We start from the raw sequence: 134,142 nt of genomic DNA on the forward strand, positions 1-134,142 counted from the left end.
GGGATGGGAAGGGGAAGGTGGGACATTTAGTCCACCTAGGAAATTGGTACAAGTTTCCCAGGCAAGAGGTCCTCTGGCCTTGAACTACTGCAGTGTCCATGGGAAGAGAAGGGAGAGGAGAGAGAGGTGGGCAGTGTCCCTGTGGGCCCCCTTCACCCATCATTATGTCCTGTGTCTTCTCCACAGCTCCCCCCACTGGAGGTACCAGGCATTCAACTTATTTCTGAATTGCATCCCCTTCCAATGGAATGTAAGCTCCATGGGGGTGGGGATTTTGATCTCTTTTGGTTTATTTGTCTCCTGGAACATAATAGTCCTTCAAGGAGTACCCGTGTAAGGTAAGAGCCTAGAATCAGCTGGATGTGCTTACTGTCTGAATACGTGACACAAGGAGACAGAGATGCTAAATATGCCCCATGGGGTGGATCAAGAGGAGGGCTGTGACAACTACTGCCATGCCACACCTATGCCTGTCACCGATGCTACACATCTGCTGACCCGTCCTCAGTCTGGACCAAAAATCCTGGGAATCAGTCTGATGACATTTCCTCTCCACGCCCACAACAAAACAGCAGAGTGCAAAATCGATCCCTGTTCTAGATGAAGAGTTGGAATGGTTGACCACCAAAATGTCAGCTGGAATGAGCCAGTCTTGCCTGCATCCCCACAGCCCTACCTGGGGACCCAGGCGCCACTGTCATGAGTAATACAATTATCGCTAATGTCCATGTTGTTGCTACTGATGACAATAACAACAGTAACAAGAGCCACCATACATCACACGCAGCACTTGAGCCAGGCAGACGTCAAGGCAGGTTAACATCATTTTATTGCACCCCCTCAAGTCCTAACCAGTAAATATTAACATTTTTGTTTCACAGACGAGGAGTGTGATGTTCAGGGAGTTCAGAACCCAGAAGATAAAGGTGGCAAATGTGTCTGTGTCGCAGGCCAGAAGTCTCTTGACCAAGCACGACACATGGTCTCTCACAGACCAGGAGCCCATGGAAGAAGACAAGAGGCAGGTGTAGCAAACTCCGAATCACCTGGAGGAGGAGCAGGCCTGGCAGGTGCAAGGACACAAAGAAACATCCCGGGTCCCCATGGGGTGCGACCCTAGGGGTGGGAGGGCGGCCCCCTCGCCTGGCTTCTCTTTTAGACGTTCCTGGCCCGCAGCTGGATGGGTCCCACGATGACATCCACCTTCTCCTGGTAGGAGCCCACGTCTCTCTTGGACCTCATGATGCAGCCCCTGCGGCAGCGGGAGAAGGAGTCGTTGGCTCTGCACACCACCATTTTACACTGCAGGTACACCGAGGGGAAGCGCTTCAGGAAGTAGAAGGAACTGAATTTGAAGCGGGCGATGCGAGGCGACGGCTGAGAGTATGATTGGTAGGTTTGGTCCTTCACACACCTGGAAGAAGAGACAAGGCAGCCCGTCAGCTGTGGATGCATGATCTTCTTCGTGATGCATGTGGGTCAAGTGTGGAACCCCAAGGCCTCTCCGGGCCAGGAACCCCACGCCCCCTGCTGCACCTTCCTTCCTGCAGAACGTGGGGTTCGGACATTGGCTGTCAGCCTCCGGGAAGATCCCAGCAGCTCTGCTAAGTCAGCAGCATCTTAGAGCAGCAGATCAGCCCAGGGCTTCCACATAGACAAGCAGGCTCGATAGGGGTGTGGTGAGCGCTCAGGGACCATGGGCTGGATGGCCCTGGTGACCCAGGTGAGTCAGGGAAGGAGCAGGACCCAGGGAGAGGGCCGCAAAGATTAGAGTTCCTTTCCTTTCCCGGTCTCAGGGCCAGGCAAGGTGACACTCCACTACTCTCTGGTGTCTTTGGTGGCCACCACCCCCACCCCCAGTGCAGCCCTGCCCTGCCCTGCCCAAGTCTCTGGGGCATGTCTCTTGACTCACCTCAACTGGCCCTAAGCCCTGGGTGGCTGTACTTGCCACATGAGCTGGAGTACTCTCCAGTACTCCCTAATCCAATATCAACCATCTCCTTATTCCCTCAGATGCCTCATCTCCACTGGTGTTAGCAGGAAAATTACTTAAGAATCCCCTGAAAGAAACTTCATACTCTGATATGGATGAGGAGCATCTCCCAGCTCTACCCTCAGTCCAGGAAGCAGCTTGCATCACCCACGAGTATCTCTCACAGTAGGATTTGGGAGAGGGGGGAGTAGCAAAGAGGAGAGCAAAGAAACTGGTCCATGAGGTATAGGGTGGAAATTTTTTGCAGGTGGATGGGAGCTGTCACTAAGGCAGCCTGATTCTGCCTGGAAATGTGGCCCAGGGTTCACTCGATATCTTCTTTCTGCCTTCCAGAGCTTCCTTCCTCTGTTTTCAATGCACTTTCTCTCAAATACCACGTTCTTTTTCCCACAGGAGTCACTTTAGCAGCAAAGGTGAGAGAGAAAGTACCCAGAACCTCGTCAGGAAGTAGGACAGTTGTAAATGAGGTCAGGGTAGCCCTGGGGCTACTAGGAAATAATTGCATTTCCCATAAAACCACACCAGTCAGGGTGGTCTGTGTAGGCCAGAGCTCCAAAACCCAGGCTGCACTTCAGAATCCCTGGGGGAGATTTTTAAAATACAGATACTCAAGCCCCATGACAGATTAAGTAAAGAGAATGTGCAGGTGGGGCCTGGGCACGGATGTGCTTGAAGCTCCAGATTCCTCTAATGGGCATCCAGGTGGGTGATCTTGTTGGTGCTCAGGTATAGCCAATGAGTCCCTGTACTCCAAAGACAGCTGGATTCACATCTACCCCCACATGCACATCTTCCTCTCCCAAGGAAATTGCATTATCTTACATGCATATATGCCAGAATTTGACTGAAAAGAATCATTTAGCAAAGAAGAACCAAATCGCTCATTTGTGTTAATCTCAATCACCTGACATAAATTCAAATGTCACTTTGTTACTATTTGCAGAAAGAGAATATGGGTAAGCTTCTCTCCATTTTTTCTGCCAAGGGGGCTGCTGTGAATTGAACCAGTGGCATAGACTAAACAAGACAAGCCTCAACACCTATCTCAACACCTATTCAAACTGTCCCTGGAAAAAGGTACTGTTTTTAATAGCTCAGGGAGGTGTAAAATTTAACCTCCCGACCCTGATTCCTTGGAGAGCCCCTTAGCCTATCAGTACAAGCTCTATATTGTACTTCTATGTGATTGTTACTGAGGTGTCAAGGTCAAATTATAATCCAAGAAACGGTACACACACCAATGGACAAAGATGAAAGGATAGGGATGGGAGTTGTACATCCCAATGTCCCAGAACCCCTTGATGAGCTCAGAAGAGGCAAATCCCACCTCACCAGAGTCCTGTCACCCAGGGAAGGAGGACTGTGGTAGAGGAGCCCAATTTGGGAACCACTGACCCCAGCCTGGGCACCATTGACCTGGTCTCTGCATCTCTTGAGCTTGGTTAGAACCACCATTCTCAGCTGCTAGGTCAAGAGATCCTGGTTACCCACAACATTCCTTGTGGATGACCTGCCATGCATGCTCTTTGCCCAGGGCCCCATCTACTCCTTCCCATTTCATCCTCCCAACCGCCCATGATGTAGGCATCACTATTCTCATCTTATGGGTGAAGAGACTGGCTCAGGGAGATACAATTGCCTGCCCAGAGTGATGCAGCTGGTACATGACAAAGCTGGGATCTCAATCTTGATCTGCTGCAAAATCAAGGCACACATGTCTTCTTATGGAGTTTGGTCCCCTGAGTCTAATCCCAGTTACAGCTAACTGCTTGGTGACCCCTGGTGACTCATTCACTTCTCCACACATCCATTTCCCTATATGTTTAACCAGGTATGACAACCTGACTGGCTAAGTTGATCTATCAGAACCCAAATCCTTGAGACTTTGAGCTACTCATGTTTGAATTGTCAGGTGAAGGTTGACATTTGCCCCGTGAAGACACTCCTTACCCACTCCGGATCAGATCGTAGGTCAAAGATGTAAAGTCATTGGAATATGGGGATGCCACGCAGGTATCCACAAACAAGGCTAAGGAGGCATCAGAATGGATGATCTTAGCCTGAAGGTACAAGTTCTGGTTTAGGTCCACATAGTATGGTGTGCTGGTCACCGGATATAAAAATGAAGAGGATGTATAAAAGGTAATGTTCACGTCAAAATTGCCATACTGCACTTCTTTGACCTCGATGTTGTCATTAGTAATGTACATGGTGTTAACCCAGGTGTTCTGGAGCATTTTGCAGCTGATGTGAATGTGGAGGTCCTTCTTCCTCTTGATGATGCCACTTGGAACAGCTGCTTTGAGGAAGTTGGAATAGGTGATGGTATCATTATCTACCTGGGAGAGGAAGACAGGAGAGCAAAGTCAAGTAAATGTCACCTGCTAAGGTGAGTTCATTGCTGATTTAGGTTACCATGAGAGGGAAGTGACTCAACCAGACTTCAAGCCCCTTCCAGGAACACACAGAGAAGGCACATACCTATTGCCATGGCTCCAATTATCTGGGCTGGGCATGCTGCTTAACTAGTAGGACTCCCTCCTTTCACAGAACCCCTTCCTCTACTATGTGATGGGGACCGCAGGTGGGACAGGTGTTGGGGCCTCCTGGGAGCAGCTCCCCATGAGAAGATGGGTAAGTCTGATGACCCCTTGCCCTACTGAATGGCCAAGCTGAGTCCAGACTCCATGGCTCAGGGCTTTTCATACTTGCTTTGTTTCATTCCCACTGTGGCTGGGAAAAACCAAGGGAGGAGGCCATGTATTGAGGGAGGGGATGGTAGGATTAGTTTTCACTGTGCTGTTTGGATAGTTTGGTAGCTATTGCAGCTTGGTGTCTAAGGCTTACAGGAGTGGAAGAGACACAGGGTGGAGTTCTAGCTGAAATGGGTCTCTGATCTCTGGGGTAGGGGTTCCCCCAGAATCTCATGGGGACAATTGAGCAAAACAAGAACACTTCCTGTCACACTCTGCTTTGTCACTCCCCATACCATGGGATGGATTCCTACTGTGCCTTTTAGCAAGCAGCAAATTCATAAGAATGTTGGTCTCTCACACCATTTGATGTGCCTAATGGTGACCTTCTAGGAATGAGAGTCTTGTACCCAGTGGTCTGTGAGCATCTCAAGGAAAAAAATGATGCGATCAGGGCTTGGTACAGTGTCAATGATACTGTCAGGAACATCAATAAATACCATGAATGATGAAAGGTATTGGGTGCAGGGCCCAGCAAAAGTACCATGATGAAGGAAGAATGGGGCCCAGATGGCTGAGAGGATACAGGTGAATGAGGCCTCTGGAAGTTCCATGGTCATGATCATTTGGCCCCAAGTTAGATAAGCACAAGCCAGTCATTGCCAGGCAGAAACAGGAAGGAACACTTTCCCTCCCAATGTGGTGATGGTCAGAAGCAAACTTCTTTCTGCTAGCCAGGTATGAGTTCCCATAAGTAATGGATACTTTGGCAAAAACAAGCACAAAAAGAACACCAAGGTGGCCAAAAAAAGAAGTCCTAAAATGTGAGGCCAAATTACTCTTAAGAAAAAAAAAAGAGGTTTTTCAAGTAGTCACATTTAGTCATACACCCTGTCAAGAACAAAACTCCATTCCTGGTCATTTGGGAGATTGGACAAGGTCTCTGCTCAAGCCAGCACTTGAACATCTTAAATATCATTGTTCTTCAGAACGGTGTGTGTTGGAAAGGCTTTCCCTTCATGCCTGCAGTTGCATAACTCAACTCTGAATTTGTCTCTTCCAGAAAAATGTGTGAAGAGAGAAGAGTTTAACAAATAATTTAAACTGGTTTTGCCATCCCCTTTTCTTCGTTGGGCAGCCAGGGAGGTGTCTGCAGCCCAGGCCTGTAGGGGAGTGTCAGAGTCCATACTCTGGACTCAGGTCCGGGGAAGGCATCCCTCTGGTGGGGTGGAGAGACTGCATGTCTCCTATGCCCTCCATCCATGCAAGGAAAATTCACTGTATTTTCTAAAATGTAAAGAAAAAAAAAAGAGTGGGCTTTATATGTGAGTGCCAGTGGTTGTCAAAAGAAACCATATACATTTGATTCTGTTACCCCTTCAAAGACAAGCTGAGGTGCCTTTAGTTTAATTCTGTACGCTAAAACCTAAGACTTCCTGGAATTCACATTTGTCTATGGCTTCCATGCTCAAGCTAAATTCTGAATCCATTCCAAGCAATGAACATGGAATGGAAGTTTATTTCTTGATCACAAGAAGCAGTTCTGACTTCAGATTAAAATTCATTTTTAGATGCCTGCTCAGTTTGGAAGGAACTCAGGATGTAATGGGACATCTTGCAGATAAGTAAGTCCCACCTTGACATCCCTCTCATGTGGTGGGGAGACCTTGCCTACTCAGCCATGAGAGCCAACATTCGCCTGACAGCCCTCAGTGAGGCTCCTGGGGGAGCTGTGTGGATGGCTCTGGCTGGGGATCATGCCAGTCCACCTTTGAATCCTGGCTCAGCAGATCATGACCACGTGGCCTCGGGCAAGTGGCTTACCTTCTGTAAGCCTCCATTTCCTTATTATTACATGGGGATGAAAGTTGCCCTGAGAATTTCAAAAGTCATTAGAACTTATTTCAGTGGCTGGCATACAGATTAGCAGTTTATAATCTGATCACACAGGGGTTAGGCTCCATACCAGCACCACTGGGAGCTTCCAGGATGAGTAAAACAACAGCCCTGCCCTGAGGCACTCAGTCCAGTAGAGGATGGCAGGTATTTAAATAAATGGAAGAATGAGAGTGTAGCACGTGCAGGCCACCATGAACCACCTTACAAGAACCAGCATCGGCACGTTGCTTTGGTGGCTTCTAATGGAGACAAAGGAACATCGATGGGTGGCTCAGACGTCAGAGTCTCTAGGCTGTACTTCTCCAACCGGGAGGGATAATCATCTTTGGTCTACAGACTCCCACTGACTAAACTCATGGCAGGCCTGACATACAGCACACTTAAATTATAGGGCAAAATATAAAAGCAGGGCTGCCTAGAACTTCTGCACGCTGTGACTGGTATGTACCCTTCTCTGAACGTAAGTCTCCCTATCCATTCAGTTCATTTCAGAAGGAGATCTGATATCTGAGAAAAAGGAGCCAGGTGGCCACAGTGGCAACTGTGGACTGTTAGGCCTTGGCACCTACCCATGGCTGACAGGCCAATCTGCTTGGCTAAATGACTCCCCTTACTCTCCCACTGTGTCTTATGTGTCAAAGGATCAGGAATGACTTTGCCAGGTAACAAACAGTGTCATCTTAGCACCTAGCCTAGTGCTGGCTCACAGCAAATGCTCAGTAAGTCTTTGGTGAATGACAAATTGACGCCCTCTGAACCTATGGGTCATGCACATTGTACATATTTGAGCATTTCATGTTACGTATTTACTGCAGTCCCAAGCCTCATAAAAACATTCGCACTATGTCTGTTCCCTGACAGACAATATCTTGAAATGATTCTTCAGGTGTCATCCCCAGATTCAGAATTTAGAGTAGATGATTTCAAATAAATCTACATAGAATTAAATGCAACCATTGTAAGCATGTAATTCAGTGAGGTTTGACAATAACCACCACAAGAAGGTACAGAACATTTCCATGAACTTCACTCCTTCCTGACGCTTGGAGGCAGTCTCCTCCAACCAGATCGGCTTTCCATCAGACGTTTATTCCCCATTCCTGGATTTTATAGAAATGGAATCACAGAGGAGGTACTCTTGTGTGGTTGGCTTCTTTCACGAAGTGTAAGGTTTTTGAGATTCTCAGTGTACGGTGTTTGCCCTACCACTTTTTGGCCAAGTGGCCTTGGCTAACCTGCTTGACCCCTTGAGGCCCAGCCTCCCTATTTTTAAAGTGGGGTAACAATGAGAGAACACTTGATGGGCAACCGAGAGGTATGACACCAGCTAATCCTAGTGTCTGGCCCTGAGAGGCTGAGCAACCACCCAGGTTGCTCAGGACTGAGGTGTTTTGTGGAACACAGGACTTTCCCATGCCAACATCTGCAAAGTCCCAGGCAAACCAGACAGCTGGTCACCCTAGATGGTGATAGCTCAGCTGCAGAGGCTGGTTTATTGTGAATCTAATAAAGCTTCAGCCTCAGGACCTCCCCTGTGCCCCGGTTCTTTCGAGGCCTAGCAGTGTACTGGCACAGCCATATGTTTTTGTAAGATTTATAAGTAAGATATGTTTGCATTCTTCTGCTTCATGAGGTACCCTTCCCTCTCACCAACCCCAATTCCAAACTATAAAAGCTTCAGGCCCTAAAAAACCTGGAGCTGCTATGGTTATTGCTGATGTGAGTGGCAGCCTGCCATCCACTCTCTGTGCCTGACAGTGGGGTGGAAAATAGCCTGCTGACCTTCCTTCCTCATTCTTCCATTTGGAAGTGGCTGTAACTTGTATCATGCCACTAAACAGATTTAAACCTTCACCCTAATTACACCGGCTATACCATCATCATATCTTTGGGTTCCCCAGAATTCAAGAAACAGCACACATCCTCTGTCTCAGTAGGAGAAAGAGTAGGAAGTCCTAGACTTACCTGCTCGATGGTGCCGCAGCCTGAGTACGGAATTGTGAATGTCACCTGGCTGGCCGTTATTTGGGGCTGACACTGGTAGCTTTCACTCGAGGTGGGAATGACAACCCCCGTGTCAGAATAGCCCAGGGATTGGAGATAGCTCCTGCTCACGCTGGCTTGCATATGGTTTGGCAGACAAAGCAGCTCTGGTGGCCAAGGGCAAACAATGCAGACAGTCAGCACCCCAGCAAGCCCACTAGGCACTCCTCCCGTATAAAGATGCAATGACCAAGATGGTGGACAGAGATGGCCCACATCAGAATAGGCCTCACCACCACCCCTCAAATGCTACATGGCTCAGGTCAGTGTCATTCTCACAAGACCCCTTTGAGGGCACAGGGACTTTGGATTCCCCTGATGGAGAAATGGAGGCAGGATGTGAAATGAGTAAAATGTTTTTGCCAACCTATCATTTATCCGTAAAGTAATGCTCCAGTTGAATGGTGGAGATATTATAAAGTCTTTAGCTGTGGAATGGGTCAATGCTTAAAATCCTGACTGCAAAAGAGAGCTCAGACATCACCTTACCCAGTCCCTAAGCCAATCTGTAAATCAACCCACTCAAATCAACCCAGCTCAAATTGTGACCACTAGCTGGAAGTGGCTGAGTGACTGGCTTAGGTCTATCTTCAGATAGAAGCCAAATATGCTAAGTCTTCAGACACAATCACAGTGGCCAGGTGGTCACTTGCATTTTTGATATTGACATTCCACCATATGCTGAAGGTATGACCTTCATAGACCTATATTTAGTCTGTGCTGATCACAGTAAGACCACCACACTGCCCATCATCCAGTTCTGACCCTTGACCTCATTTCTGGGCAGCCAAAGTCCCAAGACCACTGCTCATGGCCCCTTTCAGCACCAGATCAAGCCTTGGTGACCTGACAAAGCTGCTTTAGTTTCTTATTTTGCAACCACAGGAGGGTTGAGCAGAGGTGTCACCCACAACGAGCCCCCATGAGAGGACTTACTGGTGTTATCATTGGAAGGACTGGAGTAGTACTTAGCCTGGAAGCCCTTCCTCGTGACGCTGCCATCACTGATGAAGCGAATGGACATAAAGTTCGATGACGAAGTGAGGGAGCTCTTGGCTCCATCACAAACACGGGCAATCAGAGGGGAAGTATGGGATGGGCCATCGAACACTTCAATATAGTCGTAGTTACAACCACCTTCAAGCCTGCAGGGACAGAACACAGTTTTGGCTTCGCTTTCAACCAGGATTTGATGCAGGGGGTCAGATCTCAGGGAGGGGGGTGTCACATCTTTGTGAAAAAATTCATAGTTAGACAAATAGAAAAATAATAGAATGATATTCACCTCCCTGTGACTTCCACGCATGGATCTTCGTCCTAACTTTTGGGGTCACACATATGCAATCTATAGCCCCTCTCCTTACACCCCTTTGCATCATGAAAGGAGGGATCACAACCTGCCTTAGACTATTTCTTCAAAAGGAAACTGGTTTCCCACAGAATAAAATAAATATTCATGAATCCACAGTGATAGAAATAAATAACCAAACTAATAAATATCGGACAAGTCAAATAACCTCTCTGAAGATTAGGTGGTCAACCTTCCTTCATAGGATTGCATGAGCTTTAAGTATAGTCTCTGAAATCCAAAATGAATTGTAATGATGAGGAGATTAAAATGAAACTATATCTTTTGCAAAGAGATAGCAACTGAATGTCCAAGACAGAGATGTGCAAGGCCACAGCAACCAGAATGCATGAGAGAAGGCTATTGTGTTCAGTAATGGTTGTTACAGAAGAAATAATGGCACCCCGCTTCTGTGACACCAGAAAATACTCATACCTCTGTATGGTCACCCCCTCCTTGAACCAATCATACATATTTAAAAAATATTATTTATTTATTTATTCATGAGAGACAGAGAGGAGCTGTAAGCCCAATGCGGGACTCAATCCCAAGACCCCTGGATCACGACCTGAGCTAAAGGCAGATGCTCAACTGCTGAGCCTCCCAGGTGTCCTGGACCAATCGTATATTAACGTGGCTTTGATGCTATTTTCTCTGCTTAAAGCAGTGATTCCACTCTTCATGGAATGAGGAACAGATAAACTAGCCTCTGCAGCAGAGATTTCTCTACCTTTGCTTGACCCCCCAAAACTCACCTCCTCAAAAAAGGAGGCAGTGAGGATAAAAGGGTTAAAAAAAAAAAACTGGTGTGGTTAATAGGATTCTGTGTGCTACTATTACTCCTAACAGTCATTCTCCCCATTGGATAACATTTTCCAAGTATGTTCATCTATTTCTCTTTCATGATCTTTCCAGTATCCAGCAATGAGAGGAAAGGAGATATTTTATTCCCTTATTTTGAGGGTCAGGAAACTTAAGTGATTTCCTGTGGTCACACAGCAAATCCATGACAGACCTGGGACTTTGAAGCAGGGCTGTCATCCTGGCCCCACCTCCAAGGGCTGCCTCTGTCCTCAGTGAAAAAAATTGAACCCGTAAGAGAGCACGTCAATTGGGCCAACATCTCTCCTGAAGGGCTAGATACCATGTTCTAAACTATCTGCGAGGTGCCCCACCTATTCTGCTTTGCACCCACACACTTACTGGACATCTTTGAAGACAATAGTCACGTGGTAGTTGTTTGGGACTTCAATGTCCCACACACATCTGGCGTTGTTTGGATAGTTCCTGGGATAGAATGGGCTGGAAAAGTGCCCTGATGGCTGGGACATGAAGCCTCCGCAGGAAGAATTTGCTACTGGGAAGAAATGGAAAAATGTGGAGGGCCCCCAGAGCCCACTATACGGTCCCCTCGGGGAAATTTTTAAACAACCCCCTAGACAGAAACTCAGCAGAAAATGGCATAGACCCGGACTGTCCAGGGAGCCTCTACTTAGGGAAGATGTCTCCTCGTTTTTGTCACTGTCCCCCAACCCTCACCCCTGGTGCCCCACCCAGTGGCACTGTCATTGAGATGAAGGGAAGCGGGGTTTGTAGGGAGCCCAGAACTTACTGTTTGGGCTTGTGGCATCTTGAACAAGAGCTGTTGACAGAGAGAAAAGATAACAATCAGTTTCCTGGGATGGTCGGCACAGTTGTTCAGTGCTCACCTGCTGTGTGCAGAAATGTGCCAACCCTGGGTTCACAACCCTTGCCCTCAGAGAGCTCACAGCCTGGAGCGGTGGATGGGAAAGAGCAAACCCCAGCCTAACAGGATGGGGCTGTGATCAGGGTAAGCCCAGGATATGGTGGGAGCCCAGAGTGTTGGCTCCTGACCCAGACTGAGCGGAGAAAAGGGAACAGGTAATTGCAGGGCAGGGAGAGCAGGAGTCAAGCAAAAAAAGTAGAGGGGGCGGGGTCCTTGCAGAGGAAATAGCCCATGCAAAGGGACCAGGCCTGAGAGTAATAGCACACTTAGGGAACATCAGTGTGGATGGAGCAGGGAGGGGAGAGGAAACCAAACAGATGCAGGAAGTGGATCATGGAGAGCCCTAGAGACTGTCCTCAGCTATGGGGATCTGCACCCCGACAGCCCTGAGGAGTCACATGAAGGGTCCAAGGGCATGGAGGCTGGGACTGACATTGGGATTTCCTAAGGACACCCCCTGCTGCTGTGTGAAGAATGGAGATGGGAGGCGGGGGGCAAGGCTGAGGTGGGGATCGAGGGGAAAGATCTGAGGAGCCAGGAGTGGGCTGAAAATGCTTAGATCAGGTTGAGCAGCAGCTCCAGGTGAGCAATCAGGAGCTTTGGCTGGTTACACGGAGTTCAGTGAGGAAGCAGCACCCACTGACCAGGGTCTGGTGTCCAAGGGGACAGGCAAGACCTACACGGGAGGCTGGCCCTTCTTAGGGACCGACTGGAGATCTGACTCTTAGGCTGGCCAGGTGCCTGATGGTCAAAGAGGAGCCCAGGGAGAGGGCCAGCCCTCCTCGGGTGGGGACACCAGCTGCAGGGGACACCAGTGCCAGGGAAGGCATAACGGGCGATTCCTGGGAGAGTGGGTGGCATGCCTGGCACCAGCAGCAGAGAGGGCCAGCCAGGCGGCTGGGTGGAAATCACGGTTTCTTACCAGGCGTTGTTGGGACAATTCCTGAAAAGAGATAGGAGAAAAGGGTCAGTCACTGAAGTGTAGCTGGAGGAGGGACCAGATTGTGGCAGGGACACACCTGTGTGACTCAGTCTGACCTTTTTAGTGAGTGCACCCATGACTCGTGGAGTGACTGCTATGGAGATCTGTGTTACCAGGGGGAGGCCTTGGGCAGGTCTCCCCAGTTTCTCCCCCTGCCTCATCATCGCTTGAGGGTGATGCCATAGTGCCACAGCCAAGGTCACACCATCACTTAGTCCTCATTTCTCACTTGTCTTGAATTGTTCTAAGGCTTTACACACATGAGCCACTTAGGTTTCTAATCGCCATTGGCAGCAGGTGCATCATGACCATCTCCTCTTTGAAAAGGAGGAAACTGTGGCTTACAGACACGACCTCATAGCTAAAGGTCTCAGAGCAAATGTAAGGGTGAGAACATACACATATGCCAGCTGTGTGGCCAGCAAAACGGCCCCAGGGCCTGAGACAAAGTGGTCCCTGCATGGTCTCCCAGAGGGGGAAGGCCAAGCGCACAGCTATAAAGCCTCCTGTCCACCTCCACCCCCAGAACTCAGCCACGAACACCATCAGCCACCAGCCCTTAGCATCCCCTCTGTAGTAGGTCAGAGGAAAAAGGGGCCTTCCACAAATGACACCTTGTGGTACCTGAGCAAATGACTGCAGCATCTTCACTGTGTGCACAATTATGGGAGAACCAGCCTTTGTTCCAGCACTGCCAGAGGGTAGATTCGGTCCCTGAGCACGCTACGCCATCCAGGGTGATGGGGCCAGAGCCCTGCCCAAAATAGGCATTTCCCGGGGCTGACACTGCATGTCCACACCTCAGCTGTCTGCAGACCACATGGGCATCCTGAATGTCCCAGAAATCATCACAGACCGTCCCCCACCTGCCAGCGTGGTAAATTTCCACACGCCCGGCACATGCATTATAGGAGACGTTTGAATTGACTAATCTCAAGCTGGCATCTGAAAGACACAAGGAATAAGAACTGATGACCATTCCTACAACAGATCTCAAAGGCCGAATACCCCGTGGGCCTTTCTCACCCCCAAAGTCACCAGGGGATTGACCAGGGGACGATCATCTCCAAGATCAGCTGGAACGGGCTAAAGACACCACAGAGCTCAGGCCCCCTCACCCTTCAGATGGGGACATGCTAGCTCAGCAAGATCAGTCACCAGGTCACCTGGGAAGTGACAAATCCAAGGCCAGGGTGTGTCCACTACTCCCCACGGCTCTCAGCCAGTGGTTTACCAGAGTCGGCTGTGAGATAAGGAGGAAGGGCAGCACGTGGCTGGAGCCATTCTTTGAATTCACATAAGAACCATGACACACCCAAGAGCACAGTTCACCTAAACACACCGAGCCTCGAGGTCACTTCTGTTGGATTTAGTTCAAACGCACCTCTAGGAAAGGAGTTATACCAAGCAGAAAAGCCGATGTTTTGGACACTGGCGTCACTTCGAAATCGAACAGTCATTCGGTTGTAGGAAGAGGTGAATGTTTGCCTGGTGTCATTACAAATTTTCCCCAGAAAGTTACTGTTATTCAGTGATCTATCAGAGATTTCAACATAATCAAAAGCGCAGTTACTATGCATCTCCAGCCTGTAAGGAAAAAAAAAAAAAAGTGGACTCATATTGACATTGAAATTTCTATTGCTCCTGTATTTTACAGATAGTTTGGGCTTTGATGAGTGATGTCATTGAGTCTGAGATTTTCTTTGTGCTCTTCCTCAATCAGATCACAGGGCTTCCCTATGTTGCGCTGATGCTTCATGGTAGGATCAGAGCCACGTAATGTCACCTGAGAGTGAAAAGGCATCCCTGGAGGACCATCCTTCACCGGATGATCTGAGTTTTACTTACTGCAGACTGTTGAAGCCCAGATTTATGCGGTAGCCGGGGTTCACTTCTATTTCCCAGACACACTCAGCGTTGTTGGGGTAGTATCCAGGGTAGGATGGGCTCGAAAAGGTCCCACTGGCATTGAACAAGAAGCCACCACAAGCTGTAGACTGACCTATAGAGGAGACAGAGAGCGACACCCCAACATGGCAGGTGTCAGGTGTGTTATAACAAGCAATTGTTTTCTGGGTAAGAGCCCTCAGGCTTCATCCTCCCATCTTACAACACGACTCAGTTTTTCCTCTCTCAGGCCTGGTCCTCGGCTGCCCACATGGGGGACCTTGATCTGAGGATCTACCTAGAAAAGCAGCTCTCTGCCAAGAGGTGACCCAAGCTTCAGAGGGAACATGGGTCCCCTTGTGGTAAAAATCCCAAGAAACAACAAAGTGATTATTGTCATTGTCCAGTGGAGGACAGGGATATCGTGGCTGAGCTTAGCAGGAGGGGTGACCCATGGAGATCTCTCTGCAAAGTAACTTATTCTGTAGGGTCTCCCGCCAGCTGACAAGAAGCAGTGGAAAGTGGGGTCGAGAGCATGGTTTCTGCCACAGAAAGCCTGGGCTTGTATCTTGGCTCTGCCTTTACCAGCTCCATGATCTTGAGCAAGTTACTGAAACTCTCTGCCTCAGTTTCTTCATCTGAAAAAATGAGAGGGCTAATAACTAGTATCTGACTCATCAGATTCCCGCGTGTATTAAATGAGACAAGACACGTGAACCTCGAAAGCAGTGCCTGGCACAGAGTACGCACCCAACAGTATTAGCTCTTATTATTTATCACATAATGAGAAATAATATTAAGCATTCAAACTTTCGTTGGTCAGTTTAATAGACCATTTAAAAATATTTAGATACTCGGTGGTGATATAAATTGAGTTTGGTTCTTATTCATAGGTCTGTTTGTGTGTTATTGCACACTGTACAATTTGATGGTTTTTAGTATATTTGGAGTGCTAAAGCCATCACTGCAGTCATTTTGAGAGTATTTTTGTCACTCCAGAGAGAAACACTGACCCAACAGTAGTCATTCTTCTTTGCCCCCCGCCAGGCCAAGGCAACCACTAATGTACTTTGTCTTTACAAATTTGCCTATTCTGAACATTTCTTATGTGTACAATCCTACAATATGTGGTCTTTTGTGACTGGCTTCTTTCACTTAGCATCTTATTTTCAAAGTTCATCACTGTTGTAACATATATGAACAAGCAGCAGGACTTCACCTCCCTCTATTGCTAAGTAATATTCTGCTGGATGCATGGACCATATTTTGTATATCCATGCACTGTGATGGATCAGTTGTTTCCACTTTGGGGCCATTGGGAACAAAGCTGCCCATCTCTGAGCAGTCATATGTGAGTTTCTGTGTGGACACGTGCTTCCCTATCCCCTAAGTATATGCCTATGAGTATAATCACCTGGTCATATGGTAATTCTCTGTTTAACTTTTTTGAGGAGCCACCAGCTCCACCAGACTGTTTCTCAAAGTGAACGTACATTTTATATTCCCATCAGCAGAGTGTGAGGGTTCTGAATTCTTCACCTCCTCACCAACACTTGTTATTACCTGACATTTTTATTTTAACAAACCTACTGGGTGTGAAGTAGTATCTCTTTGTGGATTTGATTTGCATGTCCCTGATGGCTAGTGATGTTAGACATATTCACATGTGCCATTGACCATTTGTATATCTTCTGTGGAGAAATACTTGTGCAGATCCTGTGCTCATTCCTTCATTGGGCTATTGGGCTTTTTATTGTTGACTTGTAAAAGTTCCTTATGTATTCTAGATGCAAGTCTCTTATCAGATGTATTATTTACAAATATTTCCTCTCCTTCCTTGGAAAAACAGTGTTTCATAAGGATAAATTGGCCTTCAAAATATGCCTACCCGTAAATTCTATTTCTACATTGGGAAGTAATGAAAGATGAGGCTGAAGTTTCAGAGCAGAGGATATGCATTATAGATTTCTGAAAATGTAATAGGGACAATTATAAAATAAAATTAAAATGTTACTGCATGTGATTACCTAAGTATATAAAACAGTTTAGAAAGAATTAATTCTTTTGTTCTGTGATTAGTAATTGTTTAATTAAATCAGGATATAGCCATAGAATGGAGAACTGTGTGATCATTAAACTTTATGGTATAAAAATAATTTCAATGCCATAAAAAGGTTAATGTTAGGGACACTAAAAAAAGTATCCTATACTCAAGTGAAAAAGGATGTTATAAGGGAGGGTATAAAGCGTGCTGTCATTTGTGCATATGTGCATGCTGGTGCATGTATCAAAATGCCAATTGTGATTAAATGTTCACCCATTCATCCATGTGTTCACTTACTCTTTCTAGAAACATGTTATGCCAGATACAAAGCTAGGTAATAGGTATACAAAAGGGTAAAAGGCAGATATGGTCTCTGCCCTCAGGAAGTATACAGTTTGGCATAAAAGTCATGGATGATCTTTTGTAAATAGACATCTGATGTTGTAAGTCCTTAGCATAAAACTTGTCAACACATCCAAATGTCCTTAGGATAAGGTCGGAGTTCCAACCTGTGCACAAAGCTCTGAATGGTCTGGCAATAGCCAAGCTCCTTCCCACTCAGGCCTTCAAAGTGTTCCTTCTGGCTGGAAGGCATGTCAGCAAATGAGTCTGCTTCTTCTGTGTGCCTCAGCATAACCAGCATCTTGTATAGAATGCCCTCATCCCTTGATCAAGTAAAATCCCTGATAATATGGCCTCTTTACACACTGAGCCTCCCCACTGAAGGACCTGTTACACCTGTAATTACATCATAAATCCAGTCAAAAATATTAACTACTGTGAGCCATTTGAGGGGGGAGATCAGTTTCTCTTTTCAAACATTCTGAAAATTTACAACATGCTTGAAGGCCATTGGACCATATATACAGCAAAGAATACAGCAAAGACCTTAAAATATTTAACATAAGAAGAGTTAGTATTTGGTAAGTACGTTCTATATACCAGGCACTATGTTAACTTTAGTCCAGTAAGTTTATTACTTTCCTACAGGAAAAATTGGGAAGATATGCAAAGACTTATAATGATATTCTGCATCGGAGGATCATTCATAATAATGAAGAAATATAAACATGTAAATGTCCAGCAGTTGGGGACTAGCTAACTAGTGGGGGGTCATAGCTATGTAATGAGACCAAAGGCAGGCAATTAAAATGATGGGAAGAAAATATTCAATGACATACACAACTGGCCATATTTCTTAAGAGTGATGGAAAGCGATTGAGCAATAGCCACTCTGGGATGGAAAATTTACTTGTAAAAGATTGATTAGTTGTGAAATGATCCATTTATTGTCTCCCTTCCTTCTCTCAGAGCTTTTGAGATACCCCAAGAAACAAAAGCCTTTAAACGAATCTTTGAAGAATACCTTATTCTATTTCCTTGAAGAAGGGGAAGTAGAACTCCTTATTGAAACAAAACTTATCCAGGTGGAAGGGGATAAAAAGGTTGCGTGTCTAGAAGGTAGAGGCAGGTTGTGTGTGTGCATGCAGCTTGGGTGCAATGTATGGGGGCGCAGATCTGGGTAGGTTACATGCCCTTGTTCAACTGGGCTTTGCATTTATAGGCATCTACTGCATGGACAGCCTGCCTGGGGACAAGAACTCCATTCCCTCGGGTAGAAAAATGTGATACCTACCATGAGTGGTTGTAGATGAAGGGCGCCACCAACCTAGAAAGAAAATGAAATAATTTTAGGATTTAGTGGAAAAGTTTTCATTCCATGTTCATTAGTTTGGTAAGGAAAGGTCAGTGGTAACCCTCATTGGAGGACTTGTCAGGACTTGTCAGGTGGTGGACAATTACATCCTACACTGTGGATGGCCCAGATGGCTAGAGTATGGTGCTAGTACTTCCCAACATACTCGGCACTGACTGTTTTCACCATGGGGTAGAGAACACTTGGAGATGGCTCTCTCAACATGAAGGGATTCTGGAACACACAAGCACTACTAGGAGTTTATATGGGCATGTTTCTCAAATGATCCCAATTTTGACTGAACAGTTACTTTCTTCTGAAATGACCAGAGGGGACCAAAAGCCCTTCCATCGCAGAATCTTTGAGCAAATCCTGGCAGCAGGCAGGTGCATGAGACCCAGATGGGCCCAGATGGGCCCGTAATCCCAACTAAGTAGGAGCCAAGGTCCTGGGGACTCAGCTGCTGGTCACCGTAGTGAATACCAGAGTCCTCCAAGAGATGGGCCTCATCCTATCTTCCAATTCTAGAAACGTGAGAGTCGGATTCCAGACATGATTCATGCTGAGCTGGGCTACAGCTACTCACCTGTCGTAGTAGGAGGGCTTCCTGTAGATGCTGCAAAGGAAGAAGATACATCATCAGTTTCTGTAAATGATGTGCAGGAAGAAGCCTCTCAGGCTCCAGACAAACAAAAAAGCTGAGGGACTGTCCCCGCTAGAACTAAGAAAGACTTTCTGGGAGTGGTTGTGAGGAGCAGAGCTGGTAAATACCCCCAAGGAACAGTGCTGTGGAATTTGTTCTCAAAATCTTTATGCCCATTCACACACTGATACTCCACAGGCACTTTAAAGAAGGTGCTGTAGTTCACCCATAAAACTGAGGTACACCAGGATGATGGGTGATGCAGGGTCCTCTCAAGCTATGAGGGAAACCCCTGCCCTTCAGTAACACTCAGAAATACGAGAAAACAGTGAAAGAAAAAGAGTTTTTCTAGAAAAAATAACAAAAAAACCCAGAGGGCCAATATCATGAGGACCCACCTGAGCAAATGACACTTGCATCCTCTGAGTGCCTGCAGTTGTGCGAGTTCCAGCCATTATGGGGGCAGTTCCACAGGTAGGACTCATTCCCAGAGCAGCGCAAGTCATCCAGCACAATTGGGCCCGAGCCCTGACCAAAGCGGGCATTTCCTGGAGCTGATGTGGCCCAGCCACAGCCCAGCTGCCTGCAGACCACGTTGGCATCATTGGTGTCCCAGCTGTCGTCACACACGGTGCCCCACGAGCCTCTGTACAGGACCTCCACGCGGCCCTGACACCGGTCCCCTCCGTTCACCAGCCTCAGAGCCAAGCCTGTTTCATTCCCTAGCAGGACAAAGAACGAGACCTCTGGTCTGTGGATGTCTTAAGGTCATAGGCTAAAGGCATGTGGCAGACTCAGGGACTTCCTCCTGGCTAGTGGGCCCTGGGCAGGCGGTCACCTTTGCACGTGCCCAGAGGTTCGTCGTCAGCACAGGGATCGGACCAGAGATGTCCTAATCAGCCCAGGCCTAAGGATGCTCCAATGCAGAGAAGCACCTTATGATTCATGGAGGGCAGGAGGAAGACAAACTCACCCCACCCTGGACACATTGAGGATGGACCCCCACACTGGTGGGAACAAGGGTGGATGGGACAGAAGCCACAGGCCATTCCAAATAGGGTACCGAGCACTCACACACCCGGCTAGGGGGCATGTGGACTGGGGCTGAGCAACTGTGAAAAGGAAACATGAATAGGACACACAGCACACAGGTCTCCCTACCAGATCAAAGGCTGAAGAAACTCAGACTATCCCAACTGAGTTCATGCTTCCATGTGCCTTCAGGTAGACAGAGCCAAGGCCTGCCTAGGGATCCCCACCCTAGGTCCCAGTGCCCACAACTGCTTTCTGCTGGGTCTGACAGCTGACATTCCAACAGGTGGAATGCCCCTACCAGGCCGAGGACAGGCCAACAGAGCCACTGCATTCATTCTATGCGGGAAGAGCAAGAGTGAATCTGGGCAGTTAGTCTGCAGAGACCCCACTTCCACCTCCCATGTTCAATGCTCTCACTCTTTACAAGTTAGTTGGGCCCTGATGCAGGAGGTCAGCCTCAGCAACTGGGGTCCGGCTAACTTGTTGGGGGTCATAGCTGTGTAATGAGATCAAAGGCAGCCAATTAAAATGATGGGAAGAAAATATTCAAGGACTTCCACAAGTGGCCATATCAGTTCTTAAGAAGATAGAAATCTTTTTAGCAACAGCCATTCCAAGATGGAAAATTTACTTGTATAGAATTGATTAGTTGAGAAATTATCCATTTATTGTCTTCCTTCCTTCTCTCAGAGCTTTTGAGATACCCCATGATACAAAAGTCTATAAATCGATCCTTTGAAGAATACCTTGTTCGATTCCTGAAAAGAAGGGGAAGAAGAACTCCTAATTGAAATAAGAGTTAACCACCAGGTATGGAGGATAAAAGGCCTTCTCTGGAAGGTAGAGGCAAGATGTGTGTATGTGCAGCCTGGGTGCAATATGGTGGAGCAGGGTGGGTAGGTTACAAGCTCAGGTTCAACAAGGCTGTGCATTTACAGACATCTACTGAAAGGAGAGCCTGCCTGGGGATGAGAACCCTGTGTCCACATGTGGAAAACGTGATACCTACCATGAGTGGTTGTAGATGAAGGGCGCCAACAATGTAGAAAGAAAATGAAGTAATTTTAGGACGTTAGTGGAAAAGTTTTCATTCCATGCTAGTTAGTGTGATAAAGAAAGGTCAATGGTAACTCTCATTAGAGGACATGTCAGAGTCTGACCAATTCCACTATACACTGTGAAAGGCCCGGATCGGCGAGAGTATGCCACTATTACTTCCCAACATACTTGGCACTGACTATTTCCACCGTGGGGTAGAGAACACGTTGGGGATGACTCTCCCAACAGGAAAGAATTCTGGACACACAAGCACTATTAGGAGTTCTGTTGGTGCCTATTTCTCAAATGCTCCCAATTCTGAATTAAATATTTACTTTCATCTGAAATGACGAGAGGAGAGCAAGAGCCTTTCCACTGTAGAATCTCTAATCAAAATCTGGGAATAGAGAGGGGCGGGGATCCAGATGGGCCTGGAGTCTCAACTAAATAGGAGTTAAGGATCTGGAGACTCAGCTGGTGGTAACCATAGTGAATGACAGGGTCCCACAAGAGAAGAGCCTGATCCTCTCTTTCAACATCTGGAAACACTAGAGTTGAATTCCAGACAGGAATCATGCTGGGCTGGGCACAGCTGCTCACCTGAGGTAGTAGGAGGGATTCCTGTAGATGCTGCAAAGAAAGAGGACACATCATCAGTCTCCGTGAACAATGTGCAGAAAGAAGCTTCCCAGGTTCAGGACAAACAGAAATTCTGAAGGACCGTCCTCACTAGCACAAGAAAGACTTTCTGAGAGTGGTCCTGGGGGAAGAGCAGTAAACTACGCCTCAGGGGCAGGATTTCACAAAGAACAGTGTTGAAGGATTTGAACTCAAAAGCTTTATGCCCTCTCACGCTCAGGTTGCTCTACGGGATTCCTTTTTTTTTGTCTTTTTTTTTGTCTTTTTTTTTCTTTTTATTTTTTATGATAGTCACACAGAGAAAGAGAGAGAGAGAGAGAGAGAGAGAGAGAGAGAGAGCAGAGACATAGGCAGAGGAGAAGCAGGCTCCATGCACCGGGAGCCCGACGTGGGATTCGATCCCGAGTCTCCAGGATCGCGCCCTGGGCCAAAGGCAGGTGCTAAACCACTGCACCACCCAGGGATCCCTCTACGGGTTTCCTTATAGGAGGTGCTGAGGTCCATACCTCAACCTGAGGTACGCCAGGATGACGGGTGATGCAGGTTCCTGTCTAGCTATGAGGGAAACCCCTGCCCTTTGGTGAAATCAAGAAGATGATAGAACATTGAAAGGAATAGTTTAGACAAATTAACAAACAAAACCAGAGGGCAAATATCATGAGGACCCACCTGAGCAGATGACACTTGCATCCTCAAAGTGCTTGCAGTTGTGAGAGTTCCAGCCATTGTGGGGGCAGTTCCACAGATAGGACTCCTGCCCGGAGCAGCCCACATTGTCCAGGACGATTGGGCCCGAGCCCTGACCAAAGCGGGCATTTCCTGGGGCCGAGGTGGCCCAGCCACAGCCCAGCTGCCTGCAGACCACGTTGCCATCACTGATGTCCCAGCTGTCGTCGCACACGGTGCCCCATGAGCCTCTGTACAGGACCTCCACACGGCCCTGACACCGGTCACCTCCGTTCACCAGCCTCAAGGCCAACGCCGAATTGTTCCCTACCAGGAGACAGGAAAACTGTCTTTCTCTGTGTTCTCAAAGGAAGAACTGCTGCATTCTTAGTGCAGGATAATTCTTTCAGGGGCCAGGTGGCCTGGGTATGATTAATGTTCCCCAGCACCGGGACCCTCTGAAACCTTCTCATCATCATTGCAACTCAAGGGGACACTTGATGGTACCCCTGATCATCAATTGACTTAGGAGTATTCATTGTTGGTTGCCCACAAAGTGGGATTGAGAGAGTTTTTCTGAGGCGTCATGACAGTGGCTGATCTGCACCCTGCCTCCTAGTACCTGTGTGTGCTGTGCAAGTCTCCTGCTCTGCTAGCTTTTCTGGGTCAAAAACGTATACATAAGCCAGATCCTTTCACATCTCTCACCCTGACATGTTCTTTTCTACTTTAGAAATCTTTGCTTCTTGTCTATCTTGACTCAAGACGACTGAAGGGATTCTCATAAGGGACTTGTAAGAGTCAGGGGTATTGAGGGTCAACATGGAGCCAGCTGTATATCCCTGCATCGAGAGCACGTGCATCTCATAGCAGCTTCTCATTGCTCGGCCTCTCTCCATGCTGCATTGGATATACAAAGTTGCAAGCCCTGAACATTGAGGAGGATCCAGCCTGCCGAGATGTCTCCTTAAGAAGACATCAGTGCTCCCCATGGCCCATTCTCCCACTCTGTTTGTCAGCCCAGACAGCATTTCAGATGAAGCTCTTGCCACCCATGGCCAGTTCTCTGAACCTGCAGGCAAGTGTCTCTTGGGACACTTGGAAAAGACTAGATGAATAATCATGGAATGATGGGAAAAAATGGGAAAATTTGAATCCCATACCTACTAAAGACCTCCCAGTTAGAGACTCAGTGACTGGGAAACACAAAATGTGCCCACAAGGTCCTCAAGGAGCAATGATTCACCCCAAATGGAGATAAAAGGGATGGATGGAAAGAAGAGAAACATTCCAAGTGGGGTGGCCGAAGACTTAAGTGGCCACCAATGGTGGTCACTTGATGGTTGATATGGTTGGAACAGCTAGTAGGAAGAAACACAAGTCAGATACAAAGCGCATTGGTGTCGCAACAGAATCAAAGGTCAAAGAACATCATGCTATACCTCCCGAGAGCAGGCCTCCATCTGCCCCTGAGTAGACAGAGCCAGTCCTGCTATCGGGAGCCTAACCCTTGTCCTACCACCATTGTCTGCCTTGATGTGGCTGGGGACTGAGGTTCCAGCAGGTTGAATATCACTGCCAGGCTCAAAGAGGCCACCAAGTCATTGCACTGTCTCCATGTGGGAACCGCAAGAATGAGTCTGGACACAGCTGAACATAACTCCAAGTCCACCAGCTCAGGTGCAATGCTCTCACTCTTTGCAAGGTAAAAGTGACTAGTGCCCTAGTGCCCTAGTGCAGGAGGTCAGCCTGTGCAACTGGGGTCTAGCTAACTCGTTGGAGTCCATAAGTGTGTAATGAGATGAAAGGCAGCTGATTAAAATGATGGGAAGAAAATAGTCAAGGACAGCCTCAAGTGGCCATTTCAGTTCTTAAGAGTGAAGAAATAGCCATTCCAGGATGGAAAATATACTTGTAAAGAGTAGATGAGTTGTGTTATTATCCATTTACTGTCAGCCTCCTTTCTCTAGAGCTTTTGAGATTCCCCTGAGATATAAAAGTCCACATGCGATTCTTTGAAGAATGCCTTGTTCGATATCCACAAGCAGGGCAAGTAGCTCTCCTTATTGTACAAAGCTGTCCACGAAGCCTGAAGGATAAAAAGGCTGCACGTCTTGAGGGAAAGGCAGGCTGTGTGTGTGCGTGCATCCTGGGTGCCAGTGTATGCTCAGGTGCAGGGGCAGATCTGAGTAGGTTACATGCACAAGTTCAAGCGGCCTGTGCATTTACAGCCTCTCCTGCATGGCCAGCCTGTCTGGGGATGATAACCCCGGGTCCTAAGTAGAAACATAAGATACCTACCACGACTGGTTGTAGATACAGGGCGCCACCAATCTAGAAGGAAAATAAAGTAATTTTAGGACTTTACTGGATGACTTTTCATTCTGTGCTCGTTAGTTGGTAAGGAAAGGTCAATTCTATGCCTTCCTGATGTACTTCTCAGAGTCTGGACAATTCCACTTTACACTGTGAATGGCCCAGATGGCCTGGAGTATGGCGTTAGTAGTTCCCAACATACTCAGCATTGACTATCTGCACCATGGAGTAGAGAACACTTTGGGGATGACTCTCTCAACAGGAAAGAATTCTGGAACACACAAGCACTGGAAGGAGTCCTGTTGGTGCCTATTTCTCAAATGCTCCCAATTCTGAATTGAATATTTACTTTGATCTGAATTGAACAGATAGGACCAAACACCCTTCCACTGCAGACTTAGGACAAACCCGGGCAGCAGGCAGGTGCAGGAGACTAAGATGGGCCAGTAGTCGTAACTAAGTAGGAGTCAAGGATCTGGTGACTCAGCTGGTGGTAACCGTAGTGAATGCCAGGTACCGCAAGAGAGGAGCCTGGTCCTCTCTTCCAACTTCTGGAAACACTAGAGTTGAATTCCAGACAGGAATCATGCTGGGCTGGGCAAAGCTACTCACCTGTCGTGGTAGGAGGGCTTCCTGTAGATGCTGCAAAGAAAGAGGACACATCATCAGTCTCTGTGAACGATGTGCAGGAAGAAGCTTCCCAGGGTCAAGACAAACAGAAATTCTGAAGGACCGTCCTCACAGGCACAGGAAAGACTTTCTGGGAGCGGTCCTGGGGGCAGAGCTGTAAACTACACCTCAGGGGCAGGATTTCACAAAGAACAGTGTTGAAGGATTTGAACTCAAAAGCTTTATGCCCTCTCACGCTCGGTTGCTCTATGGGTTTCCTTAAAGGAGGTGCTGAGGTCCATACCTCAACCTGAGGTACGCCAGGATGACGGGTGATGCAGGTTCCTGTCAAGCTATGAGGGAAACCCCTGCCCTTTGGTGAAATCAAGAAGATGATAGAACATTGAAAAGAATAGTTTAGACAAATTAACAAACAAAACCAGAGGGCAAATATCGTGAGGACCCACCTGAGCAGATGACACTTGCATCCTCAAAGTGCTTGCAGTTGTGAGAGTTCCAGCCATTGTGGGGGCAGTTCCACAGATAGGACTCCTGCCCGGAGCAGCCCACATTGTCCAGGACGATTGGGCCCGAGCCCTGACCAAAGCGGGCATTTCCTGGGGCCGAGGTGGCCCAGCCACAGCCCAGCTGCCTGCAGACCACGTTGCCATCACTGATGTCCCAGCTGTCGTCGCACACGGTGCCCCACGAGCCTCTGTACAGGACCTCCACACGGCCCTGACACCGGTCACCTCCGTTCACAAGCCTCAGGGCCAAACCCGAATTAGTCCCTACAGGAGACAGGAAAACTGTCTTTCTCTGTGTTCTCAAAGGAAGAACTGCTGCATTCTGAGTTCAGGATAATTCTTTCAAGGTCCAGATGCCCTGGAAACGATTAGTGTTCCCCAGCAACGGGACCCTCTGAAACCTTCTCATCATCATTCCAACTCAAGGGGACACTTGATGGTACCCCAGATTGTCAATTGATTTAGGAGTATTCATTATTGGTTGCCCACAAAGTGAGATTGAGAGAGTTTTTCCGAGGAATCATGACAGTGGCTCCTCCTCACCCTGTCTCCTTGCACCTGTGTGTGCTGTGCAAGTCTCCTGCTCTGCTAGTTTTTCTGGGTCAAAAACATCTGCATAAGCCAGATCCTTTCACATCTCTCAGCCTGACATGTTCTTTTCTACTTTAGAAATCTTTACTCCTTGTCTATCTTGACTCATAGACGACTGAGGGGATTCTCACAAAGAACTGGAAGAAAGAGTCAGGGGCATTGAGGGTCAACCTGGAGCCAGTTGTAAATCCCTGTATCGATAGCACCTGCATTTCTTAGCAGCCTCTCATCGCTCGGCCTCTCTCCATGCTGCATTGGATATACAGTGTTGCAAGCCCTGAACATTGAGGAGGATCCAGCCTGCCGAGATGTCTCCTTAAGGGACATCAGTTCTCCCATGGCCCATTCTCCAACTCTGCTTGTCAGCCCAGACAGCACTTTGATAAAGCTCTTGCCACCCATGTCCAGTTCTCTAAACCTGCAGGCAAGTGTCTCTTGGGACACCTGGAAAAGACTAGATGAATAATCATGGAATGATGGGAAAAAATGGGAAAATTTTAATCCCACGCCTGCTAAAGACCTTCCTGTTAGAGACTCAGTGAATGGGAACCACAAAATGTGCCCACAAGGTCCTTAAGAAGCAATAATTCACCCCGAATGGAGAGAAAAAGATGGATGGGAAGAGAGAAACATTCCAAGTGGGGTGCCCAAAGACTTAAAGGGCTGGATGGTTGATATGGTTGGAACAGCTAGTAGGAAGAAACACAAGTCAGATACAAAGCGCACTGGTGTCGCAACAGAATCAAAGGTCAAAGAACATCATGTTATATCTCCCCAGAGCAGGCCTCCATGTGCTCCTGAGTAGACAGACCCAGTACTGCCATAATCCCTCAGTCCGGAGGGAGCCTAACACTTGTCCTACTGCCATTGTGTGTCTTTATGTGGCTGGGACCTAGGTTCCAGCAGGTTGAATATCACTGCCAGGCTCAAAAGAGGCCACCAAGTCGTTGCACTGTCTCCATGTGGGAACTGCAAGAATGAGTGTGGACACAGCTGAACATAACTCCAAGTCCACCAGCTCAGGTGCAATGCTCTCACTCTTTGCATGGCAAAAGTGACTAGTGCCCTAGTGCCCTAGTGCAGGAGGTCAGCCTGTGCAACTGGGGTCTAGCTAACTCGTTGGAGTCCATAAGTGTGTAATGAGATCACAGGCAGCCGATTAATATGATGGGAAGAAATATTCAAGGACGGCCTCAAGTGGCCATTTCAGTTCTTAAGAGTGAAGAAATAGCCATTCCAGGGTGAAAAATTTACTTGTAAAGAGTAGATGAATTGTGTTATTATCAATTTACTGTCAGCCTCCTTTCTCTAGAGTTTTGAGATTCCCCTGAGACATAAAAGTCTACATTCGATTCTTTGAAGAATGCCTTGTTCGATCTCGAAAAGCAGGGCAAGTATCTCTCCTTATTGAAACAAAGTTATCCATGAAGCCTGAAGGATAAAAAGGCTGCACGTCTTGAGGGAAAGGCAGGCTGTGTGTGTGCGTGCATCTTGGGTGCAGTGTATGATGGGGCAGATCTGAGTAGGTTACATGCACAAGTTCAAGCGGCCTGTGCATTTACAGGCCTCTCCTGCATGGCCAGCCTGTCTGGGGATGATAACCCCGGGTCCTGAAGTGGAAACATAAGATACCTACCACGACTGGTTGTAGATACAGGGCGCCACCAATCTAGAAAGAAAATGAAGTAATTTTAGGACTTTACTGGATAACTTTTCATTCTGTGCTCGTTAGATGGTAAGGAAAGGTCAATTCTATGCCTTCCTGATGTACTTCTCAGAGTCTGGACAATTCCACTTTACACTGTGAATGGCCCAGATGGCCTGGAGTATGGCGCTAGTAGTTCCCAACACACTCGGCACTGACTATCTGCACCGTGGGGTAGAGAACACGTTGGGGATGACTCTCTCAACAGGAAAGAATTCTGGAACACACAAGCACTGGAAGGAGTCCTGTTGGTGCCTATTTCTCAGATGCTCCCAATTCGGAATTGAATATTTACTTTGATCTGAATTGAACAGATAGGACCAAACACCCTTCCACTGCAGACTTAGGACAAACCCGGGCAGCAGGCAGGTGCAGGAGACTAAGATGGGCCAGTAGTGGTAACTAAGTAGGAGTCAAGGATCTGGTGACTCAGCTGGTGGTAACCGTAGTGAATGCCAAGGTACCGCAAGAGAGGAGCCTGGTCCTCTCTTCCAACTTCTGGAAACACTAGAGTTGAATTCCAGACAGGAATCATGCTGGGCTGGGCACAGCTACTCACCTGTCGTGGTAGGAGGGCTTCCTGTAGATGCTGCAAAGAAAGAGGACACATCATCAGTCTCTGTGAACGATGTGCAGGAAGAAGCTTCCCAGGGTCAAGACAAACAGAAATTCTGAAGGTCCGTCCTCACAGGCACAGGAAAGACTTTCTGGGAGTGGTCCTGGGGGAAGAGCTGTAAACTACACCTCAGGGGCAGGATTTCACAAAAAACAGTGTTGAAAGATTTGAACTCAAAAGCTTTATGCCCTCTCACGCTCGGTTGCTCTATGGGTTTCCTTAAAGGAGGTGCTGAGGTCCATACCTCAACCTGAGGTACACCAGGATGACGGGTGATGCAGGTTCCTGTCAAGCTATGAGGGAAACCCCTGCCCTTCAGTGAAATCAAGAAGATGATAGAACATTGAAAGGAATAGTTTGTCTAGACAAAATAAACAAAACCAGAGGGCAAATTTCGTGAGGACCCACCTGAGCAGATGACACTTGCGTCCTCAGAGTGCCTGCAGTTGTGCGAGTTCCAGCCATTGTGGCTGCAGCTCCACAGATAAGACTCGTGCCCGGAGCAGCGCACATCGTCTAGCACAATGGGGCCCGAGCCCTGACCAAAGCGGGCATTTCCTGGGGCCGAGGTGGCCCAGCCACACCCCAGCTGCCTGCAGACCACGTTGCCATCATTGGTGTCCCAGTTGTCGTCGCACACGGTGCCCCATGAGCCTCTGTACAGGACCTCCACGCGGCCCTGACACCGGTCACCTCCATTCACCAGCCTCAGGGCCAACCCTGCATCGGTCCCTAACAGGAGATAGGAAAACTGTCTTTCTCTGTGTTCTCAAATGAAGAACTCCTGCATTCTCAGGGCAGGATAATTTTTTTTTTAGTGTACGTACCCTTGGTATGATTAATGTTTCCCAGCAACGGGACCCTCTGAAACCTTCTCATCAACTCAAGGGGCCACTTGATGCTACCTCTGAGTATGAATTGACTTAAGAGTATTCACTGTTGGTTGCCCACAACCTTAGGATTTGAATTCTTGAGCCTGGCCATGCCATGACGTGGGGAAAGGCAGAAACCAGTAGCCTGATCTATGCCAGTGAGACTGCCTTGAACACAAGCTTTATGCCCAGAGAAACGGCCCTGCTGCCCCAAGGTGCTGTCCTGGGTTCTAGCGTTCAGAGTGTCTATCTTCACCCCACTGTGGTATATCACGGACTCTGTTCCAGGCCCCAAAGCTTGTTCTGTAGGATCCTTTGTTGATGTTGACTTGCTCCTGTTCTCTCAAGGCCCAAACATCTACTGAATCTAACAATCCTCATTCATGACAACAGGCAGGAGTACCTGTCACGGTCATGTTGCTCTGCATACTTAGAGCTACCCAGGCCTCCTGGAGACAGAAAGCCAACAAAACTTGGCAGCATTGGGTCAGCTTGTGGGAAGGCCTTTTGGCACACTTAGCACCATAGCAGACATCATGATTCCTCAGTGTCCCCCGGACTCTGCCTTCTCTACCCATGAGCAGGTCTGGGGCACTGACCATATGTGATACTCAGGCCTTCAAGCTTCTATAAAATGAGGTCCCAACTCTTCACAGCAGATGGATGGATGTGACGAGCCCAAGAATAGATGCCCACCATCAGTAGTCATGATGGAAATGCAAATCCTAACCAAAGCAAGAAACTATCCCTGCCCATTTGCATCACTACACTAAATGAGACAAAAGAAGAAGTGTTGATGAGGATACAGAGACAGTAAAATCCTCAGATGCTGTTGGACTTGTGCCCAGAGCATCCCACGTTCCCCAGGACAATTTTGGCCCTGAACAAAGCAGGCATTTCCGGGAACTAAAGTGGGCCACTCACAGCCCAGGCACCTGCAGACCACATTGGCATCATTGGTGTGCCAGCTCACATTGCACACGGTGCCCAACGAGACTCTGTACAGGACCTTTCGTGGCAGTGACACCGGTCACCTCTGTTCACCAGCCTCAGGGCCAACCCCGAATCAGTCCTACCAGACGACAGGAAAACTGTCTTTCTCTCTGTTCTCGTAAGAACTCCTGCATTCTGAATGCAGGATAGTTCTTTCAGGGCCCAGAAGCCCTGGGTAAGATTAGTGTTCCCAGCAATGGACCCTTGAAACTTTCTCATCATCATTCCAGCTCAAGAGGTACTTGATGGTACTTCTGAGTGTCAATTGACATAGGAGTATTCATTGTTGGTTGCCCACAAAGTGAGATTGAGAGATTTTTTCCGAGGCGTCATGACAGTGGCTCATCTGCACCCAGCCTCCTTGCACCTGTGTGTGTTGTGCAAGTCTCCTGTTCTGCTAGCTTTTCTGGGTCAAAAATGTATACATAAGCCAGATCCTTTCACATCTCCCAGCCTGACATGTTCTTTTCTACTTTAGAAACCTTTGCTCCTTGTCGATCTTGACTCATAGACGACTGAGGGGAATCTCACAAAGAACTTGGAAGAAAGAGTCAGGGGTATTGAGGGTCAACATAGAGCCAGCTGTATATCCTTTTATCTAGAGCACCTGCATCTCTTAGCAGCCTCCCATCGCTCGGCCTCTCTCCATGCTGCATTGGATATACAGTGTTGCAAGCCCTGAACACTGAGGAGGATCCAGCCTGCCGTGATGTCTCCTTAAGAGACATCAGTACTCTCCATGGTCCATTCTCCCACTCTGCTTGTCAGCCCAGACAGCATTTCAGATGAAGCTCTTGCCACCCATGTCCAGTTCTCTAAACCTGCAGGCAAGTGTCTCTTGGGACACTTGGAAAAGACTAGATGAATAATCATGGAATGATGGGAAAAAATGGGAAAATTTGAATACCTACTAAAGACCTCCCTGTTAGAGACTCAGTGACTGGGAACCACAAAATGTGCCCACAAGGTCCTTAAGAAGCAATGATTCACCCCGAATGGAGAGAAAACGATGGATGGGAAGAGAGAAACATTCCAAGTGGGGTGCCCAAAGACTTAAATGGCTGGATGGTTGATATGGTTGGAACAGCTAGTAGAAAGAAACACAAGTCAGATACAAAGCGCATTGGTGTCGCACCAGAATCAAAGGTCAAAGAACATCATGCTATATCTCCTCAGAGCAGGCCTCCATGTGCTCCTGAGTAGACAGACCCAGTACTGCCATAAACTCTCAGTCCTGAGGGAGCCTAACACTTGTCCTACTGCCATTGCTTGTCTTTTTGTGGCTGGGACCTAGGTTCCAGCAGGTTGAATATCACTGCCAGGCTCAAAAGAGGCCACCAAGTCGTTGCACTGTCTGCAAGATTGCACTGGAACTGCAAGAATGAGTGTGGACACAGCTGAACATAACTCCAAGTCCACCAGCTCAGGTGCAATGCTCTCACTCTTTGCAAGGCAAAAGTGACTAGTGCCCTAGTGCCCTAGTGCAGGAGGTCAGCCTGTGTAACTGGGGTCTAGCTAACTCGTTGGAGTCCATAAGTGTGTAATGAGATCAAAGGCAGCTGATTAAAATGATGGGAAGAAATATTCAAGGACAGCCTCAAGTGGCCATTTCAGTTCTTAAGAGTGAAGAAATAGCCATTCCAGGGTGAAAAATTTACTTGTAAAGAGTAGATGAGTTGTGTTATTATCCATTTACTGTCTGCCTCCTTTCTCTAGAGCTTTTGAGATTCCCCTGATACATAAAAGTCTACATTCGATTCTTTGAAGAATACCTTGTTCGATCTCGAAAAGCAGGGCAAGTAGCTCTCCTTATTGAAACAAAGTTATCCACAAAGCCTGAAGGATAAAAAGGCTGCACATCTTGAGGGAAAGGCAGGCTGTGTGTGTGCGTGCATCTTGGGTGCAGTGTATGGTGGGGCAGATCTGAGTAGGTTACATGCACAAGTTCAAGCGGCCTGTGCATTTACAGGCCTCTACTGCATGGCCAGCCTGTCTGGGGATGATAACCCCGGGTCCTGAAGTGGAAACATAAGATACCTACCACGACTGGTTGTAGATACAGGGCGCCACCAATCTAGAAAGAAAATGAAGTAATTTTAGGACTTTACTGGATAACTTTTCATTCTGTGCTCGTTAGATGGTAAGGAAAGGTCAATTCTATGCCTTCCTGATGTACTTCTCAGAGTCTGGACAATTCCACTTTACACTGTGAATGGCCCAGATGGCCTGGAGTATGGCGCTAGTAGTTCCCAACATACTCGGCACTGACTATTTCCACCGTGGGGTAGAGAACATGTTGGGGATGACTCTCCCAACAGGAAAGAATTCTGGAACACACAAGCACTGGAAGGAGTCCTGTTGGTGCCTATTTCTCAGATGCTCCCAATTCTGACTTGAATATTTACTTTCATCTGAAATGAAGAGAGGGGACCAACAGCATTTCCACTGTAAAATCTCTAGTCAAAACCGGGCAACACATCTACTTTGGAGTGAGCACAGTGGAGGTCCATGGAGAAGGGCCTGGGAGCGCTTGCAAGCATATGTTCTCATGTTAGCCCACACTCGGAATGTAGAAATTTGTTAGCAATTTTTTTGAATTCGTCTTTCCACTAATATGGTACAAGACCTTTCTTCCTCTTTGACCTCCCAGTGGTGACTCAGTGCTTGTGCCCCATCTGTCTTTGGAGGGGCCGCACTGAGATAGTATGGAAGTGCTGAATCACGATATTGTACACCTGAAATGAATATGCCACTGTAGGTCCTACATTGGAATTAAAATTAAATAAATACTTAAAAGTAGTTTTAAAAAGTTTTAGAATCACAACAGGCCTCTTATCAGCAACTGTGTAGATCTAAAATAAGAAGTGACATCTTTCAATTGCTCATAGAAAATAATGTGTCAACCTAGAATTCTGTCCCCTGTGAAAATAGTTTTTGAAATGAAGGGCAAAATAATGACTTTTTCAGACAAAACGGGCCTTGAGGATTGATTATCAGCAGACCTGTACTATAAAAAATGACAAAGGACAGTCTTAAAGCAGAACAAATAAGAGGGTGAGAGAAATACAGGTTTACATAAAGAAATGAAGATTTCCAGGAATAGTTGATGTGCAGGGCAATATAAATTTAATATTTAATCACTTTAAAAATTGACCTTTTAAGGCAAATATAGTTCTAAGGTATTGTGTTTGTAGCACATGTGAAGCTAAATGTATTATGGCAATAGAACAAAAGATATGCAAGAACAGTTGGGAGAATGCTGTCTTCAGGTTGTTATATGTAATGTATCATGGTATTATTTGAAAGTAAATATATCATAGCCAAATTGCTGAAAATCCAAGGAATCACAAAGGCAGACAGGGAAAAAGGACAGCATATAGAGAGAAACAAAATAAGGTAGAGCAATTTAAAAGCAAGGAATTAGAAACATAAACTTCACATATCATTTGAGGTAGCATGTAGTGGGTGTGACCATGAAGACCCCATAGATAAATTCATGAGTATTGGTCTTATTCTGGTTCTCCAGATGGATCATGGCTTCATGGGTGTTGGTGTACCGGTGTTTGGTCTACTATGCTCCATAGGTTTGCCAGAAATGTAAACACATTGTTTTGTATGTATTAAATATTCAAAGTTTTGAAGCCATTTAATGTCATGTCTTCCACCAAGAAAATGTAGTCTGTATCCAGAAAAGTAGGTTCTGAGGTGAAGAGTGATTCTACCTGCTGAAAAAAAAAATACCCTGAATTCCCTGTCTTAGGCTGCAAGCTTCTGGTTACAGATTCATTAAAGGTAGTCCTAACATTGGTGACTTTTAAAAATCAAGTGTCCTTGGGACTGGAAGTGACAGTGTCTTTGGTGATGCTCTAAAAAACTATGTGCAGTTTTCAGTAAATTATCAGTTGTGTCTAACACCGAGCGCTCATCACATCATGTGATCCAAAATTAATGATGTACTATATGTTGGCCAATTAAATTTAAATAAAAAAATAATAGGAAAAAAAAACCGGGCAACAGAAAGGGGTGGGGGACCCAGATGGGCCTGGACCCTCAACGAATTAGGAGTCAAGGATCTGGGGACTCAGCTGGTGGTAACCGTAGGGAATACCAGGGTCTCACAAGGGAAGACCCTGGGGCTCTTTTTCACTTCTACAAACACGAGAGTTGAATTCCAGACAAGATACGTGCTGGGCTGGGCACAGCTACTCACCTGTCGTAGTAGGAGGAACTCCTGTAGATGCTGCAAAGAAAGAGAACACAACATCAGAATGATGTGCAGAAAGAAGCTTCCCAGGCTCAGGACAAACAGAAATTCTGAAGGTCCGTCCGCACTAGCACAAGAAAGACTTTCTGGGAGCGGTCATGGGGGCAGAGCTGTAAACTACACCTCAGGGGCAGGATTTCACAAAGAACAGTATTGAAGGATTTGAACTCAAAAGCTTTATGCCCTCTCACACTCAGTTGCTCTGTGGGTTTCCTTAAAGAAGGTGCTGAGGTCCATACCTCAACCTGAGGTACGCCAGGATGACAGGTGATGCAGGTTCCTGTCAAGCTATGAGGGAAACCCCTGCCCTTCGGTGAAATCAGGAAGATGATAGAACATTGAAAGGAATAGTTTGTCTAGACAAATTAACAAACAAAACCAGAGGGCAAATTTCGTGAGGACCCACCTGAGCAGATGACACTTGCGTCCTCAGAGTGCCTGCAGTTGTGCGAGTTCCAGCCATTGTGGCTGCAGCTCCACAGATAAGACTCGTGCCCGGAGCAGCGCACATCGTCTAGCACAATGGGGCCCGAGCCCTGACCAAAGCGGGCATTTCCTGGGGCCGAGGTGGCCCAGCCACAGCCCAGCTGCCTGCAGACCACGTTGCCATCATTGGTGTCCCAGCTGTCGTCGCACACGGTGCCCCACGAGCCTCTGTACAGGACCTCCACACGGCCCTGACACCGGTCACCTCCATTCACCAGCCTCAGGGCCAACCCGGAATCGGTCCCTACCAGGAGACAGGAAAATTGTCTTTCACTGTGTTCTCGAACGAAGAACTCCTTCATTCTCAGGGCAGGGTAATTCTTTCCGGGCCCAGGTGCCCTGGGTATGATTAATGTTCACCAGCAACGGGACCCTCTGAAACCTTCTCATCATCAGTCCAACTCAAGGGGCCACTTGATGCCACCCGTGAGGGTCAATTGACTTAGGAGTGTCCACTGTTGGTTCCCCAAAAATTACGATTTGAATTCTTGAGCCTAGCCCTGCCATGCTGTGGGGGAAGGCAGAAACCAGTAGCCTGATCTATGCCACTGAGACTGCTTTGAACACAAGCTTTATGCCCAGAGAAATGGCCCTGCTGCCCCAAGGTGCTGTCCTAGGTTCTAGCGTTCAGAGTGTCTATCTTCACCCCACTGTGGTATATCACAGACTCTGTTCCAGGCCCCAAAGCTTGTTCTGTAGGATCCTTTGTTGATGTTGACTTGCTCCTGTTCTCTCAAGGCCCAAACATCTACTGAATCTAACAATCCTCATTCATGACAACAGGCAGGAGTACCTGTCACGGTCATGTTGCTCTGCATTCTTAGAGCTACCCAGGCCTCCTGGAGACAGAAAGCCAACAAAACTTGCCTCATTAGGTCAGCTTGTGGGAAGGCCTTTTGGCACACTTAGCACTGTAGCAGACATCATGATTCCTCAGTGTCCCCCGGACCCTGCCTTCTCTACCCATGAGCAGGTCTAGGGCACTGACCATATGTGATACTCAGGCCTTCAAGCTTCTATAAAATGAGGTCCCAACTCTTCACAGAAGATGGATAGATGTGACGAGCCCAAGAATAGATGCCCACCATCAGTAGTCATGATGGAAATGCAAATCCTAACCAAAGCAAGAAAGTACGTCTGCTTATTGTATCACAACAGTAAATGAGACAAAACAAGAAGTGTTGATGAGGATACAGAGACAGTAAAATCCTCAGATGCTGTTGGACTTGTGCCCAGAGCAGCCCACGTTGTCCAGGAAAATCGGGCCCTAGCCCTGACCAAAGCAGGCATTTCCAGGGTCCAAAGTGGGCCAGCCATAGCCCAGCCACCTGCAGACCACGTTGGCATCTTGGTGTGCCAGCTGTTTTTGCACATGGTGCCCCACGAGCCTCTGTACAGGACCTTTCCTGGCACTGACACCGGTCACCTCTGTTCACCGGCCTCCGGGCCGATCCCAAGGGAAAAAATGGGAAAATCTGAATCCCACACCTACTTAAGACCTGCCTGTTAGAGACTCAGTGACTGGGAACCACAAAATGTGCCCACAAGTCCTTAAGGAGCAATGATTCACCACGAATGGAGAGAAAACGGATGGTTGAGAAGAAGAGAAACATTCCAAGTGGGGTGCCCAAAGACTTAAATGGCTCGATGGTTGATATGGTTGGAACAGTTAGTAGAAAGAAACACAAGTCAGATACAAAGCGAATTGGTGTCGCAACAGAATCAAAGGTCAAAGAACATCATGCTATATCTCCCCAGAGCAGGCCTCCATGAGCTCCTGAGTAGACGGGCCAGGCCTGCCAAATCCCTCAGTCCTGAGGGAGCCTAACACTTGTCCTGTCGGCCATTGTCTGTCTTTATGTGGCTGGGGACGGAGGTTCCGGCAGTTTGAATATCACTGCCAGGCTCAAAGAGGCCACCAAGTCGTTGCACTGTCTCCATGTGGGAACTGCAAGAATGAGTGTGGACACAGCTGAACATAACTCCAAGTCCACCAGCTCAGGTGCAATGCTCTCACTCTTTGCAAGGCAAAAGTGACTAGTGCCCTAGTGCCCTAGTGCAGGAGGTCAGCCTGTGCAACTGGGGTCTAGCTAACTCGTTGGAGTCCATAAGTGTGTAATGAGATCACAGGCAGCCGATTAATATGATGGGAAGAAATATTCAAGGACGGCCTCAAGTGGCCATTTCAGTTCTTAAGAGTGAAGAAATAGCCATTCCAGGGTGAAAAATTTACTTGTAAAGAGTAGATGAGTTGTGTTATTATCCATTTACTGTCTGCCTCCCTTCTCTCAGAGCTTTTGAGATTCCTCGAGATACAGAAGTCTACATTCGATTCTTTGAAGAATGCCTTGTTCAATCTAGACAAGCAGGGCAAGTAGCTCTCCTTATGAAACAAAGTTTTTCACGAAGCCTGAAGGATAAAAAGGCTGCACGTCTTGAGGGAAAGGCAGGCTGTGTGTGTGCGTGCATCTTGGGTGCAGTGTATGGTGGGGCAGATCTGAGTAGGTTACATGCACAAGTTCAAGCGGCCTGTGCATTTACAGGCCTCGACTGCATGGCCAGCCTGTCTGGGGATGATAACCCCGTGTCCTGAGTGGAAACATGGGATACCTACCACGAGTGGTTGTAGATACAGGGCGCCACCAATCTAGAAAGAAAATGAAGTAGTTTTAGGACTTTACTGGATAACTTTTCATTCTGTGCTCGTTAGTTGGTAAGGAAAGGTCAATTCTATGCCTTCCTGATGTACATCTCAGAGTCTGGACAATTCCACTTTACACTGTGAATGGCCAGATGGCCTGGAGTATGGCGCTAGTAGTTCCCAATATACTCGGCACTGACTATTTCCACCGTGGGGTAGAGAACACTTTGGGGATGACTCTCCCAACAGGAAAGAATTCTGCAACACACAAGCACTGGAAGGAGTTCTGCTGGTGCCTATTTCTCAAATGCTCCCAATTCTGAATTGAATATTTACTTTCTTTTATTTATAATTTATTTTTTATTGGTGTTCACTTTGCCAACATATAGAATAACACCCAGTGCTCATCCTGTCAGAGCCCACCTCAGTGCCCATCACCCAGTCTCTCCCCCATCCCCCACCCACCTCCCCTTCTATCAGCCCTAGTTCCTTTACCTCAGTTAGGAGTCTTTCACGTTCTGTCTCCCTTTCTGATATTTCCCACTTATTTTTTCTCCTTTTACCTTATTCCCCTTCACTACTTTCAACTGAATTGAAGAGAGGGGACCAACAGCATTTCCACTGTAAAATCTCTAATCAAAACCGGGCAACAGAAGGGGTGGGGGATCCAGATGGGCCTGGAGTTTCAACTAAGTAGGAGTCAATGTTCTGGGGATTCAGCTGCTGGTCATGGTAGCAAAGCACCAGAGTTCCGCAAGAGAAGAGAAGAGAAGAGTTCTCTTTCAATCTAGAAATACAAGAGTTGAATTCCAGACAAGATACATGCTGGGCTGGGCACAGCTACTCACCTGTCGTAGTAGGAGGGATTCCTGTAGATGCTGCAAAGAAAGAGGACACATCATCAGTCTCCGTGAACAATGTGCAGAAAGAAGCTTCCCAGGTTCAGGACAAACAGAAATTCTGAAGGACCGTCCTCACTAGCACAAGAAAGACTTTCTGGGAGTGGTCCTGGGGGCAGAGCTGTAAACTACACCTCAGGGGCAGGATTTCACAAAAAACAGTGTTGAAGGATTTGAACTCAAAAGCTTTATGCCCTCTCACACTCAGGTTGCTCTGTGGGTTTCCTTAAAGGAGGTGCTGAGGTCCATACCTCAACCTGAGGTACGCCAGGATGACGGGTGATGCAGGTTCCTGTCAAGCTATGAGGGAAACCCCTGCCCTTCGGTGAAATCAGGAAGATGATAGAACATTGAAAGGAATAGTTTGTCTAGACAAATTAACAAACAAAACCAGAGGGCAAATTTCGTGAGGACCCACCTGAGCAGATGACACTTGCGTCCTCAGAGTGCCTGCAGTTGTGAGAGTTCCAGCCATTGTGGCTGCAGCTCCACAGATAAGACTCGTGCCCAGAGCAGCGCACATCGTCTAGCACAATGGGGCCCGAGCCCTGACCAAAGCGGGCATTTCCTGGGGCCGAGGTGGCCCAGCCACAGCCCAGCTGCCTGCAGACCACGTTGCCATCATTGGTGTCCCAGCTGTCGTCGCACACGGTGCCCCATGAGCCTCTGTACAGGACCTCCACGCGGCCCTCACACCGGTCACCTCCATTCACCAGCCTCAGGGCCAACCCTGATCGGTCCCTACCAGGAGACAGGAAAATTGTCTTTCTCTGTGTTCTCGAACGAAGAACTCCTGCATTCTCAGGGCAGGGTAATTCTTTCAGGGCCCAGTACCCTTGGTATGATTAATGTTCCCCAGCAACGGGACCCTCTGAAACCTTCTCATCATCAGTCCAACTCAAGGGGCCACTTGATGCTACCTCTGAGTGTCAATTGACTTAGGAGTATTCACTGTTGGTTGCCCACAACCTTAGGATTTGAATTCTTGAGCCTGGCCCTGCCCTGACGTGGGGAAAGTCAGTAACCAGTAGCCTGATCTATGCCAGCTGAGACTGCTTGAACACAAGCTTTATGCCCAGAGAAACGGCCCTGCTGCCCCAAGGTGCTGTCCTGGGTTCTAGCGTTCAGAGTGTCTATCTTCACCCCACTGTGGTATATCACAGACTCTGTTCCAGGCCCCAAAGCTTGTTCTGTAGGATCCTTTGTTGATGTTGACTTGCTCCTGTTCTCTCAAGGCCCAAACATCTACTGAATCTAACAATCCTCATTCATGACAACAGGCAGGAGTACCTGTCACGGTCATGTTGCTCTGCATTCTTAGAGCTACCCAGGCCTCCTGGAGACAGAAAGCCAACAAAACTTGGAAGCATTGGGTCAGCTTGTGGGTAGGCCTTTTGGCACACTTAGCACCATAGCAGACATCATGATTCCTCAGTGTCCCCCGGACTCTGACTTCTCTACCCATGAGCAGGTCTGGGGCACTGACCATATGTGATACTCAGGCCTTCAAGCTTCTATAAAATGAGGTCCCAACTCTTCACAGCAGATGATGGATGTGACGAGCCCAAGAATAGATGCCCACCATCAGTAGTCATGATGGAAATGCAAATCCTAACCAAAGCAAGAAACTATCCCTGCCCATTTGCATCACTACACTAAATGAGACAAAAGAAGAAGTGTTGATGAGGATACAGAGACAGTAAAATCCTCAGATGCTGTTGGACTTGTGCCCAGAGCATCCCACGTTCCCCAGGACAATTTTGGCCCTGAACAAAGCAGGCATTTCCAGGGGCCAAAGTGGGCCAGCCACAGCCTAGCACCTGCAGACCACGTTGGCATCTTGGTGTGCCAGCTGTTTTTGCACACGGTGCCCCACGAGCCTCTGTAAAGGACCTTTCGTGGCACTGACACCGGTCACCTCCGTTTCACCAGCCTCAGGGCCGATCCCAAGGGAAAAAAATGGGAAAATTTGAATCCCACACCTACTTAAGACCTGCCTGTTAGAGACTCAGTGACTGGGAACCACAAAATGTGCCACAAGTCCTTAAGGAGCAATGATTCACCACGAATGGAGAGAAAACGGATGGTTGAGAAGAAGAGAAACATTCCAAGTGGGGTGCCCAAAGACTTAAATGGCTGGATGGTTGATATGGTTGGAACAGCTAGTAGAAAGAAACACAAGTCAGATACAAAGCGCATTGGTGTCGCACCAGAATCAAAGGTCAAAGAACATCATGCTATATCTCCTCAGAGCAGGCCTCCATGTGCTCCTGAGTAGACAGACCCAGTACTGCCATAAACTCTCAGTCCTGAGGGAGCCTAACACTTGTCCTACTGCCATTGCTTGTCTTTTTGTGGCTGGGACCTAGGTTCCAGCAGGTTGAATATCACTGCCAGGCTCAAAAGAGGCCACCAAGTCGTTGCACTGTCTGCAAGATTGCACTGGAACTGCACTGGAACTGCAAGAATGAGTGTGGACACAGCTGAACATAACTCCAAGTCCACCAGCTCAGGTGCAATGCTCTCACTCTTTGCAAGGCAAAAGTGACTAGTGCCCTAGTGCCCTAGTGCAGGAGGTCAGCCTGTGTAACTGGGGTCTAGCTAACTCGTTGGAGTCCATAAGTGTGTAATGAGATGAAAGGCAGCTGATTAAAATGATGGGAAGAAATATTCAAGGACAGCCTCAAGTGGCCATTTCAGTTCTTAAGAGTGAAGAAATAGCCATTCCAGGGTGAAAAATTTACTTGTAAAGAGTAGATGAGTTGTGTTATTATCCATTTACTGTCTGCCTCCTTTCTCTAGAGCTTTTGAGATTCCCCTGATACATAAAAGTCTACATTCGATTCTTTGAAGAATACCTTGTTCGATCTCGAAAAGCAGGGCAAGTAGCTCTCCTTATTGAAACAAAGTTATCCACAAAGCCTGAAGGATAAAAAGGCTGCACATCTTGAGGGAAAGGCAGGCTGTGTGTGTGCGTGCATCTTGGGTGCAGTGTATGGTGGGGCAGATCTGAGTAGGTTACATGCACAAGTTCAAGCGGCCTGTGCATTTACAGGCCTCTACTGCATGGCCAGCCTGTCTGGGGATGATAACCCCGGGTCCTGAAGTGGAAACATAAGATACCTACCACGACTGGTTGTAGATACAGGGCGCCACCAATCTAGAAAGAAAATGAAGTAATTTTAGGACTTTACTGGATAACTTTTCATTCTGTGCTCGTTAGATGGTAAGGAAAGGTCAATTCTATGCCTTCCTGATGTACTTCTCAGAGTCTGGACAATTCCACTTTACACTGTGAATGGCCCAGATGGCCTGGAGTATGGCGCTAGTAGTTCCCAACATACTCGGCACTGACTATTTCCACCGTGGGGTAGAGAACATGTTGGGGATGACTCTCCCAACAGGAAAGAATTCTGGAACACACAAGCACTGGAAGGAGTCCTGTTGGTGCCTATTTCTCAGATGCTCCCAATTCTGACTTGAATATTTACTTTCATCTGAAATGAAGAGAGGGGACCAACAGCATTTCCACTGTAAAATCTCTAGTCAAAACCGGGCAACACATCTACTTTGGAGTGAGCACAGTGGAGGTCCATGGAGAAGGGCCTGGGAGCGCTTGCAAGCATATGTTCTCATGTTAGCCCACACTCGGAATGTAGAAATTTGTTAGCAATTTTTTTGAATTCGTCTTTCCACTAATATGGTACAAGACCTTTCTTCCTCTTTGACCTCCCAGTGGTGACTCAGTGCTTGTGCCCCATCTGTCTTTGGAGGGGCCGCACTGAGATAGTATGGAAGTGCTGAATCACGATATTGTACACCTGAAATGAATATGCCACTGTAGGTCCTACATTGGAATTAAAATTAAATAAATACTTAAAAGTAGTTTTAAAAAGTTTTAGAATCACAACAGGCCTCTTATCAGCAACTGTGTAGATCTAAAATAAGAAGTGACATCTTTCAATTGCTCATAGAAAATAATGTGTCAACCTAGAATTCTGTCCCCTGTGAAAATAGTTTTTGAAATGAAGGGCAAAATAATGACTTTTTCAGACAAAACGGGCCTTGAGGATTGATTATCAGCAGACCTGTACTATAAAAAATGACAAAGGACAGTCTTAAAGCAGAACAAATAAGAGGGTGAGAGAAATACAGGTTTACATAAAGAAATGAAGATTTCCAGGAATAGTTGATGTGCAGGGCAATATAAATTTAATATTTAATCACTTTAAAAATTGACCTTTTAAGGCAAATATAGTTCTAAGGTATTGTGTTTGTAGCACATGTGAAGCTAAATGTATTATGGCAATAGAACAAAAGATATGCAAGAACAGTTGGGAGAATGCTGTCTTCAGGTTGTTATATGTAATGTATCATGGTATTATTTGAAAGTAAATATATCATAGCCAAATTGCTGAAAATCCAAGGAATCACAAAGGCAGACAGGGAAAAAGGACAGCATATAGAGAGAAACAAAATAAGGTAGAGCAATTTAAAAGCAAGGAATTAGAAACATAAACTTCACATATCATTTGAGGTAGCATGTAGTGGGTGTGACCATGAAGACCCCATAGATAAATTCATGAGTATTGGTCTTATTCTGGTTCTCCAGATGGATCATGGCTTCATGGGTGTTGGTGTACCGGTGTTTGGTCTACTATGCTCCATAGGTTTGCCAGAAATGTAAACACATTGTTTTGTATGTATTAAATATTCAAAGTTTTGAAGCCATTTAATGTCATGTCTTCCACCAAGAAAATGTAGTCTGTATCCAGAAAAGTAGGTTCTGAGGTGAAGAGTGATTCTACCTGCTGAAAAAAAAAATACCCTGAATTCCCTGTCTTAGGCTGCAAGCTTCTGGTTACAGATTCATTAAAGGTAGTCCTAACATTGGTGACTTTTAAAAATCAAGTGTCCTTGGGACTGGAAGTGACAGTGTCTTTGGTGATGCTCTAAAAAACTATGTGCAGTTTTCAGTAAATTATCAGTTGTGTCTAACACCGAGCGCTCATCACATCATGTGATCCAAAATTAATGATGTACTATATGTTGGCCAATTAAATTTAAATAAAAAAAATAATAGGAAAAAAAACCGGGCAACAGAAAGGGGTGGGGGACCCAGATGGGCCTGGACCCTCAACGAATTAGGAGACAAGGATCTGGGGACTCAGCTGGTGGTAACCGTAGGGAATACCAGGGTCTCACAAGGGAAGACCCTGGGGCTCTTTTTCACTTCTACAAACACGAGAGTTGAATTCCAGACAAGAAACGTGCTGGGCTGGGCACAGCTACTCACCTGTCGTAGTAGGAGGAACTCCTGTAGATGCTGCAAAGAAAGAGAACACAACATCAGAATGATGTGCAGAAAGAAGCTTCCCAGGCTCAGGACAAACAGAAATTCTGAAGGTCCGTCCGCACTAGCACAAGAAAGACTTTCTGGGAGCGGTCATGGGGGCAGAGCTGTAAACTACACCTCAGGGGCAGGATTTCACAAAGAACAGTATTGAAGGATTTGAACTCAAAAGCTTTATGCCCTCTCACACTCAGTTGCTCTGTGGGTTTCCTTAAAGAAGGTGCTGAGGTCCATACCTCAACCTGAGGTACGCCAGGATGACAGGTGATGCAGGTTCCTGTCAAGCTATGAGGGAAACCCCTGCCCTTCGGTGAAATCAGGAAGATGATAGAACATTGAAAGGAATAGTTTGTCTAGACAAATTAACAAACAAAACCAGAGGGCAAATTTCGTGAGGACCCACCTGAGCAGATGACACTTGCGTCCTCAGAGTGCCTGCAGTTGTGCGAGTTCCAGCCATTGTGGCTGCAGCTCCACAGATAAGACTCGTGCCCGGAGCAGCGCACATCGTCTAGCACAATGGGGCCCGAGCCCTGACCAAAGCGGGCATTTCCTGGGGCCGAGGTGGCCCAGCCACAGCCCAGCTGCCTGCAGACCACGTTGCCATCATTGGTGTCCCAGCTGTCGTCGCACACGGTGCCCCACGAGCCTCTGTACAGGACCTCCACACGGCCCTGACACCGGTCACCTCCATTCACCAGCCTCAGGGCCAACCCGGAATCGGTCCCTACCAGGAGACAGGAAAATTGTCTTTCACTGTGTTCTCGAACGAAGAACTCCTTCATTCTCAGGGCAGGGTAATTCTTTCCGGGCCCAGGTGCCCTGGGTATGATTAATGTTCACCAGCAACGGGACCCTCTGAAACCTTCTCATCATCAGTCCAACTCAAGGGGCCACTTGATGCCACCCGTGAGGGTCAATTGACTTAGGAGTGTCCACTGTTGGTTCCCCAAAAATTACGATTTGAATTCTTGAGCCTAGCCCTGCCATGCTGTGGGGGAAGGCAGAAACCAGTAGCCTGATCTATGCCACTGAGACTGCTTTGAACACAAGCTTTATGCCCAGAGAAACGGCCCTGCTGCCCCAAGGTGCTGTCCTAGGTTCTAGCGTTCAGAGTGTCTATCTTCACCCCACTGTGGTATATCACAGACTCTGTTCCAGGCCCCAAAGCTTGTTCTGTAGGATCCTTTGTTGATGTTGACTTGCTCCTGTTCTCTCAAGGCCCAAACATCTACTGAATCTAACAATCCTCATTCATGACAACAGGCAGGAGTACCTGTCACGGTCATGTTGCTCTGCATTCTTAGAGCTACCCAGGCCTCCTGGAGACAGAAAGCCAACAAAACTTGCCTCATTAGGTCAGCTTGTGGGAAGGCCTTTTGGCACACTTAGCACTGTAGCAGACATCATGATTCCTCAGTGTCCCCCGGACCCTGCCTTCTCTACCCATGAGCAGGTCTAGGGCACTGACCATATGTGATACTCAGGCCTTCAAGCTTCTATAAAATGAGGTCCCAACTCTTCACAGAAGATGGATAGATGTGACGAGCCCAAGAATAGATGCCCACCATCAGTAGTCATGATGGAAATGCAAATCCTAACCAAAGCAAGAAAGTACGTCTGCTTATTGTATCACAACAGTAAATGAGACAAAACAAGAAGTGTTGATGAGGATACAGAGACAGTAAAATCCTCAGATGCTGTTGGACTTGTGCCCAGAGCAGCCCACGTTGTCCAGGAAAATCGGGCCCTAGCCCTGACCAAAGCAGGCATTTCCAGGGTCCAAAGTGGGCCAGCCATAGCCCAGCCACCTGCAGACCACGTTGGCATCTTGGTGTGCCAGCTGTTTTTGCACATGGTGCCCCACGAGCCTCTGTACAGGACCTTTCCTGGCACTGACACCGGTCACCTCTGTTCACCGGCCTCCGGGCCGATCCCAAGGAAAAAATGGGAAAATCTGAAACCCACACCTATTTAAGAGCTGCCTGTTAGAGACTCAGTGACTGGGAACCACAAAATGTGCCCACAAGTCCTTAAGGAGCAATGATTCACCACGAATGGAGAGAAAACGGATGGTTGAGAAGAAGAGAAACATTCCAAGTGGGGTGCCCAAAGACTTAAATGGCTCGATAGTTGATATGGTTGGAACAGTTAGTAGAAAGAAACACAAGTCAGATACAAAGCGAATTGGTGTCGCAACAGAATCAAAGGTCAAAGAACATCATGCTATATCTCCCCAGAGCAGGCCTCCATGAGCTCCTGAGTAGACGGGGCCAGGCCTGCCGAATCCCTCAGTCCTGAGGGAGCCTAACACTTGTCCTGTCGGCCATTGTCTGTCTTTATGTGGCTGGGGACGGAGGTTCCGGCAGTTTGAATATCACTGCCAGGCTCAAAGAGGCCACCAAGTCATTGCACTGTCTCCATGTGGGAACTGCAAGAATGAGTGTGGACACAGCTGAACATAACTCCAAGTCCACCAGCTCAGGTGCAATGCTCTCACTCTTTGCAAGGCAAAAGTGACTAGTGCCCTAGTGCCCTAGTGCAGGAGGTCAGCCTGTGCAACTGGGGTCTAGCTAACTCGTTGGAGTCCATAAGTGTGTAATGAGATCACAGGCAGCCGATTAATATGATGGGAAGAAATATTCAAGGACGGCCTCAAGTGGCCATTTCAGTTCTTAAGAGTGAAGAAATAGCCATTCTAGGATGGAAAATTTACTTGTAAAGAGTAGATGAGTTGTGTTATTATCCATTTACTGTCTGCCTCCCTTCTCTCAGAGCTTTTGAGATTCCTCGAGATACAGAAGTCTACATTCGATTCTTTGAAGAATGCCTTGTTCAATCTAGACAAGCAGGGCAAGTAGCTCTCCTTATGAAACAAAGTTTTTCACGAAGCCTGAAGGATAAAAAGGCTGCACGTCTTGAGGGAAAGGCAGGCTGTGTGTGTGCGTGCATCTTGGGTGCAGTGTATGGTGGGGCAGATCTGAGTAGGTTACATGCACAAGTTCAAGCGGCCTGTGCATTTACAGGCCTCGACTGCATGGCCAGCCTGTCTGGGGATGATAACTCCGTGTCCTGAGTGGAAACATAGGATACCTACCACGAGTGGTTGTAGATACAGGGCGCCACCAATCTAGAAAGAAAATGAAGTAGTTTTAGGACTTTACTGGATAACTTTTCATTCTGTGCTCATTAGTTGGTAAGGAAAGGTCAATTCTATGCCTTCCTGATGTACTTCTCAGAGTCTGGACAATTCCACTTTACACTGTGAATGGCCGAGATGGCCTGGAGTATGGCGCTAGTAGTTCCCAATATACTCGGCACTGACTATCTGAACCATGGAGTAGAGAACACTTTGGGGATGACTCTCCCAACAGGAAAGAATTCTGCAACACACAAGCACTGGAAGGAGTTCTGCTGGTGCCTATTTCTCAAATGCTCCCAATTCTGAATTGAATATTTACTTTCTTTTATTTATAATTTATTTTTTATTGGTGTTCACTTTGCCAACATATAGAATAACACCCATTGCTCATCCTGTCAGAGCCCACCTCAGTGCCCATCACCCAGTCTCCCCCATCCCCCACCCACCTCCCCTTCTACCACCCCTAGTTCCTTTACCTCAGTTAGGAGTCTTTCATGTTCTGTCTCCCTTTCTGATATTTCCCACTTATTTTTTCTCCTTTTACCTTATTCCCCTTCACTACTTTCAACTGAATTGAAGAGAGGGGACCAACAGCATTTCCACTGTAAAATCTCTAATCAAAACCGGGCAACAGAAGGGGTGGGGGATCCAGATGGGCCTGGAGTTTCAACTAAGTAGGAGTCAATGTTCTGGGGATTCAGCTGCTGGTCATGGTAGCAAACACCAGAGTTCCGCAAGAGAAGAGAAGAGAAGAGTTCTCTTTCAATCTAGAAATACAAGAGTTGAATTCCAGACAAGATACATGCTGGGCTGGGCACAGCTACTCACCTGTCGTAGTAGGAGGGATTCCTGTAGATGCTGCAAAGAAAGAGGACACATCATCAGTCTCCGTGAACAATGTGCAGAAAGAAGCTTCCCAGGTTCAGGACAAACAGAAATTCTGAAGGACCGTCCTCACTAGCACAAGAAAGACTTTCTGGGAGTGGTCCTGGGGGCAGAGCTGTAAACTACACCTCAGGGGCAGGATTTCACAAAAAACAGTGTTGAAGGATTTGAACTCAAAAGTTATATGCCCTCTCACACTCAGTTGCTCTGTGGGTTTCCTTAAAGAAGGTGCTGAGGTCCATACCTCAACCTGAGGTACGCCAGGATGACGGGTGATGCAGGTTCCTATCAAGCTATGAGGGAAACCCCTGCCCTTCGGTGAAATCAGGAAGATGATAGAACATTGAAAGGAATAGTTTGTCTAGACAAATTAACAAACAAAACCAGAGGGCAAATTTCGTGAGGACCCACCTGAGCAGATGACACTTGCGTCCTCAGAGTGCCTGCAGTTGTGCGAGTTCCAGCCATTGTGGCTGCAGCTCCACAGATAAGACTCGTGCCCAGAGCAGCGCACATCGTCTAGCACAATGGGGCCCGAGCCCTGACCAAAGCGGGCATTTCCTGGGGCCGAGGTGGCCCAGCCACAGCCCAGCTGCCTGCAGACCACGTTGCCATCATTGGTGTCCCAGCTGTCGTCGCACACGGTGCCCCACGAGCCTCTGTACAGGACCTCCACGCGGCCCTCACACCGGTCACCTCCATTCACCAGCCTCAGGGCCAACCCGGAATCGGTCCCTACCAGGAGACAGGAAAATTGTCTTTCTCTGTGTTCTCGAACGAAGAACTCCTTCATTCTCAGGGCAGGGTAATTCTTTCCGGGCCCAGGTGCCCTGGGTATGATTAATGTTCCCCAGCAACGGGACCCTCTGAAACGTTCTCATCATCAGTCCAACTCAAGGGGCCACTTGATGCTACCTGTGAGTGTCAATTGACTTAGGAGTATTCACTGTTCGTTCCCCAAAAATTAGGATTTGAATCCTTGAGTCTGGCCCTGCCCTGTGTGGGGGAAAGTCAGTAACCAGTAGCCTGATCTATGCCACTGAGACTGCTTTGAACACAAGCTTTATGCCCAGAGAAACGGCCCTGCTGCCCCAAGGTGCTGTCCTGGGTTCTAGCTTCAGAGTGTCTATCTTCACCCCACTGTGGTATATCACAGACTCTGTTCCAGGCCCCAAAGCTTGTTCTGTAGGATCCTTTGTTGATGTTGACTTGCTCCTGTTCTCTCAAGGCCCAAACATCTACTGAATCTAACAATCCTCATTCATGACAACAGGCAGGAGTACCTGTCACGGTCATGTTGCTCTGCATTCTTAGAGCTACCCAGGCCTCCTGGAGACAGAAAGCCAACAAAACTTGGAAGCATTGGGTCAGCTTGTGGGTAGGCCTTTTGGCACACTTAGCACCATAGCAGACATCATGATTCCTCAGTGTCCCCCGGACTCTGACTTCTCTACCCATGAGCAGGTCTAGGGCACTGACCATATGTGATACTCAGGCCTTCAAGCTTCTATAAAATGAGGTCCCAACTCTTCACAGAAGATGGATAGATGTGACGAGCCCAAGAATAGAGGCCCACTATCAGTAGTCATGATGGAAATGCAAATCCTAACCAAAGCAAGAACATACACCTGCTTATTGTATCACGACAGTAAATGAGACAAATGAAGAAGTGTTGATGAGGATGCAGAGACAGTAAAATCCTAAGATGCTGTTGGACTTGTGCCCAGAGCAGCCCACGTCGTCCAGGAAAATCGGGCCCGAGCCCTGACCAAAGCCGGCATTTCCAGGGGCCAAAGTGGGCCAGCCACAGCCTAGCCACCTGCAGACCACGTTGGCATCTTGGTGTGCCAGCTGTTTTTGCACACGGTGCCCCACGAGCCTCTGTAAAGGACCTTTCGTGGCACTGACACCGGTCACCTCCGTTCACCAGCCTCAGGGCCGATCCCAAGGGAAAAAAATGGGAAAATTTGAATCCCACACCTACTTAAGACCTGCCTGTTAGAGACTCAGTGACTGGGAACCACAAAATGTGCCCACAAGTCCTTAAGGAGCAATGATTCACCACGAATGGAGAGAAAACGGATGGTTGAGAAGAAGAGAAACATTCCAAGTGGGGTGCCCAAAGACTTAAATGGCTGGATGGTTGATATGGTTGGAACAGTTAGTAGAAAGAAACACAAGTCAGATACAAAGCGAATTGGTGTCGCAACAGAATCAAAGGTCAAAGAACATCATGCTATATATCCTCAGAGCAGGCCTCCATGAGCTCCAGAGTAGACAGACCCAGGCCTGCCAAATCCCTCAGTCCTGAGGGAGCCTAACACTTGTCCTACCGCCATTGTCTGTCTTTATGTGGCTGGGGACGGAGGTTCCGGCAGTTTGAATATCACTGCCAGGCTCAAAGAGGCCACCAAGTCATTGCACTGTCTCCATGTGGGAACTGCAAGAATGAGTGTGGACACAGCTGAACATAACTCCAAGTCCACCAGCTCAGGTGCAATGCTCTCACTCTTTGCAAGGCAAAAGTGACTAGTGCCCTAGTGCCCTAGTGCAGGAGGTCAGCCTGTGCAACTGGGGTCTAGCTAACTCGTTGGAGTCCATAAGTGTGTAATGAGATCACAGGCAGCCGATTAATATGATGGGAAGAAATATTCAAGGACAGCCTCAAGTGGCCATTTCAGTTCTTAAGAGTGAAGAAATAGCCATTCTAGGATGGAAAATTTACTTGTAAAGAGTAGATGAGTTGTGTTATTATCCATTTACTGTCTGCCTCCCTTCTCTCAGAGCTTTTGAGATTCCTCGAGATATAGAAGTCTACATTCGATTCTTTGAAGAATGCCTTGTTCAATCTAGACAAGCAGGGCAAGTAGCTCTCCTTATGGAACAAAGTTTTCCACGAAGCCTGAAGGATAAAAAGGCTGCACGTCTTGAGGGAAAGGCAGGCTGTGTGTGTGCGTGCATCTTGGGTGCAGTGTATGGTGGGGCAGATCTGCATAGGTTACATGCACAAGTTCAAGCGGCCTGTGCATTTACAGGCCTCTACTGCATGGCCAGCCTGTCTGGGGATGATAACTCCGTGTCCTGAGTGGAAACATGGGATACCTACCACGAGTGGTTGTAGATACAGGGCGCCACCAATCTAGAAAGAAAATGAAGTAATTTTAGGACTTTACTGGGTAACTCTTCGTTCTGTGCTCGTTAGTTGGTAGGAAAGGTCAATTCTATGCCTTCCTGATGTACTTCTCAGAGTCTGGACAATTCCACTTTACACTGTGAATGGCCCAGATGGCCTGGAGTATGGCGCTAGTAGTTCCCAACATACTCGGCACTGACTATCTGAACCATGGAGTAGAGAACACTTTGGGGATGACTCTCCCAACAGGAAAGAATTCTGGAACACACAAGCACTGGAAGGAGTCCTGTTGGTGCCTATTTCTCAAATGCTCCATATTCTGAATTGAATATTTACTTTCTTTTTTTTTATAAATTTATTTTTTATGGTGTTCAATTTGCCAACCTATAGAATAACACCCAGTGCTCATCCTGTCAGAGCCCACCTCAGTGCCCGTCACCCAGTCTCTGCCATCCCCTACCCACCTCCCCTTCTATCAGCCCTAGTTCGTTTCCCACAGTTAGGAGTCATTCATGTTCTATCTCCCTTTCTGATATTTCCCACTTATTTTTTCTCCTTTCACCTTATTCCCCTTCACTACTTTCATCTGAATTGAAGAGAGGGGACCAACAGCATTTCCACTGTAAAATCTCTAATCAAAACCGGGCAACAGAAGGGGTGGGGGATCCAGATGGGCCTGGAGTTTCAACTAAGTAGGAGTCAATGTTCTGGGGATTCAGCTGCTGGTCATGGTAGCAAGCACCAGAGTCCCGCAAGAGAAGAGAAGAGAAGAGTTCTCCTTCAATCTAGAAATACGAGAGTTGAATTCCAGACAAGATACATGCTGGGCTGGGCACAGCTGCTCACCTGGCGTAGTAGGAGGGATTCCTGTAGATGCTGCAAAGAAAGAGGACACATTATCAGTCTCCGTGAACAATGTGCAGAAAGAAGCTTCCCAGGTTCAGGACAAACAGAAATTCTGAAGGTCCGTCCTCACTAGCACAAGAAAGACTTTCTGGGAGCGGTCATGGGGGCAGAGCTGTAAACTACACCTCAGGGGCAGGATTTCACAAAGAACAGTGTTGAAGGATTTGAACTCAAAAGCTTTATGCCCTCTCACACTCAGTTGCTCTGTGGGTTTCCTTAAAGAAGGTGCTGAGGTCCATACCTCAACCTGAGGTACGCCAGGATGACGGGTGATGCAGGTTCCTGTCAAGCTATGAGGGAAACCCCTGCCCTTCGGTGAAATCAGGAAGATGATAGAACATTGAAAGGAATAGTTTGTCTAGACAAATTAACAAACAAAACCAGAGGGCAAATTTCGTGAGGACCCACCTGAGCAGATGACACTTGCGTCCTCAGAGTGCCTGCAGTTGTGCGAGTTCCAGCCATTGTGGCTGCAGCTCCACAGATAAGACTCGTGCCCGGAGCAGCGCACATCGTCTAGCACAATGGGGCCCGAGCCCTGACCAAAGCGGGCATTTCCTGGGGCCGAGGTGGCCCAGCCACAGCCCAGCTGCCTGCAGACCACGTTGCCATCATTGGTGTCCCAGCTGTCGTCGCACACGGTGCCCCACGAGCCTCTGTACAGGACCTCCACGCGGCCCTCACACCGGTCACCTCCGTTCACCAGCCTCAGGGCCAACCCCGAGTCGGTCCCTACCAGGAGACAGGAAAATTGTCTTTCTCTGTGTTCTCGAACGAAGAACTCCTGCATTCTCAGGGCAGGGTAATTCTTTCAGGGCCCAGGTGCCCTGGGTATGATTAATGTTCCCCAGCAACGGGACCCTCTGAAACCTTCTCATCATCAGTCCAACTCAAGGGGCCACTTGATGCCACCCGTGAGTGTCAATTGACTTAGGAGTGTCCACTGTTGGTTGACCACAAACTTAGGATTTGAATTCTTGAGCCTGGCCCTGCCCTGCCATGGGGGAAAGTCAGTAACCAGTAGCCTGATCTATGCCACTGAGACTGCTTTGAACACAAGCTTTATGCCCAGAGAAACGGCCCTGCTGCCCCAAGGTGCTGTCCTGGGTTCTAGCTTCAGAGTGTCTATCTTCACCCCACTGTGGTATATCACAGACTCTGTTCCAGGCCCCAAAGCTTGTTCTGTAGGATCCTTTGTTGATGTTGACTTGCTCCTGTTCTCTCAAGGCCCAGACATCTGCTGAATCTAACAATCCTCATTCATGACAACAGGCAGGAGTACCTGTCACGGTCATGTTGCTCTGCATTCTTAGAGCTACCCAGGCCTCCTGGAGACAGAAAGCCAAAAAAACTTGGCAGGATTGGGTCAGCTTGTGGGTAGGCCTTTTTGCACACTTAGCACCATAGCAGACATCATGATTCCTCAGTGTCCCCCGGACCCTGCCTTCTCTATCCATGAGCAGGTCTAGGGCACTGACCATATGTGATACTCAGGCCTCCAAGCTTCTATAAAATGAGGTCCCATCTCTTCACAGAAGATGGATAGATGTGACGCGCCCAAGAATTTATGCTCACCATCAGTAGTCATGATGGAAATGCAAATCCTAACCAAAGCAAGATAGTACTCCTGACCACTGGTAGGAGTTCTGTTGGTGCATATTTCTCAAAGGATCCCAATTCTGACTTGAATATTTAGTGTCATCTGAAATGAAGAGAGGGGACCAAGAACCTCCCACTGCAGACTTATTAACTAACTCTGGCAGCAGAGAGGGGCAGAGGATCCATATGGGCCAGTGTCTCAACTCAGTAGGAGCCAACTTCTTGGGTCTAACTCCCGTGTGGATCACAGTAGCAAAAAATAGAATCCTCCAAGAGAAGAGCCTAGTCCTCTCTTCCGACTTCTAGAAACATCAGAGTTGAATTCCAGACATTAATCATGCTGGTCTGGGTATAGCTACTCACCTGTTGTAGTAGGAGGGATTCCTGTAGATGCTGCAAAGAAAGAGGACACATCATCAGTCTGTGTGAATGATGTGCAGGTGAAGCCTCTTAGGTCCAGACAAACTGAAATGCTGAGGGACTGTCCCCACTAGAACTAAGAAAGACTTTCTGGGGGTTGTCCTGAGGAGCAGAGTTATAAAATATCTTCAGGCGCTGGATTCCTCAAAAAACAGTGTTGCAGGAATTTGATGTAGAAACCTGTATGTTCATCCACACATGGCTACTCCATGGGCACTTTAAGTAGATACTGTGGTCCTCCCATTAAACTGAGGTACACCAGGATGATGCAGGTTCCTGTCAAGCTATGAGGGAAACCCCTGCCCTTCAGTGATGCTCAGTAATATGAGAGAAGAGGGAAAGAAAGGAGTTTTTCCTAGAAAAAAAATAACACACAGGAGAAGGCCAATATCATGAAGACCCACCTGAGCAGATGACACTTGCGTCCTCAGAGTGCCTGCAGTTGTGCGAGTTCCAGCCATTGTGGCTGCAGCTCCACAGATAAGACTCGTGCCCGGAGCAGCGCACATCGTCTAGCACAATGGGGCCCGAGCCCTGACCAAAGCGGGCATTTCCTGGGGCCGAGGTGGCCCAGCCACAGCCCAGCTGCCTGCAGACCACGTTGGCATCATTGGTGTCCCAGCTGTCGTCGCACACGGTGCCCCACGAGCCTCTGTACAGGACCTCCACACGGCCCTGACACCGGTCACCTCCGTTCACCAGCCTCAGGGCCAACCCCGAATCGGTCCCTACCAGGAGACAGGAAGATTGTCTTTCTCTGTGTTCTCGAACGAGGAACTCCTGCCTTCTGAGTGCAGGATAATTTCTTCCAGGGGCCCGTGCTGTGGGTTCAATTAATGTTTCCTAGCAACAGGACACTCTGAGTCTTGTTCATCATCATCATCCTCAAGGGGCTATTTGATGGTACCTTTTAGTTCAGCTGACTTATGCATGTTACTACGTGTTGCACAAAATATCAGGAGATGAAATCCTGAGACTGGTCCCACGATGCAGGGGAGAATATAAGAAGCCAGTAGTCTGATACAGTAGCACAGAGACCACCCTGAACACCGTCTTCAGTCCCAGTAATTATTCTGGTCACCAAGAAGGAACTGTTCTAGGCCCTAGTGATCAGAGAGTCTACCTTCACTAGATGGTCCTATATTACAGACCTGAGGACTAGGCTTATTCTTAAGAATTCTTTTCTGCTGACCACTTGTGCTATTCTCCAAGCCCCAAGCTTGTACTAAAACTTAACAATCCTCCAATTATCAAGGAGATGGGCAATAGTAACTGTCACTCACTCAGTAGTGCACACATAGCACTGCCTAGAACTCTAGAGAGCAGAGTATTAATAAAACATGCTAGCAATAGGCCTCCTAGCAGGAGGGCATTTGTGAACTTCAGGAGACCACACATCACATTTCTTCAGTGTCCTTCTCCCAAGGACCCTGCCTTCTCTCCACCATGAGCTGGGCACGGGCACTGACCCTGGTCTGGTCCTCAGGATAGTAGGGGTCTATAAAATGAGGACTCCACTCTATAAAGAAGAAAGACACATGCAGCAACCAAGTGAACACACCTCCACCATTAGTATCCCTCCAGGAAATGAAAATCCTAAATACAGTGAATAAGGACCTCCCACCCACTAGATGACTACAATAGAAGAGACTGACGAAGATGTGGAGAAACCAGAACCCTCCAATGCTGCCAAACTAAATTGGTACAGCTGCTATGCTAAACATTTCTTTGTTTCCTCAGAACGGAAATATATAATCATCATGTGACTCGCAATTTCACTCCTAGATATTCACCCAGAGGAGTTGGAAATAGGTGTTTGACAAAATCATGTGCACAGAAGGTCCGGGAAGATGATTCAAGGTAGTCAGGGGTGGAAACACTCCACTTCATCTGCCCATGAACAGATTAATGGGATCATAATGTGGGTGGGGATACATGTTGCCAAAGTTTACACACTTCTTTGTGGTGAGTTCTGAGAAAAATCTGCTGGCTGAAAGAAGCCAGTCACAAAAGGCAACATGATGGCTACCTCCATTCGTAGGAAATGTTCAGAAAATGCAAATCTAGACAAAGAAGGCAACCGGGTGAGAGCTGGGGGAACACAGGTATGGGTTGCACTAGTTCAGGGCATGGGATAGTCATTAAAGTGATAAGAAATTCTGGAACCAATTAATTGATGCTTGTAGCAGTCAGTAGACTAAAAGGGGCTCATCTGCACAGTAAAATAGCAAATTTTATATTAGGAAAAATTGCACATCCTGATAGAGCACTAAAGTATTAATTATTTGGACTTTTCTCCAGTGCTGGGGCTCTGAATCCATGATCCCAGTCTCACTGGAGGGTGCACTTAGCATGAGTTGAAACACCTACTATCTCCAAGGAAGACAAGCAACCAGGCATAGGGACTGTTCAGGCCCTATCAGTTCCTCGATGCACATTACACTGTCGACTCAAACCCTGACACTGGACCAGAGGCCAGCTCAAGAGCAGAGGCCAACATGGGCTGCACGCATAGAGGGACAAGGCTCTGTGTGGGGGCTCAGGAAGCCAGGGCTGCACGCAGAGGTTATTAGGAAAGGGCAAAGTTCCAAAAAGGCAGTGTTCTCTTCATGTCTCTAATCTCTTGCACTGATTTTGTTGTAGACAAACTATCCTTTCTATGAAACACACCAGTCAAAACTTCTTTCCATGAGGTTCAAGTAGGGCCTAGAGCCAACTCCTCTCCATTTCCATGGGGGAATATGAAGGTGGGCATATGCACCCTGACCAGCCCATCAGACACAGGAACATGATTCTATTGAAGCAGGTATTGCCAAACACACTACCTAACGTCCTTACAGGAAATGTCACCCAGCCCTCTGGGCACAAGCAGACTCCTTCTCCTATGACACAGGGGCTTGGGGTTGGCAACTGCCTCTCACATTCAGAAAGCAAAGCAAGGGTGAAGCCCGTCCATATAAGAAACAGGAGGGAGAAGAAAATCTGGCGGCAGAGGGTCATGAAACATCCACACCTGAAGTTCCTGAAGGTACACCTGCTCTAAACATCTTAAATGTGAGTGACTTTGAAATAATAGTTCTCTGCTAGGATAAGAGAAGCCAAGATGGTTTCCTCTATAACTTACTGATACATCTCCAAACTGGAGGTTGGCTGATAATAATCACGTTTGGATAAAGGACGCCCCTCCCAGAGGACCAGGGGGTGAGGTCAGATGCCAAACTCAGGATTTCAGAATTTCACTGAAACCAGTTGAGTACTGGGAGAATTTGCATACTTTTCAGGATCTGCAGGATGCTTGCCCTAGGGAGTTGTATCCCACCAATCTTCAGAGAAACACAAAGCAGGATGAGAAAGGATTAGAAACTTCTGTATCCCAGTGTTCCTGGAGGTATATCTGATCTAAATATCTTACATGTGAGAGCCATTGAGTTGAGATCTCTGCTAGCTTTAGAGGAGCTGAACTGGGTTCTTGTCAATTGCAAACAAAAACGTCATGACTGACATATCCCCAAACTGGTAGGAGACTGGAAAAATAACTCTAGTGGCTAAAGGGAACCCCCACACACACCGGATGGGGAGGTGAGGTCAGACACTACACTCAACAATCTGGAGTTTCATCCAGTCTGGTTGACTATGGTGTGAATCTGGATACTTAGGCAGGCACTGAGGATGCTGACCATAGGGAGTTGTACACCACCGATATGCAGAGAAACACAAAGCAGGGTTAGAATGGTTGGAAATAGAACCAAGCGTGGCTTAAGTGATGAGTCAGTGGGACAGGGACAGTGGGTCTGGTGAGTTCTGCTAGCTGGAGGGGAAAGGGGGAATCATGAGAGTTTTTGGCAGGCAACATGACACTTGCACACCTGCATCCTGCTCCCTTCCACTTGGGGGGGGGCGGGCTGTGAGACCCTCCTGCTCTGCTACCTTTTCTGGTACAAAGACTTTGTGTACATCAGCCAGATCCCTCCACATCTCTCAGCCTGGCATGTCCCTTGTCCCTTAGAAACCTTTGCCACTTCTCTATCTTGACTCATAGATGACGCAGGAGATCCTCACAGGAATCTTGGAAGAAAGAGTCAGGAGCATTCAGGGTCAACATGGAGCCAGCTGTGTATCCCTGTATCTAGAGCACCTTCTTCTCATAGTGGTCTCAAATCCCTGGGGCTCTGTCCCTACCACTTTGGATATACACATTGGATAAGGATAAATCTGAGGGTGATGCAAATGCTGAACATTGGGAAGGATCCAGCTGCTCTGACGGCTTTCTATGAAGACATCAGTGCTCCCCATGGCTCATTCTCCTACTCTGCTGTCTCCCCAGACAGCATTTCATGTGAAATTCTTAGCATCAATGCCTAGTTCTCTGAATTGGTAGGCAACAGTCTCTTGGGATGCTGGGAAAGGATTAGATGAAAACTCATGGATGATGGGAAAATAGGGCCATTTGAATCCCATGTCTACATAAGAGCTGCCTATAGAGACTCAGTGAGTGGCAACCACAAAATGTGCCCACAAGGCCCTCAAGGAGCAATGGTTCACGCAAAATGGAGAGAAAGGGGATGGATGGGAAAGGAGAAAAGAAACATTCCAAATACGGTGGCCAAAGACCTACCTGGCTGGATGGTTGATTCGGTTGGAGTAGCTATGAGAAAGAAATACAAGTCAGACACAAAGCACATGGGTGTTGCAACGGAATCAAAGATCACAGAACATCATCGTATCTATCCGTCCTGAGATCAAGCCTCCATGTGCTCCTGAGTAGACAGAGCCATGGCCTGCCATAACCTCTCAGTCCTGTGGGAGCCTAATCCTATGTCCTACCGCCATTGTCTGCCTCAATGTGGCTGAGGACTAAAGATCCAGCAGGTTGAATATCACTGCCAGGCTCAAAACAGGCCACCAAAGTCATTGCACTATCTCCATGTGGGAACAGCAAGAATGAGTTTGGACACAGCCTGAAATAGCTCCAAGTCCACCAGCTCAGGGGCAATGGTCTCACTCTTTACAGGTAGTTTGGTCCTGGTAGGGGGTCAGGCTCAGCAACAGGGAACCAGCTAACTAGTTGGGGGTCTAGCTCTGTAATGAGATCAAAGGCAGCCAATTAAGTTGATGGGAAGAAAACATTCAAGGACATCCACAAGTGGCCATTTCAGTTCTTAGGCGTGAAGGAAAGCTGTTGAGCAATAGCCATTCCAGGATGGAAAATTTACTTGTAAAGGGTTGATTAGCTGTGAAATTATCCATTTACTGTCTGCCTCCCTTCTCTCAGAACTTTTGTGGTAACCCAAGTAATATCTTCGATTTCTTTAAAAACAGGGGAAGTAGATCTCCTTATTGAAACAAAAGTTACCCACGAGGCAGGAAGGATAAAAAGGCTCCATGTCTCAAGGGAGAGGCAGCCTGTGTGTGTGCATTTATCTTGGGTGCAGTGTATGGCGGGCCAGGTCTGTGTAGCTTACACGCACGAGGTCAAGCGGCCTGTGCATTTACAGGCCTCTACTACATGGACAGCCTATCTGGGGATGATAACCCCATGTCCTTAGATGGAAACATATGATACCTACCATGAGTGGTTGTAGATGAAGGGAGCCACCAATCTAAAAAGAAAATGAAGTAATTTCAGGACTTTAGTGGAAAAGTTTTCACTCTGTGCTCATTAGTTTGGTAAGGAAAGGTCAATTCTATCTTTTCCTGATGAACTTCTCAGAGTCTGGGCAATTCCACTTTATGCTGTGGATGGGCCAGATGGCCTGGAGTATGGCGCTAGTAATTCCCAGCATACTCGGCACTGAGTGGAATTTCCACTGTGTGGTAGAAAACACTTTAAGGATGCCTCTCTCAACATGAAGGAATTCAGGAACACACAAGCACTGGTAGGAGTTCTGTTGGTGTGTATTTCTCAGACGACCCCAATTCTGACTTGAGCATTTACTTTATCTGCTATGAACAGAGGGGATCAAAAGCTCTTCCACTACAGACTTATGAGTAAACCCTCAGAGCAGAGAGGGGCAGAGGATAGAGATGGGCCAGTTGTCTCAACTTAGGAGCCAACACCCTGGGGACTTAGTTGCTGGTCACTGTAGCAAATACCAGAGTCCTCCAAGGGAGAGCCTCGTCCTCTCTTCCAACTTCGAGAAACATGAGAGTCAAATATCAGACATGATTCATGCTGGGCTGGGTACAGCTACTCACCTGTCGTATTGGGAGGGTTTCCAGTAGATGCTGCAAAGTAAGAGGACACATCATCAGTCTCTGTGAACGATGTGCAGAAAGAAGCCTCTCAGGCTTCAGACAAACAGAAGTGCTGAGGGACTGTGCCCGCGACAACTAAGAAAGACTTGCTGGGAGTGGTCCTGAGGAGTAGAGCTGGTAAATGCCCTCAGGGGCAGGATCCCACAAGGAACAGTGTTGCAGGAATTGGGTCTCTAAACCATTATGCCCATTCAAACAGGACTCCTCCACCAGCACTTTAAAGAAGGTGCAATGATCCCCCTGAAAAACTGATGTACGTCAGGATGATGGGTGATGCAGCTTCCTCTCAAGCTATGGGAGAAAGCCCTGCCCTTCCATGACACTCAGGAATATGAAATAACAGTGAAAGAAATGAGTTTTATCTAGAAAAAATAACAAACAGAAACAGAGGGCCAGCATTGTAAAGACCCACCTGAACAGATGACACTTGCGTCCTCATAGTGCCCGCAGTTGTGTGAATTCCAGCCACTGTGGCTACAGCTCCACAGGTAGGACTCATACCCAGAACAGCTCACGTCGTCCAGCACAATCGGGCCAGATCCCTGACCAAAGTGGGCATTGTGTGGGGCCGAGGTGGCCCAGCCACAGCCCAGTTGCCTGCAGACCACGTTGGCATCATTCGTGTCCCAGCCGTCATCACACACGGTGCCCCACGAGCCTCTGTACAGGACCTCCACGCGGCCCTGACACCGGTCACCTCCATTCACCAGCCTCAGGGCCAACCCCGAATCAGTCTCTAGCGGGAGACAGGAAATTTTTCTGGTTTTGAAGGAAGAACTCCTGTACTCTGATTGTAAGATAATTCCTTTCAGGGGACACAAGTTCAGGTTTCAATTAAAGTTCCCCAGCAACAGGGGTCTCAGAATCTTGCTCCTCCTCCTCATCCTTAAGGGGCTACTTGATGTTACCCTCGAGTGTCAGCTGATGTATGCATGTAACAACTGATTGCACACAATATCAGGATTTGAAATCCTAAGGCTGATCCCACAACGCAAGGGAGAATATGAGGAGCCGGTAGTCTGACGCGGACCATTGAGAGCACCCAGAACATGTGCTTCAGTCCCAAAGATCCATCCAGCCTCCAAGAAGGAGCTGTCCTAGGTCCTAGTGTTCAGAGAGTCTACTTTCACCCAACGGTCCTAATCACAGACCCTTCTCCCGAGCCCAAGGCTTGTTCTAAAGGATCCCTTGCTGCTGACCACTTGATCCTGTTCTCTCAAGCCCCATGCTTGAACTGCATCTTAACAATCCTCTGATTATCAAGAAGATGGGCAAGAGTAACTATCACTCATCTTAGCTGTGCATACATAGTGCTGCCTAGGACTCTGGAGGCAGAAAAGTAACAAAACATGGTAGCATTAGGCCTCCTTGCAAAATGGGCATTTTCTAAGTTAAGCGGGAGACCACACATTACGTTTCCTCAGTCTCCTATGTATCCTGCCTTCTTTCTGCCATGAGCTAGACACTGGCACTGACAGTAGTCTGGTCCTAGGGCCTCAAGGGTCTATAAAGTGAGGACTCGGCTCTACAAAGAAGACAGACACGTGCATCAACCATGTGAATACGTCCCCACCATCAGTATCCTTGCAGGAGATAAAAATCCTACACAGAGTGAGAAAGTACCTCCTGCCTACAAGATGGCTAAAATAAAAGAGACAGAAGAAGTGTTGGTGAGGATGTGGAGAAACCAGAGCTCTCCAATGCCACCTAGGGAAACCTGAATTGGTACAGCTGCTATGCTAAACATTTCTTTGTTTCCTCAGAACGGAAATATATAATCATCATGTGACTCGCAATTTCACTCCTAGATATTCACCCAGAGGAGTTGGAAATAGGTGTTTGACAAAATCATGTGCACAGAAGGTCCGGGAAGATGATTCAAGGTAGTCAGGGGTGGAAACACTCCACTTCATCTGTCCATCAACAGATGAATGGGATCATAATATGGGTGGGGATACATGTTGCCAAAGTTTACACACTTCTTTGTGGTGAGTTCTGAGAAAAATCTGCTGGCTGAAAGAAGCCAGTCACAAAAGGCAACATGATGGCTACCTCCATTCGTAGGAAATGTTCAGAAAATGCAAATCTAGACAAAGAAGGCAACCGGGTGAGAGCTGGGGGAACACAGGTATGGGTTGGACTAGTTCAGGGCATGGGATAGTCATTAAGGCGATAAGAAACTCTGGAACTAAATAACTGATGCTTGTAGCAATCATTAGACTAAGAAGTCTCAACTGCACAGTAAATTGGTACATTTTATAATTTGAGTAATCACAGACCCTGAAAGGGCAGAAAAGCATTAATTTTTGGCCTTTTCTCCAGTGCCGGGGCACTGAATCCATGATCCCAGTCTCACTGGAGGGTGCTCTTAGCATGAGCTGAGATTCCTACAGTCTACAAGGAAGACAAGCAACCAGGCATGAGGGACTACCCAGACCCTCTCAGTTCTTCCACCCATACTGCACTGTCAACTCAGACCCTGACACTGGACCAGCGGCCAGCTCAAGCGCAGAGGCCAACATAGGCTGACACACCTCTTGAGAGGGAGGGCTCTGTGTGAGGGCTGTGGAGGACAGGGCTGCACTCAGCAGAGAGTACTTGGGAGAGGGCCAAGCTCAACAGAGAGGGCAGTGTTCTCTTCATGTCTCAAATCTTTTGCACTGATTTTGTTGTAGACAAACTATCCTTTCTATGAAACACACCAGTCAAAACCTTTTCCACGAGGTTCAAGTGGGAACTAGAGCAACTCCTCTCCATTTCCCGGGCAGAATACGAAGGTGGGCATATGGACACTGACCAGCCCATCAGACACAGGAACATGGTCTATTGAAGCAGGTATTGCCAAGCAGACTACCTAAAGTCCTTACAGGAAATGTCACCCAGCCCTCTGGGCACAAGCAGACTCCTTCTATGACACAGGGGCTTAAGGCTGGCAACTGCCTCTCACATTCAGAAAGCAAAGCAAGGGTGAAGCCCGTCCATATAAGAAACAGGAGAGAGAAGAAAACCTGGTGGCAGATGGTCGTGAAACCTCCACACCTGAAGCTCCTGAAGGTACACCTGCTCTAAACATCTTAAATGTGAGTGACTTTGATATAACAGTTCCGTGCTAGGATAAGAGAAGCCAAGCTGGTTTCCTCTATCACTTTCTGATATATCTCCAAACTGGAGGTTGACTGATAATAATCACATTTGGATAAAGGACGCCCCTCCCACAGGACCAGGGGGTGAGGTCAGATGCCAAACTCAGGATTTCAGAATTTCACTGAAACCAGTTGAGTACTGGGAGAATTTGCATACTTTTCAGGATCTGCAGGATGCTTGCCCTAGGGAGTTGTATCCCACCAGTCTTCAGAGAAACACAAAGCAGGATGAGAAAGGATTAGAAACTTCTGTATCCCAGTGTTCCTGGGGGCATATCTGATCTAAATATCTTACATGTGAGAGCCATTGAGTTGAGATCTCTGCTAGCTTTAGAGGAGCTGAACTGGGTTCTTGTCAATTGCAAACAAAAACGTCATGACTGACATATCCCCAAGCTGGTAGGAGACTGGAAAAATGACTCTAGTGGCTAAATGCAACCCCCACACACACCGGATGGGGAGGTGAGGTCAGACACTACACTCAACAATCTGGAGTTTCATCCAGTCTGGTTGACTATGGTGTGAATCTGGATACTTAGGCAGGCACTGAGGATGCTGACCATAGGGAGTTGTACACCACCGATATGCAGAGAAACACAAAGCAGGGTTAGAATGGTTGGAAATAGAACCAAGCGTGGCTTAAGTGATGAGTCAGTGGGACAGGGACAGTGGGTCTGGTGAGTTCTGCTAGCTGGAGGGGAAAGGGGGAATCGTGAGAGTTTTTGGCAGGCATCATGACACTTGCACACCTGCATCCTGCTCCCTTCCACTTGGGGGGGGGGCGGGCTGTGAGACCCTCCTGCTCTGCTACCTTTTCTGGTACAAAGACTTTGTGTACATCAGCCAGATCCCTCCACATCTCTCAGCCTGGCATGTCCCTTGTCCCTTAGAAACCTTTGCCACTTCTCTATCTTGACTCATAGATGACGCAGGAGATCCTCACAGGAATCTTGGAAGAAAGAGTCAGGAGCATTCAGGGTCAACATGGAGCCAGCTGTGTATCCCTGTATCTAGAGCACCTTCTTCTCATAGTGGTCTCAAATCCCTGGGGCTCTGTCCCTACCACGTTGGGTATACACATTGGATTGTGATAAATCTGAGGGTGATGCAAATGCTGAACATTGGGAAGGGTCCAGCTGCTCTGACGGCTTTCTATGAAGACATCAGTGCTCCCCATGGCTCATTCTCCTACTCTGCTGTCTCCCCAGACAGCATTTCATGTGAAATTCTTGGCATCCATGCCTAGTTCTCTGAATTGGTAGGCAACAGTCTCTTGGGATGCTGGAAAGGATTAGATGAAAACTCATGGATGATGGGAAAGTAGGGCCATTTGAATCCCATGTCTACATAAGAGCTGCCTATAGAGACTCAGTGACTGGGAACCACAAAATGTGCCCACAAGGCCCTCAAGGAGCAATGGTTCACGCAAAATGGAGAGAAAGGGGATGGATGGGAAAGGAGAAAAGAAACATTCCAAATACGGTGGCCAAAGACCTACCTGGCTGGATGGTTGATTCAGTTGGAGTAGCTATGAGAAAGAAACACAAGTCAGACACAAAGCACATGGGTGTTGCAACGGAATCAAAGATCAAAGAACATCATCGTATCTATCCGTCCTGAGATCAAGCCTCCATGTGCTCCTGAGTAGACAGAGCCATGGCCTGCCATGCAGATAGTCGTGAAACATCCACACCTGAAGCTCCTGAAGGTACACCTGCTCTAAACATCTTAAATGTGAGTGACTTTGATATAACAGTTCCGTGCTAGGATAAGAGAAGCCAAGCTGGTTTCCTCTATCACTTACTGATATATCTCCAAACTGGAGGTTGACTGATAATAATCACATTTGGATAAAGGACGCCCCTCCCACAGGACCAGGGGGTGAGGTCAGATGCCAAACTCAGGATTTCAGAATTTCACTGAAACCAGTTGAGTACTGGGAGAATTTGCAAACTTTTCAGGATCTGCAGGATGCTTGCCCTAGGGAGTTGTATCCCACCAATCTTCAGAGAAACACAAAGCAGGATGAGAAAGGATTAGAAACTTCTGTATCCCAGTGTTCCTGGGGGCATATCTGATCTAAATATCTTACATGTGAGAGCCATTGAGTTGAGATCTCTGCTAGCTTTAGAGGAGCTGAACTGGGTTCTTGTCAATTGCAAACAAAAACGTCATGACTGAATATCCCCAAACTGGTAGGAGACTGGAAAAATAACTCTTGTGGCTAAAGGGATCCCCCTCACACTGGATTGGGAGGTGAGGTGAGACACTAATCTCAACATCTGAATTTCTTCCAGTCTGGTTGACCATGGGTGATTTGGATGCTTAGGCCAGCACTGAGGATGCTTACCATAGGTAGTTGTATGCCACCAATCTGCAGAGAAAATTAAAATAGGATTAGAATGGATGGAAATAGAACAAATGTGGCTCAAGTAATGAGTACATGGGAAAAGGACAGTGGGGTTTGGTGAGTTCAGCTAGCTGAGAGAAAAAAGTGGCATTGTGATCATTTTTCACATGGTCATAACAGTTGCACATCTACATCCTGCCACGTTCCTCCTCGGTGTGCTGTGCAAGTCGCCTGCTCTGCTAACTTTGCTGTGACAAAGCATTGCCTACATCAATCAGGTCACTCCACATCTCTCAGTCTGGCGAGTTTTTTTGTCCCTTAGAAAACCCTTGCCACGTGTCTATCTTCACTTATGGACAAATGAGGGAATTCTTATATGAAGCCTGGAAGAAAGAGTCAGGGTCATCGAGGGTCAACCTGGAGCCAACTAGGTAGCTCTGTACCCAGAACACATCCATCACTCCCATCCCCTGGGCTCTGTCCCACCACTGTGGATATATACATTGGACGCTGATGAATCTGAGGATGTTGTAAGCACTGAGCTGTGGAGAGGATCCAGCCTCCTCTGATGGCCCTTCAAGAGGACATAAGTGGTCATCAGCTTCATTCTCCCACTCAACTTGTCAGCCCAAGCTGCATTCAGCTGATATTCATGGCATCCATGGCCTGGTCTCTGAACCTGTAGTCAGCTCTCTCCTGCAACTGTGAAAGGACTACGTGGAAACTCATGGACTGATGGAAAGATGGGACAACATGAGGGCCATGTCTACTTAAGAGCAGCCTGTTGGAGGCTCAATGACTGGGTGGGACACAAAATGTGCCCATAACATCTCAAAAGAGCAGTAGTGTCCTCCCAAATGGGAAGAAGAGGGATGGATGGGATAGGCAAAAAGGGACATTCCAAGCAGGGTCACCAAAGACTCACCTGGCTGGGGTGTGGATTGAGAGACAGCAGCTGTGAAAAAGGAAAAAACATGAGTCAGACACAAAGCACACTTGTGTCCCAACTGGATCAGTGGTCAAGGAAATTCATCCCCTACCTACTGAGATCAAGCCTCCATGAGCTCCTGAATACACAGAGCCATGGCCTGCCATAATCTCTCAGTCCTGTGGGAGCCCCACCCTATGTCCCACCCCCCAGCCTGCCTTGGTGGGCCTGAATGCTGACATTCAGGAGGTGGAATGTCACTGCCAGGTCAGGACAGGCCACCAAAGCCATTTTGCTATTAGCAAGTGGAAACAGCAAGAATGAATCTGGGCAGTTAGCCTATTGAGACCCCCATTCCACCAGTCAGGTGCAATGCTCCCAGTCTTTACAGGCTTTTTTAGGATTACTGTAGAAGGTCAACTTGGTACCCATAGTCCTATGTATTTCCTTGTCATTCCATGTTCTAGTGAGCTGCTGTTTACTGCCCCTTCCCCACTTCCCAAGTGCTCTTCACTGCCCTCAGAATTGGCAATTGAAACTGCAAACCTATTATCTGAGTTGGCTTTAAGGAGGACCCAGAATAACAAACCATGGAGTGAAGGTAGTTCGGTTAACAACCAAATGGCCCCAAACCAGTGCCTTGAGAAGTAACGCCCTGAGAAATGGGGTGTAGACTGAGCAGATGTTCATACTAACAGAAAGGGCACATTGCCTCTGCCCACTGCATGACGCATGGTCTTCTTCACCTCCTGTGCCATTGAGGCTCCAAGCAATACAGGTCCACACGGGAGGGAGTTGCCCCTAATTTCCCATTACAGGGAAGCAGTTGTCCCCAGGAAAGCTGGCAAGGCACAGCATATCCGGGAGAGAGCCAGGTGGGCACCAGTATAATTATCAGATGGAAAGATCACTAAGAATGGGGACCTGGGATTTTTGAGGTTCACCTGAGCAGATGACACCTGCATCTTCTGAGTGTCCACAGTTGTGCGAGTTCCAGCCATTATGGGGGCAGCTCCACAGGGAGGACTCGTACCCAGAGCAGCGCACATTGTCCAGTACAATCGGGCCTGAGCCCTGACCAAAGCGAGCATAACCTGTGGCCGAGGTGGCCCAGCCACAGCCCAGCTGCCTGCAGACCACGTTGGCATCACTGGTGTCCCAGTCGTCATCACACACGGTGCCCCACGAGCCTCCATACAGGACCTCCACGCGGCCCTGACACCGGTCACCTCCGTTCACCAGCCTCAGGGCCAAACCCGATTCAGTCCCTGGCAAAGACAGGAAAACAGTCTTTCTCTGTGTTCTTGAAGGAAGAACTCCTGTACTCTGAGTACTGGACCACTCCTTCAGGGGGTGCATGCTGTGGGTTCAATTAATATTCCCCAGCAACAGGACTCTCCCAAACCCCTTCATCCTCATTCCAACTCAAGGGCCCGTTTGATGCCACCCTTGAATGTCAGTGGACTAACATGTTCACTGATGGTTGTCCACAACGTCAGGATTTCAATTGTTGACCCTGACCCCCATATACAAGGGGAAAGTAGAAGCCCGCATCCTCACATAGGACCACTGGGCCGCCCTGAACACTTGCTTCAGGCCCAGAGATCCAACACAGCAGCCACTAAGGTGCTGTCCTACATCGTAGTGTTCAGAGAGTCTACCTTCACCCCACTGTCCTATATCAGGGATGCTCTTCCTGGACCCAAAGCTTGGGCTGAAGGATCTTTTTCTGATGAGCATTTGCTCTTGTTCTCTCCAGCCCCAGGCTTGTACTGAATCTTAAACAATCCTCTGATAATTGTGACAATGGGTGGTAATAACTGTCACTGATTTGGAGTTGTGCATACTTAGAGCTGTGGTGGCCTCTGGGTGGCAGAAAAGAAACAACACGTAGTATAGGCCTCCTTGCAGGAAGGTAACTTGCCACATTCAGTACTAGATGAGACAGCATGATTCCTCAGTCTCCCTTGGACCCTGCCTTCACTACCCAAAGAGCTGGCCCCACGCACTGACCATACCTGGTCCTCAGACCTTCAGGTGTCTAAAACGTGAGGGCTCTCCTCTTTGAAGAAGAAGGACACGTGCAGCAAGCTCATGAACACACCCCCACCATCACTAGCCTGCAGGAGATGCAAGTCCTAACCACAGTGAAAGAGCACCTCCCGCCCACTAGATGACTACAATAAAAGAGAATGAAGAAGTGTTGGTGAGGATGTGGAGAAAGCAGAACCCTCAGAAGCTCCAGGGGGAAACCGAATTTGGTCCATCTCCTACTCTAAACACTTCTGGGCATCCACAAAATGTAAACATAAAATCATCATATCAATATATATATATATGTAAATTAGATAGATGATAGATAGATAGATAGATAGATAGATAGATAGATAGATAGATAGAGATGTTGCTGGGAATAATATTCAAAATACCCAAAGATCAAACAGTAAACACGTCTGGCAACAGGGGAATGCATTCATATATGGGTGGAGATGCATGTTGCCAATGTCTACACGCCCCTTCATGGTGGACCTTGGGAAAGTCTGTGGCCTGAAAGAAGCCTGTCACAAAAGACCACTTGATGGCTGCTTCCATTCACAGGAAATGTCCAGAACTGGCGAATCCACAGACAGGAGAGAGGCAAGGAAGAGAGGAGATGGTCAAGGGAAAGTAGATTGGGATGTGACCGGTTCAGGGAAAGAGATACCCATCAGATGTGGGGAGAAGCTCTGGTACTGTGTGGTTGAGGGCTGGAGCATGGAGTCAGTAGCCTAAAGCCTCTCCACAGCACACAGTACAATGCTAACTCTTATATAGGGAGAAGCACAGACGATGAGAGGGCAGAAAAGCAATAACCATGACTTTTCTCCAGTCTTGGGTCACTGAGTCCATGATCCTAGTCTCACTGGAGGACATAACTTGCATGAGCTGAGACTCCTACCATCCCAAAGGAATACAAGCACCAGGTTTCGGGGCCATCCAGCCCTCTCGGTTCCCACATAGATACTGCTCTAGCAACTCTGACCCTCATGCTGGGACAGAGCCCAGCTTGAGCAAGGGCCAATGTGGGCTGATATTCTCACAGAGGAGCAAGGCCCTGGGTGGGGACTCTAGGAGCCCGGGCAGCACTCAGCAGGGAGACCTTGGGAGAGGGTCAGGCTCTGACAGGGGAGTGTCCTCTTCACGTCTCAAATCTCTTGCCCTGACACCATTCCTCTTATTAAACAAACCGGCCAAAACCTCTTTCCATGAGGTTCAAGGAGGGCCTGGAGCCACTTCCTCATCCTCTCCCCTGGGGAATATGAAGGTGGGCATATGGACCCAGATGACCAGCCCACAGAGCACAGGGACATCATTCTAGTGAAGCAGGTATTGCCAAACAGACTGTTGAAACTCATTCCAGGATATGCCAGCCAGAGACCAGGGACTAGTGAAGACCTTTCTCCTGGTGACACAGGGGCTTGGGATTGGCAACTGCCCCTCACATGGAGTAAGCAAAGCAAGGCTGAAGCCCATTCACATTAGAAACCGGAGGCAGGACAAAAGCTGGTGGCAGACAGTCCTAAAACTTCTACTTCCTGGTGTTCCCGAAGCTACACCTGCTCTAAACTTCCTACATGTGAGCACCCCTCAGCTCTCTGCTAGCATATCAGAAGCTGAGCTGGGTTGCTGTCACTTACACACAAAAACATGGTGACTGAGTATGCCCAAACCACTAAGTGATGGAAAATAATAGCTCTTGGGGTTAAAGGCAACCTGCACGCTGGACCAGGTGGTGAATTCAGACACTGAACGCCAGATTCTGGAATTTCACCCAGGCTTTTTGACTACTGGGTGAATGTGGATACTTCAGCAGGATCTGCAGGGTGCTTACCATGGGAAGGACTAGTTAAATTAAGAGCAGCCTGTTGGAGACTCAGTGACTGTGTGGGGGGCACAAAATGTACCCACAAGTTCTACAAAGAGCAGTAGTTTCCCCCCAAGTGGGAAGAACAGGGATGGATGGGACAGTCAAAAAGGGACCTTCCAAGAAGAGTCCCTAAAGACTCACCTGGCTGGGGTGTGGTCTTGGAGACAGCAGCTGTGAGAAAGAGACACGAGTCAGACACAAAGCACACTGCTGTCCCAACTGGATCCAAGATAAAAACATTCATCCTATACCTACTGGTATTATGCCTCCGTGAGCTCCTGAATACACAGAGCCATGGCCTGTCGTCATGTCTCAGTCCTGCCCCACCCTATGTCCCACTCCCCTTGCCTGCCTTGGTGGGCCTGAATGCTGACTTTCCGGGAGGTGGAATATCACCGGGAGGCCAGGCACAGTCCACCCAAGTCATTGTACTATTTCAGCGTGGGAACAACAAGAATAAGTTTGAGAGTTAGCCTATTAAGATCCAACTCCACCAGCCCAGGTGCAACGTTCCCAATTTTTACAAGCCTTTTCAGGGTTCCTGTAGGAGGCCAACTCGTTCCCCAGAGTCCGATGTGTTTCTTTGGCGTTCGTGTACTGGGGAGCTGCCATTTACTGCACCTTTCCCACTTCTCAAAGTCTCTTTACTGCCCTCCCAAATTCCCAATGTAGAGGCATCCTGTTCTCTTAGATCACTTCATGGAGGACCCAGAATAACAAAATCATGACGGACTGAAGGGGGCTCATTTTCCACCCACATTCCCCAAAGATGTGTACTGAGAAGAAAGTCCCCAGGGAGAGGGTTGTGGAACAAACAGACGATCCTACTGTGTAGAAGGGACTCATTGCGTCTTCTCACTAAGTGGCAGATGGGCCGTTCCACCCCCAGTGCCACTGAGGCTCCAAAGCATTATAGATCCACAAGGGAGGGGCCGCGTCCCTGTTGTGACCCTATATGGCCCTTCAGGAGCCAGCCTTCCTTAGGAAAGCTGGCAAGGCACAGCAGCATATCTGGAAGAGGATCAGGTGGGCACTCTGGCATGGGCAGTGTGTCTGTTCTCAGTAAAGATCACCATGAAAGGGGACTGGGATTTTTGAGGTTCACCTGAGCAGATGACACCTGCATCTTCTGAGTGTCCACAGTTGTGCGAGTTCCAGCCATTGTGGCTGCAGCTCCACAGGGAGGACTCGTACCCAGAGCAGCGCACGTTGTCCAGCACAATCGGGCCTGAGCCTTGACCAAAGTGGGCACTTCCTGTGGCCGAGGTGGCCCAGCCACAGCCCAGCTGCCTGCAGACCACGTTGGCATCACTGGTGTCCCAGTCGTCATCACACACGGTGCCCCACGAGCCTTGGTACAGCACCTCCACGCGGCCTTGACACCGGTCACCTCCACTCACCAGCCTCAGGGCCAAGCCTGAATCAGTCTCTGAGGGAATAAGAGCAGAAACCCTCCTCCATGTGTATCTCTAAGGCAATAAGCTTAAAATGTTTTGTAGACCGAGGGGCTTCTTCCTGGTCTCAGTCCCCTGGCAGGTAATGAACTTCGAACATGCCCAGAGGTTAATCTTCACCACAGATAAAGGAGCAGAGACCTCTCAATCAACTCACAGTTAAGGATGCTCTGATGTAAAGAAGCATCCCATGAGCTTTATGGAGGTGAGATGCTAGACGAGCCAACATGCACGGGGCACACCCAGTGTGGAGCTGCAGAGCTACTGACACAGGCCAAGACCACCGCCCTATCGGGCAGCTTTTTGATTCTGTGGCATCCTGACTTGGTTCTGCCAAAGTCCCCACATCATGCACCTTGGCAAGCAAGGTGCAGAACCGGCACACTCCCCCCCCTTGCCTTGGCTATCCACCATGGCCTGTGAGCCACAACCAAGGTCCCAGCAGTACTTGAGGGGCTTCTACGGTGTACACAGAGAACCTAGGGGAGGATCTTTGCTGCACATCAGCCCAGGATCCCAATGGCAGGTGGCCAGTCCCTAAGATTACACCCACAGCCTTATCTTCAGAGATTTCTCCGACTATCCCCCAGCTCTACACACACACACACACACACACACACACACACACACACAGGAACAAGGATAAGGAAGGGCACACCCTGAGACTCCTCCTGTCACGTGCAAACCCAAACCCAGACTTTCTCTCAAAGCTCATCCAGAGAGGGTGGACTGATATATTTACCTGCTTCTGTTGTTGAAGGTATGGTGGTGGGGAACCAGGTGGCTGGATATGGCAAAAAGGTAAAGACCAGAGTTAGACAACATGGAATGCGGTGTTTGTAAACTGGTTTTGGCAGGCATCCTAGGTGTGGTATATCTGCATCCTGCCACCTTCCACCTGGGGGTGCTCTGCTAGCTTTTTTGAGACAAAGGCCTTGTGTAGATCAGCCAGGTCCCTTCACATCTCTCAGCCTGGCGTGTTCTCTTGTCCCTTGGATAACCCTTGCCACTTGCCTATCTTGACTCATGGACAACTGAGGGGATTCCCATATGAAGCCTGGAAGAAAGAGTCAGGGTCATCGAGGATCAACCTGGAGCCAACTAGGTAGCCCTGTACCCAGAACACATCCATCACTCCCATCCCCTGGGCTCTGTCCCACCACTATGGATATATACATTGGACGCTGATGAATCTGAAGGATGTTGTAAGCACTGAGCTGTGGAGAGGATCCAGCCTCCTCTGATGGCCCTTCAAGAGGACATAAGTGGTCATCAGCTTCCATTCTCCCACTCAACTTGTCAGCCCAAGCTGCATTCATCTGATATTCATGGCACCCATGGCCAGGTCTCTGAACCTATAGTCAGCTCTCTCCTGCAACTGTGAAAAGACTAGGTGGAAACTCATGGACTGATGGAAAGATGGGACAACATGAGGGCCATGTCTACTTAAGAGCAGTCTTTTGGAGACTCAGTGACAGTGTGGCGCACAAAAATGTGCCATAAGTTCTCCAAAGAGCAGTAGGAAGGCGAGGATACTGCTCAAGCAGGTTTGCATCTGCCTTTCCAGGCCCTGCAGTCAGAGACCCAATACCGCAGCCTGGCCAGCCATCAGCATCCAGTATCATAAGGGTAAGCACTGTGCATGAGCAACAGGACCCCCCTTGGAGACTGAACACTGAGCTCCTCCTTGGAATTCCTTAGAAGTTCCTGTAGGTTGATCTCTCCCCAATCTCAGGGACATGGTCCATGGAAGGGTTTCCCATTTAGGCCTGAGGCCTTGTTCATAGGTTCTCCCTTGGGAACTGACCGCTCCTATCTCTTACATCTTTTACACCTCTTCTGGATCAGAGATGATCACATGGGTGCAGGTAATGAGCCCTTGGGATCCCATATAACAAATATTACCTTCTGTCTCAGTTGTTGCCAGGGGTGCCTCTGTGGTTGAAAAAGAAACTGGAGTGGAGGAAAGAAGAGGTCATTCAATGTTGGCCCTCATTTGAGAAGAGCTGGCCTTCTTCTTCAGCTCTGGAATAAGGGCTGGGTGCAGACACGCAGAAACTCTACCCACTGCTAAAATATTGTGTTTCTTATTTATGAGACAGAGATCATCTCTCTGTCATTTTGCCAGTCCTTATTCAAAGCTGGAATGCCATCAGAGATGTTCTTTGCTCTTGCCATCATCTGCCCCCACCCCCGCTCCCACTGTCTCCATCCAAAAAAGAATTACCTATTTAATTAACGGGCCCACCTGATTAACAAGATCACATTTCCAATACCAACTATCGATTTCTATAGCTCATCAATACCCTCCAATGACAAATATCTACCATCATCAAGATGTTTCTGAGAAGGTGGCCCCACCTAAGAAAGTAGTAGTTTTCAAAGATGTATCCCCAAATGCTAAAATAAACCCATTCTAAAGTGACTGCATGGAGGACCATACTCTCTGGGGGAGGCCATTCTCATGTGATAGTTGGATTATCAGGGTCACATCCCATATATGGTGACATGGGAACACTCACTGGTCCACATAGCAAGTGCCAGAGATCACTCTAAAGATAGACAATTTATCTAGGAAGCCTCCGTCAGGGTACAATGATTGTTATCCACAGAGTTTCTTTGTGGATTAGAGACCTCTTGGTGGTTGAACACCTACCAACACTCTGTGAACAAAGGAGAAACCCAGTATTGGGTTTTGCTAGGTTGAGTCAGGGAGAATTTCTCTCTTCCACTGCAGGTATAAATGCCTTTATCTGGTCATTTAATCTCCAATAAAGAAAACGTACTGGCTACTCCTCTGTTGATTTTGGTATACATTTAAGCTTTAAGGACCAGAAGTTTTGGATCCTTCTGTCCTGTCGCAAAAGGAGGGGAAAATGCCATATAGGAAGGTGTTTTGTCATCCCCAGGGCAGAGACCCTCAGATACCAGATACCACTGTGTGATTGCATTGGCAAACTCTGGAGGAGCCTGAGATTGAAACCCACCTCCACCACTTCCGAGATTTAGGACTCCAGGCAAGTTACTTGCCCTCTTTGAGCCTCCATTTATCTATGAAAAGTGACCACTCTCTAACATCAAATAAGACATGACGTAGAGCAAAGTAGGTAAACTGCAAAGCACTGGGTGCACGCGCTGAGATGTAGAGGTCAGCAAGGAGCCGCTCTTGTCTGAGTGGCACAGGCCCCCGGGGTGAAGTCAGCTCTACCTGAGCACACGACTCCAGCATCTTCCCCGTGTCCACATTCATGGTTGTACCAGCCACCATGGGAGCAGCTCGACAGGTAGGGCTCCCTTCCTGAGCAGTATACGAAGCCCAAGAGAATGTTCCCCGAGCCCTGACCAAAGTGGGCCCCGCCTGGTGCCGACACCGCAAGACCACAACCGAGTTGCCGACAGACAACATCTGCATCCTGGATGTCCCAGTCGTCGTCACACACGGTGCCCCAGTAGCCTTGGTACAGGACCTCCACGCGGCCCTGACACCGGTCACTTCCATTCACCAACCTCAGGGGCAAACCTGCATTGACACAGTGGAAAGCTCCTGTCCACTCTCTCTGCCCCCTGGCTTTCACTCACCAGCACCCCTTGTCCTCCTCCTTGCTTGAACCACTGCCTCCACCTGTTTTTCTGCTCTCCCACACCTTACACGTCACTGTTCTGCCAAGCACTGTCTTAGCCTTCTTATCATGCTATCTTCTCCCTGGAAGAGCTCCTGTACTCAGAGCATTCCAGGAGGAGGACCCCCAAATCTACCTCTCTGGTGCTGATCAACCCCAGCCAAGCTCTAAACCAACATTTCCAGTGGCCTCCAGGACATCTCACCCCACCGTCCCAAACCCAACCCAGTCTCTTTCTTCCACTTGAATCAATGGTCTCACCATGCTCCACAAGAACTGTGTTGGAAATCTGGTTGTTATATTTGACTCCTCCCCTTCTGCACCTCGTATATCCAACTTCTCAACAAGGTTGTCTTCCTTTTATTCTCACTGCCATTTTGCTAGGATAAATCTTCCTTCTCTTGAATCTGGCCTACTCCACTGGCCCGCCTGTGGATTTCCCTGCCCCTGCCCCTCCCTCTCTAATCCATCCACATTGATGGATTCAACAAGCATCGATGGAGTGCTTCCTCTGTACCCACCCTTGTGATGACAGGATTCTGTCTCCCCCAGAATGTCCCAAGTTTTATCTTATAAAATGGGGATATGTTCAACTCACTTTCCTGCTCAGAATGCCTCAATGTACTCTCCACAGCCATCAGGGACAAATCTCAGATGGCATTCACCCATGAGTGGGCCTCACCTCACCTTTTGGGCCTCTTGTGAGAGCTGACGCATGGTGGCCTGAGTGCCACCGTGAAGGGCACCGTGTTCCTGCCTGATGTGATTCTCCTAAACCACTCTCACTGATGATGCAAGGAAAACAGGGAGCAGGTCCCAAGAGATCTAGGCCAAAATCATGACAGCAGGAGCTGGATCCTGGGTATGGCTTTTCAGTGATAGTTTGAGGTTATGAGAAATTTGTGGTCAAGGAGAGACCAGAGTTTGGAATGGGATGTAAGATAGATAAGGGGGCATGTGGTTTCTGTGGTTGTTGTAAGGGAAGGGCTCAGAGAAAGAGCAAAGAAAGGTCAATTGGGCTATTTCTAGGGTGTTCCCAAGTGCATTGCAGTACTTCTCAGTCCTTCCTGCACCCCTTTGGTTATTCCTATGAGTGTCCCTGCAGAAGAGCTCCTCAGTCTCCCTGCCTTAGCCTGTCCTTTGCTGGGTATCAGTCACCAGAAAGCTCTGCTAAAGCCCCTCCCAGGCCATTCCTGGACTCTCAGGGCATGCTCTGAAAGGGCAGCAATTGGCCTCAACAGAGCCAAGAACACCATGGCAGGGTCTGCTATCCTAAACAAGCACATTGAGGACTCTGATGTGTCAAATTCAGTGCAAAGTCTGCACATTCACTCGAGGTTGAGGAGCAATGGATAGATTTAGTAAGAATAGTGGACAGAGGCAAAGGTGCCTATATGGGCTCAAACTTCTGCCCAGACACATAGCCACCATGTGACCTTAGACATCTAACTATTGACAAGTGACAGAACTATGCCACAGTTTCCACATCTGCAACTTGGGGGTAATACTACTCACCTTAAAGTATTGGAAAGATTTCATGATAATAGCGCTTATTATGTGCATTAGTTGAGCACTTAATATACACCAAGCAGTATTTTAAATGACTTTTTTAATACATTAACTCATTTGGTATATGAAAATAATTTTGTGCAGGGTACATAGCAAGTACTTGTGGGATGTTAGCTATCTTCAAGATAACTATCACTAGTGATAAGAAGAGGCCTTGGCTTTTTTTCACTTGTCTCTCCTGACACCAAACTGAAGCTAATCTCATGCAATAAATGACTGAGAGGCAGAGAGAAGAAGGAAGGAGAATGACAGATGAGGCTAAGTAAGTAGTGCATCTGGGACATGCCTAGGGTCTCAGTATATCCCCTTACCCCTTCCCTCCCATCCCTGCATTCCAAAGGGCAGGCACTTGCTCTGTAACCAAAACTATACTCAGCCTCAACAAGCCAACAGCGACAGCAGAACTGGCTGGCCCAGCCAGTGAGAAAAACTCTGGGAAGACAAGTAAAAAGAAAAGGTCTTACCATAGTCTGTAGTCGAGGCGTCGAGACCTAGAAAAAAAATTCATCTTGAAACAGGTTCCACAGTTTACAAATATCTACAGAGAAATTGGCTTGAGCATCACCTTATGATCGTGCCAGAGGGCGCTGTGGTCCACTCTTGGGTTCTGCGTACCTTCAGCGTTCTTGCCAAGTGTTTGGGATTTTGCAATCATAGATTACAAGTGGGTTGGATGTGGGGTGTTTAATGATTTTTAGATAATAAAGTGCATGTCTCTTTACCCTGCCCCCTAAATGCTACAGTTTATAGTTACAGGATGTAATCTGTGCTCAGAAAGAAAAACTAAGCAAGAAAAAGCAGTTTAGACTGGTTGTCAAGGATTCTGGGTGCCAGTTGAATCCTCCCTCCAGTCTGAAACTTGAGTAGAGTTAGCCTTTGGAATAGCCACTCAGAGGTCCCCTAAATAAGTACATATTTTGTTATCAGATATCCTCTTCCTTCTGATCCATACTTTAAGAAATTTTTACTCTATCTTGAACAAAACCAACATCTAGAGAACCCTGGATCTTTGTCATTAGTGAAGCCACTATGAAGCTCTCCATGCACCTCCACTTCAGGTTAACCCTCAGGACACCTTCATGATCCATCAGATTCCATTTTAGCTCTTGAGTTTCTTTTTTCATCAGGCCTCACTCTATTTGTAAGGATTGATATTTCTAGACTTTACATGTTTTTGGAGGTCTTCCAAAGAAAGAAAAGAATATTTCCTCGTGAAAAGAAAATAGAATAAAAGCATTCTACTTTATAGTCACTATATGGATTTATTGGATCCTTTTATAAACCCAAGATACATTACGGGCTCTTGATGATCTCATTTTTTTTTTTTTTTTTTTTTTATGATCTCATTTTTCCTATAGCTTGAAACATTTTGCTATTTCATCCTTCAAGGAATTGGTTCATCATTGCTCATTAATTATTAACTACCATAAAAAAGAGTTACATAATAGGATAATGAGAGAATGGTGTCATTATCTAGAAGAAATATGAACTGGTAAGATAGGTCATCATCGTTCTTCAGTGCCCCAAATATCACATTACCTTTCAAGAAGGTATTTTTTTTAAAAAGACTGGAAGTACAGTCTTTGAAAGATGGTTTTAGCTCTCACTGAATGCAGTTAAAAATTCAGAATTTTTCACTGTCTATTACCAATGGCAAAGAGAAGAAAATTGACATTGAAGATGTTTCACAATAACTAGATGAATCATAATAGGAATGTAAACAGAAAGAAGCTCCCTAGATGATAACAATAATGGTGAAATTGCTTGTACAATTGAAATCTCAGACTCTGAGACTTCAAGTGATGATATCCTAGGTGAATCTCCTCAAATTCAAGAATCAAGGAGTCAGTAATAAAATTCTAAGTACAAAAATAAAAAATAGTGTTATTGGGGTGCCTGGATACCTTAGTCAGTTAAGCACCCGTCTCTTGATTTTTGGCTTAGGTCATGATCTCAGGGTCATGAAATTGAGCTCCACATCAGGCTCCATGCTGGGCCTGGAGCCTGCTTAAGATTCTCTGTCTCTTTTTCCCTCTGCCCCTCCTCACTCTCTCCCTCTTTCTCTCCCTTCTCTCTAACTAAAAAAAATTACTAAATAAAATATAGTGTTCTCACTCATGTCAATGGATAGGATTTCATCAGTGATATTTTGCAGCAAGAACTCGGACTATCTCATTTTGCTAAATCGACATGTGATGGTACACTTTTATTTTTTCTAATAATTATGTTCCAAAATCTACTGGATGAAAGGAGATCTGCTACATTTAAATTCTTATGAAAAATTCTAATAAGGTTGCTTTCATGATCCCTTTTTTCAAGATAATTATAGATAAGGGGGCAAGTGGTTTCTGTGGTTGTTGTAAGGGAAGGGCTCAGAGAAGGAGTGAGGAAAGGCCAATTGGGCTGTTTCTAGGGCATTCCCAACATGCATTGTAGTACTTCTCAGTCCTTCTTCTCAGTACTTCTCAGGGTACTACCTTGACTAGATAAGGTATTGGCGTGGCTAAGCATAGAGGAGGGGAGATCTGATGGCTGGAGTAAGGTAGCTATAGTCAATTTGAGTCTGTATCTGTTCCCTCACATTTCTGACAGTAGGCCAGTGAAGAAGAGAAAAACACTCTTCTTTCTTGCTCTCTCCAGCTAATTCCTGTACCAACTCCAGTCCTAAGTTCACCTATGACTTTTGGGGGCTGCTCTCTTTCTCATATCTTGATCATCTCTCTCTTGTCATATACCTCTTGCTCTAGTACTTGCCACAGCTGTAATTATAACTGTATTGATAACTGTCTATCTTGCCATTAGACCATAAGTTCCTGAAAGCAGGGAACATGTTCCCCTCAAACAATACAGAGAGAATCCATACTGTAGTCTCTCCTGCCTAGAAGGGTCTTGGTAGGGCTGATTCTTGTCGAATGAGGTAGCAAGGACATTGAGGCCCTTTTGCAAGGTGTGCAAAAGTTCAATGTTAGCAATGCACTCATGGAAAAACATGTATATCAACAAGTCAGACTTACGATGTAGCCATGAACCATTTGGGAAAATGTTACAAACCTAAATTCACTTGACATTAAGCAAAATATAGACATCCAAGAAAAAAAATAAGTGAAAATAGATAGCATTAAAAATATATATATATATACACATATCCCTGTCACTTTCTTTTGAAATTCTTAGCAAAGTCATGCTTTTGTAATCACATTGCAAATACCAAAACCTAATTCAGTACTGGACCATGCAGTGTGGTTGCTCAAAGTGTGATCTTACAGACCATCCCCATTTTCAGTTACATAAAAATTCAAATTCCTGAGCCTCAACCTGAAGGAGGGAAAAGTAAGTCCCAAGGACCTGCATTCAAAAAAATACCCTTGCTGGGATCCCTGGGTGGCGCAGCGGTTTGCGCCTGCCTTTGGCCCAGGGCGCGATCCTGGAGACCCGGGATCGAATCCCACATCAGGCTCCCGGTGCATGGAGCCTGCTTCTCCCTCCGCCTGTGTCTGCCTCTCTCTCTCTCTCTGTGACTATCATAAATAAATAAAAAATTAAAAAAAAAATACCCTTGCTGATTCTGATGTATAGGGACAGATGAGGCAAAGGCAAAATACAATTGAAGAAGAACATAACAATATAACTTCAAGGTCCATTTATTCTATAATTGAAAGAAGTTGCTACTACCTTTGTATTTCTATAAAGGACACAAGTCATCTTTTGTGCAGACCTCATACCATTCATTAAAGGCAGCATTTGTACTTAAGTGCTTAAGATATAAATAACTGCACTGGATAATCAATAAATCTTAAATCTAATTCAGGATATTGTTTTTAAAGTACTCACCAGTCATGAAATCAGGTTGGGAAGCTATAAAGGAATGAAAGAAAAGTCAGACAGGTGTATGTTTCATCCACAGAGATCCTGACCAAGAAATCTACTTTTGAACCTTGCTTTCCTTCTGGTTGGCTTTGAAGTAGAGATATAGCAACTGTATGTGCATCAACATCAACAGATATGCAATCTATCTTTGAAACAATTCAAATTGATAAAGATTTCTTGAGTCTCTGATATGGGGAAAACAGAATGCTAAACTAGTGCCAAGAGACATGGTGACTAAAAAGTGGCTTTTTATATCTTAAGAATGAATTCAGTGCAATGTTCTTTAATCCTTTGTGCATTTTTTTCTGTGTATTTCCTGCTGCAGATATGTCTTTATCTCGTGACAGTAGAAATTAACATCTCATCACTGTAGAAAAGCAAGTTAAGTTTGTACCTAATTTGGTACAAGTGGGGACCCATTACTTATCTTATTTCTTTGAGAAGATTCAACCTAGCCAGCATGTATGAATGGGCATGAGGAGTTGAGATCGAGGGCTTTGACTTTCTAGTCTCAACTAACTGAAATCACTAAAAAAGCATATAGACTGGTAACTATTTGGTCCAAAAAAAGTCAAGTGACTTTGTGTTGACAAAGGCAGTGGGAGATGAAAATGCCTTTCCATTCTCAAAAAATAACAAGAGTGGTCATTTACTGAGACTTACTGACCCTCAAAGGGCTATTGGGAGGATTAAATGGGAAAAATAGATCAAATGTGTATCAGATTGACTGCTGCGTTGTCAGCATGCAACAAGTGTTAGCTACCATAGCAATAAGAATTATGGTGATGATTATGATTATACAATTTCCAACATTCACTGTCTTAAGTACTTCACCCACATTGTCCCCTTTGGTCCTCATGGCAGCCCATTAACAGTAGGGCTCCTTTCTCTTAAACTTCTCTTAAACTGAAGCATTTAGAGGTAAAATAAGTTGGCCAAGGTACTACTATTAGTTCCATTTTCCTGATAGAGAAATCAGTTTGGAGAACAGGGTCATTGCTATTAGTATCTGCCCTGAGCCATGTAATATGCATTATCTCCCGGAGGCCCTCCTGAGCAAATGACGTGGGTGTCTTCCCCATGGCCACAGGTCTGCAAGCTGTGGGGGCACTGCCATAGGTAGGATTCATTTCTTGAGTAGTGCACTGCATCCAGGACAATCCGTCCTGAGTCCTGACCAGATGATGACATCTCAGATCCTATTCAAGAGCTTTCCAAGGACAGAAAATGAGTGGGAAATATCAGTGAGGGAGACAGAATATGAGAGACTCCTAACTCTGGGAAACGAACAAGGGGTAGTGGAAGGGGAGGTGGGCAGGGGGATGGGGTGACTAGGTGACAGGCACTGAGGGGGGCACTTGACAGGATGAGCACTGGGTGATATGCTATATGTTGGCAAATCGAACTCCAATAAAAAAATATACCCCCAAAAAAGAGATTTCCATGTATCATCCTAGTTAATCCTCAAAAGAACCCATGGGAAAACCGAGACTCTGGAAGGTGACCAAGACCACCTGACTAGTAAGTGATAAGGGGCAGGACTTGTACTCAGGCAGTTGCTCTTAATCATCTCAGTTGCTCTTAATCATCTAAAAGTTCTGCTTTTTAGAATGTATATACATATTATATATTACACATATATAGTATATTTTTAAATAAAAATAATTTTTAAATAGGGAATCCTGGGTGGCTCAGTGGTTTAGCGCCTGCCTTTGGCCCAGGGCGTGATCCTGGAGACCTGGGATCGACTCCTGCATCAGGCTCCCTGCATGGAGCTTGCTTCTGCCTCTGCCTGTGTCTCTGCCTCTCTCTCTCTCTCTCTCTGTGTCTCTCATGGATAAATAAATAAAATCTTTAAAAAATAATAATAATTTTAAATATTTTATTTAATATGTTGTTAAATATTATAATCTTATAATATTAATTATACTGTTATATATTTAAAATATTAATTTTAATTTAATATTAAAATTTAAATATTAATTATATTAAAATATTTTAAAACAGTAACAATTTAAATATATACATATACATATGTATATATGTAACATTTATACTATGTGCCCCAAATCATAAGGTCTGCATTCTTGCACAAGCAAGCACGCTCATGTATACACAGGACTATAATAAGATAAAAAAGTGGCAGAAATTACCACTTGAAGCATCGACGGAGGTAGAAGTTTCCACCCCTGCAAACCTTGATAAAAATTCTAGAAAAGAAGAGAAATAGTAACTAATTATACCCAGAGAGCCTTAGTGAGATACTCCTGTCCCCACCTGCCTCTGCTGCCCTGCTAAATGGCTGCAGCCCCCACGGGTCACCCTGGGAGGGCAGAGATCCTAGGAAAGAGGGGTTGCTGGGCACAGGCTGGCAGAGACTCAGGGTCTGTCTTCTGATCAATGCAGAACCTTGCAAGGAAGGGGCTGAGGGCCCAGGTGGACCACATCAGAAGAGATCCCTCCTTGTCCTACATCTAAAACCCAGCACTCCCTCCTGAGTCCTTAGGGGTGGGGGTGGGCCCCACACCACCCAGTCCCAGAGTGTAGAGTTACCAGTTGATGTCTGTATGTCTTCAGAAATGGTACCCAGGGTCCTTGTTTTTGGTGTTACTGTGAAACACAAAGAAAACGGGCCAAATGAGGGCTCTTCTGAAAACAAGCATTAAATCTGACTTCCTTGCTAATTCAAGCAGGGGAGGGGGCTACATCAGACTTCACTTTGGAGGGTCAGCTGGGCCTCAGTCATTAATTCACTCAGCAAGTGTGGACTGATCTCTGACTGCCCCGGAGGCACCGCACTGATGGGGAGAAGGGAGGGATCCATCAGGGAGGGCAAGGCTCCGTCCTCTGGAGCTCAGAGGCCACTCAGCAGCCAGACTTGGTAGCCAGTCATCTGGTCTTGCCCTGGGAGGGACACAGAGTGCAGGGGGATGGGCATATCAAAAGGAGTGATTCGTGGGCTTGGAAGAAAAGCAGGAGGATTCCAGACAGGGGCAGATATTCCCCTAAACTTGAAAGAAGGCATAGACATATGTAAAGGAAAAATTGAGCCAAAGAAGGATTACCAGATAAAATACAGGATGCCAGTTAAATTGGGATTTCAAATAACAAGGATATTTCTTAATGGAAGTGTATCCCAAATATTGTATGGGACATATTACACTAAAAATATACATATCTTTTTATTTGAATTTTGGATAAACAATGAATACTGCTTTAAGTATGTCCCCAAAAGCATGGGACACACACACATGCATGCACACACACACACACACACACACCAAAAACATTTTTTTTTTTACAAATCTGAAGTTCAGATTTAACTGGGTGCATTGTATTTTTATTTAGTATCTGAATACTCTAGGGGAAAGGCATCCTGTAGGTGGCAGTAAGCAAGAAGTTCTCTTCACTGACTCCTATATCTTCCTCACCAGGTCAAGGATGTCCCCCATCCTCACTGTAAACCTGACCACTAGGGCTGTGAGGCTGTTTTCTACATATCTGGCAACTTCATTCCAACCACCTTAGGTGTACAATCAACTAGAGGTAGATATGGGCTCCAAACTTGTTTATGGTGGTTGTACTTGGCATTAAATTCAATTAAATATTAAGAAAATTGAAAAAATGTGGGTAAAAAAAAGAAAGATGGCTTTCTGTAAAAATAAGGCTGAATGCTTTGGAAATAAAATCAAGTTGCTAAAAAAGAAACCAGGAAGGTGACACAGTGAAGAGTACTAGAAATGTATACAACGGGAGAACCTCTATGCTCACACCACTTTGCAAGTGGTTTTCACTTCACGCTCTCCTTTGGAGGAATGGAAACTAGAGATTACATATATGCCAAACATGTATGGTTTATGTAAAAAAAAAACATTGCAGAACCCCAGAAGATCTCCTGGAAGAAAAGTTTACAGCAACAAATTGGTGAACCAAAGTGTATTGATGTGTCTTAAGTGAGAATGAAACACTTAAAATGTGTATGTATCATAGTTCATGGTTCCTCGTTTTATTTTTAATTTATTTTATTTTTTTAAGATTTTATTTATCTATTCATGAGAGACACACACACAGAGAGAGAGGCAGAGACACAGGCAGAGGGAGAAGCAGGCTCCATGCAGGGAGCCCGATGTGGGACTCAATCCTGGGACTCCCGGGACCATGACCTGAGCCAAAGGCAGACGCTTAACCACTGAGCCACCCAGGTGTCCCTACTTCCTCATTTTAAACAACATTTTTGAGTAACCATCGAAATACCTGTCCCAGTAACTTTAGGAAAAGTTATTTTAGGGGCGCCTGGATGGCTCAGTCAGTTAAGCATTCAACTCTTGATTTTGGCTCAGGTCATGATCTCAGGGTCATGAAATCGAGCCCCGAGGCCGGCTCCAAACTGGGCATGGAGACTGCTTGGAATTCACTCTCTCTCTCTCTCTCTCTCTCTCTCTGTCCTCCTCTCCCTCTATGAGAATCTTTTCCTTGTCAAGAACTTATTTTTTAGCCTGTTAATTTTTCCTAAAGAACCTCAGAAACCTTTTTTAAAGAACCACACAATCAAAGAAAAGCCTTCAGATGGGAATTATAGTAAACCTATGAATTGGTTTACAATGACTGACATTTCTGTATTCAGTCCTTCCATCCAGAAAGCTGGCTCATCTATCTCTTCCTCTGCAGGCGATGGCCAAGAAGCCTTGCATGGAGTTTGTATTTTTATTCTTTTTCTTTTATTTTATTTTTAAGTAGGCTCCACACCCCATGTGAAGCTTAAACTCAGGACGTTGGGATCAAGAGTCAGATACTTTATCAACTGAGCCAGCCAGGCGTCCCTATACCTTTATCTTATAAGACTGTTTTGTACAAGCACTTTATTCCATGTCCCTACTTCCTCAGAGCCCACTCTAAGCCATGTCTTGCCCCTCCTGCCTGCTCACAGCTGCTTGTACTTCCTGGAGTAGTGCCAAGAACCACATATGATCTCTGCTAGACCCCTGGGCACCCCTCAACCAAAGCCCTTAGTTCCCTGTTCTCTAGCTGGTTACCTGGTCATCTCACCTGCTAGAGCAAACTTGCAAAGGATGGTGGAGACATTCTGCAGTGTCAGTACTCCCCCTGCCTGAGGGGTCCAGCATCCTGTAGGGCTCCGTAAGCAGTCGTCGAGGGAAGTGTATCTCACCTCTCTCTCGAAATTGCTGTTATATTTCCTTTATATATGTTGCATTCCAGTGGTTTTCAAATGTACCAGAATTACCTGGAGTGCTGGTTTCAACACACGTATTTGGCACCACCTCCAGAGAGCTCCTGATTTGTAAGTCTAGGGGAGCCATAAGAATCTGCACTTTTAACATGTTCTGGGTGATGACTGCTGCTGATGATTCAGGGCCCCCACTTGGAGAACCATTGTTCTAAAATAACTTTTTTTAGAGAGAGAGTGTGTGTGAGCAGGGGGGAAGGGCAGAGGGAGAGAAAGAGAGAGAGAATCCGAAGCAGCGTGGTGGGAGCAGACTTGTACACTTAGGAAGTGGGGAGATGGGGACATGGGTTCAAATTCTTGTTCTGTTCATTCGTCCTCAAAACTCGAGCAAGTCATTAACCTCTCTCAGCCTCAATTTCCTTATCTGTAAAAGGGTAATTACATGGAACTACTTTATAAGGTTATTGTGGAGACAAAACCAGAAAGAAAAAAAAAAACACATCAAGCCGTTAAGATAGTGTCTGTCGTGTAGCTCCAAAATATTCAAAATACAGCAATACAAATTAAAATGTAAAGAAAAGCGGCATCTGAGTGTCTCGGTTCGTTAAATGTCTGACTCTTGACTCAATCTCAGCGTCAAGATGAAGTGAGATGAGTCCCTCATTGGGTTCCGTGCTGTGCATGGAGCCTGCTTAAGATTCTTCTCTCCCTCTCCTTCTGCCCCTTCCTGCCCCTGCTTGCACCTCTCTCTCTTTAAAATATATATAGAAAAAAAAATTTAGATATCGACTTCGCACCTGAAAGCAAAGTAATTTTCAGAACTAAAGAACTAGATATTTAAACACACAAAAATAAGAAACTAGTTAAATGTTTCTCTAATTTCTATAAGAAATTAGAAAGATTATAAGAATTAAAATTCTATTATAAGAATTAAAATTAGAAATTAGAAAATTAGAAATTTTAGACCTAAAATGAAAAGGAAATCACAAAAGAAAACAGCAGTAAATTTAATTATATAAAAAAATATAAAATATTTGTTCAGGGAAAAAAAATTAAAATCCAAAATTAAAGGCAAAAAACAAACTGGGAAACTGTCATCAATATAACAGACAAAGCACTCAGGACCAAATTATATAGAGAGTTTATGTAAATTGACAAGGAAGACACCAACTTTCAAAAATATTGGATGATTTTCTTTTTGAATATAGACAATTCAAGGAAAGAGAATATAAATGGCTTAAAAATGCTCACCTTCACTGTAAGAGAAGAAATGCAAACTTAAATAACCATATACCATTTTTCATCCAGCAATTCAGCCAACACTTTTGAGCCACAATATTCAGAGTATAAAAAATTGTCACTTTTGTTTTTTTTACTGACAGGGGAAAGAATTGGTACACTTCTAGAAAATAATTTATCAATATGTTTTAGAAGACTTAAAAATGATCAACTCTTTGACTCAGTAATTCCACGGCTAAGAATATAGCCCGAAGAGGGGTGCCTGGGTGGCTCAGTCGGTGAAACATCTGCCTCTGGCTCAGGTCCTAGGGTCCTAGCATTGAGTCTCGCATCCGACTCCCTGCTCAGCTTCTCCATCTCCCTCTGCCCCTCCCCCCTCCTGCTTTCTCTCTCTTTCTCTCAAATAAATAAATAAAATCTTTTAAAAAAAGGATATAGCCAAAGGAAATAATTATAATTTCTATAATGTAGACAAAGATGCATGGGCATTCACAGTACTACCCACTATACAAAGAACCTGAACGGAAAGCAGGAAAAAGGGAGAGGTTGAGTACAAGCTTTCTATGAGTAAGATCTGAAAATCTAATGTAAAACATGGTGGTGATAGTGGATCACACTGTATTCTACAACCAAAATTTGCTGAGAGAGCAGAACTTAAATGTTCTTGGCAAAAAATAATAAAATAAAATAATAAAATAAAATAAAATAAAATAAAATAAGAGATAAATATGTGGGGTAATGCATGTATTAACTAGATGGGGAATCTCTTTACAATGGATATTTCTATCTAATCATCAGAGGGTACACTTCAAAAATCCTATTATTTTTATTTGTAACTACACTTCGATAAAGCTGAGATTTTTTTTTAAAAAAAAAAAAGAGGAAAATCTGAAATAACTTCAATGTTCCAAAACTGTGAATGGTATGTTAAAATGTTCAGAATATAAGGATAAATTATAGAAAAACTGTATGTTAAATTATATCACTCACAAGTAATCTGAAAGACAAACGTATTTTAACAATGGCCCTCTTGGGGGATGGATTTGGGGTATTTTTACTTTTTCTCTCACTTTTCTCTAGTTTCTACATTTTCTGCACTAACTGTGCATTGGGAGCTGTGGTCTGAAGCTGAAGATGGCAGGTTATGTAGGAGGCAGAGTCTTCTAGGTGCAGAAGGTACTGGGGCTGTCGGCTGCAGGACAAGAACAAAGGTGAAAGGGAAATTGAAGACAAAGAAAGATAATGAAGCTAATGGTAGAGAGAACTAGAAAAGGAGGAAGGGCAAAGGTAAGAAGGAGGAGGGCAGGTGCTAATATTTTTGAGGAAGTTCCACATTCCCAGCATTGACCTAAGTGCTGGCCATGTAGTATCTACCCCATTTCACCTTCGCAAAATCCATTACGGTGGACGTGTTATGCACATCTATTCTATGGGTGAAAATCCAAGGCTCAGAAGGTAAAACAGCTTGTCAAAAGTCACACAGCTCCCAAGTAGGGAAGCTCACATCTGAGTTTCACACTCAAGCGCCTGGACCCAGACCCAGTGTCCCACACAACTCTGCTAAGCTGCCTCCCCAAATTCAAATTAAAATGATGAGATTCCATTGCAATTTGTCAAAAAAGCAAAACATTTTGAAGTAATAATACACAGTAATGTGGGTATTACTGTTCTTGACATAGCACATAGCTCCTCCTAAACTATATACAAGGAGACAGAACCTGCTCCGGACCCGGCATGAGGTCATGCCTTTGGAGACAGCTCATGGGCACACCCTCTCTCTGGCAGAGCTGGCCCTGCACTGGGGCATTCAGGCTGTTCCCCTATGTTCAGCGTGAGCCAGGCCCTCTGTCAGGCTCTTGGCAATGCAAGCTGTGGTGCCGGGAACTAAGTGAGCCAGACATGAGTCTTGCCCTCTAAGGACTCGCATCATAGCAAAACCCCTAGAAAAATCCACAGATGATTTGGTGCAAGAGTTAAGATGCAATGGGAGAATAAGAGGGACAACCCTAGGATGACACACTCCGTGTGTGTAGTGTGTACATCTATATGTGTGTGTCAGAGTGTGTGTGTAGTGAGTCTGTGTCAGGGGGAGAGATTCCTGGATGAGACATGGTACTTAAAAAATAGCAGCTAGATTTCTCCAGGTGAAGGCAAGGAAGAGGGAGAAGACTGTTCCAGGTCAAGGGAACAGCATGAGTGCAGTCAACATGGCAAAGAGGCAGCATTGCCAGAGTGTGGGAGGTAGGAAGTACAGGTTGCTTTGCACGAGACGGTGAGATGCAAGGTATCCCACAGAACAAATACAATCATGGGGAGAAAGCCAGCATGGAACATGTGGGGAACAGCAACACGGGTGGGTGATGCTCAGCAAGGTGTGGAGACACATGGGGCTGGAGAAGACGACTGAACGGGACTGAAGGAATCTGGATGCCAGGCCGCCACACCTGGGCTCCTCCGATGCACCACCATGGACTCTCTCCTCATTCCAGAACATTCCACAGACTCAGCTCACCCTGAGTCACATAATGCCCACTAGTGAGTTTGCACAATAAATGTGACCCGAAGAGAGGAGAGCTGCTCAGGAGGGCAATCTGCATGGCCTGTTATTTAAGTGGTGCAGAAATGCCTCCCCCAGTCCAAATGTCACCCACATGAAACACATTTTCACAGTGTCTGGAAGTCCCTTAATTAGATTTTCTCCTTTTTTTAAGGCATCAATCACTGCCCAAACCCCCACTAAGCTGTAGAAATGGCAACTACAGGATGAACACTCTGTTAGGAATTCAGTTGTAAAGCAATTATTACTTCCTCATTTTACACAGCATTGACCTTCAAGAAATGAGAGCAAAGGAAATTATGTTAAAAATTTATTAGAATAACTCTGGAGTTTGAGAAAAGTCACAGAGCAAACACACACACACACAGAGAGAGAGAGACCCCACACACCTTGCCCCAGTTTTCCCCAATGTCATCCAACGTTACCGTGGTGCATGCGTCATAGCTGCCAGACCGACGCAGGCACATTCCCCACTTCCTGAACTCCAGCTTTTCTTTGGATTTGACCAGCTTTTCCTTTTTCTGTGCCAGGATCCAGTCCAAGACATCACCTTGCACTTAGGAAGTGAGGTCTGGATACAATGTTAGGACAATGCCTAGAGGAGTAACAGTGGGTGGTTCAAAGGCGCCCTCGCTGGGCCAGACGGTGCAGGGTGACCTCATAGCCATAGCACCCGGGGAGGTTGGAACACAGTCCCTGGTTACAGATGAGCAAACAGAGGCTTGCAGAGGCCCCAGAACTGGTAACCGGCAGCGCCAAAGACGGGGCGAGGAGAGGCCGGGGTTCCACGGCCCCTCCGGCCCAGCACAAACCTGGGGGCACTGAATTTTTTTCACAAGGGCTAGTGCGAGGACCAGAGCTGAGGACAGTGCCGGCTGCCACGGCCCTTCCGGCACCCAGCTCCCACTGGCACCCCACACCCCCACGGGGCTCCAGGGCCAAGACAAAGGCTAAGGGTCATCTCCTCGCCTCTCTGCAAGGAGCAACAAGGGCCACTGGGCCAAAATTGCTACCTGAATGCCAGTGGACCTCCACTAGGTTCAAATCTTGGCCCCGCCACTGACCTGGGACAAGCTTCGTACCTGTCCTGAGGGTCAGTGTCTTCATCTGCCAGGTGGAAATGGTGATACCTAATTTTGGGGCTGTCAGCAGATTTAGACAAGAGAACACAGGCACATTGTCCAGCAGAACCCCTGGTGCAGAGGAAGCACTTCACAGAGGTCAGTCCCCACCTCTGAGCTGCAATATGGGCACACAGGCACCTGTGCCTGTGCGCACCCGAACCTCATGGGAAAACCACAAATTCCCTCAATCCAAGAGCGCTGCTGCCATAAACTCCACAGTAGATAAGAACAGGACAACTCCCACCCTGTCCCTCAGGGGCCAACTTAAATCACTTGTCACCTCTCAAAGCCAGTGCAAATGCAAGGATTAATGTTCTATAGGTGAAAGCTAGAGCTAACAACACTGCCCCCCATTTTCAAGTATTTCTATACAGACAAGATTTCCAGCCCCCTGACTGCCCAGAGCCAGTACCCACTGACGTCCTCCTGGCAAGAAAAGAAGATGGGCATCCCCTGTCGGCTAGCCCACCTGTGTCACCCTGCCAGCCGCTCGCATCACCCGGTGCAGTCCTGCTCCCCATCACCAGCTCACCGAGGGCTTCCTTATGGGGTGTTGCTTTCGTGAAGTTAATTCCCCAAATAAACCTGTATCTCCGGAGCTTCCCCTACACAGCCAGGGGGGCAGGAGTGAGAGTTCTGGAAGTTCTCTAGAAATTAAGGTGCTTTCGCCCCGTCTTCTGAAATCCATGAGTGTAGCAAAAGGTGACGCCAAAGGAAGCAGGAGAAAGGCAGAAGAGAAGAAGAAAGGAATGAAGGGAGGGAAGGAGGAAAGGAAGGGAGAGAGAACAGAAGGGAAGAACCAAGACAGAGACAGAGGCAGAAAGGGAGAGAGACAGAGAGATAGCTCATAGGCGGACCGGCTAACCGGCCAGCTCACTTAGTATCTCCCTGCATTGCCATCGAGATCGACAGCTACGCTGGTGTCGGTGTTCTTTTGTGCACAATCACTTCACACTCTAAGAACACAAAGGTACTTGTGAGTTATAGAGCTTCAAATCATTTATCTAAAGCAGAGAGTGACAGGTGCAAACCCTGGAGTCCTAATAATCTTATCTCTGCTCAGCTACTTGACCTGAGTTTGCTTGATAAATATTATCAAGCCAGATACTCCTGCAGAAAGAAGTCACATAATGAGCACTTTCAGGGGCGATCTTACTGCCCATTCTTAAAGTACGCCAACCATGACCTTAACCAACCATGTCAAAGTTTTAGAGCCTCTTAATAGTACAGATGCACTTTTCCTTAACTTTGAGAATTTTTCTAAGATCAATCAATCATTCGTTGGTTGAGCTACTCACTGAAAACATTGACATAATGATTGACTTTTTCTAACTACAACCGTTGTATTTCTCAGCCAGAAACAAAGTGCCCCCCTCCCCCCCAAAAAAAAGCCATTCCTTCTCAACACTTGCAATGACAATTATGAGCAAAGAATTGCCTCCTCCCTGATACAAGACTCCCCCTGAAATGGAAAGTCTAGCACCAGGGAATATTTAGATATAATCTGCCCTGATTTGGATTTGCAAGAGTGAAATTAATGAATATAATAATTATATAAAATACCTGAAGATAGAACTGGACCCAGTAAAAGACATATTTCAAAGATGACCATGGAGAGCCCCATTTTGCTGGGTTCTTCTCAATTAGAATAAAAAATTCCTTGATATTTATAGGTTCCCCGCTGAAAGGAGGCGTGTCCTCTGGGGTGGTATATTTCTACTGCTGCCATAAATCAGCACAAAGGAAGTGAGGAATTTTGCTAACAGTTGATGGCTAATCAGTAGGAACTTAGGTGTGTGAGATGATTGCTATATGAATGATCTGGCTACGTTCCCACGGCAAACACACTGACAGTGATACCCGTCCCCAACTTCCTTTTAGGTGAAACTCAAAGACTCTCAGGTGCTCTCTCTCCGAATATAAGCTCAATTTTAATCTTGGAAAATTTGAATTAATTTGTGGGAAATCAGCCCCAAGTTTCAAGCAGAGCAGGATGTGGGCTGCTGAGCAAACACAGGACCTGGTGCCAAAGGGAAAACCATCTCGTTGGGTTGTTCTGTCCTGGCAATGCATTCTCTTATTGGCCCCTTGCCTTGGAGAAACAACACAATTGGAGAGTAGAAGTTAAAGGGGTGAGTTCATAGAATCTGTGGGCTCGAATTAACTTCCACCATCTTCTGGATCTCAAACTAATCCCATACACAGGAGCTGAGAAACATGAGACCTGAAACTGAACCACCTCCAACCATTTCACAGGCTTTGGTCTCTTGGTCCCTGGCATTCACGTTGTATAATTCTTGGAGCCTGGCAAACCCACAAGCCTGGACCTCCTCTTACCTTAGACACCATCCCTCTCCTTGGGCTTGTTATGTAGGTATCACTTTGCCCTTTATCACCAGACTCTGGTAAACCCCCTACATCCCCAAGAAGGTTACCTGTCATTTATTTTTATCATAATGCTCTAGGTGGTTGGCAACCCTTGGTAGAGCATATGGCTTTGCAGGACTTGCCTCTGTTCTCCTGACCTGGAGGAGCAGTACCCTGCCTCTCACCTGACACACCAAGGCTTTCAGGCGACACCTTGGCTTCCGTGCCATGAGCTGCTAACCTGTAAGTCTCCTGGTGCTTCATTCTGGAAGGATACCAGGAACCCGTGCCAATCAGGATTTAGGGCTGGGCATCTGCACTTTCCTTCATCCAGATGAAAGATACATTCAGCCTGAGGATTTCATTTTTAATCCTACAGCTCTTCCTGTTGTTCCCAAGTTCCACTTCTCCCTTTGAAAACAGGCACATCTCTGTAAGATAGCCTCATTGTGTTTCATTCTCCTGCTGCCGGTCCAACAAATGGTAGGTATCAGATAACAACAGAGCAAGGATGCACATCTGCTAGGGATGCCTAAGACTGGACAGCGCATCAGATTCCTCTGCTGGAGGTTATGATAATTTGGTTCTTGGTGGGCTGGGCTGAAAACGATCATGAAACTGGCTCCGGGATCATCAAAACAAGGAAGCTATGATAGCTTAGTAATGTCTGCTTTGAGCACAGCAGAGAAAATGGTGGTAGGAGTATGAAATATCCTTGAGGGAGAAGAGGGTAAATGTGTCTTTCCCTTACTGAGGCACACGGCCTGGCCCTGGAGACAGCCCCACACAGTGATGCTTACAATAGGGAGCAAGTATTAAGGCAAGTTACATTGGGAACATAAAGAAAAAATATCTAAATCCAATGGCAGAGGCAGTTTCTCAGAGAGGGGGACTCAGAAACATAGTCTTGATATATAAACGGGAGTCATCCCGTGACCACCAGTGGGAAGACTGGGTGAGCAACAAGGGATGACTCTCTGGACTGTGTGAGAAGGGAAGCAGGAGGGTATCCGGCCAGGAGACCAGGGAGCAAGCCCCACTGGTAGCTCAGCTCAGACTGGGAACATCTTTCTCGAGAACCTGGTAAGATTTTCCCAACAGCACAGTCCTCCCATGTTTGCTATTTTGGTGACCCTATTCTTCTTCCTCCTTGGTCAGCAGTAAAAAGCCTAAGACAACGGGGTCTTGTGAGCTTTTTGTTCAAAAGACTCCAAGAAGAGAGAAGTGGAGGGAACCTACCTGTCATTTCAAAACCACTTGAGGATATTTCCAAGGTGGGAAAATGAGGAATGTGAGGGGGGCAGTGGGAAGGTGGGTGTCCTTAATAAACAGGAAGAACATGATGGGGCTGAGGGCACCTGCCACCACCATGTAAGTCCTTCACCACCAGGAACCCACCTTGTCCCAAGGCCCTTTTTGGGGTTAGAAGGCCCTGTCCAGAGAGGGCCTCCTGTGTGGAGAGGAGGATCCACCACTCCAATGGCATCTGCTCCTTCTCCAAGGGCTCACCTGCCCCGTCCCACTAGCCTTGGAGCACCTGTGTCAGCGGCATGTCTAGGGGAAGACCAGAGCTACAGAGCTACCAGTAAGAGCAACAGGACAGAGAAGCTCGTCAAAGCTCTGAGGCTCGGCAACCAGGCCTCATGTGTGAAGGACCTTCCCCAGGCAAAGGTGATCCTGATGGCCACCTGCTTTCAGACTCGGGAGGTGGAACCAAGCTCTCTGGCTCAATCCCAAAGGCATGGCCCTCCCTGGAACCCTATAGGTTTACACATGGCTTTGGCTTTTCCAGTAGCAGAAACCTTTCCTAAATTGAAATTCACTGGGAGCCCCCAAATCTAAAACAGGTCAGCAGAACCCTCCAGATTGTGGTAGGAGGAGTCTCCTGCCAGTTTAGCCAGCTCTTCCTCCTTCCTGTCCTCACCACCCTCTCGCTTTCTGCACCCCTGCCCCCACCATTTCCTCCTATCAGGCAGCCTGTGGCAGAGCTGGGAATTCCTTGAGGGAGTTCTATCCCTCCTTCCACAGAATGGGGAACTGGAGGCCCAGCTTGGCTCCAGGGATTGCCAGAGGCACTGCCCCAGTACTGAACTGGGGTCCCAGGTAGGCTCCTCAGAGCAGGAAACTGCCCTCAGCTTAGGGGGCCTAGTCCCCTTTGTCCAGAGATTGGCTCTACCCACAGACCAGTGCCCTGCTTGCCACATGGGAGGCTGGAGGCAATACAGTTTCCCCATCACCTCTGCGAGGTGTCTGACCTCTGAGACCAGGAGCCCCATGACCTGGGACAGACCAGGTTCATTGAGCTGAGGGTGCAAGAGGGAGGCCTGGGAGCCTCGGTGGGAAGGGATGGGCTGCCACAACTGCAGGCATTGCTGCATGCTTCTAGCCGCTGGGTCCTAGAAGACTGTGTGACCGTGGCTCCCCTTCAGGTGTCAGGTTGACCTCCAAAATGTGATTTTTACCCCTGCAGAGTAGCACACTGGAACAGTTAGCCATTGTTACTACCGTAACAACCCTTTGGGTACTGTGTATATGACGCTTACAGCGCCACTCAGCTCTGCTCTCAGAGAGCCTGTCTTCTCAACCAGGCTCCAAGGGACCCCACCCCATCCAGCCCCACCATGATCTGAGCCGTCTCATCATCCCTGCTGCCCCTCTGAAATCACAGTGCCTCCAGCAGAGCAGGGATTCGACAGGTGCTGGATGTTGAAGGTGGGTGTCAGGAGCAGCCCCTGCTCTTGCTCTCCAGGGACACCCCATGTCCTCGAGGTGGGGACACTGAGATCCAGAGAGGCAGAGTGACACAGAGCCAGGCCAGGGTCCAGGACAGCTCCCAGCAGAAAGATGGAGAGTAGGAGGATTGATATAGCTTGCTGTGCAACTGGATACAATCCAACTGTAGAATCTTCCAGAAACAAACTCCCAAATGGCCTCTGAAACGTAGAAGTTGGATCATGTTCCTCTCGGGATGATGCTGAAAGCCCTGCATGGTTTACAGGCCCCACAGAGCCAGCTCACTCCAGCGATAGTCTAGCCTCAGGGCCTTTGCATTTGCTGTCTCCTCTGCCTAGAAGACTTTTTTCCCCAGAAGTCTGTGAGTTCACTCTATCCCCTCGTTGAGATTTTTTCTGACCTATGTCTCCTCCTTGCAGACTTTCCTAACCATCTCTCTTTAGCACTCCCTAAGCCCTTCCTGGCTTACCATGCTCCACTTGCTTCTCATCAGCTGGTCTCCTTATATTTTATGTCTTTACTCTTGCACCTGTCTGCTCCCACTGCCATACAAGCTCTGCAACGCAGGGATGTGTGTCTGTTTTGTTCACTGCTGTATCCCCAGAATCTAGAATGATGCTTAGCATGTAGTAGGTCCTCAAGAAATATCTGCAGACTGAATTGACTTGAGTGGGTGTGAGCAGATCTGGAAGGAGAGACCAGGAGTTCTACATTAACTGGGTACTGACCACATGTTAAAGATAATGCTATTTATTCGTATCTTTATTCAGCAAATATGTGCTGAGCACCTACGATGTGCCAGGCACTGCTCTAGGTAATGGGGCTAAAGTCCAAAGCCAGGTAGACATGATCCCTGCCCTCATTGGCTTTATAAACTAGGGAAACACAGACAATAGACAAGAAATAAATAAGTAGGGAGAAGCATTTCAGATTGCAGAAGAATTATGAACGAAGTGAGTGAGGTAATAGAGTATCGGTGGTAAGGAGACCTACTTTGGATGAGCTGCCCCATAAATCACATTAGCTCAATAATGGCTTCAGAGGAATCTGGAGCTCAGAGAGGGTAAGTAACTTACTCAAAAATCACACAGCTAGAAAGTGGCAGAGCCAGAGCTTGATCTGTAAGTCTGACTCCAATCCCTGGTATTTTCCCACTAAATCCCAATGCCTTCCCCACCCTGCCCCTAGGAGACTGTATTTCCAGTCAAATGGTGGGCCTTGGGTTTGAGTGCCATCCACCAAAGGACATCTTGATACTCAGAAATATTCAAAAGAATGGGTAGAGAAAGAAAATAGGCTCTGAGGTCCTCAGAACAGGTGCCGGATTCTTTGACATATGCCCTATGAAAGACGCTAAGTGACCTGTCCCCAAAAGGGTGAAGCGAGAGTATTTTTAAGGACAACAGTAGATCTAGACCAGTACAATTGGAAGCCACACAGGCAGCTACAATCCAGGGTTGGCTCACAACAGAATGGAGAAACAAAAGGAAATCAGAACTGTCTGATTTTCAATCTCTCTCTGCCTCCTGCCTTCCCCTTTCTCTCCCCACACTCAGACACCTCAGGGCCAGATCTCCTTCACCAACCATCACCATCCTCCCCAGCGTTATTTACAACTCTTTCCCACTGAGTCACAGAAGGTTAGTGAAGCCCAGTGCGCTGCCTCTCCAAGGGGCTTATTATAACTGAGCAGGGAGTCTCTGGGGGCGAAGGTCCATTGACAAAATGAAGGAAGCAGGGGGACGGTGAGGGCACCATCCCGTGGAATGGCAGCATCATGGACTGTTAGCCTTTTCAAGTTCAATTCACCCCAGGGTGATCAGGTTCTAGGAAATCCAGTTACACTAATTATACTCACCAGACACTAATTGGTAAGCCAGGGGGCCAAGTCATTCATTTACAATAGGAGTATACTTTGGCTCCAGAATTAGTCTGCTTGAAAGACCAAATTATATACCGATAGTTTGATGAGCAAAGAATAAGAACAAGGAAACTGGATGGCATCCAAAAGAAACTCCTAACAAGATAAAGGAGCCTGTCATTGTCCCTTCTTGGAAGTCTCTGCATAAAGAACTATTCTGGGCACCTCTGAAGGCTTGTGGTCATGATTGCACCCCCAATTCCCAGACACGCAGCCCCTGCTAGGGAAAAGATACTGGAGACTCTTAGGTAGGCCACCTCCAGCCAGAGCATGGGTGAACTTGGGCCACAGCCAGTGTGGTTTACTTCATAATTATTTGTGTTCCAGTTGTTTCGGGAGGATAGTATCTGATGGTTGTTTCGCTACGTTAAGAGACTGAAGTTTAGTTATTTTAGAAGAAGTCTTAATGATCCAAAGGGGCCAACGGTGGGTCAATGTCTACTCAGAGGATGTCCTAAACCATAAGACAGTCCATTACCCTCGTCTCCTACAACACGTTTCCCAGGACTGGGAAAAGACATAGAAACAGGATGAACAGAAACCAAAGATACCACCAATATGCTCAAGAGTCTAGACTGAACATGCTGGCTAAACCAAACATGACTAAGTGCACCCCAAATCAGACTTGTCCTTGAGTCTAAAAATCAACTGTACCAGTCCTGGTGGTGGGATTTTCACCAAGCATCCGTAAAAGCAACTGCAGGGTTAGAAATGATTGGGAAGGTAGTAGGAGTCACTGAGAGCACATGCATCCTAGGGCATCCTAATTGCTGCATGAAGCCCTGAGGGAGGGAGCACCTAGTTCCCTCCAGACGGACAAGAACACTTCTTAAATACTCGCTTAGGTTCATCTAGACATTTGATGTACTGAACCACACTCGTTCTCCAAGTGAGGTTCCCGAACCCACAGCATCAGCATCAGCCAAGAACTTACCAGAACTGTAACATCTTGGGCTGCTGAGTAGGCCCCAGAAATCCACGCTTTAACAAGCCCTCTGGGTAACCCCAAGCCTCGCTCACAGGACAGCCGCACCAAACAACCTCAGGGAGCACCCCTACATGCCTGGCTCACATCCCCATCCGGGGGCACGGAGGCAGTAAAGCACGTTCCTGCATGGCAGAAATGCAGCAGGGCCAATGGCAGTGGGGAAGATTTTGGGGAGTAGGAGGGGAGGTAATAACTGAAGTCAGGGCAGTAAGCCGGGGTCCAGCTGGATGCCAAGGGAGCAGGGCAGAGAAAGTGGGGGAGCCCAGAATGTCCAGCTCTGCTTTGAGTCATTGGGCCACCAATTAAAGGAGATTTGAGACAGGGAACTCAGGAGGAAGGGGGGGCACTGGGGATGATGGGTGCTTTCCTGGGCTCCACCCCAGCCCTCTGTTCTTCCTCCTCCTGACGGACTCCATCTATCCCCCTGGCTTTGCACTTTGACCCTGATTCTCTACCCGAGCCCTGCTTCCCCGGGCTCTGGCTACCTGCTGGCCATCTCCACTTGCACAAAAGCCTAACACACATGTTCAGTTGATTTAAGCCTGGAGGGGATAGGAGAGGTGCCCTGGGAAAGGTGAACTGAAGGCCTAACAAGCAGCCACAAATCAGAGGGTCCCAGGCCAGGGGTAATGTGGAGAAAACTATCTGCGGTTCCAGGGGGCTGGAGGGTAAAGGTCATGGACGTGCTGACAGGCTGGGGTGAAGTGGGGGTAGAGGCAAGAGTCACCATCCGTGTGCAGGCACTAAGGACAGGAGAGGGTAAGGACTCTGTGCCAGGACTGGGCTCTGGCAGCATCAGGCTGAGGTTCTGGAAGCTCCTAAGGTTCTGGTCACGGCCGTGGAGGATAAAGTAAGATCGCAGGGAAGAGGGTCTGAGAACTGAAAGGCTCTGCTGGATGCCACACTCCAGGCAGGTGATGGGCCTGTTGTTTCCAAACATTTGTTGTTATGAACCCATGGATTTTCAAAAAATTTTATTTTGGGATTAATACAATGCTGTCATCTTTTATTTGGTAAGTGAAAATGCTTTTTTTTTTTTTTGTATATGTTTTTATTGGAATTCGATTTGCCAACATATAGCATAACACCCAGTGCTCATCCCGTCAAGTGCTCCCTTCAGTGCCCATCACCCAGTCACCCCAGCCCCCCGCCCACCTCTCCCCCTTGTTCGTTTCCCAGAGTTAGGAGTCTCTCATGTTCTGTCTCCCTCTCTGATTTTTCCCACTCATTTTCTCTGCTTTCCCCTTTAATCCCTTTCACTATTTTTTATATTTCCCAAATGAATGAGACCATATAATGTTTTTCCTTCTCCGATTGACTTACTTCACTCAGCATAATACCCTCCAGGTCCATCCATGTCGAAGCAAATGGTGGGTATTTGTCGTTTCTAATGGCTGAGGAATATTCCATTGGATACATAGACCACAGCTTCTTTATCCATCACCTGTCGATGGACACCGAGGCTCCTTCCACACTTTGGCTACTGTGGCCATTGCTGATAGAAACATCGGGGTGCACGTGTCCCGGAGTCTCATTGCACCTGAATCTTTGGGGTAAATCCCCAACAGTGCAATTGCTGGGTCGTAGGGCAGGTCTATTTTTAACTCTTTGAGGAACCTCCACACAGTTTTCCAGAGTGGCTGCACCAGTTCACATTCCCACCAACAGTGCAGGAGGGCTCCCCTTTCTCCACATCCTCTCCAGCTTTTGTGGTTTCCTGCCTTGTTAATGTTCCCCATTCTCACTGGTGTGAGGTGGTATCTCATTGTGGTTTTGATTTGTATTTCCCTGATGGCCAGTGATGCGGAGCATTTTCTCATATGCTTGTTGGCCATGTCTGTGTCTTCCTCTGTGAGATTTCTGTTCGTGCCTTTTGCCCATTTCATGATTGGATTGTTTCTCTGCTGTTGAGTTTAATAAGTTCTTTATAGATCTTGGAAACTAGCCCTTTATCTGATACGTCATTTGCAAATATCCTCTCCCATTCTGTAGGTTGTCTTTTAGTTTTGTTGACTGTTTCTTTTGCTGTGCAGAAGCTTGTTATCTTGATGAAGTCCCAATAGTTCATTTTTTATTTTGTTTCTTTTGCCTTCATGGATGTATCTTGCAAGAGGTTGCTGTGGCCAAGTTCAAAAAGGGTGTTGCCTGTGTTCTCCTCTAGGATTTTGATAGATTCTTATTTCACATTTAGATCTTTCATCCATTTTGAAAATGCTTTTTTAAATTATTTTTTTAAGATTTATTTGAGAGAGTGCGGGCAGAGGGAGAGGGAGAGGGAGAGAAAGAATCTCCAGTAGACTCCCCACTGAGCATGGAGCCCGACACAGGGCTGGATACCATGACCCTGAGATCACGACCTGAGCCAAAACCAGGAGTCAGACACTCAACTGACTGAGCCACCCAGGCATCCCGAAAGTGGTTTTAAAACCCAATTTTCGGGATCCCTGGGTGGCGCAGCGGTTTGGCACCTGCCTTTGGCCCAGGGCGCGATCCTGGAGACCCGGGATCGAATCCCACGTCGGGCTCCAGGTGCATGGAGCCTGCTTCTCCCTCTGCCTGTGTCTCTGCCTCTCTCTCTATCTCTCTGTGACTATCATAAATAAATTTAAAAAAAAAATTAAAAAAAAACCAATTTTCATCACTAACATTTCATAAGCTAATGGACATTTAGCCACAAGGAGACAGGAGTGAGATAAGTTCAGATTCACCCGGCTGGTGAGGGCTCCTCAGCCCACTGTACAGTCCCGGGCCAGCTCCCCAACTCAAGCCTAGCCCGGTCCCACAGCCCTTCTGCACCCTTTCAATCTGATCCCATCTAGCAGTAACAGTGAACTCTGAAAAACACAGGATGGATCCCATTGTTCTGCTGAAGCCTTCAGGGGTCATCCTAGTACATGCGACATAAAGGCCAAACTCCACAGCTGAGCCCCTGTGTAGAGACCACATGTCCAGCTGTCCTGAGACAGTCCTGGTTCTTCTTATCCCAGAGCCTTGACAGCTGGAACTCACTTCCACCAGCATCCTGGGTGGGATGGTGGGATGTAGGCATCTCCCCTCAGAATCCAGAACACTCTGCCCATCTCCCTCTCTCACCTTTGACAAGGAGTGTGAGCATATCAAGCCAGTGAAGCAACACCAGGGGCAGAGGAGGGAAAAGGAAATAAGGAAGAAAGCAGGGTTCGCTCACAGGAGGGGGTGACGCTGGTGGTGAAGGATCTAGATTCAAACCCAGCCTGACCATCCCCAGTGCTGCAGATCTTCACACTTCTCTTTGCCCCGGGACAGGAGGTCAACATGAGGGGAGTCTAGTGGGGTGCCCATCAGGCCCCTACACCACCTGCCCTCCAGGCTTGGAGACTGCCTCTGTACTGCCCTCATTCCAACTCTTGAGGAAAGAGGCAGTGACGCTAAACTGCAAGTGAAGTAGGCCAAAGGGAGCAGCCGAAAGGACCCCCTCTACCCAGAAGGAAAGATTTTATTTACAAAGGGGATCATCTGTTGCCCACATTGGCTGTAGTCCTAAGTGAGCTCAGGTGGCACCTGTGGCCCCTGGAGACAAGGAAGCCATCGCCAAGCCCCTTCCACTCCGGAGAACTGGTTCACATCAGGTTTGAGGCAATGGTTCAATTCCACTGCTTTATTCATCAACAACCACCACGTCAGTCTTCGTCATGGCCTTGACAGGTAGTGTTGAAACCACAACAAATACTATAACTCCAAGGAAATTGGAACAAAGGAAGAGTTTTAAATACGTATGGGGTAATGACAAGCATGCAACACTCAGCCAAACCAAAGAAACAAAAGTGCCACTGGTGTCACCAGAGCTTAAGAGCAGCACAGCCATAATGGACTTCTTATGTGCGCCCAGTGAAGAAGGAAACCACGATTGATGGCCTCCACAAAGCTGTCTCTGACTCTCAAGCTAGTTCCTTGAGTGAGAAATGTTTCATTCACATTTCCTTCTTCCTTATTACAACATGAAGCCCAGAGAGCCAAGGTGAGTGTGTGTGTGTGTGTGTGTGTGTGTGTGTGCGCGTGTGCATGCATGCACATGTGGGCATGGGCAGTATCCCCCAGGAGATGCCTGACCCACCATTTCATTGGATGTAATTGGGTGAATGCTTTTTTTTTTTTTTTCATGATAGTAAAAGGTAGTTTAGATCAGGCTGAGACATTAGCCACCTGCAGGCAACTGGCCCCAGGCCAGAGAGCACTGCCCTGTGGGAGGAGCTGCCCTTACCCAAGGCTGGGGTGGAGCAGCTGAGCCCTCCCTCACCTCTGGGGTCACTCTCAGAGTGGCTTGGGCTCTGCAGAGGAGGTCCAGATTGGGAGATGTGCCAAGGTTCAACCCTTTCCTTATGCCAAAAGTGCCAGGGCATGGGAAAGGCTTTAAAGCTTTCTCATTCAACCAGGAGAGACTTATTCGAGTTCTCTCTCCTTCTCTGTCATCGCCCAACCATGTTTCAGAAATCTGTCTTGCTTTCTTCCATGAAGACTTTTCTCCCTGATGGCCGCCAGGGTCGCCACCCTCACCCTGGGTCTCCTCTTGCTCACACGCTATGCCCTTGCTCCAAAACAATTACACGCAATTTTCAAAACCACATACAAAGCAACAGCAAAGAAAGAAATGTTTAAGACCATATACATGGAAAACTAATGGTAGGCTAGGAAAACAAAGCCAGGGTAAAATTACAAATCAAATCAGAAATGCCATAAGGCCCTCCACTAGAGGATCGTAGTTGTGAGAGTGCAATTGGAACAGCAGCTCGGTGCTTCCTAGCACTCACGCAAAGACGCAAGCAAGATCAGCCTGAGATTTTACCCATCTGTTGTTCTTGGAGGCATCACTTTTCTTGTTCCCAAGGCCGGAAAAAAAGTGTCTCCCAAATGGCCTCATGGACAGATTACCTAGGTGAAGGACAGTGACTTTCAAACCATATTCCCACATCGCAGAGGTGCCATGGGTGTGACAAAGAGGATGAAGCGGTGGTTGTGCTCCTGCACTGCCCTCCTCCCCACCAGCAGCAGCTCCAGCAGAGCAGCTCCTCTCGCTGGGTGGCCCTTGGAACTGCTGCGGGGCACCCAGCATGTGGCCTCTGCAGCCCAGAGACAGGGAGCTGCTGCCTTTCAGTTCTTACCTGATAGGAACTTTGACTTTGACTTGATTAAAGTCCTCCATCGTATCCTATTTTCTAGCAAACCCAAACTCCTGGAAGACTTTCACTTTTCTATGTAGACAGAAGTGCAAGAAGCTCATGTCACACAAGAGGCCCCACATGTGGATCTCCTACTCCCTTCCCCGTCCTCACTGCAAGCAGCCCAGGTGATGTGTTCAAGCCCTACTAGGGCTAATAAGACTCCAGGAAAGGTAGTTCCTCTTCTAACATCGTTATTCCCCTAAGAATTCTATAGAATTGTCTCTTCACTCCTTAGAAACTATGGAGAAGGGAAAAAAGCCACTTCTTTATGTGCATCCTCCACATAAAATACACAGAATGTCCTCAATCACAGCATGTCGTGGGTTATATATCATTCTTGCCATTGGATTAAGTAACCATGTTGAGGGAGGAAGAAGGATAAGACGCATTAAAAGTGTGTCTCAACAAAATCAGAGAGGGAGACAAACCATAAAGAGGCTCCTGACTCTAGGAAACAAACTGAGGGGTGCTGGAGGGGATGGGATACTGAGTGACAGGAATTAAGGAGGGCATGTGATGTAATGAGCACGCTGGGTGTTACATGCAACTGATGAATCACTACACTCTACCTCTGAAATTAATAATACACTGTTAATTAATTGAATTTAAATTTTTTTTAATTTATTTTTTTTATTCATTTATGATAGTCACACAGAGAGAAAGAGAGGCAGAGACAGGCAGAGGGAGAAGCAGGCTCCATGCACCGGGAGCCCGACGTGGGATTCGATCCGGGGTCTCCAGGATCACGCCCTAGGCCAAAGGCAGGCGCCAAACCGCTGCTCCACCCAGGGATCCCTGAATTTAAATTTTTAAAAATATGTCTCTCTGGTGGAGATGATTCATGGTCTGAGAAATGTTAAAAAACAGAACAAAACACATACATGTCAGAATCAGCAAAATAGACTGATTAGAAAAACCTGATTTCTAGAAGGATCTAGAAGATTCTAAGATAGCTTCCCAATATAAAAAGAGAATTTAGAGGTCACCTTATCCATGCTCCTTATTTTCCAAGGAGGAAATTGAGCCCCAGAAGGTGATGTGTCTTGCCCAAACTTCCTGGGTCTGGAGCCCAGTCTCCTGGCCCCCTAGTCAAGGGCCTTCCCTGTCCATCTGCTGCCTCCTTACAGACTTCTGGTGGCTTGTCACCTCGCCACTCTTCAATAATGCACTGCCAGTCCATAGCAAACTGTAAAGAAAGCTGCTATATAAAAGTAGAGATAAGAGCCAGATTTCTCCAAGTTGGCTTCCTGGTTGACCTGGAAATTGCCTTGCTTCCCATTGTCCTGTGGCCCAAGGTGAGGAGGGTCCTCCCTGGAGATGGGGAAACCATAGCTGCTTTCTCCAGGTCCTACTGGAAGCTGTCTTCATGGAACCACAGAAACATACAGAGGGTAGGGGCTGAATTTCTGTTTTGTTTCTCAATAGAGCCACATGCAGGGCCAGGGTGCCAGGGCCCCTCAGGCCTCGTTCTAAGATCAGGGTCACAAAGCTGTGCTGGGTCATGTAGAAGAATCCTCCACCACCCCCAACCCCGAGATTCTGAAACACTGACTTTGGTGTGTTGGGCCTGGAGATTTTTCTGTTCAAACTTCCCAGATGATTTGGGGGCACACCCAGAGAGCGGCTCTGAGCGTGGCCAGGAGGAAGTTCAGATGGCGCCGCAGCAGATTCATCTGAGAATAGCAGAAAAGTGGTTTGGGTTGCAAGGTGATGACCTTAAATAGCTCCTAGAGGAATCTGTATGTAATTCAATAGGGAAACTGGGAGACCTGGCAGGGTTTTGAGGTGGAGAGTGGTGAGAGATGAGTTTTATAAAGACACACAACAGAACGAGAAATGACAGCGTGTGTGTGTGTGTGTGTGTGTGTGTGTGTGTGTGTGTGTGTGTTGGGATGCATGGAGGCACGCACATATTTAGAGAACATGGTCATGCCCAACGCACTGTGCCAGGGGCCTGGAAGGCTACTAGGTAGAAGAAAACGATCCCCGCCAGAAGGAGCTTACAATCCAGCTGGGGAGGAAGGTCACTGGAAAATAACCCATGAAAACCAGGTGGCCCCTTAGAGACCTCAAATCAGAGCTGGCACTAGGGACGGGTGCTGGAGACCTCAGGAGGCAAATGGCTTTATGAAAACAGACTTCAGTGAAATCAAAGACATTTCTAAGCTTGGATCTGGGGAACAGATAAGAGTTAGATCTATAATAGTCAAAGATTTATGAGGTGGTACCTGGCAGTGCCTAGACATTAACAAGTTCAAATCTTCGTCTACAGTACCCACCAGCTTTTCATAAATAGAAAAATCACTGGTCGTTTCTGAACTATTATTTGGACAAATATTTTTCATTTAAAAAGTAAAAATGAAATCACGGACAGTGCACAGATGGCCCGTACTGTGGCTGGTGGGTGGTGTGTGCCAGGGGGCTCTGCTGAAGCCAGTTCCACAGATCCAAGGGATCTACCCAGATTTCACAAAGCAGTTTAGGGCTTCAGCCGGGCCCTGTGGATGCCGTCAAGAAGATCCTTGACATTCCTGGGAGACAGAGTCCCAGATCTTGTAAGCATCTGATCATAAACCACTTTAGAAAATTCTGATGTACTGACAGGATGGCAGCCAAAGTAAGTTAAAAGGAGGTATAATTTGGATCCTGAGTTATCATTTGTGGCCGGATTTAAAACAGTGGCCTCAAAAACAAAAACAACAAACCAAAAAGATACCCAAAAACACTCCATCAACAAATTGCTCCAATAAGTGATCAAAATTTAATTTCCAGATCATTTGTAATTTTGTAATGGAAGAAAATGTATTTTAAAAAAAAGATAAAATGTTTTATTTTATTTAAAATAGCAAAATAAGGGTCCCTGAGTGTCTCAGTCGGTTAAGCATCTGCCTTAGGCTTGGGTCATGATCCCAGGGTTCTGGGGTAGAGCCCTGTGTCGGGTTCCCTGCTCAGCAGGGAGCCTGCTTCTCCCTCTCCTCTGCCTGCCACTCTGCCTACTTGTTCTCTCTCTCTCTGTGTCAAATAAATAAATAAAATCTTAAAAAATAAATAAAAGAGCAAAATATATCTCCATCTTTTATCTTGCATTTGTGTAAAATACATCTTCCAAATAAATGCTTTAAGAAGGGTAATACAGTTGTAGAGGCGCCTGGGTGACTCAATCGGTTAAGCATCTGACTCTTGGTTTTGGCTCAGGTCATGGTCTTAGGATGGTAGGATCGAGCCCCACATTGGGCTCTGCCCTCAGTGTGGGGTCTGCTTGAGATTCCCTTTCCCTCTCCTGCCCCTCCCCCTGCTCATGCATGCACCCACGCATGTGCTGTCTCTAAAATAAATAAATAAATCCTCTTTTTTTTTAAAAAAAAAAAAAGGAGAATATATTTGTAACTTTAGCACATGCAATGGTGATAGATTGTCCCATAATATTGAGATGGAAGAAATTTCGTGATAATTTTTCCTAATCACCCCCTGCCACCAGCCTCTTATTCACCAGTGCTGATGAGAAGGCCCACACCCACCATCCTCCAAGGGTCCTCCTGCCTCCTTCAATGGTCCTAGGCACTCCCCGAGTGGTTAACTGACACTGGACTGATCCTGGTCTTCCAGCCCACCCACCACTGAAGCTCATAGAGGCAGGTCTTGCTGGACCTGCTTCCTGCCCAGCCCAGCCGGCTCACCCAGTGGTGGGTGTGACTCTTGTGTCCGAGACCCTAAGGTTAATGCCCAGGCCTTTGCTGATGCCCAGGCCACCAGCCCAAAAACTGGTTTGTGATTCAGAGCGACCATAGCACTCTGTTTCTAAAGAAGGTCCAGCCCAAGTTTTCTTACTGGAATAGGGGAAGAGATCTCCCCTGAGTAAACTTTTAAGGGAGAAAGCCACAAAGTAAACTTGTGTTTTGATGACATCATGGGTTATGCTTATTTAATGTATCACTTATACTAGCAAATTTCTAAGGGACGAGTACAATTTTAAAGTAAATTATGAAATAATGAAATGAGGGATCCCTGGGTGGCTCAGCGGTTTGGCACCTGCCTTTGGCCCAGGGTGTGATCCTGGAGTCCCGGGATCGAGTCCCACATCAGGCTCCCTGCATGGAGTCTGCTTCTCCCTCTGCCTGTGTCTTTGCCTATCTCTCTCTCTCTCTCTCTCTCTCTCTCTCTCTCTCTGTGTGTGTGTGTGTCTCTCATGAATAAATAAATAAAATCTTTAAAAAAAATGAAATGAATGGCTTCCCATCATACTCAGGCCCCTTACTATTCTTAAAGAATTTATGAGTCACAAAGCAGCCTCAGGAAGAATCTTAATTACATTTTTCTTTACCCAACAAACCTGCTCTTCGAACATTAAGAGAAACATTGCGTAAATGGAACCCTATTTGTACTGCAGCTGAGGAAGTTGGATACTTAAAGGAATCCATCAGGACTCCTCTAATAAAAATTTCATTTCCTAGCAATTTGGGGTGGGGGAAATCAGACTTTTTTTCCAGTTTTGGTTGTGATATCAGACATATGGTACCTGTAAGTTTAAGGTGTATATAGCATAACGTGACTTACGTGTCAATGATGACTGTAATAAGTTTAGTGCCTATCCAGCCTCTCATACAGATGCAAAAACAGAAAGAAGAAAGAATGTTTTTTTCTTGTGATCAGAACTCCTAGGGTCTACTCACCGAACAACTTCTAGGGTCTACTCACCAAACAGCTTATACACCACACTGCCGTGGTGACTGACTGTAAGTGGCCGTGCTGGGCCCCTCCCCCTTGCTACTTGTTTATCTTATAACTGGAGCTGGGCTTCTTAAGCATCAGGTTGCTCAAAGGTTTGCTTTACTTCTCTTTCCTTTTCTAGCTTTGCTAAATTTTTGTATCATTTTGGCTGAGAAATGGAAATTAAAGAGGCCGATGGATTGGCCTTGGAAGCAAAGAGCAGGAGCACGCAAGTTTCCAGGCCTCCTTCACTGCTCCACTTGGAAACCACCACAGCTTCAGGGAAAATTGACCCAAGTCACAGGATCCCAGAACTAGCAAGACCCCCAGCGAAGTTCATGCCCCATCCTTTCTCTCCTTTCCTCCATTTCACAGAGGAGACAACAGAGCTTCAGGGAGGTCAATCAGCAGATGTGGACCCTACTCCTCCTACCAGTCACTCTGCCTCTGAAAAGGCTTCTGAGGAAGGGCTGCTTCCCTCAGGGGCAGAGAGCTGCTTGTCCTGCATACAATTTAGCTGGGGGACACATGTGACAGGAGGGCCATTTCGGGGGGAAGGGGCAGCTCTCAAAGCTTCTACTCAGCACAAGTGCCATTGGCAGTTAGTGTGTTCCGGAAGAAGGAGTGAAAAAACTGTCTATTAATGAGTATCCACCACAGCCCCCACCATGCCTCAGAAGCCCTGGTACAAGGGGCAGATTATCTTACTGCCCTTTGTGTGGCAATGTCTATGGTAGAGGCTGCGGAGGAATCAGGGGGCAGCTTCCTGTTCATGCTGCCAACGATTGCCCAACTCCCCTCTATCACCTCAGCTCCGTCACCTTGTACCTATTTTTCCATGCTGTGAAGCCTTAATCTTTTCTACCCTCTTCCCGGACAGTCTCCCTCTTCCTTTTCTACGTGTTCTTCTGGAGCCGAAGGAGCAGATGTTCTAGATTCCCCTTTGCCTTGCTGGCTTTCAGGACCTTCTTCCTCACCCTCTCCCTAGCCTACTCCGTGTCTGGGCAGCTCCATCTCAGAATTCACACGGTCCTGCCAAAGAGCCTTGGGCTTCTGGTCTCTAGCCTGGCTGGTCTCCTGCTGCATTGGTACCTGCCCATCTCACTCCTGATTATTTTCCCATTGGCATGTGCCTGGAACAGGTATCCCTCCCAGGTGTCTGTTTTGCAGCCTTACTATACCAGTCCCTCTCTGGTTTCCTTTGCCTCAGGATGTGTCCAGAGTGTTTAAGCCATCTGTCATCACAAACTTGTGAGCTAATACTACAAGCATCAGGGTGTGCATTTAGGTGTCCTCTCTCAGGGCATTTGGCCAGGGCTTGCTGGCCACACTGCATTCATCACAGAACACGCTGATATAATATCTGGCGATCTCTGAACAAGAAGCGACTCGCTAAGAAGCCAACTTTTCCACCTGTTTTCAGGTTAGAATATATCTTTGTATCAGCCCCTGATGATGAAATGGGCACGTTGTGCAAGATGTTCAAAAGCCAAGGCCCCACTACTCTCGGTTACCCTTTCTCATGGAAAATAAAGCACAAAAGCCATAAGAATAAAAGTTGTTAAACACTGCCCAAAATAAGGAAGAGAAAACACCCGTTTCCCTTTGTCCCAGTGCTGCTAGGGCAATAATATTCCCCTTGCCTTCCTGGGAGACCTGCAGAAACAGGAATGGACTGGAGTGGCCCCTATTCATGTCTCTGGACTTCCTACCTGGCGAACACGTATTCTCTGCCTTCTATAACCAGGTATGCACACGTGTGCATGCACAAATCTGCACAGAGAACAAAAAAAGATTCAGATGTCAGATGTTAAGCCAAGCCTGTCATTTAGATGTTTTTTCAAAATTCATTTTGCACATTCTATGTTCTATTTTAGACAGCATCATCTCTCAGGTTCACATGTTATATGAATTAACCTTCTACCACATAACATAGTTCATGGTCCCTTCCCTTGTTCTGATTGGACCATTTCCATGGACTTCAAAGAGTAACTCCATTTTGTCATTTCATCCTCCCTGATTCCATAAACTTTTCCCCAATCCCACTTCAGCTTCATCTTTCTATTCCAAAGCTCCTTCCTTTATCTTTCAGGTGGGAGCATATCTGTGTGCCTGAACATCTTAGCTTCTTCCCATTAATCCCTCAAGGGCAATGATTACAATTCTGAAAGTCTTTTTTTTTTCTTTAATCTTCACAGAAAAGTAGAAGCCATTTGTACGTCTTTAAAAAAAAATGTTATTTATTCATGAGAGACACACACAGAGAGGCAGAGACATAGGCAGAGGGAGAAGCGGAATCCCTGTGGGGAGCCTGATTTGGGACACAACCTGAACCAAAGGCAGATGCTCAACCACTGAGCCACCCAGGTGCCCCAGAAGCCATTTATACTTTAGGGGTTTTTCCTCCCTAAGTGATGGTGTTCCAGCTGACCATCTAGGCCTTTCTGCATGCTCACACAGTTTCCTGACCATTCTTGCACTTTCACCTGTTTCTTCTCCAAAAGAGGCAAGTGCCATTCAGTCATGTGCCTTTTGGAGGGGTTTTGTTGTTTCTTCATTCTCTTCCACTGAGGACCGGAAGAATAATGCTCACAATACTCATGTCATACATGAGCCATCCCTGGGTCTGTGGCTACAGAGGACAAGTCCTCTTTTTTTCTGTTCCCATTCAACAACAATCAGGAAAGGACTCTGATTGTCCTAATTGAGGTCAGATGCTCACCTCTCAGCCAATCATCAAAGGGCAGTTGCTGAGGTCGCAAGAATATGGCAACTCCCACTCAAATGGATGGGGCAGCTTCCCAAAGCAAAAGGGAGGCTCTTTCTGAAAGAATTGAAGCAAACTACTCAAAACAACAGACATCTGAAATAAAATATTTGTAAGTCCACATGCAGGTGCAGTGAGTTATGATGACATCCCTGCCTGAAGACGGGTTTACACACAATAAATGCACTGAACAGACGTTATCAAAATGCCAATAGCTGTTACAAGATGGCAAGCGGTAGAGATGAATAACTTTATATCTTGAAATTTAATGGTGAGAATTAAAATGAGAAATGCAAAGTTTATGTAGGGAAATGCAGCAAAAGAGGAAAAGGAGGACATAACAAGATGTCAGAAGTCTAAGTACAGGCAGGAAAGAAAGGAAAAAAGATCCAAATGGAAAGGATGGTAAGCACAAAATACAGAGATGTTAAAAATCAGTTCAAATATATAAGAAATCGCAATAAATGTAAATAGGTTACACTCACTGTTTAAAAGAAACAGACTATCCATTTGTATTTTTTTTTTAGATCAAGCTAAAGCCTGTCATTAAAGTTATGTCTAAAACAAAATGACATAGAAAATATTGGGAAAAGCTGATGAAAGTGCTAAATCACAATTGGCATCATGACACTAATTTATAGCAAAATATGGTATAACTAACTTATGGTAAAAATCACTAACAGAAGTAGAGGGAAATGCCACATGATAGTAAAAGAAACATTCCACCAAACTTTGATCACATAGGCCAAAATAAACTTGAAACACATTGAGCAAAAACTGTCACAATTGCAAAGAGAAATTCATAAAACCACAACAATGGTGAGGGTTTGTAGCATGTTTTTCTCAGACACTTATAGATCAAGCCGGTATAGCATTGTTAATAATGAAAGAGATGCACATGGAAGGGAAACATTCATCACCAGCCACGATGAAAAGTCAACCACTAATACAATCTCAGGAAAATTGTAAAACGTGTAAGTTTCCATGCTGTGACTGTGAATGTGACTTTCTCTTAGCCTGAAAATCATCTACCCATGAATACTCTTACTGAAAAATAATTGCTACTGGGAAATGAATATATAACCTGAAATACAGACCCATTTGTAAGACTTGCCAAAGGGAGACAATTTTATAAAAACAAGAGCAAAAACAAAAACAAAAAACAAAAACAAAAAACAAACCAGAAGAGCAAAGAGGTCCTTGACTTTTTAACATTTCATTGGTTTGAAACAACGGCACCAGGTTTAGGGAGACAGAAAGGCCACTAACATCTCCCATGGTCTCCACCCAAAGACCTATGACCTACTGACTAGGGGCCTAGTCTCCACTGAGCAATGCTTTCTAGGGCAGTAGTCCCCACCTAGAATATTGGCAGGCACCTGAAGAATATAAGATGAAAACAACACTAAAGATTACAACAGAATTCCCATCCTGTCCATAAAAGCCTCCACAGTTAATGTGATATTCACTCAATCGCCCTTTACCACCATATTTCTGTTTGACCAGGAACGTTTATTGCTGATTATAATCTTTTCCATACTCACATCCTCACGTCCACGTTGTCTCTGTCTCTGATCCAATTTCATGCTAAGCTTCCTTGAAGTAAGATCAGGGAAAGAGCTACCTCACTTCAAAGACCCTGCTTACTTCAGTGAACCTACAATCAGCACCACGATAACAAGATATAACAACAATGTATTTTAAGTGTTTATTTGCCACTATGGACCCTTCTTGAGAAGAGTTTATAACATATTGAGGGGCCACAGCCTAACAATGGGAACCACAGTCCTAGAGTTTCATTATCCTTACATCCTAGAAGTTTTCCCTTCATAATGTTTTGTCTGGTTCAACTCAGTTCCTGGAAGGAGAAAGTGAACAGCTAATCTGCATCATGCATTCAATAAGAGTGTATAGAGCAATTACCCCATGTCAAGTTCTAGGCCAGGTATTGGGATTCGAAATGAGTAAAAGAAGGTTTCCACCCTTTAAGAGTTTATGATGCAATGGGGAGACCCCTATATGGACACCTAGGATAAGCTCCCTTCTGGAGGCACAGAGCAGGAGCATTAGTCATAAAGGGGATGCTTGAGCCAAGTCACAAAGGAAGAGGCAGTGGGGAGGCAGGGGGAGGGATGGTGGGTGGGGAGGGCTTTCAGGACAGAGGGATTAGTACATACAGGGCCATGAAGAGAAAAACAAAGCATAGGCACGTTGGGAGAACTGCCAGTGGAGCATAACATCCGGGAAGGCAAGTGGTGAGAGCTGGGGCTTCAGAAGCACATGGGAGCCAGATCATGGGCCTTGTACACACACCTGATCCAGAAGAGATGGTACATCTGTGGCTGTAGAATGAAGCTCAGCTTTATCTCTACAGAAATTTTGAATTGATCTAGAGGCCTGTACTACCCACCACTTTGCTTTGAGTTTTTCTTTTGGTCTTTGAATCAATCCTTTAGTCTTTTGACCTGTTTCCAGCTGCTATCAGACAATCTCTAGAAGCCTTCCATGCCCATTGTCGACAAGATAGACTTCCAAGTTTGACATTCAAGGCTATCTTGAATATCTCCAGTATCTCCATTCAGTTTGGCGGCCTCTGCACAACCTTTTCTCTTGGTGGACCCATGTCCCAGCAACAGAGTTATCCTACTTCAACTCACCTCATCTGCTTACAATAGCTCAGCTCTCCTTCTGCAACCTTATTCATCCCCTAAGACCCATCTCAAGCCATTGCTTTTGATAGAGCATGAGAAAATGTCTGCCCACCTATCTGGTATTTCATATATGCATCTAGCACTGTCAAATTTCTTATAGGTTTACTTCTCATCTCCTGAGCTAAACTGGGAGCTCCTGGAGGTAGAAAATGTGCTCTAAAGGACACACTCTGTTTTTTTGAAATATAGATTGGGTTAACATGATCAGAACCTGAGTTTTGTTCTATCGTTGTGAAAGGAGAGATCCATGGTTGTGAAGTTGTGAAGGGAATGCTAAAGTCTGGTACCAACCTAAGACACCTTGACTTAACAGAGTGCAAGAGACCAGACAAAGACCCATATTTTGACTGTGAGATTTCAGACTATATTTCATACTGGATCCTGCATTGCCAAAGTTATCTCCTGGCCCTCCCAGTCATTTTAGTAAATGCCAACATCCATAAAGGTTTGGATCACTGAACAGCAAGATATGAAAAATATTTACCTCTGAAAGTGGCAATGTAAATTTATGAGGGGACTTTCCCCTTCCACTGTATATACTTTGACATTGCTTAAATCTGCACGTACTTAAAATATATTCATAATAAAATCAACTACCAAAGTTTTGATGCATAAATGACCAAAAAAGCTTATAAAAACAATATCATATTTAGATGTGTTCTTTGCCCAAAAAAATCAACAACAAATTAGTCACAGATTCAACAGATGTTACTAAAGTGAAGATGACCATAACAACCACGAAGGAAACATTTTAATTAGCATAAGCTGTGTCAGCCTTGTTAGAATGTATAAGAACTTCGGGAAAGATGTTTTGGATGGATGGCTCAGTACTGTACATGAGCCCGTGATTTTTCTCTTAAATAGAGAAACCAAAATCATTCCATGGATCCTTAAAACACCCATGGAAGCCCTTCTAGTGTTTGATGGAGTTTCTCAAATAGAATAGCAGTTTGAGAATCAGAGATCATCATTTCTTTCACAAGTATTTATTGGGTCTACTACATGCCAGAGACCCATTGCACAGTGAGCCATGAACACAGGGGCTCTGCCTTCCTGGGGCTTCTAGACTAGAGAGGAACAATAAACAAGCAAACTTGTCAGTAAAGAGGGACTGAACCAAACTTTCTCCCCTTTATCCACTCCTAGCTTATCTTAGCCACCCAAATAACTTATTCAGTAACTTACTTAATGACCACCAGAAAAGAACCACATGATCTGTCAAGATTTACTTCATCCTTTCCCATAGGGAGTTGACTGGGATGCTTGCTTGAACTTGGTCGTAAAAATGCTTCTAACTTTACTTAAGAACCATAAAGGCAATTCTCATTAGTGTGGATGTTCTAAACTGAACATCTAGACCTTTCTCTAAGGAGCATTCTCCTCCATGGAGACCCAGATTCTGACCTTGGCCAAATCTGTGATTCAGAGAAGAAGACTGGAGTCAGCCCACTGGACATTCAGCTTCGAACAGAGAAAGGGCTGGTGAAAAGTAATAAGTGTTGGTGCCAGTTTGCATCCTGCCAGACTTGAAGCATAGTTTACTGTAAGTAGCTCCATGCTTTTGCCAGTAATTTCCTTTGAGCTGTAAGTTCCAAAACCCAGTCCCACAGGTCTATAGAGTTGAGCGCCCCATGGACACTTAGTATGCAGGATGTGGGTGCCTTTTCCAGACACAAGTAGAGTTCATGGCTTTCCTCCAATTCTCGAGAGAGTCTGAACTGTGCAGGTTGGTGCCCAAAGTGCCCAAATCCATCCTCTACAGTCACGGTCACCCACAGGAGGGTCACACAACCTGCCCAGAAGACAAGATGACATGACAGCAGTAAGCTCTACCAGGCTCTGTGCGTCATGCCCTAGCCACATTTATCTCATATATTCTCACATAGTTTATAAGACAAGTACTAATATGATCACACCTGCTTCACAGAATAATTAAGTGGTTCCAGGCCTGCATGCTTAACCACTACCTTACATGTGCTCTTCCTATGATCAGAGGCGCTTCCCACCTCCCATGGGAGCCAAGGAACACTATGATTACAAAGAGCTTCCAGCTTATTCCTTTTGCTGTTAAAATTGCATCCAGAGCCATGTGCCAGAAGGCCCCTAAGGTGTCTTTGGCAAAATCTGATTTAGAGAAAAGGGAAATCCAGACAGGTTCTCAAGATCTCACAGTGCTAGGAGCTGTGGCGCCCGGTGCACACCTATTTCAAAGAACCATTGTACATCTTAATTACAGGTAAATAGATGGACATAATAGTCTCTGTTGACTCTTTTCAGGTCTAGGCATTTAATTATGGTCTGTTCACAGGGTGAAAAACCCCATTTCCCCACCCCCTGTCAACACTGCTTTGCTAAAGCTTGTAATTCAACTCAATTCAACCACAGTCTATGGTAGCACATACCACTTAACAAGGTAATAGGCCCCAGGTAACTATGGGAGGGAAGACGGTCATGAAGATGAATAAAACATTTCGTATATCCCTCTCAGCAAAAAATAATGATGCAGGATACGTTTTATGTAATCAATACGGTTCTAAAAATTAGGCACAAACCATTGTTTTACATGTTTTAAGGGGTCAGATTAAAGAGTGATGATGATGATGATCACTACTGGGGCACCTGGGTGGCTCAGTGGTTGAGTGTTTGCCTTCAGCTCAGGTGGTGATCCTGGGGTCCTAGGATAGAGTCCTGCATCAGGCTCCCCAGAGGGAGCCTGCTTCTCCCTCTGCTTATGTCTCTGCCTCTCTGTGTGTGTCTCTCATGAATAAATAAATAAAACCTTAAAAAATAAATAAAAAAAGATGATCATGACCGTCATCCCCATTTAACAAGGACCAACCTCAGGGTGGCCATGTTCAGTGGCTCAAAACCCCACAACAATTTTATTTTATTTTGATTTTTTATTTTTTTCTTTTAAAGATTTTATTTATTTATTCATGAGAGACACAGAGAGAAAGGGATGTAGAGACACAGGCAGAGGGAGAAGCAGGCTCCATGCATGGAGCCCGACATGGGACTCGATCCTGGGTCTCCAGGATCACGCCCCAGGCCGAAGGCAGGCTCCAAACCGCTGAGCCACCCCAAGGATCCCCTTCCCATGACAATTTTATAAGGTAGATTTTATTGGCCCATTTTAGAGATGAAATAAAGTTGAAAAAAATGCCCAGTGACGTAGAGCTAATAACTAGATAACTGAGCAACAGCTGCACCCCAATTCTATCACCTCCAGAACCCGGCTTACTTCCTGCTGGCTCCTGCTGCAAAACCTTTGCTGTAATGTGAATATTCTCTCTCACTTATCTGTTTTCTATATTTGATCTTCCAAGAAACATATCCAAAATAGCAATTAAAAAAATACAGTGTAGGGGTGCCTGGGTGGCTCAGTCAGTCAAGCATCTGATTCCTGATTTCTGTTCAGTTCATGATCTCAGGGTTGTGAGTTCAAGCCCTGCAACAGGCAACTCCATTAAGATTCTCTCTCTTCCTCACCCTCTGCCCCTCCCTCACCCACCTCCTCTCTCTCCCTCTCCAAAAAACAAAACAACACAAAACCCAGTGTAATTCTAGACTTGGGCACCACACAACATGGATCCATGATCTAGGAAGAATTAAAGCCTTTGTGCTGACTCCTTTTCAATGCTATTTTTAAGAAATCTACTATGCACCATTGTCCATTCATTTTATCATGAGTAACACATCTTCAACCACCAGCCAAGGGCTAGTATCCAGAAGCACAACTGCTGGGAAGCTGCCTGACTTTAGGTGATCAAGCTGATTTCTTTGGCATGAAAACGAGCATGAGGAATCCTACCAGCCTCCTAGCATACGATGCAGGGACATTATCTAGCGTGTTTATCTCTACACGGCCGTTAATCATTTACAATATTTCTTCACAGCTTAGACAATGCCAGTAATAAACAGCCATGAAATAATCTGCTAGAGATTAGTTTTCATTGCTCCTTCATGTTATAAAATAACTAAATTGCTGACATACAGGTTATCAAACGCTTGGAGTGTGGGAATACACTTTTCCCCCCCCCCCCGATAGCGGCTTTATTATTATGGATAACTCAGATTCCCAAAAGTTTTCTAGGCAAAGTCCACCACCTTCTATTTGTCAAACAGTAGGCTTCTAAGAGCCATATACCATACTATCAACTAGTATACTGATCTGATTGTGACGTGTCAAATGGATAGAACAGTAAGTTTTTATTTCATGCAACCGGCAAATGCTGGAAATGCCATAAAATCTCTCCTGTTTTACTCCTACTAATAGTTTAATAGAGGGCAATTATGAGATACGGTTTATCCAACTGTCCAGTTCTCTAGAGAATTCTAAAAGGAAAATCAATTGGTTCAGCCCAGGTGTACTGCCCCAAGTACACACAGAGAGAGGCAGAGGCCCCAAGCTTCATGCTAATGAAGCTCATAAAATTGCTTAGTTAATATTTTGAAAACTTGCACTTTTCTTAAATCTTAGGTAACATCAGACTCAAGAGGTCGGGGTGGGGCAGGGGGGCCGGCTGGGTGGGCTCAGTTGGTTAAGTGTCCAACTCTTGGTTTGACTCAGGTGGTGATCTCATGCTTGGTGAGATGGAGATGGAGCTGGGCTCCGCACTCAGCAGGGAGTCTGCTTGAGTCTGTCCCTTCTCCCTGACTCCCTCTCTCCAAAATAAATAAATCTTAAAAAAAAAAAAAAAAAGAATCAGGGGCTTTGGGAAGGATTTATGATCCCTGATATGAATCAGGTGATTCTGACACAGGTGATCCTTGAGAATTGCACATTAAAGGAATGCAGGTGACTTATTTGGGTGCAAGGTGGCTCCCCCCTGGCGGGATGTCCATCAGCGATGTCCTGGGGTCCAGGCTTCAGAAACGCTGGTGCAGGGAGCAGAAATGCTAACAGTTCCAGTTCTTGCTCTCCACTATTCTTTTCAGAGGTAAGAACTAAGGTGTGAGGGTAAAGGCCACTTTAACCTTGGGCCAGCTGGCTAATTTGTTTAGTTAGCTATTCAAAGGCAGGGATAAGCAGTTAGAAGTCAAAGAGGCAGACTTAGAGAGGTTTACCAAGCCCCTCCTCCTTCCAGAACCTCACAGCCCCCTGACCTTCACAGCCTGCAGCTAAATTCCACCAGCCTCTCCCCAGTCCCTTCTCCCCTTCACATCTCCTAAGCTCCAGCTGCCTCCCCTTCTCCTGGTTCTTCCTCATTCGGATTTAAATCAAGCTTAAAGACATTTTTATTTTCACGGCTGTTAATTTAAAAATCAGAGGACTCTCACTTCTAGTTTCATTTATAAAAGCTCAGTGGTTTAGCACCTTCCTTCAGCCCAGGGTGTGATCCTGAGATGGAGTCCCCCCTGCATGGAGCCTGCTTCTCCCTCTGCCTGTGTCTCTGCCTCTCTCTGTGTGTGTAAATCTTTAAAAAATTAAAAAAAAAAAAAAAGCTTACTAAATATATTTGTGTTTTCTTTCGTATTGACCATTTTTTTCTTTGTATGATGGGGACCCTCGGTCACTAGGTAATTACTGCTCATCTCTTTCATGCAAGGTTTTGGGTGGGACCTCTAAAAATGCAAAGTTTTCAGATATGGTTTCCTCGAGGACAGAGATGTGCCTGTTCCACTCATGTCTGCGTTGCTTTCCAGTATACTCAAAAATAGAGTGATTGCTCAAAATGTAGCTACTGAATTCAGGGGTTCCAGCCTTCAGAAACTTACACCTTGGCTGGGGAGGTGGGTCTAAACCTGGGAAAAGAAATCCCAACACACACTGTATTCATTTCTTATTTTTTATGAAAGTACCACAAACTGGGTAGCTTAAAACAACACAAAGTTATTATCGTTTTGGAGGGCAGAAGAACAAAATGGGTTTCACAGTTTAAGATCCAGGTGTCAGCTGGGCTGCATTCCTTCTGGAGGCACCAGGGGAGGATCCATGTCCTTGCCTTTCCCAGTTTCTGGAGGTGCTCATACTCCTCAGCTCCTAGCCCCTCCTCCACCTTCAAAGATCATCCTAACCTCAGCTTCTGCAGTGACATCTCCTTTCTTTCGTTCTGACCCTCCTGACTCCCTCCTGCGAAGACCCTGGCGATCACACTGGGCTCACCCAGATAGTCCAGAATAATCCTCACATCTCAAGATACATAATTTAATCACACCTGCAAAATCCCTTTTGCCATCGAGGGTAGCAATGACAGGTTTCAGGAACTGGGATGAGGACATGGGGGTAGGGTGCAGTAGGGTGCTCAACCTACATCAGATGGGCACAAGTCTGGGAATCCAGGAAACAGGGTTGGGGCAGAGGGAGCCTCCCTGGTGGGAGTGGTAGGAGTTGGCTTTCTAGAACAAAAGGCTTCCCAGCTGAGCCATGAAGGATAGTCAAGTTGGGGGGGGGGGGGAGGTGGTAAGAGCAGAGTTTTAGAGTCAGGCAAACCCAAAGCTTCAGTTTTCTTCTATGTAGACTAAATACCTATTTCATTTATGGGAAGAGTAAATAAGATAAGGTATGTCAAGGGCCTGGAGAGCATTTGCAAACATCAGAGACAACATCCACCGTAACTCTTTACGGACTAGTGCCCGTTGAGACCGAAAGGACACAACAAAAAAAGAGATTGTCAGTGAAAAAACAGCATCCTGAGACCAAGTAAACATCTTATGGTGCTACTACTCTCTTTCCCAGAAGTTACGGGTTCCACCTCCAGTGGTCAAGGTCTCCTGCCAAATTACTTGGCTGTTTTCATTCAAAATAAAAAGAAGCTGAGGGTGTGGTCAAGCCAAAGGAAATGCCCTTGGCTCCAGTCAGGAAACCATTTCCATAACAACCCAGCACCACACTGCAGCTGGGCAGCGCCATGTAGGGCTGTGCCTGAGGGCTGGCTGCTGTCCGCCCCACCTGGGGAAAGGCTCCCACCTCGGCTTTCCTCAGACAAGGTTTTCTTTTAAAGCATTGGGTTGGGTTTGTGAGAAAACAAGTCTGATGGGGACTGTCGATGATGATCCTGGCAGTGGGAGCTCACCCTGCCCACCTGCTGCTTGGTGACCCCTAAATGTGCAGAGCCAGTGAGTTTGGGGTTTGGCGCTAACCATGAGAGCTTGAGCAGCTCACATTCTTCCTCTTTGCACGCCAGAACCCAAGCTGCGGGGATGGAGGGTGGGTGGGTGGGGGGATAAAACCACAGGAATAGGAAGGTCACTGATAGACCCCCAGTACCCTCTGGATGTGCTATGGACATGATATCAGAACACGGGAGGGGAAGTGGAAGGCAGAAGTGACGCCTCGTGAAGGCGTTGGATCCTTCTGCTTTGTAGTCGCCCAGGTCAGCAAGATTTACACATAAAGGGCTCACGTGCCCAGGCCACCTGTTGAGGGCATCAACACAATCCCCATGATTCCTGTAGCTCATACTCAAAGTCACTGGTAGGTTGCAACTTCCTGTGCCCACTGAGCTCCACAGCGGGCCTCACGATGGCATTACCACCTCCCCATTTGCTCTTCTCTGCTGAGCATTGACTTGAAGTTTCATTAGCAAATCTTCACTGAAGCTGGGAGTAACGAAGGGCGTCTACAGAAGAGCGGGGACTTCAAGGAGGACACTTCCTTCGGTTCTTTACACCTACAAGGATTTCCCGTTGGCTTCCTATCGTGTTGTGCCTCTTTTCCCCTCTGCCCTTGGTTTTTCTGAGCCCGTTGACCTTTCTCTCAGCGCTGCCCAGGAAAACTCCAAATTCCTCTCCTCTTCTTTGGCAAAGCAGTTCAGCCATCTCCTCCTTCTTTCTTCTTTTAGATCAGGAGTTTTGCCTTCTCAACCCCAATGGCCTTCAAAGTCTATCCAAGACAAAGAACCATCTGCTGTAGTGCAAAGCAGCTCCAGACAGCTCAGGGTTCAAACAGCGTGTCCTCCGTGCCCACCAGAGCTGTAAAAACCCCAAGTACTCTGAGTCTTAAGGAGCATGCACTCACACTGTCCAGCACTGGTTGAACAGCACCTCCAGGAGGATGAGAAGCGTGTGTCTCATAGAAGTCAGAAAAGACCTGGAGTTGCCTCCCTGCTCTTACTAGCAGAGCATCCTGGGCCAAGCCAGTCTGTATATCTGAGCCTCACTGTGCTCATCTCTGAAATGGGGATGATAACACCTACACTGCAGGTGTTATAAGGATGAAATGCAAGAGTCAACACACTTCTATCTTCAGTACATATGGTAGCCATTCTTTTTTTTTTTTAATATTTTATTTATTTATTCGTAAGAGACACACAGAGAGAGGCAGAGACATAGGCAGAGGGAGAAGCAGGCTCCATGCAGGGAGCCCGATGCAGGACTCGATCCCAGGACCCCAGGATCATGACCTGAGCCACCCAGGTGCCCCGATATGGTAACCGTTCTTAACATGATTATCAATCACTATTTAGCAAAACTCTTTCACTCAGTATTCTTAACATTTCATCCTCTCAAAACTCCATGAAATAGGTGGGCCCTGGATTCACCAGACCCATTAAAGAACTCACAGAAGTGAGGGTTCCCCCTGGCCAAGGTGGCTGGGCTGAGTGGCCAAGCTCAGACCAGAACCAAGGCACCCCACTCCTCCTGGTAGAGCTGCTCTAGAACCACAAGCCTCCATCCAAGCTGCCACACCAGGTGGCGGGAAGTGGGCCAGGGAGGGGAATGGACTTTCTCCTCAGGTAACGCGATTCTTCTAGCAACTTGATGTGATGAATGTTGAAAGAGGCCCAGACAGCAGCATGCTTCCTGAAGCCTCGGGCTGGACAGTTCTGCTGGTGTAAACTGAAGGCTCGGTTCTAAGCACAGGTGTTTTCCATTTGGGATCTGTTTTCGTCTCTCTAGGCCAAAAGACGTGGGGGGAATGGGCTCCCTAACAAAGTCCAGATTGGCCCTTTTAACAAGGAACTTCCTCTTTTGTTCCCATGTTTTATTAATTCCAATGCTGTGTCCTTCCACCATCCAAGGCAATAGAAGCAGCTTACGATAAAAACATGTCTTGAGAGCAGACCTTGGAGGACCTCAGCTAGAGGCCATGGGGACAGGGGCATGGAGGAGGCAGGTGTGGCTCTCGAGTGGGTCAGGTGGCCAGTTTGGGCAAGTTGTCTTGGCTTTGTGTTTGCATAAATCAAGGCTGATGTGGCTGCAAGAAACAGATGTTGAACAGGTTGGGAACTGGCTCGTGCCAAAGGAAGATTCACTGTGAGCACCCGGGAGTCTGGGGGTCCATGGAAGTGCATGGGAACCGGGGCTTGGACTTGCCAAGACCCCCTCCTTCCCTCTGCCCCATCCCTGCCCCTGCCTCTCTTGCCCCTACTGCCCTTCCCCTCTCTCTTGTTGTGTTTTCTCTGCTTCTCAAGAAAATCTCAGGCTGACAAGAGCTCCCTTGCTTGAATTTGCTCCTTCCAGGAGACCGACAACCTGGAGCCTAGAATCTCTTAGTTCTGACCAAAAAGGCTAACAAGTGAAAAGGCAGCGGTTCAACACTGCTTTTACTTAAAAGCAAGTCACCAAGGTTGAATGTCAGTTGTCTTCATCAAAGGATGTGTGTCCATGGGAGTGGAGTTCAGAGGCCCAGGATGGAGAGGTCTGGACTGGCTGAGCTGCTAGCCTCCTGGTCCCCTCACTGTGCCAGGAGACAGGCCGCCCTAAGAGCCTACCCAGACACCCATCACAGTGTCCAGGTGAATTGGGTGCAGGGACAGTTTCAAGCAAAGTTGTGAATGGGGAGAAGGCATGAGGGCGGAAAAGCCAGCAAGTGTTCAGTACAATGTTGTTTATACAAAGGCAAAAAGCAGCCAGGGAGGGCACCTCATACCATTTCTGGTGTATTCTGGAGGCCTAAACATTTCAGCTGGCGCTCAACTCAGCCCAGCTAAGACAGGGAACAGAAACACATTCAGAGGATGACCAGGAGGCAAGGGGGTGAGAGAGCGTATCCTAGGAGAGCTACATTTCCTTTCTGAAGTGTGATGCTAGCCTAGAAATGAAAAAGACAGGAGTAGGGCTGGGCACACCAGCCACTGTTAAATATGCAACGTGCTCTGGAGCTCCAGCATGCAGAATGGGAGCAAATAGATAAATAAAATAAAATAAAATAATAAAATAAAATAAAATGGACATAGATTTTTTTTTTTTTTTTACCTAATACAAGACTGAGCTTCCTTTGGGGTTGGAGGTTCCCTATTCCTGGAAGGGTGCACGCAGGGGTGGACAGCCCATAGTGTCACAGAGGAAATTGGGTTAGATGACTCCTTACTGTTCTTCCAGTGTCAGAGCTCCATTGACCTTATCCTGATAGGCTACCATCGCTGGACATTGGAGAAGACACTGGACATCACGTGTCCTGCAACAACACTTATCCTAGGGGCTGGAAAACCACTGCCTCTGGTAGGTCTTGAGAAGGTTCTGTGGCCAATCGCCATGCAAAGTACTGTCACCTGCACCCCCTCACATAGGCCCCACAATGTGTGACAGAGGTATGATGATCCCACTTTTCAGAGCAAGAGGCTGAACTTTGTCACCATAAAAGTCCATCATTGAGGAAATAGAAAAATTAAATGGGACGTATTCATATGATGGAGTGAAATAGAAATACGTGTGTATATATGTATTTTATATGTATACATATATATACATTTTACATGTGTGTGTGTGTGTGTGTGTATATACAGGATCTCAAAAAAACAAAGTTGAGTAAAAAAAGTTGTAGAATAATACACACTAGATATCATTAACAGAACCCCACATAAACCCACATAAACCAACACACACTGCCCATAGATATATATGTAGTATATAAATGTATGGGAAAAATGATACACTAAATTAACAACAAGAGGATGAGGAGGCAGGAAGAGTGGGATTGGGTGAAAGCAGGCAAAGGAAAATTCAGCTACGTTTGTAGGGTAATTATTTTTTTATTTATCAAAAGGAACGATAGCAAAGTGTAAATAGTTGTCAGACCTGGTTGGATGGAGGGTGGGTGTTTGCTTACTGAGAGACAGAGATGGGAAGAAACCCAGGCCCAAGGCCCGAGTCGCTGAAGAACGCTTCTGACATGGCCTGAGATGCTGGCTACGGTGCATTCCCAGCTGTGCACCCAGCAGCAAGTGGATTCTGACCCAGTTCTTCTTAGCTCCTGCGTCTGCTTCACCCTGAGCTGGACCCATCATGCTTGATGGCCCTTCCTCCTTAAATGTCTCCGACTCTCCCCTACCCGCTGCCTAGAACTCCAGCAGCCTCAACCAGTAATACCAGTAAGGGCTCAATAGGCCTAGGGAGGGGGGAATGGCTAGCAGAGAACCCCTGAAAGGGGCAAGTGACTCACATGGGAGCCTGAGAAAGCATCCAATGATGGCAGGGGCCCAGGAGCCTGGGGGTTGTGGCGCAGGCACCGAGGAAGGCAGCAATGGCCATAAATAAACATTCCTGACCTGACTATCTGCTACCCCAGAGGAGACCCACTTGTCACCTTGGTTCCCAGAGTTTCCTGCCGGGCATGAGAAGGAGACAGGTCCCGACTCCCGGGGCAGGAGTTCTCAACTGGAGCACCTGTTAGCATGCAGGTTCCCAGGCTCTGCTCCAGGTGGGTGTGTGGGGCCAGGAACCCATGGTGGAGAGGGCGGTCCTCGGGCTAGGTGGGTCCCCATGAACAAATGCACAGGACTCAGACCAGATCCCAGCCCAGGGTCATGGGGGAAACCAGATCCCGCCAACCTTCAAAACTGGGAGAAATGCTTCGCAATAAAGAGAACTATGACCAAGGAAGAGAAAGACAGCGGGAGTCGGAAATAAGCCACCCAAATGGAAGATCAAAGAGGTGCCCCCCTTCCCCTGAGGTCCTAAAATAGTCCCACAGTTTCAAAGTGCCAGGAGCCAGAGGCAGGACGCGCAGACACTTCTCTACAGCTGCTCCCTTCATCCACTGCTCTGGGTTCCTTGCCTATGACACTATCCTCGTTGTATGGGGGGCTGTGGGGCGTCTGTGGGTAAGGTCCCAGCCCTCACAGGGGCTTCTATATGAGCAAAGAGAAACGAGCAATGAACAAGCAAATGCCATCAGGTCCGTGTGTAACACCCGAGAAGGGCTGGGGTGGCTGGAGCGTCCGAGGGAGCAGGGAGGCCGTGGGCTCAGAGCCACTCCCGGGCCTACCCGTGCTGTCCAGCCACGGGGCTCTCTCCGCTGCTTCCTGCAGGCCACCTTGCCTTTCTCCTCCAGGACTCCTGACACCTCCCTGGAGTTTCATGAGGCCAGGTCACCCCCTAGTGGACACGCCTCTGCCATCGCCACAGCCGAGGTGCTTCACGGAATCTGCAGCTAGCAGGTGATAGTGATAAACACCTTCAGGGTTCTGGGGCTCAGACGCAGTGTGCCTACTTCGCAGACAAAGAGGAGGCTATAAGAACAACGGTGGGGGGAGAGGGGCCCTGCCTGAGCAGAGACCAGGGGGCCCGGATCTAGTAGCCCAACCCAACTGAGGGCATCTGGGCGGGGGAGATGCTGGAGGGAAGAGAGCACGTTGGCCTGGCAGGTGCACAAAGCCCGGGGGGGGGGGGGGGAGGAGGTGTGACCCAAGAGCCCCAGAGGGAGGGGATGCTGGCTTCATGGGGGGAGAGGCAGCTCTGGTCATCAAAAGCCTCCTTGTCCTGCTTGAGCTGTAAGGAATCTTGTCACGAGGACGGAGCACTTCACAGGAGAGGGGTCTGCACCCAAGGCAGAGAAAGGCACTCAACGGTGGCCGGCCTAAAAATGCCCCACAACGCCACACCAGCGCAAGCCTCATGGGTCAAGAACAGAGTTTCTTCCACCAGAACACATGTTCTTGTATGGGAAAAGGATGGATCTGGAAGCTGGGGCTGGTCAGGTTGGGAGGAACAGGTCTTAGAACCACGTGGAAGCCATGAAGGAGCCAGCGGCACACTCCCAGCAATTACACTGGGTTTTTCATTCTTGTTTTAGGGTCAACTCTGCAGGTTTGAACCTGCTGGGAGAAACTCTTGCTTTGAGAAGTCCTTCTCTAAAGGACACTCCCTCCCCACCTTTGCCCAGAACACCAGTCTTGGGCCAAGGGAAGCAGAAGGAGGCCGATGCTGGAGGCCAGTGGGGGTGAGCTGGATCTGAAGCATTTTTCTGGATCGGACAGGTGATTCCTTTGGTTCTAGGGCTTGATCTAGAACCTCCTATCATTCAGAAATTTGCTTTTTGATTTTAATTAATAGGTCTTATTTTTTTCTTAGAGCAGTTTTAGGGTCACAGTAAAATTGAACAGAAAGTGCAGAGTTCCTACGTACCTCCCCCCACTGACCCCCAGCACCACCCCCCCATTCTCAACATCCCTCACTAGCCTGGTGCACTTGTTACAACCTACACCAGCACATTGTTATCACCCGGAGTCCATAACGTATGTTAGAGCTCACGCTCGTGTGGTAGATTCTATGGGTTTGGACAAATGCCTGTGTCTGTTCATCACTGCCCTAAAAATCACTCATCCCTCTCCCCCCACTAAACTCCTGGCAGCCACTGACTTTTTTTTTTCCTGTCTCTATAGTTTTCCTTTCCAGAATGTCCTACAGCTGGAATCATACAGTACACAGCCTTTACAAATTGGCTCCTTTCACTCAAAAATGTACATTTAAAGTTCCTCCATGGAAATTCTTTTCATGGTTTGATTGCTCATTTCTTCTAGGCACTGGATAAAATTTTATTGTCTGGGTGTCATCACAGTTTACTTATCCATTCAACTACTGACAGACATCTCGGTTGCTTCCAAGTTTTGGCAATTACAAATAAAGCTGCTATAAATATCTGTGTGCGGGATTTTGTGTGGACACGTTTTCTTTCCAGATGCTTTTCGACGTTTTTATTCTTCATGGGTTCTCAATGTAACACACTTTAAGTAATTTTTACTGATGAGAAAACTGTAGCTGACAAATGTTTGCCCCCTCTCCATCTGAATGCAGGGCAGGGACCGGGCTCGGAGCTCAGACCACGGAGGCAGCCAGGACAAGAGTCTCCTGATGCCACCTGTAGGATGCTCTGTGGTCATTGCACTGGGACCAGCTCGGGGGCTCTGGAGGCAGAACCCTGGTTTCCACCCTCTGCTCTGACTTTCTTACTGTGTGTCATTGCACGAGGAAAGCTGCCTCTCTGAGCTTTGGCTTCCTCCTCTGAAAAGAGAGGCAGCAACAGTCACGAAGTCAGCATTCCCTGGGATGGTGGCTGCAAAGGCTTCCCACAGCACCAGGCCCACAAACCAGTGCTGGATAAAGATCACAGGAGCAGGTATGTGGCCAAGATTAAAGCGAGGCTGATCTGATAAGCCTCTACCTCAGTTGCCATAATTCAACAGAACATTCTCGGGAAACTTCCATTCGCTTCGATCTGCTTTCATTGACGCAAGAGCAGCTCACCGCCTTCTGCGTCGACTCCACCTTTCTAGATTCCAGTCATCAAGTGTCAGTGCAATTAATTTATGAAGGAAACAAGATAACAAGTCAGAACATAGCTTTAAAAGATGAGGATTTTGATTGTCGGGATTTCTGAGGAGGTTTGAGTCCTACAGAAATGGTGTATTAACCTTTTCTTCCTTGAGGCTTCTAGCATGTTTTCCCTATGCTCCATATAAGTGCAGGACCTTCGAACAGTGAAGCACATTTTTACCCTGGGGGCTGTCTCGGGCTTTGTATTCCAGCTCTAAGAGGGCACAGTGTGCAAAGCACGAGGCAGACAGGCCAGCTGGGAGTTTGCGGGGTCTGGGCAATCTGTGGATGCAGGGAGATGGGGCCCTACAGGCTCTCTTCCCATCCCCGCCTCACAGCGTTTCTGACCTTTCCATGGGGGGTGATGCCCATGAAACAGAGTGCGAGCTCTCACGTTTTGCAAAGTCATGCTTGCAAACCAGCCACTGAGCCTGTCAGGCCAACTTTTTTTTATCGCTTCAGAGACGATCCAATGGAAAATTCTGTTACAGAGGTCACCGGACATCATCAGCAAAAGTATATAAAGGCCTAATGGCTAAAAGAGAGGACTCTGGAGCCTGCCACCTGAGTTCCAATTCACCAGCTTCACCTTCCTCCTTGCCAGCTGACTTCCAGTTGGTTACTTAATGCTCTGTGCCTCAGTGTCCTCATCTGTAAAACGGGGATTCCAACAGTACCTGCCTCATCAGGTGGCTGTGAAGCAATAAGCATACAGCACAATCCTGTGGCAGGTGGCAGTGATGGTGGCGATCTCAGGGGATGCCCGAGGAGGAGGAGGAGGAGATGGCTTGCACAAGGGCCTCCCTGACTCAGTGAGACACATTTGACAGAAATCCATTTCCACCAAGAGTCTGAGTTGCTTCTTATTTGTTTTTAACTAAAGATGCTGTTGTTAAAGTTTACTTCATTTGATCTTAGCCAGTTCTTGGCAGGCACCACACTGAGGCAACCACTTTTAAAAGTGCTAAATAAAACCCCTGCCTAATGACAGGAAGGCCTCGCTCTGTGCGTGCTCCACCCACATTTTGATGGAAGTGCCAGAAGGCCACGGCCAGCCCCCCTGTGGGAGCCAGCACGGACAGCGATGAGTCAGCCCAGCCGGGCCCCAGATGCAGGACACAGACAGGGGTGGCGGCCCATGTGGCTCTTGCAGAACCGGGCCTGGCACCCAGCAAAGACCCCGAGCCCTCTGATGTGAGCTTCCAATACGCAGGCATCATTTGATCCCAAGAACTAGCTTCCTGCTTAGCAGCCAGATTCCTTTCTGTGGCTGAGCGCACAGGGGGGCAGGGTGTGACAGGGGGTGGGGGGCTCTGAAATGTAACCCACAACACAGGTTTTAAAACAGGAGCCAGTGTCCTGATGGTTCTCTCGGATCCCAGGTCACATCTCACACGTCAGGTGTAGTGAGAGTTCTTTAGAGCTGTGTGGGGTGCAGTCCCTGCAGGAGAGCCGAGGAGGGGCATGCGGCCTGACGTCGACCTTGGGAGGCAGCTGGGGAGGTAAGCAGATGAGGCCGGGCGGTCTCAGGCCGAGGAGGAGCTGCCTAGAGGTGAGGGGCATGGGCCAGAGGGTAGCTGTGAGGGCAGGGTCGCCCTCCAGCCATTCACCAGGATCTCAGGGTGACACCCAGATACCCATTTGCTTTTGAAACGTTTTTGCACGGAGTCTTACCACCTGTTCAGCCCAGTGCTCCAGGCACTTCCTACCCATTGACCCGTGTAGACAGAACACAGTAGAAACTTGTGTGCCCTCCTGGTGCTGTCACACCTCTGATCTCGCCCGTAACCACCTTCAGAGGAGAAGCCGGCTTTTGTATAGTAACTGTGAACCGGCCCCGGGCCATTCACCCAGACATACACCCATTTTTGCACAGCCTCAGGCCTCACTTCAGTGGCATTTGCTGAAATGGGCCAACTGCCCTTGCTGGCCAATCAACACACCCCGGTCCAAGTCTCGGGCCTGTCTGAAGTGTTAACCAGCTGAAGACAAGCCCCGTGCAAGGTCTAATAAGAATATATGCTGCTCTTCACCACACCCACCAGACGGGAGCCTTCTTCAAAATTTGCAAGTGAAGAAGAAATGAAGCCAGAAAAGCCTGGGACCATGTACAGTTTCCAGGCACAGCTGGGCCCCAGGAGACATGGTGAGGAGACCCCTTCGTGCCATGGCCTCTCGTCTGGCCCACGCATCTAGAGAAGCATCTGGTAGGGCTGGATGGGGACCAGGCATGCATGCACATGTGCCGACTGCTGTCGCTCAAGGTTTCACAAAAGCTTGACACGGGGACTGGAGTCATGGAGCCAAGACTGGGAGAGGTGTGGGTGAACAGGAGGAGAAGGGGGAGCTGCCCATGCACCTGTCAGCAGGGCTGCTAAGGGACCATGGAGGAGTCTGAAGGGTCTGGAGGGCCAATCAAGCAGGCTCCAGGTCCCCATAACCACCCTCTAGAAGCGGGGAGGGGCTGGGAGTCATAGTCCTAAGAAGATGGGCCTGGTAGCTCCACACAGAGGCCAGGGGCTCAGACCTCCTGGGCTTAAGTCACGGCCCCCACTTACTAGCTCCGTGACTTGAGCAAGATGCTTAATATCTGAGCGTCGATGTCCTCACCTGTCAAAGGGGGTAGATATAGCCTCCACCCCAGGGCCGATCTGAGAACAGAACTGCTGATAGATGTAAAATGCTCAGCGTAACGTCTGGCGTGCAGCAAGCACCCGACAGATGTTGGCTATGAGACTGGCGGCTGAGGAACAGTGGCAGGCCGATGACAGCAGCACACGCAGCTGAGCGTCTCGCAGCCCGTGCCCTCGCGGTTAACCTTCGCCACCGCAGGCCGGCGAGGGGGCATTCATCATTCCCTGCTTGACCCAGGGGGAAACGGAGGCTCGGAGACGTCGCTGAACCCCCATGTCACTGAGCTTTACCAAGTGCTCACCACGTGCCGTGTCTTAACTCATTTACTCCCCACAACAGCCACAGGAAGTAGTTCAGATGGAAAACAGGCCCAGAGAGGTTAAGTAACTTGTTCGAAGGTCACACAGCCAGTAAGAGGCAGACCGGAGTTTTTTTTTTTTAATTTTTTTTTTTTTTTTTTTGGAGAGCTGGGAGGGACAGAGAGAGAGGGAGGGAGAGAATCCCGAGCAGGCTCCATGCCCAGTGCAGAGCCTGACATGGGGCTCAACCTCACAACTGTCACCTGAGCCCAAATCGAGAGTCAGACGTTTAACCCATTGAGCCACCCAGGCACCCACAGACCATAGATTTGAACCCAGGTTTATCCAGCTCCAAAAGCCCTGCTCCTTCAACTCATGTCGGCCTGCCAAGCTGTGAGGCTAATGTCTACTGCAAAAATCTCCATCAGAACCCAAAGCAAGAAGAAACAGCTGTTCTAAGAGGGCCTGTGAGAACCTGCAGGGTGAGTGTGGGGTGCTGGGGGGAGCAGCCCCCATGGGACCCCGGGTGCCACAGGTCAGCATGTCAACAGCGTGCCAAGTGGCCATCTCTGCGGCCTGTATGAGACCACATTTGCGGGCAAAACTCCAGGGCCACCAGAGTCCCACGGCCCTTCGGGAGAGGCTGCTGAGTGTGCAGAGGGCTGAGCCTGTGGTCTCCAGCCGCCTGCTTCCAGCAGAACCACCCATGATCTCCCGAGTGGATGACAGGCTGTGGACAGATGGGCTCTGGCCGGGGCTGCCTCTGACCTCAACGCCACCCAGCACACCCTCCCCACCTGTGACAGCACCTCAGCCCTCAGGACCACCCAGAGGAGCAGGCCCACAGGGAAGAAACATCTGAGGACAGAGCCATTCTCTGAGTCATCACCTTCGGTAGAGAGGGAGGGCAGACAAAACCCACGCCGAGAGCGGAAGGACTGACCGGCTTCTCCTGACCTCCCAAGGTCATCTAAGCAGGGAGCAAAGGGTGCACCAGGGCACCAGGGCCTCACTGGCTTGGATTTCCCCTATGCTGAACTTGGACCTTTGTCCTTCTGCAGCTGCTTCAGTTGCCACCTGGACCTTGGAGATCTGCTGGTTGAGGAAGGATTAAGCTCTTGGTCTAGAAAACTGAACCCCCACCCTGTCCAAGGCCCTCCTCTCACTGGGGCAAGTGGAAAGCCTCACCCTCTGCTCCTGGAGTCGAGCCCCCTCTCTGGTGTGTGCTCCCCCTGAGGACGCAGGCCTGTGCTGACTTTCAAGCTAAGTTTCTGCAACAGTCAGGGGCACTTGGGTGGCTCAGTGGTTGAGCATCTGCCTATGGCTCAGGTTGTGATCCCGAGATCCTGGGATCCAGTCCTGCATCGGGCTCCCTGCATGGAGCCTGCTTCTCCCTCTGCCCGTGTCTCTGCCTCTCTCTTTCTCTCTCATGAATAAAATAAAAAAATAAAAAATAAAAAAATAAAGTTTCTGCAACAGATCTACATGGGTCCAGCCTCCCAGACTCCTGGAAGCTTTCACAGAGACAAAGGGGCCTCCAGCTGTTTAAAGCTGCACCTGTTTGAGGACACGTCAAGGGGAGCCCTTCCCTAATCCCCTCCCCACCAAGACTTAAGGTCTAGCTCTTATGTCAGAATCCAGGACAATTGGAATCAGCTTCAGCTCATGCTTCCCAGGGGCGTAGGACAGGGCAGTTCTTGGGTCACAGAGCATCTGGGTCCATCCTGCTCTGCACTGATCCCTCTACTTAGCACCATGTCTGGCACAGAGCAGGGGCTCAGGAAACCTTTACTACCTGACTGCATGATGTCAGGGGGTCAGAAAACTCTCT

General features: G+C 47.2%; 1 protein-coding gene across 20 annotated transcripts; it reads right to left on the reverse strand.

Moving 5' to 3' along the window:
• Window positions 1-811: 811 nt before the first annotated feature.
• DMBT1 (deleted in malignant brain tumors 1) lies at window positions 812-93,158 on the reverse strand. Of its 20 annotated transcripts, none has more exons than XM_041741961.1 (53): window positions 93,072-93,147; window positions 83,957-84,013; window positions 83,557-83,613; window positions 81,368-81,391; window positions 78,001-78,027; window positions 75,556-75,867; window positions 74,253-74,300; window positions 73,090-73,131; window positions 71,999-72,322; window positions 71,035-71,064; window positions 67,931-68,254; window positions 66,984-67,013; window positions 66,059-66,082; window positions 65,207-65,236; window positions 60,978-61,301; window positions 60,506-60,535; window positions 59,878-59,910; window positions 58,926-58,955; window positions 54,715-55,038; window positions 54,254-54,283; window positions 52,700-53,023; window positions 52,232-52,261; window positions 51,359-51,391; window positions 48,664-48,987; window positions 48,196-48,225; window positions 47,323-47,355; window positions 44,629-44,952; window positions 38,822-38,851; window positions 37,947-37,979; window positions 35,253-35,576; window positions 34,793-34,822; window positions 32,624-32,656; window positions 29,126-29,449; window positions 28,661-28,690; window positions 28,033-28,065; window positions 25,746-26,069; window positions 25,282-25,311; window positions 24,655-24,687; window positions 22,357-22,680; window positions 21,649-21,678; window positions 19,374-19,697; window positions 18,919-18,948; window positions 18,273-18,305; window positions 14,554-14,707; window positions 14,090-14,292; window positions 13,330-13,650; window positions 12,646-12,666; window positions 11,589-11,618; window positions 11,180-11,330; window positions 9,565-9,773; window positions 8,551-8,735; window positions 3,944-4,332; window positions 812-1,414 (listed from the first exon to the last, which is right to left on the reverse strand). In XM_041741961.1, the coding sequence occupies exons 1-53, from the start codon at window positions 93,130-93,132 to the stop codon at window positions 1,156-1,158; spliced, it is 7,146 nt and encodes a 2,381-aa protein (XP_041597895.1). In that variant the 5' UTR covers window positions 93,133-93,147; the 3' UTR covers window positions 812-1,155. The 20 variants fall into 20 exon arrangements, with proteins under 20 accessions (XP_041597895.1, XP_041597884.1, XP_041597924.1 ...); XM_041741950.1 differs by having other exon boundaries at window positions 11,180-11,333; XM_041741990.1 differs by lacking the exon at window positions 83,557-83,613 and having other exon boundaries at window positions 11,180-11,333; window positions 93,072-93,152.
• Window positions 93,159-134,142: the final 40,984 nt, after the last annotated feature.

The sequence above is a fragment of the Vulpes lagopus genome, chromosome 2 (genome assembly GCF_018345385.1).
Source record: "Vulpes lagopus strain Blue_001 chromosome 2, ASM1834538v1, whole genome shotgun sequence".
Classification (NCBI taxonomy): domain Eukaryota; kingdom Metazoa; phylum Chordata; class Mammalia; order Carnivora; family Canidae; genus Vulpes; species Vulpes lagopus.

Coding starts and splice junctions, on each gene's coding strand:
- DMBT1 (XM_041741950.1), bottom strand. CDS start 93,132: ATGGGGCTCTCCATGGTCATCTTTGAAATATGTCTTTTACTGGGTCCA. Junction 71,065..71,998: donor TGCAGGTGTCATCTGCTCAG/GTGAACCTCAAA, acceptor TCTTTCTCACAG/CTGCTGTCTCCAAGACCACA. Junction 29,450..32,623: donor TGTATCTACAACCAGTCGTG/GTAGGTATCTTA, acceptor ATCTCCTGTTAG/GGACCGATGCAGGGTTGGCC.